At 43.7% G+C, this 144179-nt stretch overlaps 7 protein-coding genes across 8 annotated transcripts; all 7 read left to right on the forward strand.

Moving 5' to 3' along the window:
• Window positions 1-13150: 13150 nt before the first annotated feature.
• On the forward strand, window positions 13151-45734 carry LOC115592703 (gastrula zinc finger protein XlCGF57.1-like). 2 transcript variants are annotated; one of them, XM_030435757.1, is made up of 2 exons: window positions 13151-14320; window positions 44551-45734. In XM_030435757.1, the coding sequence occupies exons 1-2, from the start codon at window positions 13465-13467 to the stop codon at window positions 44562-44564; spliced, it is 870 nt and encodes a 289-aa protein (XP_030291617.1). In that variant the 5' UTR covers window positions 13151-13464; the 3' UTR covers window positions 44565-45734. The 2 variants fall into 2 exon arrangements, with proteins under 2 accessions (XP_030291617.1, XP_030291616.1); XM_030435756.1 differs by lacking the exon at window positions 44551-45734 and adding an exon at window positions 14405-15608.
• LOC115592710 (gastrula zinc finger protein XlCGF49.1-like) lies at window positions 35339-36493 on the forward strand. Its single transcript, XM_030435766.1, has one exon. It carries the CDS (start codon window positions 35354-35356, stop codon window positions 36173-36175), a length of 822 nt encoding a protein of 273 aa, XP_030291626.1. The 5' UTR covers window positions 35339-35353; the 3' UTR covers window positions 36176-36493.
• Window positions 43563-44546, forward strand: LOC115592933 (zinc finger protein 846-like; the record flags this gene model as incomplete). The annotated part of the gene is made up of 2 exons (XM_030436198.1): window positions 43563-43794; window positions 43963-44546. Coding segments are annotated over exons 1-2 (684 nt in total), but the record flags the coding sequence as incomplete, so codon positions are not given.
• A 7416-nt stretch (window positions 45735-53150) lies between the features above and the next one.
• On the forward strand, window positions 53151-56495 carry LOC115592687 (gastrula zinc finger protein XlCGF57.1-like). The gene is made up of 2 exons (XM_030435733.1): window positions 53151-53297; window positions 53846-56495. The coding sequence occupies exon 2, from the start codon at window positions 54034-54036 to the stop codon at window positions 55375-55377; it is 1344 nt and encodes a 447-aa protein (XP_030291593.1). The 5' UTR covers window positions 53151-53297; window positions 53846-54033; the 3' UTR covers window positions 55378-56495.
• An 18985-nt stretch (window positions 56496-75480) lies between these two features.
• LOC115592701 (zinc finger protein 37-like) lies at window positions 75481-102350 on the forward strand. Its single transcript, XM_030435754.1, has 2 exons — window positions 75481-76495; window positions 102060-102350. The coding sequence occupies exon 1, from the start codon at window positions 75611-75613 to the stop codon at window positions 76484-76486; it is 876 nt and encodes a 291-aa protein (XP_030291614.1). The 5' UTR covers window positions 75481-75610; the 3' UTR covers window positions 76487-76495; window positions 102060-102350.
• On the forward strand, window positions 99175-103243 carry LOC115593016 (gastrula zinc finger protein XlCGF57.1-like). The gene is made up of 3 exons (XM_030436331.1): window positions 99175-99195; window positions 99926-100069; window positions 100818-103243. Exons 1-3 carry the CDS (start codon window positions 99175-99177, stop codon window positions 102048-102050), a joined length of 1398 nt encoding a protein of 465 aa, XP_030292191.1. The 3' UTR covers window positions 102051-103243.
• Window positions 103244-132143: 28900 nt separating this feature from the next.
• On the forward strand, window positions 132144-141160 carry LOC115592720 (zinc finger protein 569-like). Its single transcript, XM_030435778.1, has 2 exons — window positions 132144-132877; window positions 140131-141160. Exons 1-2 carry the CDS (start codon window positions 132374-132376, stop codon window positions 140869-140871), a joined length of 1245 nt encoding a protein of 414 aa, XP_030291638.1. The 5' UTR covers window positions 132144-132373; the 3' UTR covers window positions 140872-141160.
• Window positions 141161-144179: the final 3019 nt, after the last annotated feature.

Raw genomic sequence — 144179 nt, forward strand, 5'->3', positions numbered from 1 at the left:
TTATGATCAGGCTATACTTGCAACGTCAATCTCATTCTGCAGAGCAACCAGAAGTAGAATTTGAGGAAGAGAGAGAGAGAGAGAGAGAGAGAGAGAGGGAGAGGTTCAGAGTCCAGCACAGGGGAAAATTCTTTTAACTATCAAATAGGGTTAGAATACACAACTAGAGATATAGTGGTCTGCATGAGAAGGGTGGCATGGAATGGCATCAACCCGGCCTGAATTATTGTCCCAGTCCGCCACTGGTGTGTCCTGTCGTACGACCAATTCTGCGCTCAGATCTGCACCCGTTTTCACGCAAGATTGATAAATGAGGGCCGTTGTGAATCAAATGTCTTCAGTCTGAAGCGGAAATGAAAGCCTCCGCACTTCCCCTGTCGGAGCTTTAGAGCGTGACACCCAGCGGAAGTAAACAGTAGCAGCTAGCAGCATTAGCTGGCTGTGTGTGATGAATGAAGTGAAGACGGTACTGAGTCACAGCGCAGCTCATTATTGAATGAGTAATTAAAGAATAATGAGTTCAGTTGAGAGTTTGAGAGAGTTTGTCAACGAGCGACTAACTGCTGCTGCTGAAGAAATATTCAGAGTTTTTAAAACAACTATCGTCCAGTACGAGGAAGAGATCGATCGGCAGCGCGTCATGCTGGATATCTGCTGGAAACCCCAAGTAAAGTTACACAGGATAGGTGACTGTAGCAAGTGTGAAGAATTAAGAGAAATATAAACATATATGTTCACAGGTCCACTAGGGGGCGATGAGTAAAGTTGTTACCTGTTGGGAATTCTATAGATGAGAAGAAGAGTATAAGTCCTCTGTACTGTGAGAAATGGTGTGATTGAGAGATACACTGGGTTCGTCAGGAACAAAATAAACTTCCCCCGTGTTCGGCAAGAAGTCTCCCGTGAGTTACTACATAAATTGCGACAAGGATAAAGCACAGCGGATGCCTCGTGTGGATGCAGACGAATGAGTAAGACTCACTGCTAAGTGGCTAAGAACCGGACTTTGTAATCAAGGAAGAAAAGTATGGTGGCGGCTATGGTAGGAAGCACCGCTCCCTTTGATGGCCAAACCCAGTCGTGGGAGGAATATTGTGAAGTGCTCCACCATTTTTTTGAAGCTAATGAGATCGACGATGCAGGTCGACGGAAAGCTATCTTGCTCAGTTCAGTGGGCAGTCAGGCTTACAGCCTCATGAGGAGCCAGGAGACAAGTCGTTCGATGAACTTGTCAAGTTATTAAAGGACCATTTTCAACCCCAAACCGTGTGTGAAAAACTGACACACACACACATTTAACTTCAGAACATATACTGCACTTTACTTCAGTCTCATGTGTAGATCAACACTTCCTTGTTTCCAATGCCCGCGCAGTACACGTAACATCGCAACCCATAATAATCACACGGTCTCTTAAAGGCACCTTAACCACTATTTAGCAACATACAGCAAACCCCATGTATCACAGTGTGACCATGCTATGAGAACATAACATTTCTCCTCCCCCCACGAAAGGGCAAACAGCATACCCCCCAAACTAACAACCAAAACATTTCTTAAGAAGCTGAACATCTAATGAAGGTGTCGAAAGTGTACCAGGCAAGAATCTGCGAAGAAAACTGCTAGAGTAAGCATGGTAACTTGTGACATAGTCCTGCAAGGCAACAGGCCGAACCCTGGCCCGCACCGGCCTCGGGTCCGGCACCACAGCCTCCTGGCGTGGTCGCTGCGGGGGGTGGGACAGGGGCGGGGGTTGTAACTGGGGCCGGGGGTGGGCCCGGATCAGTGGCCATGTTGTAGGGGAATGGTGACTGGGCTCGCTCCATGGCCGAGTACTCAGAGAGGGGCGCTGGGACTTTCTTCAGCCTACTAGCATGCCACCGTGATCTGTCGTTGAGCAGATATGTGGCAGGGCCAAGAAGGTGACTGATCTGTTTGGGTTGAGACCAGAATGAGGCCATCTTGTTGTGTCGCTGTGGCCGTCGAGCCCTGACCCAGTCAGAGACCTGAAGGGACGGTGGCCTCGCCCTGCCCTTCTTGTCAACCCTTTCCCTCGTCTCCCGCTGCCGTGCAGCAACAGTCTCTCGGATTTGAGTCGGGGAGGGTGTGGGGAAGTCACTATGTGGTGCTTGGAGCCTGTGCAGTGGCAGTCCTAATTCTTGTCCGAGCATCAGAAACGCTGGTGATACCAGTGTGGGGGAGTGATGGCTTGCTCTGTAGTGATGCAAAATCTGGTTGAGTGCCTCCGTGAATGCACAGCCTTGGGCCAGGTGTGCACGAATTCCATTCTTCAGTGTTGCATTGAAACGCTCTACTCCACCATTGGCCTGTGGGTGGTAAAAAGTGGTTTGGATGTGCTTGACACCCCTGCTGGCGAGAAAGTCAGAGAACTCCGCAGATGTCATTTGCGGGCCATTATCTGTTGTTATGGCCTGAGGCACACCCCAGCGGGCAAAGAGGCCATCCAGAATCCGGACCATGACGTGCGACGTCACCGTCCCCACTGGCACAACCTCCGGCCACTTACAGTGAAGGTCATAAACGACCACCAGGAAGCGCTGGTGGTAGGGAATACCACGGCCATGGATTTCCCCACAGATGTCCAGCTGTACATGTTCCCAAGGGCGTGAAGGCCAGGGGAGTGGTTGTAGAGGAGGGGTTGGTGGGGTCCGGTTTTCCCACTGATGACGGCCATAGACATACATGTGCCACCGCTCGCATGCCCACACACAGGCCAATGCTTCACGTTCACCCACGGAGTACCGCTGCTCATTGGGTGTCAGGGCCCGAGATGCGAAGGTGATTGGCCTCTCTGTGCTGTCATGAAGCTGCAACACGACAGCTCCAACTGCAGCAGTGGAGGCATCGCAGGTTGGACTGGAGAGGCTGAAATGGGCGAGGAGAGGAGATGAGGTTAATTGTGTTTTCAGCATGGTAAAGGACTCAGTGCACTGTGGTGACCAGTCCCACGGCTCCTCCTTCTTCAGGAGCTGCTGGAGGGGTGCTGTCGTTTGTGAGTAGTTGGGCAGGAAACGCAAATAATAAGCCGTCATTCCCAGAAACAATGCTACCTGTGTGGTGGAGGTTGGTTCAGGGATGTGTTGTATTGCGACAATGTTGGAGGAGAGAGGTGCAATGCCATCGGCTGAGAGGTGGAATCCAATGAAGTCCACAGTCGGTACTGAGAAGAGACATTTCTCCACGTTCAGTGTCAGTTGATGTTTGGTGAGCGCCACAAACACTCTGTGTAAGCAGGCATCATGGTCGGCTTGGTCTGGCCCATGCACCACAATGTCATCCAGGTAAACTGCTGTCCCCGGGACCCCAGCGAGAATTGTGGACATGACCTTTTGGAAGCAGCTGGGGGCAGAGCAAAGGCCAAACGGCATGCGTGTGTACCTGAAAACCCCAGCGTGTGTCACAAATGCTGTCAGGTCCCGGCTAGCCGGATGAAAGGGGAACTTGCAGGTAGCCCTGGCGTAAATCCAACTTTGAGAAGATCGTTGATCCATGGAAAAGAGATGTGAGCTCCTCAGCTGAAGGTAAAGGGTATTTGTCTGGAATGATTTAACCTTTATTAACCTGTCGCAGATCCACACAGACCCGGAAACCCCCTGACTTTTTCTGTGCGACCACCAGATTTGAGATCCAAGGTGCTGCATTTATCGGCTCGATGATGCCCTCTTCTAGCAGGGAGGTGAGCTCTGCAGTGACGCCCTCCCGGAAGGTGAGTTGCAGGCGCCTGAGGGGTTGAATAACTGGTGTCACTGCAGGGTCAACCATGGGCCGATGAGTGAATGCTGTTAAGCAACCCAGGCCGTCGAACAGCGAACATAGTTGGCAAGACCTGCATTATAGCTCTTCCACTATTGTCCATCAGGGAGAAGCCCAGTGCAATGAAGAGATCAAGGCCAAGAAGGTTGGTTCCCTGCTGTGCCACATGAAAAGGGAAGGAGGGAAGGTGCGTCGTACCAAAGCGGACAGGCAGGTCAATGGTGCCCACCATCTCAATGGCAGAATTTGCATATCCACGCAAGCTTGTGGATTGGGGTCTCAGTGGCATGCAGGAAAATAATTTCTTGTATGTGGCCAAATTGAAGAGTGATGCCGCAGCTGCGGTATCCAGAAAGAGTGGCACGCTTACCTCCCCCAGCTGCACTATGCAAGTTTTGAATGATACTCGTGTAGAAAGGATATTAATAATCACTGTGTTTCCGGAAGTGGACTCGGGAAGCCTGTGCTGCTGTGCCTCATTGGTTGGAGCTGAACGACAGACTTAAGCGAAATGGTTTAATTTAGAACAGTTTCTGCAAACCTGTCCATGGGCAGGGCACTGTGATGCTCTTGTAGCATGAGAATTGGATCCACAGTTGCTGCAATTGCGTCTGGGGCCCACAGTGGGGCGCTGTCTATTCATTTGTGTCACACCGCGGTGAGGTTCGTCCTGTCTTGGGTTTTCTGTCTTGAATGAATTTCATGTTTTATTTTGAAAAGTAACTCCCCTCTCGTTTCAGGTCACTTGCCCTTCCTTCTGTGTCACCGGTCTGACGTCTCCCCTAATCCCTGATTGTTCTCACCTGTGCTCCCTCCCCTGATGTGTATATAGTCTGTGTCTTCCCCTGTCTCGTTGCCAGAGTAATTTCGTCCTGCGTGTACCTCAAGCCCTTGCCACAGACATTGTTTCCAAGACCAAGAGTGTTTGTATTCTCGATTCCTTTGTTTTTTTTCCTCAGAAGAGTGATTCCTTATTTTGTAACTTTTTCCAGCTCAGAGTGAAGCTAGGTTTTGTTTGCCGTTGATTTTCCTCCTTTGGGAGTGTTTTCTGTTATTTTGTATTTTTGGTTGTTGTTTGATTTCCTCCTCTGGAGCGCCTTCTGTTCTTTGTTATTAGATATTTCAGTGCAGAGTAATCTTTTGTAGCCCCTGTATCCTCCCTTTTGGAGCGTTCTTTGTTGCTAATTTCATAGTTTAGTCCTCGTCAGAGTAGAACAGTTTTCGTCCTTTTATTTTTCCCTCCATTTGGAGCGCTTTCTGTTTTTTTTTTTTATGTTCTCCTCGCCTCATCCCCCTTCCCTTTTCCCCTTCTTGTTCCGCTTTATATAGAGTTTCATAGCCAGTTCGTTTGTCACTCATCTCTCAGGAGCAACTCAGGCTTCAGAATAAAATCTTGGTTTAACTGTTCTCGCCCTGCTTCTGAGTCCTCCTTCCAGCCTAGGCCTGACAATTTGTTGCACAGGCAGGCTGTCATCACTATCAGTGGGCGGGGAAAACTGTGATGTTTCTGCGCGCTGCAGCTGTTGTGCTAACGCTGCGTGGTGAGCAGGGCTGGTCAGCAGAATAGAGCATTGTAGAGCACATTCCACTTGTAATGCTATTTTGATTGCATCAGTCAGTGTCAAATCATCAGGTTCCATAAGCAGTTTTTCGCGTATCTTGTCACATGACGTGCCTTCTATCACTTGGTCTCTGATCATTTGGTCATGCAACGCTCCATACTCACAGGCTCGTGCCAGCTCACGTAGATCAGCTACAAAAGTCTGTATGGACTCGCCGGGTCGTTGGTGGCGCTTCCGGAGTCTGTACCGCCGTATCAGGACATGTTGTTTTCCGGAGAAATGGTCCGTCAGCAGTTTTACTGTAGCCTCGAAAGTTGTTGCTGAGCCAAGCACTTCAAGAACACGCTGGCCCTCGGTACCGAGGCAGTGGACGAGGATAGCGGTCTTTCGCTTGTCGGGAAGCTGGTCGTTGGAGAATCCGAGCGCATCAACATAGGCATTAAAACCTGTCAGCCACCGCATCCATGGTACTGCGGGTTCCACGGGCACCACAAAAAAAACACTTTGGGTGGGAGAAGGCTAAATCCAGCCATCCTAGTCACCAAATGTTATGTGTGAAAAACTGACACGCACACACGTTTAACTTCAGAACATATACTGCACTTTACTTCAGTCTCATGTGTAGATCAACACTTCCTTGTTTCCAATGCCCGCGCATTACACATAACATCGCATCCTATAATAATCACACGGTCTCTTAAAGGCACCTTAACCACTATTTAGCAACATACAGCAAACCCCATGTATCAGTGTGACCATGATATTAGAACATAACAAAACCCAGCAAGATTGTGCAGCGTTTCAAGTTTAATTCCAGAAACAGAAAGCATGGAGAAACAGTTATGGAATATGTTGCTGTTCTGAGGAAATTAGCACAAGACTGCAACTATGGAGACAAGTTATCAGAGATGATACGTGACAGAATGGTCTGTGGCATCGGAGATGACAATATACAGCGCCGACTGTTGTCAGAGCCGGATTTGACCTTCGACAAGGCACTGAAGTTGGCCCAGGCCATTGAGACTGCCGGCAAAGATGTAAAGGACTTACAATCTTTGGAGTTTGCACCCTCACACATGAAGGCACCTCAAGCAGTGCACAAAATGTCAACAAAGCAGACCCCCAGTAGACAGCAGCATCAACAGAAGGCTTGCTACAGGTGTGGAGGTGTTCAGCACGGGGCTTGGGACTGTAGATTTATTAAAGAGACCTGTCATAAGTGTGGTAAGGTTGGCCACATTCAGAAAGTGTGTAGGTCCAAATGCTCAGCTAGTGATTCAAAGACTAGAGGGGGTGGATTGCAAACAGGTAAGCAGGGGAGAACTGAGGGAGCAAATTATGTCAGCCAGAGGGAGGATGACAAAGATGGCATTGATACAGATGAAGTCATGTTCACACTGTACAAAATAGATGAACTTGATGTCCCAGCTGAGGAGCCATTTATAGTGACATTGACAGTTAATGAGACAGACACACAGTTTGAGATGGACTCAGGTTGTGGGGTAACAGTAATGAACCACTCGGTGTTCAAAACCTTAGGGGGAAAAGAGGCACCAAAGCCACACCAAGTGTCGGGTGAGACTCAGAACGTACACAGGGCATAAAGTTAAAGTCTTGGGAGCAGCTAGTTAAAGTGAAGCACAAAGGGTTAGTGCAAGATTTACCAGTAGTAGTTGTAGCAGGTTCAGTCCCCAGTCTAGTAGGCAGGTACAGGATTAGGAGGCTAGGCTTACAGTGGAGATCAGTACCCCAGATCCATCACGTCCAGGAAGAGACCTCAGAAGAGGTACATTGGAGACCAGATCCCCAAATCCACCAAGCAAAAAAAGAGACTTTAGAGGATGTACTGGGGGAGTATAGGGAGGTTTTCAAAGATGAACTGGGAAGATTTAGAGGCCCCCCAGTGAAAATATATGCGGACAAGGAAGCAGCCGCCAGGTTTTTTAAGGCCAGGCCCGTCCCATATGCCATGAGAGGAAGAGTTGAGGCTGAACTCAACCGTCTTCTCACCCAGGAGATTATTGAACCAGTAAAACATGCGGAGTGGGCTGCACCTGTGGTCCCTGTATTAAAAACAGATGACACGGTAAGACTGTGTGGTGATTATAAACTGACTGTAATTCAGATCTCAGATCAGATGAGGAATTGTTTGCTACGCTTTCAGGTGGACAGAAGTTCACAAAGTTAGATCTGAGTAATGCCTAGACTTGTAGTTCTCGAGACCGGTCTTGGTCTCGAGACCGGTCTCAAGACCACTTTTTTGTGGTCTTGGTCTTGTCACGGCCTCGACTGTCTTTGGTCTCGGTCTTGTCTCGGTCTCGGGTCTCTCGGTCTCGCAATGTCTCGGACTGGCTGAGCGGTCTCGAAGGGATGTGTAACCTATAATATCCAGGCAGACACAGTTGGTACCAATCACATGCATTTTGTGACACGGGCGGCGTTGGCGCTCGTCCCCCGTTTGGCCATTGAAAAGCTTTGACTTCAGCTAACGAAAGGCTGTAGCATTGGATTTGGATTTCAGTGTTTCCCGCTGAAAACCACCGCCACCACCATGCGTGGTGACGCTTATGTTCTACAACTCATGCAAAATGGCAAAAAAATAGTTGTTTTTTTTTGGTCTTGGTCTCGGCCTCGGTCTTGAGCTGAACAAGTCTTGGTCTTGACTTGGTCTGTCTTGGTCTTGGTCTTGTCTTGGTCTTGATACTCTCTGGTCTTGGTAGTGTCTTGGTCTCGGTTTAGGCGGTCTTGACTACAAGTCTAGAAATGCCTATCACCAGATTCCTTTGGAAGAGGAAGCAAAGAAATATGTGACCATAAACACGCATAAGGGGTTGTTCACATACAGAGTGCTACCGTTTGGCGTTTCATCAAGCCCAGCAATATTCCAACGGACCATGGAGGGACTGCTGCAGGGCATCCCTCATGTGACCATCTTCCTGGATGACATTCTCCTCACAGGGAAAGACGACTAAGAACACCTGCAGACTTTGGCCATGGTGCTGAAACGGCTACAGGAAGCTGGTCTCCAACTTCAAAGAGCCAAGTGTTTATTCATGAATGAGGAAGTGATGTTCCTGGGTCATAAAGTGGATGCAACAGGACTGCACCAAGTCCATGAGGAGGTGCAAGCAATCCAAGAGACACCCACACCTTCAAATGTGACAGAGTTGAAGGCATACCTTGGACTGTTAAACTATTACAACAAGTTCCTGGCCAGTGTGTCAACGGTTCTCGCCCCAGTGCACAAACTGCTACAAAAGGATACAAAGTGGCAGTGGGGAGAGGTACAACAAGTTGCTTTTGAAAAATCAAAAGAACTGATGCAGTCCGCTGAAGTACTTGTGCATTATGATCCAGAGAAGGACATTGTGCTGTCATGTGACGCATCACCATATGGAGTAGGTGCCGTGCTGTCACATCACATGCCAGACGGAACTGAGAGACCCATAGGATTCACCTCACAAACATGAAACGCAGCTGAAAAGAATTATTCACAACTGGATAAGCAAGGACTTGCAGTGATGTTTGGAATAAAACGTTTCCACAAGTACAGTTATGGATGGAAATTCACTATAGGGATTTCTATAGATGAGAAGAAGAAGAGTATAAGTCCTCTGTACTGTGAGAAATGGTGTGATTGAGAGATACATTGTGTTCGTCAGGAACAAAATAAACTTCCCCCGTGTTTGGCAAGAAGTCTCCCATGAGTTACTACAGTGAGTAAAAGTTTTTTATTTTAATAAAACTAATGTTCAGAGCCCTGGAGTGGCCACAGAGGGGGACATATGCATCGCAGCCACGTTTCACTACATGGAGCGAACATACAAGTGTTTCCCTCGTTTTGGTTCATTCCACTCCGGGACTCCGGAGGTTCTGAGTGTCCGCTGCATGACTGGGCTCCGTTCTATAGAGGACCGCGGCGAAACTCTGATCAGAAAATGATGATTTTACACACAAAACATTCCGAAGCGTTCATCCAGGTAAAAAGTATTTCAAATGTGACACATGTGGAAAGGCTTTTAAGTTTAAGTCCCAATTGAATGCACACCTTCAAACCCACACAGGTGAGAAGAACTTTACTTGTAAAACATGTGGTAAAGATTTCAGAATTTTTAGTCAATTAACAGTCCACATGAGAACCCACACAGGTGAGAAACCGTTTCCTTGCAAAACATGTGGAAAAACTTTCAGCCAACGTACAAACATGGCAGTCCACATGAGAATCCACACAGGTGAGAAACCTTTTATCTATGAAATTTGTAGGAAGACTTTCAAGCAACACAGTGCCTTAATAGCTCACATGAGAACTCACACAGGTGAGAAACCATAATTTTGCCTGGTGAAAGTTTATCTGATCAGTCTGCTTTGACGAGACATTTGATGATATGTACAGGCGAGTAGCCTTGTATTTCCAAATTATGTTGGAGGTGGTTCAATTCTAGTGTTTCATGCATAATTGCAGAAATGTAACATTAAATGAGCTACGTGAAGAATCCTCAGAGGATCAATATACACAGGAGAAATGATGAGCTGATGCTGAATGTCAAAATATGTTTGTGTCTATCTTCATGCTGATTTGCACATATGTGTTAACATTATTAAAAAGTGGAGTAAATCGCTCTCATGTGTCCCACTTATTATCGCTCCTCCTGTCCTGCTTTTATATAAACAGTTATATATTAAATACTTGTAGTTTTTACAGTAGCATCCATGTGTGTAACCAAAAAGTTACACACATGGAAAATGTTAATGTCCAATAAAAAAAAAAAACTTCATATCCTGCAATCAGTCAGACAACACCTGGAGCTGGTTTGATGAAATTAAGCCATAGATTGTCCAAGTTTCTGTCCAGAAGAACCTCACTAATTACTGCGGGTACAGTCTGTTTTTTGCCTTACATGCAGATTCAGTTGTGTATGATTCTCATCTGTGCTCATCTCCCCCACAGACAACTATATCATTACATTGTTTTTCAGTCGTGGCACCTTTGTGACAGATTTCCAGCCTCCACTTCAACCAGCATCTTTTGAAATACTTGAAAAATGCATTTCAGAGTTTTGGGGTATTTGAGGTCCAAGCAATAGCAGCAGGCTCTGCTGAGATCCCCAAGCTGGTTGAGTATGATTGAGCCTTCAATGAGGATCCCTACATCCCTGACTTGTCTATCTTCATTAGGCACAAGCTACAGAGCCATCGTCTCTGCTGCCAGAATTTTTTTCCACAGAGCTGAATCATCAAAATTCTGTAGACATTGTAGAGGAAACTGGTTATAGCAGGCAGGATGTCACCAAAATAATAAAAATTACCAAACTAACAACATAAATCATCTACACAAACATCATGTTGTAAGTTGTCTATTATTTTAACTAGCAGACACATGCAGCAACAACAATAATAACAATAATAATACTGACTTCACCACTAATTAAGATATCCATGCATATTCTCATTCATCCAGGTCATAACTGGACTTCGCGATATGTCTGTTGGTGCCATAATGTAGTGGGGGGCCATAAACTAGTTGAGGCATTATGATAGCAAACAACATACAGGTGAGACACAGGTGATGACCAGCAGGTGTATGAAAGGGGAAGGAAATAGTTTTGTGAAAATGGCAGTGGCAGTGTTTTTTTTAACCAATAGAAACTATTGAAAAGAAACATAATCTGTAAAGATAAATCCTCTCTGCAGATTACATCTGTTGAGTGGTACTATGTAAAGAAAAAAGATCTGAACTAAACGTCACAACAATATTGAATAATTTATTTAACATATTAGTTATATGTTAAATACTTTAGTAAGTTAGCTGTTAGTTCAAAGTAGCAGTTTAGAAAAGAGTACCACATTTCTTTGTGGAATTAAGCAGAGTAGGTCTACACCTTAATACAAGGAGCACACAAACTTAGTGTAAACACACTGTGTGAAAAGAGTATAAAGATGGTGCTAATTATAGTTACATGAATTTAAATAACATGTAAGAAATGGAAAAAAAATATTAAAAGTCTTTTGAGTCTGCTTAGCAACTGGAGAACATTTGTTGGCCCAATCATTGTCTTGAAGTTAACAACTGTAGTCAGATTTGTTTTAAACATGTTCTGAATTAAATGTTTTCAGTCTGAAACGGAACTAAAAGCCTCCGCACTTCCTCAGTCGGAGCTTTAGAGCGTGACACCCAGCGGAAGTAAACGGAAGCAGCTAGCAGCATTAGCTGGCTGTGTGTGATGAATGAAGTGAAGACGGTACTGAGTCACAGCGCAGCTCATTATTGAATGAGTAGTTAAAGAACAATAAGTTCAGTTGAGAGTTTGAGAGAGTTTGTCAACGAGCGACTAACTGCTGCTGCTGAAGAAATATTCAGAGTTTTTAAAACAACTATCGTCCAGTACGAGGAAGAGATCGATCGGCAGCGCGTCATGCTGGATATCTGCTGGAAACCCCAAGTAAAGTTACACAGGATAGGTGAGTAAAAGTTTCTTATTTTAATAACACTAATGTTCAGAGCCCTGGAGTGGCCACAGAGGGGGACATATGCATCGCAGCCACGTTTCACTACATGGAGCGAACATACGAGTGTTTCCCTCGTTTTGGTTCATTCCACTCCGGGACTCCGGAGGTTCTGAGTGTCCGCTGCACGGCTGGGCTCCGTTCTATAGAAGACCGCGGCGAAACTCCGCTCAGAAAATGATGATTTTACACACAAAACGTTCCGAAACATGTGAGGAGCTCTAAAACTCAACAGAAAGAGGTGTGTCTCATTCAACCTGTTAGGAAGACATTTCCGCATCGGTTTGGAGTCAGTGGGTCACATGAGATGGAAGCTATTGGAAAAATTACATTTCACTTAAAAACATGAATAAATAAATATTAGGAGCAGTAAAGTCCATACAACAAGGTGTGGCCCAATCACCCAATGTATTAATACAATTCAGCATCGGTTTGGAGTCAGTGGGTCACATGACCTGGAAGCTATTGAAACTTTCTGAGTATTTCTACTTGTTGTTATTCGGCCTTTGTTCTGTGCGCCTCGATGCCCTTGTAAATGAGGTTTGCCTCTCAATGATCTCTGGAGGATAAATAAAGGTTGAGTGTGTTACAATAATTCTGCGTTAATTTAGAACTGGAGGAAGGAGATCGGAGTCAGCTCAAGATTCAAACAAGGTTTTAATCTTGTACAAGAGGAGCATTCACAGAGCAACACGCAGGTCTGTTACAAAGTGAAGACTCAATATCTGAAGAGAAAAGCATGGTATATATCCCTCTTTGTGGGTGTGTTTTCACTCAATTAGTTCCTAATTTATGACCTGCACTTAAAGGAATACTCCACAGAGAAGGAAGTGATAAGGAAGAGTTAAGCTTCAGTGGTCACTCAATACCAGACATAGGTAATAAAATGGCCTAAAACAAGGTCACAGGTTACAGGTCATGTCAAACAGTTACATTGAACATTCCTATGTAGGACTTCAATTCAAATCTCTCTTCACAAAGTACAACATTTCCATCACAGAGTGGTTGATTAAATATTGTCTGTGTTTTGTTGTGTGTCCCTCCAGAGCTCCCACAGCAACATGTCTGTAAGGAGGAGGAGGTTCTGGCTGACCAGCAGCTCTGTAACCAGGAGAGGAACTCCAGTCTGGACCAAGAGGACCCAGAGCCTCCAGAGATTAAAGAGGAACAGGAGGAACTCTGCACCAGTCGGGAGGGAGAGCAGCTTGTACTGAAGGTGGAGACGGATACCGTCATGTTGACTCCAGCTTATGAGGAAAGTGACCACAGTGAAGCAGAACCAACAAGTGACCACCAGCTCCTCTCTAACAACTCTCATGTAGCTGAGAGCCCAGACCAGAAAGGAGGAAAACATGGAGACTCAGGATCAGCTGGAGATGGAGAGCAGAAGCAACAGAATAGACATCACGGAAGCAAAAGTGACAGTGATTATGCAAAAAACTCATCAGACATTCAACATAACACTCACCCAGGTGAAAAGTCCTTCAAATGTGATACATTTGGAAAGACTTTTAAGTTTACGTCCCAATTGAATGCACATCTGAGAATCCACACAAGCGAGAAACCGTATTCTTGCAAAACATGTGGTAAAGATTTCAGGACTCTTAGTCAGTTAACAATCCACATGAGAGTCCACACAGGTGAGAAGCCGTATTCTTGCAACACATGTGGGAAAACATTCTCTGATCCATCTAGTTTGAAAAGGCACATGAGAACCCACACAGGTGAGAAACCGTTTACTTGCGAAACATGTGGGAAGACTTTCAGGTATTGTGGTGACTTAAAAAAACATACGAGGACCCACACAGGTGAGAAGCCGTATTCTTGCGACACCTGTGGGAAAACATTCTCCGATTTATCTAGTTTGAAAAGTCACATGAGAACTCACACAGGTGAGAAGCCGTTTACTTGCAAAACATGTGGGAAGACTTTTTATCAAACAGGTCACTTAATACGTCACATGAGAACTCACACAGGTGAGAAACCATTTACTTGCGAAACATGTGGAAAGACTTTTAATCAAACAGGTAACTTAATATGTCACATGAGAAGTCACACAGGTGAGAAACCGTTTATTTGCAAAGCATGTGGGAAGAAATTTAGTAAAACCAGTACCTTAATAGTTCACATGAGAACTCACACAGGTGAGAAACCGTTTACTTGCAAAACATGTGGGAAGACTTTCAACCAAACCAGTGGCTTGACACATCACATGACAACTCACACAGGTGAGAAGCCGTATTCTTGCAACACCTGTGGGAAAACATTCTCCGATTCATCTGGTTTGAAAAGTCACATGAGAATCCACACAGGTGAAAAGGCGTATTCTTGCAAAATATGTTGGAAGACTTTCAGGTATTGTGGTAACTTAAAAAAACATACGAGAACTCACACAGGTGAGAAGCCGTATTCTTGCAACACCTGTGGGAAAACATTCTCTGATTTATCTGCTTTGAAAAGGCACATGAGAACTCACACAGGTGAGAAACTGTTTATTTGCAAAACATGTGGGAAGACTTTTACTCAAACCGGTAACTTAACAACTCACATGAGAACTCACACAGGTGAGAAACAATAGTTTTGCCTGGGGAACGTTTGTCTGATCAGTCTGCTTTGACGAGACATTTGATGACACGTACAGGCGAGTAGCCTTGTTTTTCCAAAGTATAGACTTAGACTTTGACTTCTCTTTATTGATCCTTTTGGGATGACTCCCGCAAGGAAATTGGATTTCCAGCAGCCTACAAGTAGAAAAACGGAGGTACAAAACTAAATAGTTAAACAATAAACAGTAAACAATAAACTCCCTGAACTAATATTTTCCTGGATAATACAGCTGCATTAAGAAAAAAGTACCTGCACCCAAGCTGTTTCTTTATATTTTTTTATTTTGTTGAAACAAAGTCTATACTTTCATACGGTTCTGTCTTAGTCTGCATAATGCTATTACAGTATTGTCCTCCACCTTCCTTGTGTTAGCAGGTGAGTGTGTGACGCTGCACTGTGACAGCAGACCCTCGTGTACAGCAGCTGAAGTGTGTTGCTTGGTGAAGTGCTTGGTGCCTCCATATCATCACTGCTTTTTTCATATTCCTTACGTTGTGATGTTAAATTACGTGGACATGTTGCTTGTCTATTTCACAGCGTTTTTTTTCTCCTCTATCGGCTGTTTTACATGCTCTGCTGTATGAGACACACGAAAATAGTGCGCCTACGGCACGTTGTAACTCGACAGTGGAGTCAATGTGATGTAATGCCGAGGGGATAAGGGCATACCGGGGATTCAAAAACCCTGATCCTCTGACACGAAGATGAGCTGGTTATCCAGAGCGATTAATTGAATTACCTCTCTGTAATATCTGTGGCCATGTCGGGACAAAGGAGTTCTTGAGTCTGTTGGTCCTACACTTGGGAAGGAGCAGCCTTCCACTGAACAGGCTCCTCTGGTTGCTGATGACGGTGTGCAGGGGGTGGCTGGCATTGTCAATAATGTCCAGCAGTTTGTCCAGTGTCCTCTTTTCTGCCACCGTCACCAGTGAGTGATATGTTGGAGATGGTTCAGTTCTAGTGTTTCATGCATAATTGCAGAACTTTAACTTTAAATGAGCTACTTGAAGAATCCTCAGAGGATCAATATACACAGGAGAAATGATGAGCTGATGCTGAATGTGAACAATTTCCCCTTAAGAAGATGTCAAAATATGTTTGTGTCTATCTACATGTTAATTTGTCCATATTTGTTGATATGATGATTAAAAAGTCGAGTTAATCGCTCTCATGTGTCCCACTTATTATCGCTCCTCCTGTCCTGCTTTTACATAAAAAGTTATATGTTAAATACTTGTAGATTTTACTGTAGCTTCCATGTACAGTTGAGGCTCACATTATTAGCCACCAGGAGTTATGGAACATTTTCCTAAAATTCTGAGCCTTCAATCAGCACAAAAGGGCTCCTAGGAACAAGGCACTTGTTCACATTATCGAGAGGGACTACTTCTACTCATCATGCCAAAGACAAAGGAAATCAGTCTTGAGCTCAGAAAGAAGATCGCAGAGGCTCATAATAAGGGGGAAGGCTATACTGCTATTTCCAGGCGTTTCACAGTGTCTACAACCGCTTTACGTTGCATTTTTGCCAAGTACAAGGAGACAAATTCCGCAAGCTGATTAATGATGCCTGGAGTTGATCCCACCTGGCAGAGTCCTGCACGGGTTCTGGTACCTGCCGGTAAAAACAAAAACATCATTAACGACACACAGGGTTCTCCCCAGATGGTGGAACAGCGGCGCTGCACAGCTGTACAACTAGCTCAGCGCCACTATACTCATTTTCAATGTTAGCTGCTTTATAGTGAGTGTTTGAGAGCTGTCGTGGTCTTTTTGTAAAAGAAGCGCACAACCACGTGTTGACGTTGACGGTGACGAGCGTCCGTCTGTCCGTCCCCCGGCTCACGGAGTTGACGACCGTACTGCAACCAGCGAGGAGCCCCGGTTGCCGGTGAAAAGCGTCCATCCATCCGTCTCCTAGCTCACGGAGTTGACGACCGCACTACAACCCTTCTTCACCTTCATCTTCCTCAACTCATTTCTCACCAGGAGAGATGAGAGGGACACAGTGGAGCAGGGGGGCTGAGTGTCGGATGTGGTGGGAGTCTGTGACATGAAAGCTCACGATCTAGTGTTCATCAGTGTGACGGCCTGGGGGACGAAACTGTTCTTGTGTATGGCTGTTTTGGCGTACAGAGTTCTGTAGCACCTGCCGGAGGGGAGAAGTTCAAACAGATTGTGTCCAGGGTCTGATGGGTCCGCAGAGATGTTTCCTGCCCGTTTCCTGACTCTGGATGTGTATAGGTCCTGGATGGTGGGCAGTTTAGCACCAGTGATTTTTTCTGCAGTCCTGATTGTCCGTATCAGTCTGTTCCTGGTTCTGTTGGGTGACTGATCCAAACCAGACGATGATGGAGGTGTAGTGAACAGACTGGACTATTGCCGTGTAGAATTGGATCAGCAGCTCCTTGGGCAGAAATGTCATCCTCTGGTGGGCTTTTTTAATGATGAAGTCTACTTTGGGGGCCCACTTTAGGTCCTGGGAAGTTCCCAGGAACCTGAAGGTTTCCACAACAGACAGGGAGTTATTGAAAATGGTGATGGGGGGCAGTGTACGGGGCTACTCCTAAACTCCACTGTCATCTCCACATTTTTGAGAGTGCTCAGCACCAAATTGTTCTGACCACACCAGAGGGCCAGCGGTTCCACCTCCCGTCTGTAAGCATGAGGCTGACAACTGTTGTGTCAGCCTCAGCTGCTGCCTCCTGTCTGTCAGGAAGTTTGTGATCCACTGACAGATGGAGGCTGGGACAGTGAGCTGGGTGAGTTTGGAGTGGAGGATGTCTGGGATGATGGTGTTGAACGTTGAGTTGAAGTCCACAAACAGGATTCTAGCATGTGTCCCTGGGGAGTCGAGGTGTTGCAGGATGTAGTGCAGTCCCATGTTGATTGCATCATCCACTGACCTGTTCTGACTCCGATATCCAAACTGGCCTGTGATGTCCTCTGGGTAGCTCAACACTCTCTCTCTCAAAGAACTTGATGCCCACAGACGTCAGCGCCACGGGCCTGTAGTCATTGAGTCGTGAGATTAGTGGTTTCTTGGGGACTGGGATTATTGTGGAGCTATTGAAGCAGGAGGGGACTTCACACAGCTCCAGTGATCTGTTGAAGATATGGGTGAAGAGGGGGGCCAGCTGGTCAGCACAGACCTTCAGACAGGAGGGTGAGACGCCGTCTCGACCAGGAGGTTTCCTTGTCTTCTGTTTCCTGAAGAGCTGACACACATCCTCTTCACAGATACTGAGTGATGGTGGGAGGTCAGTAGGGAGGGATGAGGGTGGTGCAGGGGGTGATGAGGGTTGTTTGATGCTGGAGTGGGTGTTGGGTGTGAATGTTGGCTTCTCAAACCTGCAGTAGAAGACATTCAGGTCGTCAGCCAAGTCACACCTCTCAACAATGAGGCAGCCTTGTTAGCTGAGAAGCCAAGTGCCACCCTGTTCCCTGGTGCATGAGTCCTTTTGTAAGTCCATTCGTTCATACCGGCCTACTTCCTAGTTGTATACTTGTGGGGACTGAGGGCCCCTCCATTCAGTGAGAGAAGAACAGGACGGGTCTGCCTAACACCACTGGTGAAATATCACTCGAGTGTGTGTGTTGCGTGACTGTGATGATGTCATCAGAAGTGGACCGGCAGGTCTCTCTATACTTAGATGGGAATGTATACATTGAGTTAACTCCGAACCTCTTAACTGAGGGTACCTTCAGTTGTGATGCACACTACAGGGCTGTTAATGGCTGTTTAATGTCTACTGGACATGGGACATTTACGTTCCCACACTTACTTAAAGGGAAGCATCTGGTTCTGTCCCTTCCCGTCCTGTCATTGTTATTAGTCCTATATAATCTTTTTAATTACATTACATCATATTTTTGTATTAATCTATTGTTTCAAGCGCATTGTTTGCATTGAAAGACATTGTTGTGAATCAACCGTTAAAGTTGTGAAAATTGTTTCCTTTCTTTTTACTTTTCAAGTGCAATTGACCTTCACAGCCACCGTAGTGTCGTATGGGCGTGTTTTTGTAGGGGGCGTGGTTTGTAGCGGCTCTGTCTGATTTTCAGATCACGCACGAGGTAACAGAAGTAAACAGTAGCAGCTAGCAGCATTAGCTGGCTGTGTGTAATGAATGAAGTGAAGACGGTACTGAGTCACAGCGCAGCTCATTATTGAATGAGTAATTAAAGAACAATGAGTTCAGTTGAGAGTTTGAGAGAGTTTGTCAACGAGCGACTAACTGCTGCTGCTGAAGAAATATTCAGAGTTTTTAAAACAACTATCGTCCAGTACGAGGAAGAGATCGATCGGCAGCGCGTCATGCTGGATATCTGCTGGAAACCCCAAGTAAAGTTACACAGGATAGGTGAGTAAAAGTTTCTTATTTTAATAACACTAATGTTCAGAGCCCTGGAGTGGCCACAGAGGGGGACATATGCATCGCAGCCACGTTTCACTACATGGAGCGAACATACGAGTGTTTCCCTCGTTTTGGTTCATTCCACTCCGGGACTCCGGAGGTTCTGAGTGTCCGCTGCACGACTGGGCTCCGTTCTATAGAAGACGGCGGCGAAACTCCGCTCAGAAAATGACGATTTAACACACAAAACGTTCCGAAACATGTGAGGAGCACTAAAACTCAACAGAAAGAGGTGTGTCTCATTCAACCTGTTAGGAAGACATTTCGGCACTGATTTGGAGTCAGTGGGTCAGATGAGATGGAAGCTATTGGGAAAATTACATTTCACTTAAAAACATTAATGACAAATACGAGGAGCAGTAAAGTCCATATAACAAGGTGTGTCCTAATCACCCAGTGTATTAATACAGTTCAGCATTGGTTTGGAGTCAGTGGGTCACATGACCTGGAAGCTATTGAAACTTTCTGAGTATTTCTACTTGTTGTTATTCGGCCTTTGTTCTGTGGGCCTCGATGCCCTTGTAAATGAGGGTTGCCTCTCAATGATCTCTGGAGGATAAATAAAGGTTGATTGGTTGATTAAATATTGTCTGTCTTTTGTTGTGTGTCCCTCCAGAGCTCCCACAGCAACATGTCTGTAAGGAGGAGGAGGTTCTGGCTGACCAGCAGCTCTGTAACCAGGAGAGGAACTCCAGTCTGGACCAAGAGGACCCAGAGCCTCCAGAGATTAAAGAGGAACAGGAGGAACTCTGCACCAGTCGGGAGGGAGAGCAGCTTGTACTGAAGGTGGAGACGGATACCGTCATGTTGACTCCAGCTTATGAGGAAAGTGACCACAGTGAAGCAGAACCAACAAGTGACCACCAGCTCCTCTCCAACAACTCTCATGTAGCTGAGAGCCCAGACCAGAAAGGAGGAGAACATGGAGACTCAGGATCAGCTGGAGATGGAGAGCCGAAGAAAAAGAAAAGACGTCACACAGCTCAAACTCACCCAGGTAAAAAGTCTTTCAAATGTGACACATGTGGGAAGGCTTTTAATTTTAATTCCCAATTGAATGCACACCTTCAAACCCACACAGGCGAGAGGCCATATTCTTTTGAAACATATGGGAAAATATTTTCCAAGTCGTCTTGTTTGAAAGTCCATGTGAGAATCCACACAGGTGAGAAGCTGTTCCTTTAAAAGACCTGCGGGAAAACATACTCTGATGGGTCTGAGCATTTCAGAACATGTTTAAAACATTTATCAAAGAGGGTTTCACAAGCCAAATTTAAATAAACCATGGAGTAAAGAAAACAAGAGACAGTTTTCTGAATCACCCAGTGTATTAGTACAATTCAGCATCGGTTTGGAGTCAGTGGGTCACATGACCTGGAAGCTATTGAAACTTTCTGAGTATTTCTACTTGTTGTTATTCAGCCTTTGTTCTGTGGGCCTCAATGCCCTTGTAAATGAGGGTTGCCTCTCAATGATCTCTGGTGGATAAATAAAGGTTGATTGGTTGATTAAATATTGTCTGTCTTTTGTTGTATGTCCCTCCAGAGCTCCCACAGCAACATGTCTGTAAGGAGGAGGAGGTTCTGGCTGACCAGCAGCTCTGTAACCAGGAGAGGAACTCCAGTCTGGACCAAGAGGACCCAGAGCCTCCAGAGATTAAAGAGGAACAGGAGGAACTCTGCACCAGTCGGGAGGGAGAGCAGCTTGTACTGAAGGTGGAGACGGATACCGTCATGTTGACTCCAGCTTATGAGGAAAGTGACCACAGTGAAGCAGAACCAACAAGTGACCACCAGCTCCTCTCTAACAACTCTCATGTAGCTGAGAGCCCAGACCAGAAAGGAGGAGAACATGGAGACTCAGGATCAGCTGGAGATGGAGAGCTGAAGAAAAAGAAAAGACGTCAAACAGCTCAAACTCACCCAGGTAAAAAGTCTTTCAGCTGTGACACATGTGGAAAGACTTTTACGTGTATGTCCCACTTGAATTCACACCTGAGAATCCACACGGGCGAGAAACCGTATTCTTGCAAAACATGTGGAAAAGGTTTCAGGGCTCTTAGTCAGTTGACAATCCACATGAGAGTCCACACAGGTGAGAGACCCTTTTCTTGCAACACGTGTGGGAAAGCTTTCAGCAGACGTACACGCTTGGTAGGCCACCTGAGAATCCACACAGGTGAGAAGCCATATTCTTGCAAGACATGTGGAAAGACTTACAGGCTAAACAGGTCTTTAACATTCCACATGAAAACTCACACAGGTGAGAAACCGTTTACTTGCAAAACATGTGGAAAAGCTTTCAGACAACATGCACACATAGCAGAACACATGAGAATCCACACAGGTGAGAAACCGTATCCTTGCCAACCATGTGGGAAGTCTTTCAAGTCTTCTGGTGAGTTAAGGATACATACGAGAATCCACACAGGTGAGAAACCGTATTCTTGCCAAACATGTGGGAAGACTTTCATGGTAAAAGGTAACTTAACAGTTCACATGAAAGTCCACACAGGTCAGAAACCATATTCTTGCCAAACATGTGGGAGAGCTTTCAGGCATCATTGTAACGTAAAACGTCACATGAGAACTCACACAAGTGAGAAACCATAGTGTTGCCTGGGGAAAGTTTGTCCGATCAGTCTGCTTTGACGAGACATTTGATGACACGTACAGGCGAGTAGCCTGGTATTTCCAAAGTTTGTTGGAGGTGGTTCAGTTCTAGTGTTTCATGCATAATTGCAAAACTTTAACTTTAAATGACCCACTTGAAGAATCCTCAGAGGATCAATATAAACAGGAGAAATGATGAGCTGATGCTGAATGTGAACAATTTCCCCTTGAGAAGATGTCAAAATATGTTTATGTGTCTATCTTCATGCTGATGTGCCCATTTTTGTTAAAGTGATGATTAAAAAGTCGAGTTAATCGCTCTCATGTGTCCCGCTTATTATCGCTCCTCGTGTCCTGCTCTTATATAAACACTTATATGTTTAATAGTTGTAGTGTTTACAGTAGCTTCCATGTACAGTTTAGGCCAAAATGATTAGACCCCCAAAAGTTATGGAACATTTTCTTAAATTCTTCCTATTGATTGCAGCATTGATAAAACTTGATATAATCAAATATTCACCAGCGCTATTTAGTAGCTTTTGGTATAGTTTGGAATATAAAATATAGTTTTGGGATTGCTTTATATAGATAGATAGAATTACTTTAATTATCCAAGACTGGGAAATTATTTTGTTACCGCAGTAGTGGGTCCGCAATTAAAGCACTTTGTACATAACATAAATAGAATCCAATATATACATAGTGTTTATATACAGTGCACAGTGTGCTATAAACAATAAACAATGATAATATATATACAACAAAACAAAATATCTAAAATATGCTATAACAATAATAATATATACAAAAAACAGTAGAGAGACCAGAATTCTGTCAGGCAGAGGTGAGAGAGTTATTGTAATAAGTGATGGATTGTGGCAGGAAAGATTTCCTGTATCTGTTGCTACGACAGCGAAGCTGAAGCAGCCTTCTGGAGAATGTGCTCCGCTGTCTGACCAGTGTGAGGTGGAGAGGGTGGAGAGGATTATCCATGATGGATAACAGTTGTTTCAGTGTCTTCCTCTCCACCACAGCCTCCAGAGTGTCCTGTTTGCAGCCAATCACAGAGCCAGCCTTCCTGATCAGTTTGTTGAGTCTGTTGGAAGTAAAGTCTGCCCATCCCCTTCTTGTAAACAGCTTCAGTGTTAGATCTCCAGTCCAGTCTGTGGTTGATGGTAACACCCAGGTACTTGTAATCCTCCACCGCCTCCACATCCTTTCCCAGAATGCACAGAGGTTGGAAAGCCGTCTTCCTCTTCTTCCTGAAATCTATCACCATCTCTCTGGTCTTGCTGATGTTCAGCCGCAGGTTATTCTGTCCAGTCCACTCCACAAAGTTGTCTACCAGTGCCCTGTACTCCTCCTCCGGTCCCTCACTTATACACCCAACAACTTTTGCAGGTGACACGACCCGGTGTTGTACTGAAAGTCAGTGGTGTATAAGGTGAACAGGAAAGGAGACAGTGCAGTCCCCTGTGGAGCTCCTGTATCACTAACCACCGCATCAGACAGAACATGCCCTTAAATATTCCTGGTTCGGAGGCCTCGCCCACCGAGGTCGAACATGGAGAGAAGAAACACTGGCAAGAAGAGAAACTTTTCCGAGATGGAGATCGGCATCCTGGAAGCGCCGGCACATCAAAGGCACTCCGTTCACTAATGCAATGTTGTGCAAAATCAAACAGGGCAAAATGATATTGCACACTTTCTCTGGGGTGTACAGCAGCATTCTCCCTGCTGGTCCAAGACAGAGACACCTGCCCCTCAGCAACCCGAAGCAGCTCCACTGTGACCTGTGTGCGTGTGCGCGCACTATTGAATTTGCGTTCTTGCACTGAAGCAGGGTTTGCCAGCGGGGTTATTAGGTATTCCCTTAATTAGAATCAGATTTTATTTTACCAAAATGGTATCAGTAAAAGCGTGGGGAACGGTTTTCTGCCTTATGTTCGTTTTATAAATAAGGGCCAATATGTAGTGTCTGTGTGTGTCTTAAACAGCCCTGAGCTTTAAGTGACAGGAAGGGACAGGACCAGATGATTCCCTTTAAGTAGGTGTGGAAATGCGACAACGTAAAGATCCCATATCCAGGAGACATTAAACAGCCATAAACAGCCCTGTAGTGTGCGTCAGAACTGAGGTTCAGAGTTCACTCAATGTATACATTTAAGTATACATCTAAGTATAGAAAGACCTGCCGGTCCACTTTAGATGACATCATCACAGTCATGCAACGCATACACTCGAGTGATATTTCACCAGGGGCGTCAGGCAGACCCATCCTGTTCTTCTCTCACTCAGTAGAGGGGCCCTCAGTCCCCACAAGTAAACAACTAAAGGAAGTAGGTTGGTATGAGCGAATGGACTCTAAAATGGACCCGCGCACCAGAGAACGGGGGTGGTATTCTGTAGGTCTCCATGATCGAAGGTGATAGGATTTCTGATAGAGCAGGGGGCAAAGCATTGGGCAGAACTTTGTCATAAATTTGAAAACCCAAGGTATCGGCCGCCTGGTTCGGATGCGAGCTTGCGATCTGTTTCAGTAAAGATTGCTCTATCATTTCACCCAGCCTTGCCTCCACAGAATTCTTTAATCAACATACTACACACCAACACCTTTGATGAAGACAGCTCAGAAACTACCAATACTCCTGGATAAAATAAAGATAGGATGTATGAGTTTCCCAGTCAGGCCTTATGTTCCTCCTCCACTTCGGTGTCACAAATGCCAGAGGTATGGGCATATAACCATGGCTTGTAAAGGAACGCAAAGGTGTGCTAAATGTGGAGGTATCACAGATTTGAGGATTGTGGAGATAATGTGCAGGCCTGTAATTGTGTTGGCCAGCATAAAAACAGTTAAAACAGTTAGCAACCTAAGTTAAAATTGATTTGATTTGATTTGATTTGTTATGCTGAAGCAGTAAAGACAGTGCAAGGACAGAAGGGAATGGGAGAAACAGACAAACTCAATCGAAGTTCAAGATCAGCAGGAGGTCAAAGAGAGCAAGCTAACAGGACGACAGAACTGGATGTGGATAAGTTAATTTCGTTTGTTGCATCTTTGATCAACCGTGCAGGTCAAGTCAAACACAAAACAGAGAAAATTAAGATAATTGTTAAAGGAGCTGACAAATTCTTGGATATGAAAGATTTATCCTGGGAACAAATCAACAGAAGACTTGAGGAAGACGGGAAACCATGCAGCGATTCCTGGGGACAAGATTTAATGACTATTATATTTTAATGATTATTATATTATATACAGAATGCAGGGAGTTTAAAAGCAAATGGTCAGGAGTTTAAATAATTTATTAAAGGTCTCAGAAATAAGCCAGAAATTTTATGCATTCATGAACCTTGACTAAAAACAGCAGTAGATTTTGTAATTAAAGGTTTTGATAGTATACACAGAGATAGGGTGGAGGAGGCTGTATAATATTTGTGAAACAGGAAATGCAATATAGAGTATGAATGAAAGGAAAACAGTGGAAAATTATAGTGATTGAAGTTTGGACAAAAGATGGTTTTATCAAAAAAGTTAACTTTTACAGTTTTTATTGGAATTATTGGAGGAACTGGCGTTAAATTTGGATGGGAAGACTAAGATTGGTTCATAAGCCCCTAATGACAGAAAAAACAGCAAGGAAGTTCACATTGCCCAGATTGGCCTCACCGGGGCCCCACCCTGGAGCCAGTCCTGGGGTTGGGGGCTCCACGCACAGTCTCGGCTCTGGAACCCAGCTCCTTGAGAGAGGCTGGACTCTCTTCTACTCTAGAGTTGCCCGCGGCGAGCTGGTGTGAGCTTGCTTATAGCCCCTCAGCTCAGCCGCCATGTGTTGGAGTTTTCCCCAGTGAACGAGAGGGTCGCTTCCCTGCGCCTTTGGGTCAGGGATAGGACTCTCACCGTTGTCTCGGCTTATGGGCCAAACAGCGGTGCAGAGTACCCGACCTTCTTGGAGTCCCTGGGAGGGGTACTGGAGAGTGCTCCAACCGGGGACTCCGTCGTTCTACTGGGGGACTTCAACGCCCACGTGGGCAGCGACAGTGTTATCTGGAGGGGTGTGATTGGGAGGAATGGCCTCCCCAATCTGAACCCGAGTGGTGTTTTGTTACTGGACTTCTGTGCTAGTCACAGTTTGTCCAAACACCATGTTCAAGCATAAGGGTGTCCATATGTGCAGGTGGCACCAGGACACCCTAGGCCGGAGGTCAATGATAGACTTTGTGGTCGTGTCATCTGACCTCCGGCCGTATGTCTTGGACACTCGGGTGAAGAGAGGGGCTGAGCTGTCAACTGATCACCACCTGGTGGTGAGTTGATCCACTGGCGGGGGAGGAAGCTGGACAGACCTGGCAGACCCAAACATATTGTGAGGGTCTCCTGGGAACGTCTGGCGGAACCCTCTGCCAGGGAGATCTTTAACTCCCACCTCCGGGAGAGCTTTGACCAGATCCCGAGGGAGGCTGGGGACATTGAGTCCGAATGGACGATGGGTGCCTGTCTCCGGTGCCTGTCGTGGCGGCAATCCCCGAACCCGGTGGTGGACACCGGAAGTAAGGGTTCCTGTCAAGCTGAAGAAGGAGTCCTACCGAGCCTGGCTGGCCCGGGGGACTCCTGAGGCAGCTGACTGGTACCGGCAGGCCAAGCGTGCGGCAGCACAGGCACTCGCGGAAGCAAAAACTCGGGTCTGGGAAGAGTTCGGAGAGGCCATGGAGGAGGACTACCGGTCGGCCTCGAAGAAATTCTGGCAAACCATCCGGCGCCTCAGGAGGGGGAAGCAGACCTCCACCAACACTGTTTACAGTTGAGGTGGGGAGCTGTTGACCTCAACTGGGGACATCGTCGGGCGGTCGAAGGAATACTTCGAGGATCTCCTCAATCCCACTGTCACGCCTTCCATAGAGGAAGCAGAGGCTGGGGACTCAGAGGCTGACCCATCCATCACCCAAGCCGAAGTCACTGAGGTAGTCCGGAAGCTCCTCAGTGGCAAAGCACCGGGGGTGGATGAGATCCGCCCTGAGTACTTCAAGTCTCTGGATGTTGTGGGGCTGTCTTGGCTGATACGTCTCTGCAGCATCGCGTGGCAGTCGGGGACAGTGCCTCTGGACTGGCAGACCGGGGTGGTGGTCCCCCTATTTAAAAATGGGGAACTGGAGGGTGTGTTCCAACTATCGGGGGATCACACTCCTCAGCCTCCCTGGGAAAGTCTATTCCAGGGTTCAAATTCGGCCGATAGTCGAACCTCGGATCCAGGAGGAACAATGCGGTTTCCGTCCTGGCCGTGGAACACTGGACCAGCTCTATACCCTCCGCAGGGTGCTCGAGGGTTCATGGGAGTTTGCCCAACCAGTCCACATGTGTTTTGTGGACTTGGAGAAAGCATTCGACCGTGTCCCTCGCGGCATTCTGTGGGAGGTGTCCGGGAGTACGGCGTCAGAGGCCCTCTGCTAAGGGCTGTACGGTCCCTGTGCGACCGGAGCAGGAGCTTGGTTCGCATTGTCAGCAGTAAGTCAGACCTGTTCCCAGTGCATGTTGGACTCCGGCAGGGCTGCCCTTTGTCACCGGTTCTGTTCATTATTTTTATGGACAGAATTTCTAGGCGCAGCCACGGGCCGGAAGGGATCTGGTTCGGGAGCCACTGGATCTCATCTCTGCTTTTTTGCGGATGATGTGGTCTTGTTGGCTCCCTCGAGCTGGGACCTCCAGCATGTCCTGGGGCGGTTTGCAGCCGAGTGTGAAGCGGCTGGGATGAGAATCAGCACCTCCAAATCCGAGGCCATTGTTCTCGACCGGAAAAAGGTGGCTTGCTCCCTACAGGTTGGGGGAGAGTTTCTGCCTCAAGTGGAGGAGTTTAAGTATCTTGGGGTCTTGTTCACGAGTGAGGGAAGGATGGAACGTGAGATTGACAGGCAGGACAGGCGGATCGGTGTGGCAGCCGCAGTAATGCGGTCGCTGTATCGGTCCGTCGTGGTGAAGAGAGAGCTGAGCCGAAAGGCGAAGCTCTCGATTTACCAGTCAATCTACGTTCCTACCCTCACCTATGGCCATGAACTTTGGGTCATGACCGAAAGAATAAGATCCCGGATACAAGCGGCCGAAATGAGTTTCCTCCGCAGGGTGGAAGGGCGCTCCCTTAGAGATAGGGTGAAGAGCTCTGTCACCTGGGAGGAGCTCGGAGTAGAGCCGCTGCTCCTCCACATCGAGAGGAGCCAGCTGAGGTGGCTCGGGCATCTGTTTTCTCCCTCGGGAGATGTTCCTGGCTTGTCCTGCCGGGAGGAGACCCCGAGGAAGACCCAGGACACGTTGGTGTGACTATGTCACTCAGCTGGCCTGGGACCACCTTGGGATCCTCCCGGAAGAGCTGGGGACAGTGTCCGGGGAGAGGGAAGTCTGGGTGTCCCTGCTCAAGCAGCTGCCCCCGGATAAGCGGAAGAAAATGGATGGATGGATGGAGATTATTTGTTGTGGAGATTTTAATGCTCGTAGTACATTATGGGATAGCTATAATGACGGGAATGGACAGGAGATTGAAGAGCTAATGGAAATTAAAAACCTCGAATACCTCAATAATGGAAATGGTAGAGAATCTGCCATGGATCTTACCTTAGTGTCACAAACAGTGGCGGGTATTTGTACTTGGGAAATTGTAAAAGAAACAATGGTAGGAAGTGACTATCATCCTGTAGTAAGAGAAGTTGTAGTGAGATTGCAAGAGTATGAAACTGGAGGAGAAGATTAAAGAACATTTAAGCAGATTAATGATAAGGAAAGGGAAAAAGTTGATGTTAGTCAAGATGTTGATGAATTAAATTATTCTGTTTGTGAAGCATACTGAGTCCTCGCATACTGTGGCCGGTTAGTTAGAGGTAATCCAGGATCCAGGATGTGAGGTGTTGATTCACCCCTGCGAGCTCCAGCTTGTCCCCCAGTAGTGCAGGCTGTAAAGTGTTGAAACTACTGGAGAAATAAAAGAACATGATCCTCACAGTGCTTCCAGGCTTCTCCAGGTGAGACAGTGATCTGTCCAGGAGGAAGATGATGGCGTTGTCCACTCTGATTTCAGGTTGTTATGCAAACTAGACTGGGTCCATAAAAGCACCCACCAGAGGGCGGAGATGGACCAGGACCAGCCGCTCCAGGGTATTCATCAGGTGTTAGTGAGAGCAACTGGTCTGTAGCTGTTAAAGTCTTTTGGTTGAGGGATCTTTGGTACAGGTACCACGCAGGAGGATTTCCACAGCAGTGGCACTTTTCCCAGCTTCAGGCTCATGTTGAAGATATATTCCACAATCCTACACAGCTGGTCAGCACAGGACTTCAGGTGTCTGGAGCTTATCCCATCTGGACCCGTAGCCTTCTTCACCTTCATCTTACTCAACTCATTTCTCACCTGCGGAGACGAGAGGGACAGAGTGGAGCAGGGGGGCTGAGCGTCGGATGAGGGGGGTGGGTGAATGTCAGGGGGGGCAGTGGGGGGAATCTGTGACATGAAAGTTGTGGAAAGGGAGGTAGAGGTGAGAATGGGGCAGTAAACAGGGGCCATCTCTGCAGTTCTGTCTGGCCGCCGCAGTTGAAAACTGTCCAGATTAACATCTTGGTGAGCACCATGATGCTGCACTCTCGGTAGTCCCTCAGATGACAGGTCAGTGCCGTTAGCTCATCCATCTTTTTGGGGAGAGATCTCACATTCCCCAAGATGACAGACGGGAGGACGGGTCTGTAGCGTTTTCTCCTGCTACGAGAACAGTAATGTGCTGGATGTGATTTTCCTCAGCCTCACCTGCTGCCTCCTGTCTATCAGGAAGTTTGTATTCCACTGACAGGTGGAGGCTGGGATGGTGAGCTGGGTGAGTTTGGAGTGGAGGATGTCTGAGATGTTGGTTTTGAACACTGAGTTGAAGTCAACAAACAGAATCCTAGCATGTGTCCCTGGGGAGTCGAGGTGTTGCAGGATGTAGTGCAGTCCCATGTTGATTGAATCATCCACTGACCTGTTCTGACTCCGATATGCAAACTGCAGGGGGTCCAACAGGGGGCCTGTGATGTCCTTTGGGTAGCTCAACACCTGTCTCTCAAAGAACTTGATGCCCACAGACGTCAGGGCCACGGGCCTGTAGTCATTGAGTCCTAAGATTGGTGGTTTCCTGGGGACCGGGATTATTGTGGAGCTTTTGAAGCAGGAGGGGACTTCACACAGCTCCAGTGATCTGTGGGGGCCAGCTGGTCAGCACAGATGTTCAGATAGAAGGGTGAGACGCCGTCTGGATCTGGAGGTTTCCTGGTCTTCCGTTTCCTGAAGAGCTGACACACATCCTCTTCACGTTTTTCGACAGAGCACCAAGCCGCCAATTTGCCCGTCCTTTTGGTGGCTCGGTCCGCGGTTTTAGACAGAGGGCGGCAAATTGGGGGTCTGTTGTGGTCCGCCGATTTCCGCCTCGGAGGGTACACTTATTTCCGCCTCAACTGCTATCTAAAAACAAGGCGGAAATGTGCCGGCCTCTGTGTGAGGTGGCCAGAGGTGTCAATGACCTGCACTGTTGTGCGACCCACAGCCGGGGAGTTTTAAAACCAAGAAACAGCTGATCACAGCAGTCAGTCCTTTACTTCATCCGCAGACATTAAGATGAACAACTGGACAGCCGTTGAGATCCAGGAGATGCAAGCGTCTCCTCGGTCTCTGTAGCTGTTTGGTTGTGTTAGCTTGATGTTGTGTCGGAAAGCAAAGGACGGTCGCTACTTTCAAATTAAAAGCCCCCCCGCTAAGAACCCACTTCTAAACTCCAGTGGGGTGCAATGTAAAGCTCTTATTTTGAAGACAAATTATATGTCACCGTTCACAGCCCAACTTCGAGCTTTTCGTCACGTCACATGCTTACGCCTACCTCAGAGGCGGCTTTTGTAAAAGGAGGATTATTACGCCTCCGTTTTAGAAAGACGTTGCCGCCCTTACCTTGGAGCAGATGTGCCGCCTTTTCTATCTAAAAAGGGCTACTGAGTGATGGTGGGGGGTCAGTAGGGAGTGGGGATGGTGGTGCAGGGGGGGAATGAGGGTTGTTTGATGCTGGAGTGGGTGATGGGTCTGAATGTTGGCAAGCTGTTTTTCAGCTTCTAATTGTAACATTGTAACCTTTATCGTAGTGTAGCAGTGGTCCTGAGTGTTTTTGCCCATGGTGGAACATTTAACATGCTTCCTATATCTTGGCAGCTCACAGCTGAGATTTGCTCTGTTAAAGTCCCCAAGAACAATGAGCGGAGAGTCTGGATGTTTCCTCTCCATGTCCGTTATCTGGTCAGCCAGGTGTTGTAAAGCCTCAGTAACACAGGCCTGAGGTGGGATTTAAACACCAACCAGACTTTTATGAAAATTGTCTCCAGATGGGGGCTGCATGATTTGTTTAACACTATGACATCTGCACACCAACCTTTGTTTATATAAAAGCAGATTCCACCTCCCCCCCTCTTCCCAAGAGTTCCGTTACGTGGTCCGCTCAGAGAATTTGAAAGTCTGGCAGATGTAATCCTGTGTCCGGGATGTGTTCGCTGAGCCAGGTTTCCGTAAAACACAGGGCGATAGGTCTGCAAAAGACTGAGTTTCTGCTGTTAAGAAGCAGCAGTTCATCCATCTTATTGTTCAGGGAGCGGACTTTTACCAAGTGTATTGACGGGAGCACTGTTCGAAATCCCCGTCTGAGCTTAACGAGCGCGCCGGCACATTTGCCCTACCTGGGTCTCAGGATGATGATTGAACTTAAAGCAGCAAAATGCAGGCAATACGAGCTGGTGATTAAAGTCATCACAGCAGCAAATGCAGGCAAGATGAGATGACAATGCCGGTTCAGGTGAGACACATTTATTAATTTCCCGCATAGGAGGTGTAAACATTTAACACTTAATGTCATTTTAACTGTACATTTGCCAACCGCAGTTGCCAGCAGCACCTGCGGGCAGACAAGATGGCGGTGCTAGTTCAGGTTAGGTCGTTTACATTTTTAGAAGATGTTGACGTTTAATTTAACGTTTAAGACATCTTTAGCTAGGCAGAACAAGAATTAATGACTGTTTTTCAACAGACACCGGACTCTATTATAAAAAGACATATTTCATCAAACTCAATACACTGAAAATGTCCGTAAGCAAACCCATTTTTTGTTGTCTTTTACATGTTATGAAAATCAGATTAATGACTGAGCAAGAGGGAACACGGCATGTAGACGCAGAATATTTTCATTTAACTCAACACATCAAACTAAATATTTTTAGCAAAAACATATTCAAATAATAGTTTCAGTGATAGTGTGGTTTACAGTTAGGAAATACGTTTCTTGAAGTGCAGGCCTGATTGCTTTGGAAAGAACAATAAGGCTGTTTCTAGTTGCAGCTGCCTCTTTCTAGTAGACCAATTCAAAGTTGTTTGCCTGATTTGTTATTTAGACACACAAAAACATAAGAAAATAGGATCCTGTGTTTGAACTTGGCAAAAAGCATAAACTGACCATAATCTGATTTTGTAAAATTTTAAAAGTTATGCTGTAGACATGTATGCATGCAGATTTGAAATGAAATAGGTTTTTATTCCTGCTATTGTGTTTCAATAACTTTTGTATGAATTTAATGGCCAGTGGAGCCATGTATTCAGGTGTTTGCAATGAGACAAGTAGGACAGGGCCTTTGTTTTAAAATAAGCTTTGGGTTGAGTCTAGGAAAAGACACCTATCTCGTGAGCCATTCAGTTTTGAGCTCTTACGTGTGGTTTCTGGGCTTTCCTCCTCCAATGAGTCGGCGTGTAGTTTGATGATGAAAGAATTCTGCGGGGGCAGGGCTGGGTGGAATGATAGAGCAATCTTTATTGAAACAAAATCTTGAGCCCTGCGTCCGGATCAGAAGCGGCCACGTTCTGATATTATCAAATCTCTGGAAAAAGCAATGCGAAAATGCTTCTCCATCTGCCCGATCAGAACTCCTATCAGCCTTTGATCTAAGGAGATCTACTAAGTCCCACCCTCTCGTTCTTCCTGTGAGGGCCTTTTTAGAGTCCTGTCTCAAGTACATCCACTTCTTTTGACTGGTCCCCTTGCCAAATTATCCAATAGACTAAAAGAGGAGTTTGACCTGTGTTAGGCATCTCCCACCATTTGGCATGCAGGTCAAACTTAGCTAAGCACTTTATCGTCTGTTACCTTTGGCCCCTCACAGTTGTAAGCATACCCCTGGACGTTCACTCACACAATGAAAATCAATTAGTCATGATTGAATCCAAACTAAGTAGATCAGTCATGATTGAATCCAAACTAAGTAGATCAGTCATGATTGAATCTAACCTAAGCAGGTCAGAATGTGTTGTCCTCCAGATACCTCATACATCAGGTTGGAAACCTGCAGTATTGAATCAATAACAAACAATATAGTTTTGCTTTAATCCTTTATTTCTTGTCAAAAATATATAAAGTAAGGAAGTATGAGTTTTAATTGTATTTTAATTCTCCTATAGACCAACATCACAACATTTCGGGAGGGGCACATGCCCATTGTGTCAGACGATAGGGCCATACCATGCCCTAACTCCCCATTTACATGGCCACCAGAAGTCTGTTGTTAAATATAGAGGTAAGTCCAACCACGGGTATTGATAAGATTTTGTTGATACCAATGCCATAATCGATTTCCCTTTTTGATCTGATTCTTTGTCAATCATGTTTTCGATTTATGTGCAGTCTTCTGTGCGGGGAAACTTAACTGTTCTATTGTCACTGTTAAACTTTTGACTTGCTAAAATCTATCATATTTTGTATTATTATTGATGTCAGTCTTTAACTTATGGGTAATATTCTGTTAACTGCAACATGACAGAGTACTTTATTGTCTAAATGAAAGATGTCCTTTTGTTCACCTCATGACACAGGCAACAGTCCACGTCCTTTCAGCTCTCCATGCATTTTCCATTGACAGAGCCACAGAAATATATAAATGTGGACTGCAGTATGACTTGAGGTATGCTACATACATAAGGAAAGTGCTAATACCTATATGTATTGTTTTTACATTGTTTATGACAGCCATATTGTGAATTTCCTTTTACTAATTGCTATGTTCTTCCATTTTGTCTCATCAGTGAAAAATGGCTGTTGGCTCATTACATGACAAAAAACGTGAGCAAGGAGGCAAAACAGCAACTACAAACTATGCTGAAAAACTCAGAAGAGCTCTGGACTCTGAGGAGTTTTTGAAGAGGCTGTAGTGTCTATGTCGGATGAATAAAAAAAATGTCTCAAGTCTCGTGTCATAAATATGTAAGATGAGAATGTTTTATTTTATTGCCAATAAAAGTTGCTGCTGGCTGTTTCATTTGTCTTAAATGTTGTGTTTTAAGGTACATACTTTAAAGACCTGTGTATGGTCATATTCATAAATACATAAATACATTTTATTTGTGTCAAAGGGCGAGCAATCTTTTCTGTTAACCCAGAAGAAATCATCACCTTAGAGTGATATTTATGGCATCTGATGTAGGAGACCAAGCTCTGTGACAGTGTGGCTCTTGAAAAACGGCCAGTGGAAACAACCTATTTTAATCGAAATAACTAGTAATTATTATAATTGTAAATATTTTATTTTATTAAGTTTAAAATAACCTTGTGCACATATATTTTTTGTCAGTCCTATATAATCTTTTTAAACACAGTACTTTGTATTTTTGTATTAATGTACTGATTCAAGCGCATTGTTTGCATTGAATCAACTGTTAAAGTTTTTAAAATTGTTTCCTTCCTGTTTGCTTTCTAAGTGCTCTGGACCTCCACAGCCACCGTAGTGTCGTATGGGCGTGTTTTGTAGGGGGCGTGGTTTGTAGCGGCTCTGTCTGATCTTCAGATCACACGAGGTAACAGAAGTAAACAGTAGCAGCTAGCAGCATTCGCTGGCTGTGTGTAATGAATGAAGTGAAGACGGTACTGAGTCACAGCGCAGCTCATTATTGAATGAGTAATTAAAGAACAATGAGTTCAGTTGAGAGTTTGAGAGAGTTTGTCAACGAGCGACTAACTGCTGCTGCTGAAGAAATATTCAGAGTTTTTAAAACAACTATCGTCCAGTACGAGGAAGAGATCGATCGGCAGCGCGTCATGCTGGATATCTGCTGGAAACCCCAAGTAAAGTTACACAGGATAGGTGAGTAAAAGTGTCTTATTTTAATAGCACTAATGTTCAGAGCCCTGGAGTGGCCACAGAGGGGGACATATGCATCGCAGCCACGTTTCACTACATGGAGCGAACATACGAGTGTTTCCCTCGTTTTGGTTCATTCCACTCCGGGACTCCGGAGGTTCTGAGTGTCCGCTGCACGGCTGGGCTCCGTTCTATAGGAGACCGCGGCGAAACTCCGCTCAGAAAATGATGATTTTAGCCACAAAATGTTCCGAAACATGTGAGGAGCACTAAAACTCAACAGAAAGAGGTGTGTCTCATTCAACCTGTTAGGAAGACATTTCGGCATCGGTTTGGAGTCAGTGGGTCACATGACCTGGAAGTTATTGAAACTTTCTGAGTATTTCTACTTGTTGTTATTCGGCCTTTGTTCTGTGGGCCTCGATGCCCTTGTAAATGAGGGTTGCCTCTCAATGATCTCTGGAGGATAAATAAAGGTTGATTGGTTGATTAAATATTGTCTGTCTTTTGTTGTGTGTCCCTCCAGAGCTCCCACAGCAACATGTCTGTAAGGAGGAGGAGGTTCTGGCTGACCAGCAGCTCTGTAACCAGGAGAGGAACTCCAGTCTGGACCAAGAGGACCCAGAGCCTCCAGAGATTAAAGAGGAACAGGAGGAACTCTGCACCAGTCGGGAGGGAGAGCAGCTTGTACTGAAGGTGGAGACGGATACCGTCATGTTGACTCCAGCTTATGAGGAAAGTGACCACAGTGAAGCAGAACCAACAAGTGACCACCAGCTCCTCTCTAACAACGCTCATGTAGCTGAGAGCCCAGACCAGAAAGGAGGAAAACATGGAGACTCAGGATCAGCTGGAGATGGAGAGCCGAAGGAAAAGAAAAGACGTCATAAAACAAAAAAAACCTCTTCAGATATTCAGCATAACACTCACCCAGGTGAAAAGTCTTTCAAATGTGACACATGTGGAAAGACTTTTAAGTTAACGTCCCAATTGAATTCACACATAAGAATCCACACAGGTGAGAAGGAGTTCACTTGTAAAACATGTGGGAAGACATTACTTAATTCATCTGGTATGACTAGGCACATGAGAATCCACACAGGTGAGAAACCGTTCACTTGTAAAACTTGTGGGAAAGTTTTCAGCCAACGTGGACACATGGCAGTCCACATGAGAATCCACACAGGTGAGAAGCCGTATTCTTGCAACACTTGTGGGAAGACTTTCAGGTCTTGTGGTAACTTAAAAAAACACACAAGAATCCACACGGGTGAGAAACCTTTTACTTGTGAAATTTGTGGTAAGGCTTTTGGGAGCAGTGCTGTATTAACTCGTCACATGACAATCCACACAGGTGAGAAACCATATTCTTGCCCAACATGTGGGAAAACATTGCGTGACTCATCTAGTTTGAAAAGGCACATGAGAATCCACACAGGTGAGAAACCATATTCTTGCCAAACATGTGGGAAGACTTTCACGCTAAACCATACCTTAACAGTTCACATGAGAACTCACACAGGTGAGAAACCATAGTTTTGCCTGGGGAAAGTTTGTCTGATCAGTCTGCTCTGACAAAACATTTGATGACACGTTCAGGCGAGTAGCCTTGTATTTCCAAAACATGTTGGAGGTGGTTCAGTTCTAGTGTTTCATGCATAATTGCAGAACTTTAACTTTAAATGAGCTACTTGAAGAATCCTCAGAGGATCAATATACACAGGAGAAATGATGAGCTGATGCTGAATGTGAACAATTTCCCCTTGAGAAGATGTCAAAATATGTTTGTGTCTATCTACATGCTGATTTGCTCATATTTGTTAACATGATGATTAAAAAGTCGAGTTAATTGCTCTCATGTGTCCCGCTTATTATCGCTCCTCCTGTCCTGCTTTTATATAAAGTTATATGTTAAATACTCGTAGATTTTACTGTAGCTTTCATGTACAGTTCAGGCCAAAATTATCGGCCACCAGGAATTATGGAACTGTAGGAGTCTATACGGGCCTCACATGGACGGCACCATAGATATAAATGTAGGGGACTATCACTGCTTGATAATAAAGGTCATTAATCACTGGTGATTAATTTTACACTCGTAGATGGGGCACCACCTCCGTGGTTTGATTTACTGGAATAGGCCGGAGGGAACTATTCCAAACATCTGACTTTACAAGTTTGACTTGGACATTCAGAGTATCAATTTCAAATCAATTTATTCAATCTCAACATTCTGAAGCAGTGAATTCTTTGCACGTATCCATCGGTTCTCCACATTAAAATTAAGTTCCAGACAAAGACAAACGATTATATATGTTTATTGACTAAATAATTAGGGGTAACATAAATGAAATGACAATTTTAGATGAACAACAGATAACAGACAACAAAAATGAGGTAAAGACTGTAATTAGAAATAAATAAATTATGTGACCGTCTGCAGATGGTAAAGTTAAAGGGTCAGGTTTTTATATTTTAAATATGACGGGAGTAATTTTTTAAAAATACTCTGAGGAGTGGGTCAGATGAGATGGAAGCTATTGGGGAAAAAATACATTTCACATTAAAATCATGAATAAACAAATATGAGGAGCAGTTTGATGAGACTGGTAGTAAGGAGCTGATTGAAGCTTCACTGTCTAATTTTTCATTTTCCCACTGTTCCAGATCCAACAAGAAAGGTGGTGGTGTTGCTGCAATTTTTTCAGATATGTTATCATGTAAAACCATCTCATTTGGTTTCTATTCTACATTTGAATATTTAGCTCTAATAATCAAATCTGTATATCCATGTCTAGTTCTCACAGTTTACCGCCCTCCAAGACTCAAAAAAGGCTTTTTATCTGAATTTGGTGAGCTTTTACCTAAAATTACTGTTGAATATGACTCAATCCTTATTTCTGGGGATTTTAATATTCATATTGATAATGCTACTGATTGTTTTGCCAACCAGTTCACCGACACATTATCAGCTTTTGGACTTACGCAGCACATTACAGAGCCGACACATAATCAAGGTCATACTCTTGACCTGGTTATCTCTAAAGGCATTGATATGGAGAGAATTTTGTTCCTTTATTATTCAATCAAATAGAATAGATTTGAAACCAAAAAAGAGATTTGAGAGCAAAAAAGAGTAAGTGGCAATCAAATAATTTTTATTTTGAGATCGAAACAGAACAAGTTGCAATTGGAAAAAAAAATATGAGAGAACATATTTCTTCAACTTCAATCAAAACTAATGTTTGTAAGTAAAAACATACAACTATTATGCTTATAAATCAGTCCTCTTTGCTTGCAAATTCTAAAGTTTTGCTTGCAAATTCTAAAGTTTTGCTTGCGAATTCAACTGCACTTGATGGGCGGGGCCTACGCTGGTGGATGAGAGAAGAGTTTCTATTGGTTGACTTGACCTGGCTCCAGCACCAGCTACGTCTGTAGCTGTAAGCTGTAGTGAGAACGGGAGCCGGGTAGCGGCAGCCCGCTACACTGTGGAAACTGACACAGTGTTCAGCGGTAGTTTAGTGGCCTAATCCACGGTCAGGGTTCTCCCCAGATGGTGGAACACTGGCGCTGCTAGCTAGCTGCTTTATAGTGAGTGTTTGTGGGCTGCCGCGGTCTTCTCCATCAGTGTGTTGTGTAGGAACCGTGACGTTTTGGCACCGCGAGTACCATGCAACACTGAATGTTTAAATCACAGCCCTATGTTGTATACGCCCCCCTGTACTTCACTCACTCATTAGGCTACTCTGCTCAGGCCGTGACTAGCAGAGACAACCATGTTGCTGCTAATCAGTGTGCTTGCAGCAGCAGGGCATTATAATACATTACTTGTTGTTGTTGTGAATGTACGGCAGGCTGTAGCCAACGATATATAGCGCAATTCATTACTTAAGAGAAACCTTTCAAGAGCGACAAGCTTGCCTCCAAGCAGCACAGCACAAGGGAATGCGGAAGACGTAGCTGGTGCTGGAGCCAGGTCAAGTCAACCAATAGAAACTCTTCTCTCATCCACCAGCGTAGGCCCCGCCCATCAAGTGCAGTTGAATTCGCAAGCAAAACTTTAGAATTTGCAAGCAAAGAGGACTGATTTGCAAGCAAAATTTTTTATCTTGAAAGCAAAGAGGACTGATTTATAAGCAAAATAGTCGTATGTTTTTACTTACAAACATTAGTTTTGATTGAAGTTGAAGAAATATGTTCTCTCATATTTTTTTTTCAATTGCAACTTGTTCTGTTTCGATCTCAAAAAAAAAATTATTTGATTGCCACTAACTCTTTTTTGCTCTCAAATCTCTTATTTGGTTTCAAATCTATTCTATCTGATTGAATAATAAAGGAACAAAATTCTCTCCATACATTGACTTAACCCCAAAGTTCATACTAGATGTTGGCTTTTCAGATCACTTTTGTATCTTTTTTAATGTTGCTCTGTTGACCGAATACATACCTGGTTTAAAGCTAGTCAAAAGACGGGCCATTTGTGCAGAGACATCTGACAGGTTCATTGCTAGATGTACAAACTCTGTTAGGGGTAATAGTTCACAGTCTGGTTTTAATTTGTCCTCTCTATCCTTATGTGACAATTTGGTCTATAATTTAAAAAATTCAGTGACACGGATTATGGATGATGTTGCACCAGGGTATAAAATTAGATTTTTGACCTACATGCCAATGGCAGGTAGGCTTTGAAATTTTACCGGCCAAAATATGTTTTGACCGGCCACTGAAGTGTTCACAATTTACGACCTTAACTAACAGATTTCTTGTAGGAAACACTGAACTGCACAGAGATAATTGTTAACTGTTAATTGCCCACTGATTGTTTTTTAGTAGGGAACAATCTAAATTACTACTTCTTCCTCTTCCTCTACTACTCATAGTTGTGATTGGCAAAGTACAAAAAAGCAGGAAAATATACGCCTCCAGTTTGTCTCTCTTTACATTTATTTTGTCCTGTTTCTGCTGCAGCTAAGAAAGAAATAGTTCGCCCCAGGCGTTCAAATTCTTTGAACACAGTGTTTCCCCTAGATTTTTTTGTAGCAGCGGTGCTCTGAGTTGGTAACTGAGCAACACTAGGGGTGTCTGGAAGAAAATCTGTAAAATAACCCTTTAAATGGTGACTGCTGGTGAGATTTTTGAAAAAAAAAATTTTTTTTTTCAGAAATTCAGGTTCAGAATCTAAGACACGAGACAAAATAGTGTAGAAGCTGACATTGCTGCTTTAAAATTTGTTAACCTCTTGAGCATTAGAGAACTTTTTTACCATTATTTTCTTTATTATTATATATCTTATGGAAACAGAATCTGTTTCAGAGGCCAGTGGGTCACATGACATGGAAGCAATTGAGAAAAAAATCATAATTTCTGCATATTAATATTCATATAAAATAGAGGAAGCACTAAAATACGATAAAACGATCTGTGTTTCATTTCTCCAGTTTACTAATACAATCTGCTGCTGGTTTGGAGTCACTGGGTCACATGACATGGAAGATATTGAAAAAACTGCAATTATTTTGTATTAATATATTTCTGCTAAGTAATTTAATGATGGTCCCTAAATCAGTCTCAGTGATTCAGCTCTGGGAGGTGGGCTGACCGTCCTCCTGCTGCTGACACTGGGAGAACCTCAGTAAAGTCTCAGCTGGACCCGACTGAATATCCACCGAATATCCAACCTGAAACTAACTTCACCCCAGTTTGATGAGTCGCCTGTTGCAGCCTTTGAATAGGATGACGAGGATTTCAGTCACTCAACTTAAACGCTGACTTGTAGAAATTATACAAATAGCAGTAATAATCGATTTCAGGATAATTTAGGGTGTAGTGCTTTCACTGTGTGCAACTTAAATTCGCCATTCGCCCGTGATATTACACCGACAAAAATCATGTTTTTGGGTTTGTTTTTTTTTGCGACGGCGGCGCTGAAAATCCCGCAGTAGAATACATATAGGAGAAACACTGACACATCAGATAACCTTCTGCAATGATTGCAGGCTCTTTGGTGGAGCTTTGCTTTCACTGAAGTTCCATCGTGACAAATGAATGGACTCGCGGAGTGACATGAAGACATGAATCAGGGGCACAAAAACGTTGACAGCGGTGGCCGGTCATTGTGTTTACCTATACCCGACCCGTGCCTTGCGCAACTTGATACATTTTCAAATGTTGAATGACGGTGGACAGCGAGGGACAAATTTGAAACGCAATCAGTAGATCTGCTGTAGCTGTAAACTGTGTCTGTTTTACTGTTTGGCATTTATGTGGAAAGTTATATAGCAAAGTCTGCAAATTTCCCTCTTACGTTGCTGACATGCTCACCAAATACACACCAGGGCCATACAATATGTTTAAAACTAATTACAAGTAAATGTGTACATTTTATGTAAGACCAACACTTTTAAAATACAATAAGTCTCTGAATTCTTTTTAATAACGTTGTTCGGCTGTTGCTAACCAATGATGAATAAAGTACTTCTTACCATTAATGCGACTTCTGGTGCTGCATGGTTTTGCTGATGGCTTTGTAGTCTGGTTGATACATGGTGAGGTTAAGCTTCATGCAGGCGTTGAGACTTCCATCCCTTAAACGTGATCGTAGGTTGGTCTTAATGTTCTTTAGATGTAAGAAAGACTGCTCACATGCATACGTAGAGCCAAACATTGTCAGTACAGCAATACTCACACGCTGCAGTGTGTGGTATGTGACGGGAAGCGCGTTCCAAGTTTTGACAATCAGCTGGTCCGCGGGTTGAAGTTTTTTCATTTCTCCCCACTTGTGTTTGCCCGCCAACTCTGCTTGCCGTCGTGCAAGTCTTTCCAAATCTTCATTCAGTGACTTGAACTTATTCACCCACATGTCTGAGGCCTTCAGGTCAGCAGCTTGTAGCTCAAAATCTCTGACGGAGACACCGGGGATGTAACTCAGGTCGGCACTGTCCACTGCACACTCGTGTGGATGGGTGATGAACTTAAAATGACGAGTGCGCTCACGAAATTCTCCAAAGCGCGCTTTGAATGACTGCAGGAGATTAGATGTGAAGCCCAATAGCTGCTGAAGATCAAGATGTTGAGCAGGGTCACTTGCTGTGCATGCATCTTTAAACTCTCCCAGTTTTTCAAAGTGTAGTAAACGACCTGTTTCAGTGTCGGCGATGAAGAGTTCTAGCTTATTTTCAAATGCAAACACTGCTTGTTGAAGGGATAAGACTGTATTTCCAACGCCTTGCATTTTCACATTGAGCTGGTTCAGATGTTCCGTCATGTCCACAAGATAATAGAACTTCAGGAGCCACTCAGTGTTAGCTAACTCAGGATCCTCAACGTTTTTCATTTCAAGAAAAGTCCGGATTTTGCTCAGACAAGCCGCGAAACGGCTGAGCACCTTCCCTCTTGACAACCAACGCACATTGCTGTGCAGAAGCAGACCAGGATAATTATTCCTAACTTCATCCAGCAGTGTTTTAAACTGGCGATCATTTAAAGCTCGGGCAACAATAAAGTTGACCACCCGAATGACCAGCGACATCACCTCACCAAGCTGCTCGCCACACATCTGAGCACAAAGCGCCTCCTGATGTAGGATGCAGTGAAAACTTAGGATGGGTCTCTTTTCATGTTCACAAAGAAGCACTATGAATCCTCTGTTCTTCCCCACCATGCACTGAGCACCATCAGTACACACCGAAATAAGTTTATCCATCGGTAGATTGTTTTCTTTAGCGAGCTCAGTGAAAGACTTGAATAAATCCTCCCCTCTTGTTGTCCCTTTCATAGACTTTCCTCACATAGTGTGTCACTGACAGCATACCTTGCAATCACGCTGAACTGGGATAAATGGCTTACGTCTGTTGACTCATCCAAAGCGAGAGAAAAGAATGGTGCTGCATTTATGTCCTTCACTTGTTCTTTCGTATTCTTTTCCGCTTTTTCCTGCGGGAAGTTTCCTGCTTCTTATGCCCCTGAGGGGTTGCGGGGCTTACTGGGGCCAAATCCAGTTCTACTCATGGGGGAAGGCCAGGGTACACCCTGAATGAGTCGCCAGCTCATTGCAGGACCCTTACTGATGGCAGTGGCTGCCCCACAGGGTGCCTCAATTTGATTTGCCATCATGATGGTACAATCGTGAACAGTTCTTGCCGACAGAGGCATGTCTTTTATTCGTTTTATTCGTTGCTGTATGAAATGTGCTATTTAAATAAATTTGACTTGACTTGACTAAAGTCCATATAACAAGGTGTGTCCTAATCACCCAGTGTATTAATACAATTCGGCATCGGTTTGGAGTCAGTGGGTCACATGACCTGGAAGCTATTGAAACTTTCTGAGTATTTCTACTTGTTGTTATTCGGCCTTTGTTCTGTGGGCCTCGGTGCCCTTGTAAATGAGGGTTGCCTCTCAATGATCTCTGGAGGATAAATAAAGGTTGATTGGTTGATTAAATATTGTCTGTCTTTTGTTGTGTGTCCCTCCAGAGCTCCCACAGCAACATGTCTGTAAGGAGGAGGAGGTTCTGGCTGACCAGCAGCTCTGTAACCAGGAGAGGAACTCCAGTCTGGACCAAGAGGACCCAGAGCCTCCAGAGATTAAAGAGGAACAGGAGGAACTCTGCACCAGTCGGGAGGGAGAGCAGCTTGTACTGAAGGTGGAGACGGATACCGTCATGTTGACTCCAGCTTATAAGAAAAGTGACCACAGTGAAGCAGAACCAACAAGTGACCACCAGCTCCTCTCTAACAACTCTCATGTAGCTGAGAGCCCAGACCAGAAAGGAGGAGAACATGGAGACTCAGGATCAGCTGGAGATGGAAAGCCGAAGCAACAGAATAGACATCACAGAAGCAAAAGTCACAGTGATTATGCAAAAAATTCATCAGACATTCAACATAACACTCACCCAGGTAAAAAGTCCTTTAAATGTCACACATGTGGAAAGTCTTTTAAGTGTACGTCCCAATTGAATGCACACCTGAGAATCCACACAGGCGAGAAACCGTATTCTTCCAAAACATGTGGTAAAGATTTCAGGACTCTTAGTCAGTTAACAATCCACATGAGAGTCCACACAGGTGAGAAGCCGTATTCTTGCAAAATATGTGGGAAAGCTTTCGCGGGTGACAGTAACTTAGCAGCTCACATGAGAAACCACACAGGTGAGAAGCCGTATTCTTGCAAAACATGTGGTAAAGATTTCTGGACTCTTAGTCAGTTAACAATCCACATGAGAGTCCACACAGGTGAGAAGCCGTATTCTTGCAAAATATGTGGGAAAGCTTTCGCGGGTGACAGTAACTTAGCAGCTCACATGAGAAACCACACAGGTGAGAAGCCGTATTCTTGCAACACCTGTGGGAAAACATTCTCTTATTCATCTGGTTTGAAAGTTCACATGAGAACTCACACAGGTGAGAAACCTTTTACTTGCAAAACATGTGGGAAGGCTTTTACTAAAACCAGTCACTTAATACGTCACATGAGAACTCACACAGGTGAGAAACCGTTTACTTGCAAAACATGTGGGAAGACTTTTTATAATACCAGTCACTTAATACGTCACATGAGAACTCACACAGGTGAGAAACCGTTTATTTGCAAAACATGTGGGAAGACTTTTAACCAAACCAGTAACTTAACAGTTCACATGAGAGTCCACACAGGTGAGAAGCCGTATTCTTGCAACACCTGTGGGAAAACATTCTCTGATTCATCTGGTTTGAAAGTCCACATGAGAACTCACACAGGTGAGAAACCGTTTACTTGCAAAACATGTGGGAAGGCTTTTGCTAAAACCAGTCACTTAACAACTCACATGAGAACTCACACAGGTGAGAAACCGTTTACTTGTGAAACATGTGGGAAGACTTTTTATCAAACCAGTAACTTAATAGTTCACATGAGAACTCACACAGGTGAGAAACCATAGTTTTGCCTGGGGAAAGTTTGTCTGATCAGTCTGCTTTGACGAGACATTTGATGACACGTACAGGCAAGTAGCCTTGTATTTCCAAAGTATAGACTTAGACTTCTCTTTATTGATCCTTTTGGGATGACTCCCACAAGGAAATTGGATTTCCAGCAGCCTACAAGTAGAAAAACGGGGGTACAAAACTAAGTATAGGAAGTAAAACAACAAACAGTAAACAATAAACTCCCGGAACTAATTTTTTCCTGGATAATACAGCTGCATTAAGAAAAAGGTACCTGCATCCAAGCTGTTCCTTTATATTTTTTTTATTTTGTTGAAACAAAGTATATACTTTCATATGGCTATGTCTTATTCTGCATATGCTATTACAGTATTGTCCTCCACCTACCTCGTGTTAGCAGGTGAGTGTGTGATGCTGCACTGTGACAGCAGACCCTCGTGTACAGCAGCTGAAGTGTGTGAGATGCAGCACACGCTTGGTGCCTCTTTACGTTGTCAAGGTAAATGACGTGGACATGTTGCATGTCTATTTCACAGCGTTCAGTATCTCCTCTATCAGCTGTTTTACATGCTCTGCTGTACGAGAACCACGAAACTAGTGCGCATATGGCACATTGTAACTCGAAAGTGGAGTCAATGTGATGTAATGCCGAGGTGATAAGGGCATACCGGGGATTCAAAAACCCTGATCCTCTACCACGGAGATGAGCTGATTATCCAGAGCGATTAATTGAATGACTTCTCTGTGATATTTGTAGTCATGTCGGGACAAAGGAGTTCTTGAGTCTGTTGGTCCTACACTTGGGAAGGAGCAGCCTTCCACTGAACAGGCTCCTCTGGTTGCTGATGATGGTGTGCAGGGGGTGGCTGGCATTGTCAATAATGTCCAGCAGTTTGTCCAGTGTCCTCCTTTCTGCCACCGTCACCAGTGAGTGATATGTTGGAGGTGGTTCAGTTCTAGTGTTTCATGCATAATTGCAGAACTTTAACTTTAAATGAGCTACTTGAAGAATCCTCAGAGGATCAATATACACAGGAGAAATGATGAGCTGATGCTGAATGTGAACAATTTCCCCTTGGGAAGATGTCAAAATATGTTTGTGTCTATCTACATGCTGATTTGTCCATATTTGTTAACTTGATGATTAAAAAGTCGAGTTAATCGCTCTCATGTGTCCCACTCATTATTGCTCCTCCTGTCTTGCTTTTATATAAACAGTTTTATGTTAAATCCTTGTAGATTTTACAGTAGCTTCCATGTACAGTTGAGGTCAACATTATTAGCCTCCAGGAATTATGGAATCCATCCATCCATCCATTTTCATCCGCTTATCCGGGGCCGGGTCGCGGGGGCAGCTGCCTGAGCAGGGACACCCAGACTTCCCTCTCCCCGGATACTGCCTCCAGCTCTTCCGGGAGGACCCCAAGGCGTTCCCAGGCCAGCTGGGCGACATAGTCACACCAGCGTGTCCTGGGTCTTCCTCGGGGTCTCCTCCCGGAGGGACATGCCAGGAACACCTCCCGAGGGAGGCGTCCCGGGGGCATCCGAAACAGATGCCCGAGCCACCTCAGCTGGCTCCTCTCGATGTGGAGGAGCAGCGGCTCTACTCTGAGCTCCTCCCGGGTGACAGAGCTCTTCACCCTATCTCTAAGGGAGCGCCCTGCCACCCTGCGGAGGAAACTCATTTCGGCCGCTTGTATCCGGGATCTTATTCTTTCGGTCATGACCCAAAGTTCATGGCCATAGGTGAGGGTCGGAACGTAGATTGACTGGTAAATCGAGAGCTTCGCCTTTCGGCTCAGCTCTCTCTTCACCACGACGGACCGATACAAAGACCGCATTACTGCGGCCGCTGCACCGATCCGTCTGTCAATCTCACGCTCCATCCTTCCCTCACTCGTGAACAAGACCCCAAGATACTTAAACTCCTCCACTTGAGGCAGGAACTCTCCTCCCACCTGGAGGGAGCAGGCCACCTTTTTCCGGTCGAGAACCATGGCCTCGGATTTGGAGGTGCTGATTCGGAATATTTTCCTAAAATTCTGAGCCTTCAATCAGCACAAAAGGGCTCCTAGGAACAAGGCACTTGTTCACATTATTGAGAGGGACTACTTCTACTCACCATGCCAAAGACAAAGGAAATCAGTCTTGAGCTCAGAAAGAAGATCGTGGAGGCTTATAATAAGGGGGAAGGCTATACTGCTATTTCAAAGTGTTTCACAGTGTCTAGAACCGCTTTACGTTGCATATTTGCCAAGTACAAGGAAACAAATTCTGTAAGCAGACTAATGATGCCTGGAGCTGATCCCACCTGGCAGAGTCCTGCACGGGTTCGGGTACCTGCGGGTAAAAACAAAAACATCATTAACGACACACAGGGTTCTCCCCAGATGGTGGAACAGCGGCGCTGCGCAGCTATACTGCTAGCTCAGCGCTGCTATACTCATTTTCGATGTTAGCTCCATTATAGCGAGTGTTTGAGAGCTGCCGTGTTCTTTTTGTAAAAGAAGCGCCCACCCGCCCATTGATGTTGATGGTGACGAGCATCCGTTTGTCCCTCCCCCAGCTCACGGAGTTGACGACCGTACTACAACCCCCCACAGCGTCAGACTAATTTTGCTTTGGGTGTGGGATGGGCGTCGGTATCAATTTATAGCGGGTCGGCATGGGTGCAGAATGTAATTTGTGCTAGTGACCTGAAACGGGTCGGATGCGGTTTAAATACAACGGGTACGGGCGGGCGCGGGTTTGCAAAATAAGACCCGTGCAGGACTCTGCCACCTGGACCCCTAGCCTTCTTCACCTTCATCTTCCTCAACTCATTTCTCACCAGGAGAGACGAGAGGGACACAGTGGAGCAGGGGGGCTGAGTGTCGGATGTGGGGGAAGTCTGTGACTTTGGGTGTGGGAAGTTCCTGGGAAGTTCCCAGGAACCTGAAGGTTTCCACAACAGACAGGGAGTTATTGAAAATGGTGATGGGGGGCAGTGTACGGGGCTACTCCTGAACTCCACTGTCATCTCCACATTTTTGAGCGTGTTCAGCTCCAAATTGTTCTGACCACACCAGAGGGCCAGCGGTTCCACCTCCCGTCTGTAAGCATGAGGCTGACAACTGTTGTGTCAGCCTCAGCTGCTGCCTCCTGTCTGTCAGGAAGTTTGTGATCCACTGACAGATGGAGGCTGGGACAGTGAGCTGGGTGAGTTTGGAGTGGAGGATGTCTGGGATAATGGTGTTGAACGTTGAGTTGAAGTCCACAAACAGGATTCTAGCATGTGTCCCTGGGGAGTCGAGGTGTTGCAGGATGTAGTGCAGTCCCATGTTGATTGCATCATCCACTGACCTGTTCTGACTCCGATATCCAAACTGGCCTGTGATGTCCTTTGGGTAGCTCAACACTCTCTCTCTCAAAGAACTTGATGCCCACAGACGTCAGCGCCACGGGCCTGTAGTCATTGAGTCCTGAGATTAGTGGTTTCTTGGGGACTGGGATTATTGTGGAGCTTTTGAAGCAGGAGGGGACTTCACACAGCTCCAGTGATCTGTCAAAGATATGGGTGAAGAGGGGGGCCAGCTGGTCAGCACAGACCTTCAGACAGGAGGGTGAGACGCCGTCTGGACCAGGAGGTTTCCTGGTCTTCTGTTTCCTGAAGAGCTGACACACATCCTCTTCACAGATACTGAGTGAGGGGTGGAGGGTCAGTAGGGAGGGATGAGGGTGGTGCAGGGGGTGATGAGGGTTGTTTGATGCTGGAGTGGGTGTTGGGTGTGAATGTTGGCTTCTCAAACCTGCAGTAGAAGACATTCAGGTCGTCAGCCAAGTCACACCTCTCAACAATGAGGCAGCCTTGTTAGCTGAGAAGCCAAGTACCACCCTGTTCCCTGGTGCATGAGTCCTTTTGTAAGTCCATTCGTTCATACCCGCCTACTTCCTAGTTGTTTACTTGTGGGGACTGAGGGCCCCTCCATTCAGTGAGAGAAGAACAGGACGGGTCTGCCTAACACCACTGGTGAAATATCACTCGAGTGTGTGTGTTGCGTGACTGTGATGATGTCATCTGAAGTGGACCGGCAGGTCTCTCTATACTTAGATGGGAATGTATACATTGAGTTAACTCCGAACCTCTTAACTGAGGGTACCTTCAGTTGTGATGCACACTACAGGGCTGTTTATGGCTGTTTAATGTCTACTGGACATGGGACATTTACGTTCCCACACTTACTTAAAGGGAAGCATCTGGTTCTGTCCCTTCCCGTCCTGTCATTGTTATTAGTCCTATATAATCTTTTTAATTACATTACATCATATTTTTGTATTAATCTATTGTTTCAAGCGCATTGTTTGCATTGAAAGACATTGTTGTGAATCAACCGTTAAAGTTGTTAAAATTGTTTCCTTTCTGTTTACTTTTCAAGTGCTCTGGACCTTCACAGCCACCGTAGTGTCGTATGGGCGTGTTTTTGTAGGGGGCGTGGTTTGTAGCGGCTCGGTGTGATCTTCAGATCACGCACGAGGTAACAGAAGTAAACAGTAGCAGCTAGCAGCATTAGCTGGCTGTGTGTAATGAATGAAGTGAAGACGGTACTGAGTCACAGCGCAGCTCATTATTGAATGAGTAATTAAAGAACAATGAGTTCAGTTGAGAGTTTGAGAGAGTTTGTCAACGAGCGACTAACTGCTGCTGCTGAAGAAATATTCAGAGTTTTTAAAACAACTATCGTCCAGTACGAGGAAGAGATCGATCGGCAGCGCGTCATGCTGGATATCTGCTGGAAACCCCAAGTAAAGTTACACAGGATAGGTGAGTAAAAGTTTCTTATTTTAATAACACTAATGTTCAGAGCCCTGGAGTGGCCACAGAGGGGGACATATGCATCGCAGCCACGTTTCACTACATGGAGCGAACATACGAGTGTTTCCCTCGTTTTGGTTCATTCCACTCCGGGACTCCGGAGGTTCTGAGTGTCCGCTGCACGGCTGGGCTCCGTTCTATAGAAGACCGCGGCGAAACTCCGCTCAGAAAATTATGATTTTAGCCACAAAACGTTCCGAAACATGTGAGGAGCACTAAAACTCAACAGAAAGAGGTGTGTCTCATTCAACCTGTTAGGAAGACATTTCGGCACTGATTTGGAGTCAGTGGGTCAGATGAGATGGAAGCTATTGGGAAAATTACATTTCACTTAAAAACATGAATGACAAATATTAGGAGCAGTAAAGTCCATATAACAAGGTGTGTCCTAATCACCCAGTGTATACAGTTCAGCATCGGTTTGGAGTCAGTGGGTCACATGACCTGAAATCTGTGTAACTAAAGGTAAAAATATAGTTGTAAGCTGTGTCTACAGAGCACCAGACTCAAAAATAGAGGACTTCAATGAATGTGTGGGAGAAATATTCTCCGAAACAAGTCAAAAGAGAGTTTTTATCTGTGGTGATATAAATATTGACTTGCTCAATCCGAAACGTTAATGACATAGTAAGTGGACTCCTGATAAATGATATAAGTGACCACTTACCAATCTTTGCTATCTATGACTATAAATACACTGTGAGACAGACACCTAACAAAAACACATACATAAGGGTCAGAACTGAAGAAGGAATGAATATACTGAAAAATGAACTACTGAGGCAAAACTGGAATAATGTTTATAATGAAACAGATGTGAATGATGCATATGATTCCTTTTTGCAAAAATTTAAAACACTGTATGACAGACACTGTCCTGTGAAAAAGAAACACCCTAATCAGAATAAGGAGCAGAAACCATGGCTCACAAAAACATTGATAAACGCCTGCAGGAAGAAAAAACACTCTGTATAGACAGTTCCTAAAATCAAGGACGGCCCAGTCTGAAGTGAGATATAAAAGGTATAAAAACAAGCTAAACAGCATCCTAAAGGAATGCAAGAAAGAATATTACAGCAATCTACGAGCAGAAAATATGAAGTATACTAAAAAATTATGGGATATTCTAAACAATGTGACTAATAAAAAAAGCACAAAGCCTAACTATCCTCCCTACTTCAAGTATAACAACATGCAGGAAGAAAATCCGGAAGTCAAAACAAATAGATTCAATCAATTCTTTGTAAACATCGGGCCAGAGCTAGCCAAGGACATTCCTGACTCACCCCTACACTGGGACCACTTTGATAAGGATGGAGACAGAACTCCCAGCTCAATGTTTCTCACACCAGTGAAGGACACAGAGATTAGACCTCTGGTCAACGAATGCGTAACAAAAACTTCCACTGATGTTGATGACTTCGACATGAGGCTAATTAAGAAAGTATTAGACGGAATTATTTCACCACTAACATACATTTTTAATCTGTCATTTCAAACTGGGATATTTCCCACTAAAATGAAAGTTGTCAAAGTTGTGCCACTGTTTAAGAATGGTGACACACACGAGTTTACTAATTCGGACCAATCTCAATACTGCCACAACTGTCGAAAATCCTAGAGAAGCTATTCAACAATAGGCTAGATAACTTCATCAACAAACACAAATTGCTATATGACAGCCAATATGGATTCAGAAAGAACCACTCGACTGCCTTTGCTCTAACTGAGTCTGTGGAAATCATTACTGACGCTATTGACCAAAAACAACATTCAATAGGAATTTTCATAGACCTGAAAAAAGCATTTGACACCATTAATCATGATATTTTAATAGCTAAACTGGAGAGATATGGCATTAGAGGTGTAGCACTGCAGTGGGTCAAGAGCTATCTACACAAGAGATCCCAATATGTCAAAATGGGTGATAACACATCGACTAGCTTGGACATAGTCTGTGGGGTCCCACAGGGGTCAGTTCTGGGTCCAAAGCTGTTTATACTATATATACATGATATATGCAAAGTGTCAAATATTCTGAAATTAATATTATTCGCAGATGATACAAATATTTTCTGTTCTGGGACTGACTTGAACCAACTTGTGGAAACAGTAAATCACGAAATGGCCAAACTTCATGTGTGGTTTAATATAAATAAATTATCACTAAATCTTGAGAAAACTAAATACATGCTATATGGGAAAAAAGGCTGCAACAACAGTACTAACATTCAAGTAAACGGAGTGAATATTGAAAGGGTACATGAGAACAAAGTACTGGGAGTAATCATCGACGACATGTTAAGTTGGAAGCCACACATAAGACAGCTAAAAAGGAAGTTGGCCAGGAGTGTGTCCATACTCTGGAAAGCACAAAAATATTAAATCAAAAAGCACTTCACCTGTTGTACTGTGCACTCGTCTCTCCACACCTGCAATACTGTGCAGAGGTGTGGGGACACACATATAAAGGCTCCACACAGCCTTTGTTAATACTCCAAAAAAGAGCTTTGAGAATCTTACATTATGCCAACTATAGGGCACACACAAATCAGTTATTTATTGAATCAAGAATACTTAAACTATATGACTTAATAAACTATCGCACACTACAAATGATGCACAAGGCTGCTAACAAAAGCCTCCCCCATAATTTGCAAATACTCTTCCTAGACAGAGAGGAGAGACACAATCTCAGAGGGAACATGATTTTCAGGCAAAGTAAAGTACGAACTACGTTAAAATCCTTTTCTTTATCGGTCAAAGGTGTTAAACAATGGAATGTGCTAGAAGATGATGTCAAAAAATCAGCAACACTAAGTGGCTTCAAGAAAAAGTATGTACATTCAATCGTTGATCAGTACAGATCAATACAGGAGGGTTGATAAAGGTCAGAGGCACGAATCAACAGACACTGTGCAGACACTGTGTTGAGACGGCATGTGAGCATAACGAATACCATTCTGTACCCAAACAATAAGTTGAACCAGAGAAAATTGTATGGTCCAAGGCCAATGCCAGTTGTACATAGCAGGATGTTGTTATAATGTGTATCAACAATGTGAGATAACTTAGGTTATCAAAGGTCATAACAAAAGAAGTTGTTAGGTAAAAAAAAAAAAAAAAAAAAAAAATGTAAAATGCAAAAGACAAGAAAAGATCAGGTTGAAGATTTTATCCTGTGGGTAATGGGGGCGGGACTTGATAAGCTTTGGCTTCTCCCGCTTTTCCCTTTCGGCCATGTGTATTGTATTATTTGAACAATGATGAAATGTGATGCTTATGAATTGACATGCCCGAAATAAACAACATCAATCAATAAATAAATAAAGCTATCGAAACTTTCTGAGCATTTCTACTTGTTGTTATTCGGCCTTTGTTCTGTGGGCCTCGATGCCCTTGTAAATGAGGGTTGCCTCTCAATGATCTCTGGAGGATAAATAAAGGTTGATTGGTTGATTAAATATTGTCTGTCTTTTGTTGTGTGTCCCTCCAGAGCTCCCACAGCAACATGTCTGTAAGGAGGAGGAGGTTCTGGCTGACCAGCAGCTCTGTAACCAGGAGAGGAACTCCAGTCTGGACCAAGAGGACCCAGAGCCTCCAGAGATTAAAGAGGAACAGGAGGAACTCTGCACCAGTCGGGAGGGAGAGCAGCTTGTACTGAAGGTGGAGACGGATACCGTCATGTTGACTCCAGCTTATGAGGAAAGTGACCACAGTGAAGCAGAACCAACAAGTGACCACCAGCTCCTCTCTAACAACTCTCATGTAGCTGAGAGCCCAGACCAGAAAGGAGGAGAACATGGAGACTCAGGATCAGCTGGAGATGGAGAGCAGAAGAAAAAGAAAAGACGTCTTACAGCTCAAACTCACCCAGGTAATAAGTCTTTCAAATGTGACACATGTGGGAAGGCTTTTAAGTTTAATCCCCAATTGAATGCACACCTTCAAACCCACACAGGTGAGAGGCCATATTCTTTTGAAACATATGGGAAAGCATTTTCCAAGTTGTCTTGTTTAAAGGTCCATGTGAGAATCCACAGAGGTGAGAAGCTGTTCCTTTAAAAGACCTGCGGGAAAACATACTCTGATGGGTCTGAGCATTTCAGAACATGTTTAAAACATTTATTACAGAGGGTTTCACAAGCCAAATTTAAATAAACCATGGAGTAAAGAAAACAAGAAACAGTTTTCTTAATCACCCAGTGTATTAATACAATTCAGCATCGGTTTGGAGTCAGTGGGTCACATGACCTGGAAGCTATTGAAACTTTCTGAGTATTTCTACTTGTTGTTATTCGGCCTTTGTTCTGTGGGCCTTGATGCCCTTGTAAATGAGGGTTGCATCTCAATGATCTCTGGAGGATAAATAAAGGTTGATTGGTTGATTAAATATTGTCTGTCTTTTGTTGTGTGTCCCTCCAGAGCTCCCACAGCAACATGTCTGTAAGGAGGAGGAGGTTCTGGCTGACCAGCAGCTCTGTAACCAGGAGAGGAACTCCAGTCTGGACCAAGAGGACCCAGAGCCTCCAGAGATTAAAGAGGAACAGGAGGAACTCTGCACCAGTCGGGAGGGAGAGCAGCTTGTACTGAAGGTGGAGACGGATACCGTCATGTTGACTCCAGCTTATGAGGAAAGTGACCACAGTGAAGCAGAACCAACAAGTGACCACCAGCTCCTCTCTAACAACTCTCATGTAGCTGAGAGCCCAGACCAGAAAGGAGGAGAACATGGAGACTCAGGATCAGCCGGAGATGGAGAGCCGAAGCAACAGAACAGACAACACAGAAGCAAAAGTCACAGTGATTATGCAAAAAACTCATCAGACATTCAGCATAACACTCACACAGGTGAAAAGTCCTTCAAATGTGACACATGTGGAAAGATTTTTAAGTTTAAGTCCTACTTGAATTCACACCTGAGAATCCACACGGGCGAGAAACCATATTCTTGCAAAACATGTGGTAAAGATTTCAGGACTCTTAGTCAGTTAACAATCCACATAAGAGTCCACACAGGTGAGAAGCCGTATTCTTGCAACACCTGTGGGAAGACTTTCAGGTTTTGTGGTGGGTTAAAAATACATACAAGAATCCACACAGGTGAGAGACCATATTCTTGCAAAACATGTGAGAAGACTTTCAGGTCTTGTGGTGACTTAGAAAAACATACGAGAGTCCACACAGGTGAGAAGCCGTATTCTTGCCAAACATGTGGGAAGACTTTTAATAAAAAAAGTGACTTAATAGTTCACATGAGTACTCACACGGATGAGAAACCGTTTACTTGCAAAACATGTGGGAAGTCTTTCAGCCAAACTGAGGCCTTAACAATTCACATGAGAATTCACACAGTTGAGAGACCGTTTACTTGCAAAACATGTGGGAAGGCTTTTACTAAAACCAGCTACGTAACAGCTCACATGAGAACTCACACAGGTGAGAAACCGTTTACTTGCAAAACATGTGGGAAGGCTTTTACTAAATCCAGTACCTTAATAGTTCACATGAGAACTCACACAGGTGAGAAACCGTTTACTTGCAAAACATGTGGGAAGACTTTTAATATAAAAAGTAACTTAATAGTTCACATGAGAACTCACACAGGTGAGAAACCATTTACTTGCAAAACATGTGGGAAGACTTTTACTAAAAACGGTCATTTAATAGTTCACATGAGAACTCACACAGGTGAGAGACCGTTTACTTGCAAAACATGTGGGAAGACTTTTAATATAAAAAGTAACTTAATAGTTCACATGAGAACTCACACAGGTGAGAAACCATTTACTTGCAAAACATGTGGGAAGGCTTTTACTAAAAGCAGTCACTTAACATCTCACATGAGAACTCACACAGGTGAGAAACCATTTACTTGCAAAACATGTGGGAAGGCTTTTACTAAAAGCAGTAACTTAACAGCTCACATGAGAACTCACACTGGTGAGAAACCATAGTTTTGCCTGGGGAAAGTTTGTCTGATCAGTCTGCTTTGACGAGACATTTTTGATGACACGTACAGGCGAGTAGCCTTGTATTTCCAAAGTATAGACTTAGACTTAGACTTCTCTTTATTGATCCTTTAGGGATGACTCCCGCAAGGAAATTGGATTTCCAGCAGCCTACAAGTAGAAAAATAGAGGTACAAAACTAAATATAGGAAACAATGAACTCCCTGAACTAATATTTTCCTGGATAATACAGCTGCATTAAGAAAAAAGTACCTGCATCCAAGCTGTTCCTTTATATTGTTTTTATTTTGTTGAAACAAAGTATATACTTTCATACGGCTCTGTCTTAGTCTGCATAATGCTATTACAGTATTGATGCTGCACTGTGACAGCAGACCCTCGTGTACAGCAGCTGAAGTTTGTGAGACGCAGCACACGCTTGGTGCCTCCATATCATCACTGCTTTTTTCATATTCCTTACGTTGTCATGTTAAATGACGTGGACGTGTTGCTTGTCTATTTCACAGCGTGCAGCATCTCCTGTATCAGCTGTGTTACATGCTCTGCTGTATGAGACCCACGAAACTAGTGCACATACTGCACGTTGTAACTCGAAAGTTAAGTCAATGTGATGTAATGCCGAGGTGATAAGGGCATACCGGGGATTCAAAAACCCAGATCCTCTACCACGGAGATGAGCTGGTTATCCAGAGCGATTAATTGAATGACTTCTCTGTGATATTTGTGGCCATGTCGGGACAAAGGAGTTCTTGAGTCTGTTGGTCCTACACTTGGGAAGGAGCAGCCTTCCACTGAACAGGCTCCTCTGGTTGCTGATGACGGTGTGCAGGGGGTGGCTGGCATTGTCAATAATGTCCAGCAGTTTGTCCAGTGTCCTCCTTTCTGCCACCGTCACCAGTGAGTGATATGTTGGAGGTGGTTCAGTTCTAGTGTTTCATGCATAATTGCAGAACTTTAACTTTAAATGAGCTACTTGAAGAATCCTCAGAGGATCAATATACACAGGAGAAATGATGAGCTGATGCTGAATGTGGACAATTTCCCCTTGATAATATCTCAAAATATGTTTATGTGTCTATCTACATGCTGATTTGCTCATATTTGTTAACATGATAATCAAAAAGTCGAGTTAATTGCTCTCATGTGTCCCACTTATTATCGCTCCTCCTGTCCTGCTTTTATATAAAGTTATATGTTAAATACTCGTAGATTTTACTGTAGCTTCCATGTACAGTTCAGGCCAAAATTATCGGCCACCAGGAATTATGGAACTGTAGGAGACTATACAGGCCTCACATGGACGGCACCAGAGATATAAATGTAGGGGACTATCACTGCTTGATAATAAAGGTCATTAATCACTGGTGATTAATTTTACACTCGTAGATGGGGCACCACCTTCGTTGTTTGATTTACTGGAATAGGCCGGACGGAACTATTCCAAACATCTGACTGTACAAGTTTGACTTGGACATTCAGAGTATCAATTTCAAATCAGTTCACTCAATCTCAATATTCTGAAGCAGTGAATTCTTTGCACGTATCCATCGGTTCTCCACATTAAAATTAAGTTCCAGACAAAGAAAAACGATTATATATGTTTATTGACTAAATAATTAGGGGTAACATAAATGAACTGACAATTTTAGATGAACAACAGATAACAGACAACAAAAATAAGGTAAAGACTGTAATTAGAAAGAAATAAATTATGTGACCGTCGGCAGATGGTAAAGTTAAAGGGTCAGGTTTTTATATATTAAATGTTACGGGAGAAATTTTTTAAAATACTAACGAGACCCTAATCTCAACTTTCTTAAAGTCATAGAATAGAAGTCAGAACTTCAGACAGAAGTCAGAAATTTGACAGAAGTCAGAACTTTACACACCACTCATTCTCACGTGTTTGGATCCAGCTGCATGAAGACGTTCAGCCTGTTTTGTCTGGGTCTCAGGAGGTCCTGAAGCTTGGTCTCTTTGAGAGTTCTGGGTTGGACTACGGCACAGCGCGTCAGTCCAATAGCCAGAGGGAAGGCTGGTACTCTGTTGAGGAACTCTTGGCCTGAAGGCCCAGCGGGTTTTCCGCCTTGGGAGCGCTGGGGGCAGAGTCGATCTCGGCTGGGAGCACACAAAGTCTCTTTTGTTGGAGACTCCTTGCACTTCTTCTGAGGCAGACGATGAACTGCAACGTTCTTCATCAGATGATCACAGTCTTGAAAAAGACGACTTGTTTCAAGTGGTGGTTCTTAAGTTCTGATTCTGACACTAATTCTACTTCTTCTGGATCAGGCGGTGATACTTTAACAGTATATTAAAATCAAAAAGAAAAGAATTTGTTCTATTAAAAACTTGGATAAAAGTAAAGCACTTAAAGTAGTTATTCAATTAGCTTTCTTAGAGCTTGTTGCAAAAATAAAAGTAAAGATTACTTTAAAAATAAAAATAAGAATAAAAGGCAAAGAAGTGAAGAGAAGAGAAGAGAGAAGGAGAAGAAGACAGAGAAGTGTAGTGACAGAAGAGCAGTGACCGAAGTCGTGACCGAAGTGAAGTGCAGAGCATCTTCTCTGTTTTTATAAAATGCAGCAGACAGACTGAAAACTGGGGTGGGGCTGGCTGACAATCATTCCTTCTGTGTTCGGAGTTTAGCCCCACAACACTTTAATTTAACTAAACTATTGTTTTAATGTTTCAAAATCGTGTTTTAACTTCCCAAAAACTTCACCATCTTAGAAGTCGAATTTTTGTCTTTGTTGAAAGATGTAACGAAATGAGTTTCCTCCGCAGGGTGGCAGGGCGCTCCCTTAGAGATAGGGTGAAGAGCTCTGTCACCCGGGAGGAGCTCAGAGTAGAGCCGCTGCTCCTCCACATCGAGAGGAGCCAGCTGAGGTGGCTCGGGCATCTGTTTCGGATGCCCCCGGGACGCCTCCCTCGGGAGGTGTTCCTGGCATGTCCCTCCGGGAGGAGACCCCGAGGAAGACCCAGGACACGCTGGTGTGACTATGTCACTCAGCTGGCCTGGGAACGCCTTGGGGTCCTCCCGGAAGAGCTGGAGGCAGTATCCGGGGAGAGGGAAGTCTGGGTGTCCCTGCTCAGGCAGCTGCCCCCGCGACCCGGCCCCGGATAAGCGGAAGAAAATGGATGGATGGATGGATGAAAGATGTAACATGGTTATGATCCAAGAATGAAATAATTAAAACATGATTAAGGCATAAAACAATAAAATATACAATATCAACAATAAAATATACAATACACAGCAGGACCAAGGACTTATACATATTCCTTGTAGTTCTATCTTAACAAAACATATCAGACATTTACCTGGTAAATAACACAAGTATTACACACAGAAGAGGATCATGATATGCAAGTCTGTGCCCATCGCAAAGGTGGGGTGGGGCTGGTTTCTCACAGACCTCAAACTCATTAAGTAATAAACTTAATTTGGGCTTGAAACTAACATGGGAAAGATCTATTGTATGCCCTTCTTAGGCTATTTGGGAATCTGCTAAAGTTAAGAAGATTAAATTGTTGTTTAATAGTTATTCAGAACATATTGAAATGTGGATGAGTATAGGGAATGCAGCAAAGATTGAAATGTCACAGTCAGGGTAATAAAAACAGCTTGGCCAGTGAGGGGGGGGCTGGGTCATCTCTACCCCAACCAACATCTGCCCACACTTCTTGTCATCTGATGTGGAGAAAGAAAGGACTCTATTGTGCTTATTCATTGTAACTTAATAAAATTAGTTCTCTCGTGATCTGCTGTTAGCAAGAAAGCAACACATCCCACTCTGTAGAGGGAAGAGGGCTCGTGCTGGACCTCGTTTGGTCTGAGGAAGGAGTTAATCTTCTTTGGAGGGGGGGAAGAAGCGAATATTCAGTCAAACAGATTTGTTTGTTAAGTGAATCTTCTCTTGTGGTTGAGAGGTGAGAAGTCAGAGGGCGGGGAACAGAAGCAGAGCCTTGTGATGGAGACATAAGGGCTGGTGTTCCTCCAATTGTTATTGTAACTATTTTATTTCATTAAGTTTAAAATAACCTTGTGCACGTAACTTATATTAAAGAATATGAAAAGATGCATGCACCAGATTTATCAGTCCTATATAATCTTTTTAATTACATTACATTAATTTATTGTTTCAAGCGCATTGTTTGCATTGAATCAACCGTTAAAGTTGTTAAAGTTTTTTCCTTCCTGTTTGCTTTCTAAGTGCTCTGGACCTTCACACCCACCGTAGTGTCGTATGGGCGTGTTTTGTAGGGGGCGTGGTTTGTAGCGGCTCTGTCTGATCTTCAGATCACCCGAGGTAACAGAAGTAAACAGTAGCAGCTAGCAGCATTAGCTGACTGTGTGTAATGAATGAAGTGAAGACGGTACTGAGTCACAGCGCAGCTCATTATTGAATGAGTAATTAAAGAACAATGAGTTCAGTTGAGAGTTTGAGAGACTTTGTCAACGAGCGACTAACTGCTGCTGCTGAAGAAATATTCAGAGTTTTTAAAACAACTATCGTCCAGTACGAGGAAGAGATCGATCGGCAGCGCGTCATGCTGGATATCTGCTGGAAACCCCAAGTAAAGTTACACAGGATAGGTGAGTAAAAGTTTCTTATTTTAATAACACTAATGTTCAGAGCCCTGGAGTGGCCACAGAGGGGGACATATGCATCGCAGTCACGTTTCACTACATGGAGCGAACATACGAGTGTTTCCCTCGTTTTGGTTCATTCCACTCCGGGACTCCGGAGGTTCTGAGTGTCCGCTGCACGGCTGGGCTCCGTTCTATAGAAGACCGCGGCGAAACTCCGCTCAGAAAATGATGATTTTACACACAAAACGTTCCGAAACATGTGAGGAGCACTAAAACTCAACAGAAAGAGGTGTGTCTCATTCAACTTGTTAGGAAGACATTTCGGCACTGATTTGGAGTCAGTGGGTCAGATGAGATGGAAGCTATTGGGAAAATTACATTTCACATTAAAAACATGAATAAACAAATATGAGGAGCAGTTTGATGAGACTGGTAGTAAGGAGCTGATTGAAGCTTCACCGTCTAATTTTTCATTTTCCCACTGTTCCAGATCTAACAAGAAAGGTGGTGGTTTTGCTGCTATTTTTTATACGTTATCATGTAAAAACATCACAACACATAAATCTGAGTTTGGTAATGTGCGTGCATTTGTCAAATTATTCGCCACGTGTGTTTGTTGACATTAGAACAGCTGTAGTGAGAACAGGAGCCAGGTAGCGGCAGCCCGCTACACAGGGGCGGGTCCAGGGAATTTTCTGGTGGGGGGCACAGGGGGGAGCAACAATTAATCTGGGGGGGCCGCCCAAACGTAACAAAAATGAAAGTCGCCCATTTCAATATGGGCGATCACTTCAATTTATATTGAGTGGTTACACACTGTTTGTTTTCATCTTGCTTTTCTTGGCCACATTAAATCTGCTTGGTGTACTCTTAGCAAGTGGTTAACACAAAGAGCACTAGCATGTTTGCTGTACAGAGTTAGCAAGAAATGAGTGCTTCTAGCTCTGTACAGTGAACATAGCAGTGTTCTGTATAGTAATCAGTTTAAGCATCACTTAAATTCTTACAATGTAACAACAATACCCTTTAATGATAAAATAAATGAAACAAAATAAAAATGTAAAATATACTTAAAAAATAGAATTAAAAAACTCAGTGTTCAGTGTAGGTATCAGTTTTAATAAGACAAAGCACAATCATCACAGTGACATTTAGAACAGTAACAGCAGAACAGCTTTGTACAGTAAACATGTGAGTTCACTTCAGTAATCAGATTTAAGCAGAGTAGGTACCACCTACCACTAAAATAAGAACATTAACCATATTCTATACTCTAAATCAGCACTTAGTGCTCAGCTTTGTACATTAAACATCTCAGTGCTCCATGTAGTAGTTACTCTTAAAAATGAGTCTGTGGAAATTAATACTCATGATCAACACTGACATTTAAAAATATACGTTTGTTCTTGTTCTAACAGCCAATGTCTGAAAAACATTTGCATGCCTGTAGATTCTGGATTTTTTAAATCAGGAAGAAGAATTAAGTTCATTTTTAAAGATGTGTAGGATACTATGGTATGTGGTCCTGACATGGGCAGCACCATAAAAAGATCATGTAGGAGACACTGCTCACACACTACTTTGATATATATATATATATATATGATTGTTAATCACTGTCAATTAATATTACACTCGTTAAAGGGGCACCACCTCCGTGTTTAGTTATTGGAATAATCCGGAGGACATTATTCCAAACACCTAACTGTACAAGTTGGCTTGGACAGTTAGAGTCCATTCAAAATCAATTTATTTAATATCAGTCAATATTCAGTCTCAATATTCTGAAGTAGTGAATTCTTTGCACGTATCCATCGGTTCTCCATATTAAAATTAAGTTCCAGACAAAGACAAACGATTATATGTTTATTGACTAAATAATTTGGGTAAAATAAAAGACATGACAGTTTTAGACGAACAACAGATAACAGAAAATGTAAAGACTGTAATTAGGAAATTAATAGAATCTTGTAACCGTCGGTAGATGGTAAAGTTAAAGGGTCGGGTTATATAAAAATGAAATATTACTGGAGTAATTCTTAATACTATGAGACCCTAATCTTTATTCTCTTAAGTTCATAAGGTAGAAGTTAGAACTTTAGACAGAAGTCAGAACTTTGACAGAAGTCAGAACTTTAGACACCACTCATTCTCACGTGTGGGGATCCAGCTGCATGAAGACCTTCAGCCGGTTTTGTCTGGGCGTCAGGAGGCACTGAAGCTTGGTCTCTTTGAGAGTTCTGGGTTGGACCACGGCACGGCGCGTCGGTCCAGTAGCCAGAGGGAAGGCCGGTACTCTGTTGAGGGACTCTTGGTCCGAAGGCCCAGCGGGTTTTTCCGCCTTGGGAGCGCTGGGGGCAGAGTTGATCTCAGCTGGGAGCACACAAAGTCTCTTTTCGTTGGAGACTCTTTGCAAGGCTTCTGAGGCAGACGATGAACTGCAACGTTCTTCATCAGATGATCACAGTCTTGAAAAAGACTTTTGTTGGTGGTTTCAAATAGTGGTACTCAAGTTCTGATTCTGAAACGAATTCAACTTCTTCTGAATCAGGCGGTGATACTTTAACAGTATAAAATCAAAAAGAAAAGAATTTGTTCTATTAAAACTTGAATAAAAGTAAATACTTTAAGTAGGGATTAAATTCGCTTGTCTTAGCTTGTTGCAAAAATAAAAGTAAAGATTACTTTAAAAATAAAAATAAAATAAAAATGAAAAACAAAGAAGAGAAGAGAAGAGAAGAAGGAGAGGCAGGGGGAGAAGAGGACAGGGAGAGAGAGCGTGTCCGGAGAAAAAAAGAGAGAAGTAGTGCATGAGAAGGGGAGAGTGTCTGTTTTTATGACCTGTAGCAGGGGCTGGCTGACAGTGTCACACCTCCTGTGATCTGAGTTGAGGCTCCCAAAAGTTAATCTAACTATACTATTGTATTTAACATTTTGAAATCGTGTTTTAACCTTCCCAAAACTTCACCATCTTAAAAGTCTAATTTTTGCCTTTGTGAAAAGATGCAACATGATAATGATCATTTGTCATTCACAAGAATTATAACCTGATTAAGACATGAAGCACTTAAGTATACAACATATGACAATAAAGTATACAATACACAGTAGAACCAAGGACTTATACATATTCCTTGTAGTTCTATCTTTAACAAAACATATCAGACATTTAACTGGTAAATAATACAAGTATTACACAAGGAATGATGATCTTCAAATCTCTCCTCCATCGACAAAGGGGAGGGAATTTCTGTTGACCTCAAACTTATTGAGTAATAAACTTCATTTGGGCTTCACAATAACATAAGAAAGATCTGTTGAATGACAGATTTTTCTATTTCGGGATCCGTTAAATTTTTTTTTTTTTTATATTTTATTTTTATTGAAGAAATAAAAGTCAACAGGACATGCTTCTTGCACTGTACATTTTTGTTTTTAAAACAAAAGAAAACATTGGAGACAAAGACAAAAAAACAAGACAAAAAAACAAACAAACAAAAAAAACTAACAGATTACAACACAAAACAAATCCAAAAAAACAAAGAGTCTGTGTAGTGGAGAGCCAGGTGGAGTTACAGTGCTAATGACTCTTTTACGTGAAGTCCGCTCTATATGGGTTAATAAAGTCAATCCATCCTTTCCAGCATTTATTAAATGCGTCTGTCTTGAGTCTCAAAAAAAATGTTAATTTTTCCATTACAAAAATATCATGCATCACATTAAACCAGTCAGTTAAAGTGGGTGAACCTTGGCTTAGCCATTTTTTGGTGATGGCTTTTTTACTGGCGACCAACATGACTCTGAACAAGTAAGCCTTGGAGAAGCCGAGAATCTGTTGTGGCATCATGCCTAAGTACAAGACCTGGAAGCAGGAGTCAATCTTAACTTTCAGAACTTTTTCCATACTATCTCTGACTGTCTCCCAGTAGTGGGCAATCCCAATGCAGTCCCAAAACACATGATAATGATTTGCTTTCTGAGCCCCACAACCTCTCCAGCATGCTGCCTGCCTCAGCCTGGACTGCTGAACTGGTGTTATAAAATATCTGATCATATTTTTCCAATTAAACTCTCTCCAAGACAGTGAGTTAGTTGATTTCCATTGCTTTTGATGCAAGTTTTCCCATTCCTCTGTTGTTAATACGAAGTTTCCCTCACTTTCCCATTTTTTCTTGATGTAGGATGTGTTTACCCCCCTTAGTTCGGGATCCGTTAAATTTAAGAAATTGAGATGTAGTTTATTTGTTATTTAGGACTTTTGGGTGAGAACAGAAGACTGAAAGGGGGGAATGGTATGTCAGACCCAGGAACAACAACGGTCGTAAATAACAGTTGGACATGTGAGGAGAAGAACACACAGATTAGGTTTCCCATTAAGCCTTCCCCCACTGGAGAATGTTCCAGAGGAAGAGACACGTAGATTAGAAAAACATCTTAAATCACCACATCTATGTTAGAAACCAGTCCTTCTTCCTTTTGGTGTGACCAAAGAAAACTCCATCGGGCTTGACCTTGTTTGACCTGAGGAACAGGGGTTCATCTTCTTTGGAGGAAGAGGAACAGACCAGATGTGCTTTAGTCGTTGTAAATTACAAAGAAGATCTCTGGTGATCTGTTTATAGCAAGATAAACAACATTCTCTCACTTTGTGGAGAGGAGAGGATTTGCCAGGCCAGGAAATGGGGACTTTCAGTCCCATATGCTGGAAAAAGGAGTTGATTTGGGTTAAAGGTAATCATGGTTGAAATGAGACCACCTTAAGATGCAGAGACAAAGCTTGTGTTCCTACAGATGTTTCACATTTTATTTAACTTTTAAAACGTTGAGTTGGTTCATTAAGCAATGACAACTCCAAAGTTACATTTAGATTGTCAAGCTTGATCCTTTAAATATATTAAGGGACAACTACATTTCAGCAGGCACGTAATACAAAAGAGTAATTCACATGTTACTGGTGATAGGTTAATAGTATTTTTAATAAATATTCCACCTCTACGATGGGGACCTTTCGGTGTGGCAAAAGTAGGATGAACTGGGAGGTTCCTGTTGGTGCTGGAGCTGCTAACTGACTCAGCATCATCATCACCGGGGCAGTCCTCTCCTTTTGTGCATCTAAAAGTATTGATTGACACAGTCAACACTTCCATAATTCTATTTTTAACAGAACATACATGATTGTTTTTTAATAATAAATAGCATGAATTGCAAATATTTAAAAACACAATTTTTAGTGCATAGTGCCAGTTTAGTACTGTGATTAAAAGGAGGTATTAAAATTGCTTCATTCACTGAATAACTGTAAAATCATGCAGAACACCACATTACACGTTTTAAAGCATTTCCCTAATACCTGCATTTTCACCTGGAGGTCCATGAGTGCTGGTCTGGCCCTGGAGATGTACGCCTGTGTCAGCTGCCTGGCTGCGTTCAGCTTGACTACTCTCACACTCCTGCTGGTCATCTGCACTCTGCCTGCTAATTTTCCTCTTTGTGAAGTAACTGGAGATATCTCCCTGCCTCCGTTTCATACTGTGTAGTCTACATTCAAAACGTGTCCACAAACACAATGAAAAGCAAAATGTTATTTGTACTGTACCAACATCACAGTGGCAACATTGATAAGATACTCTGTTGTTGACTGTTAATTCATGTCACAAAACGCCAGACATACAACGGATGCTAATTGCTAACGTTATTGAAACAGTGGAGAGACACACAAGAACTGTTTCCAATGCTAACTGAACCATATTACCAAATTAGACCCAAATGGAACAAAAGTTAGCAAAACATTGTTGTGAACGTGTTAAAGAACATGTAGAGTTCTGTTCTTACCTTCACTTGGTGAAACTGCAGTATCACTTTGAGAAAAAGTCCGTCACTGGTGAAGTTACATGAGTTCATTAGCAGCCGTGGAGCCACTTCCTTTGTCTTTTTTCCAAAATAAAAGCCTTCATAAGTTCTTAACACAGTCTACTCACACAAGGTTTCAGCTTTGCTTCCGTTTTAACATGCAGTGTCGGTAAAGAGCTTTAGTGCAATGACTGACATTACCCCGAGTCAATGACCATTGGGGGGGCACACAGGTGGCCAATCAGATTACATGGCCATGGAAGCCCCGCCTCTGCCACTACACAGTGGAAACTGGCACCGCGTTCAGCGGTAGTTTAGTGGCCTAATCCACGGTCAGGGTTCTCTGCTCAGGCCGTGACTAGCAGAGACAACCATGTTGCTGCTAATCAGTGTGCTTGCAGCAGCAGGGCATTATTATACATTACCTGTTGTTGTTGTTGTTGTTGTGAATGTACGGCAGGCAGTAGCCAACGATATATAGCGCAATTCATTACTCATGGGAAACGTTTCAAGAGCGACAAGCTTGCCTCCAAGCAGCACAGCACAAGGGAATGCGGAGGACGTAGCTGGTGCTGGAGCCAGGGTCATGTCAACCAATAGAAACTCTTCTCTCATCCACCAGCGTAGGCCCCGCCCATCAAGTACAGTTGAATTTGCAAGCAAAAGTTTAGAATTTGCAAGCAAAGAGGACTGATTTGCAAGCAAAACTTTTTTATCTTGAAAGCAAAGAGGACTGATTTATAAGCAATATATTGTCTGTCTTTTGTTGTGTGTCCCTCCAGAGCTCCCACAGCAACATGTCTGTAAGGAGGAGGAGGTTCTGGCTGACCAGCAGCTCTGTAACCAGGAGAGGAACTCCAGTCTGGACCAAGAGGACCCAGAGCCTCCAGAGATTAAAGAGGAACAGGAGGAACTCTGCACCAGTCGGGAGGGAGAGCAGCTTGTACTGAAGGTGGAGACGGATACCGTCATGTTGACTCCAGCTTATGAGGAAAGTGACCACAGTGAAGCAGAACCAACAAGTGACCACCAGCTCCTCTCTAACAACTCTCATGTAGCTGAGAGCCCAGACCAGAAAGGAGGAGAACATGGAGACTCAGGATCAGCTGGAGATGGAGAGCAGAAGCAACAGAACAGACATCACAGAAGCAAAACTTACAGTGATTATGCAAAAAACTCATCAGACATTCAACATAACACTCACCCAGGTGAAAAGTCCTTTAAATGTGACACATGTGGAAAGACTTTTAAGTCTAAGTCCCAATTGAATTCACACCTGAGAATCCACACAGGCGAGAAGCCGTATTCTTGCAACACATGTGGGAAGACTTTCAGGTTTTGTGGTGACTTACAAAAACATACGAGAATCCACACAGGTGAGAAGCCGTATTCTTGCAACACCTGTGGGAAAACATTCTCCGATTCATCTGGTTTAAAAAGTCACATGAGAACTCACACAGGTGAGAAACCATATTCCTGCAAAACATGTGGGAAGGCTTTCAGGTCTTGGGGTGACTTAGAAAAACATACGAGAATCCACACAGGTGAGAAGCCGTATTCTTGCAAAATATGTGGGAAAGCTTTCACACATGACAGTGCCTTAACAGCTCACATGAGAATCCACACAGGTGAGAAGCCGTATTCTTGCAACACCTGTGGGAAAACATTCTCTGATTCATCTGGTTTGAAAGTCCACATGAGAACTCACACAGGTGAGAAGCCGTATTCTTGTCAAACATGTGGGAAGACTTTTAATATAAAAAGTAACTTAACAGTTCACATGAGAACTCACACAGATGAGAAGCCGTTTACTTGCCAAATATGTGGGAAGACTTTTAACCAAACCAGTGGCTTGACACGTCACGTGAGAACTCACACAGATGAGAAACCGTTTACTTGCAAAACATGTGGGAAGACTTTTAATCAAACCAGTAACTTAACAGTTCACATGAGAACTCACACAGGTGAGAAACCGTTTACTTGCAAAACATGTGGGAAGACTTTTAACCAAACCAGTAACTTAATACGTCACATGAGAACTCACACAGATGAGAAACCGCTTACTTGCCAAATATGTGGGAGGAGTTTTTATCAAACCAGTAACTTAACAGCTCACATGAGAACTCACACAGGTGAGAAACCATAGTTTTGCCTGGGGAAAGTTTGTCTGATCAGTCTGCTTCGACGAGACATTTGATGACACGTACAGGCGAGTAGCCTTGTATTTCCAAAGTATAGACTTAGACTTAGACTTCTCTTTATTGATCCTTTTGGGATGATTCCCGCAACGAAATTGGATTTCCAGCAGCCTACAAGTAGAAAAACGGAGGTACAAAACTAAATATAGGAAGTAAAACAACAAACAGTAAACAATAAACTCCCTGAACTAATATTTTCCTGGATAATACAGCTGCATTAAGAAAAAAAGTACCTGCACCCAAGCTGTTCCTTTATATTTTTTTTATTTTGTTGAAACAAAGTCTATACTTTCATACGGTTCTGTCTTATTCTGCATATGCTATTACAGTATTGTCCTCCACCTTCCTTGTGTTAGCAGGTGAGTGTGACGCTGCACTGTGACAGCAGACCCTCGTGTACAGCAGCTGAAGTGTGTGAGACGCAGCACACGCTTGGTGCCTCCATATCATCACTGCTTTTTTCATATTCCTTACGTTGTGATGTTAAATGACGTGGACGTGTTGCTTGTCTATTTCACAGCGTTCAGCATCTCCTGTATCGGCTGTTTAACATGCTCTGCTGTACGAGACCCACGAAACTAGTGCGCCTACGGCACATTGTAACTCGAAAGTGGAGTCAATGTGGTGTAATGTCGAGGTGATAAGGGCATACCGGGGATTCAAAAACCCTGATCCTCTACCACGGAGATGAGCTGGTTATCCAGAGCAATTAATTGAATTACCTCTCTGTAATATCTGTGGCCATGTCGGGACAAAGGAGTTCTTGAGTCTGTTGGTCCTGCACTTGGGAAGGAGCAGCCTTCCACTGAACAGGCTCCTCTGGTTGATGATGACGGTGTGCAGGGGATTGCTGGCATTGTCAATAATGCCCAGCAGTTTGTCCAGTGTCCTCCTTTCTGCCACCGTCACCAGTGAGTGATATGTTGGAGGTGGTTCAGTTCTAGTGTTTCATGCATAATTGCAGAACTTTAACTTTAAATGAGCTACTTGAAGAATCCTCAGAGGATCAATATACACAGGAGAATTGATGAGCTGATGCTGAATGTGAACAATTTCCCCTTGAGAAGATGTCAAAATATGTTTGTGTCTATCTTCATGCTGATTTGTCCATATTTGTTAACATGATGATTAAAAAGTCGAGTTAATCGCTCTCATGTGTCCCACTTATTATCGCTCCTCCTGTCCTGCTTTTATATAAACAGTTACTGTATATGTTAAAAACTTGTAGATTTTACTGTAGCTTCCATGTACAGTTGAGGTCAACATTATTAGCCACCAGGAATTATGGAACATTTTCATAAAATTCTTCCCATTGATTGCAGAATTGATAAAACTTGATATAATCAAATATTCACTAGTGCTATTTAGTCGCTTTTGGTATATTTTGGAATATGAAATACAGTTTTAGGAATGCTTTATATCAAATATAGTCAAAAATGTTAGACCTCGTGATTTTTTTGCTTTCAAAACACACCTGTGCAGTCAGCTGGCTTCCTGACAACACCTGAGCCTTCAATCAGCACAAAGGGGCTCCTAGGAACAAGGCACTTGTTCACATTATTGAGAGGGACTACTTTTACTCACCATGCCAAAGACAAAGGAAATCAGTCTTGAGCTCAGAAAGAAGATCATGGAGGCTCATAATAAGGGGGAAGGCTATACTGCTATTTCCAAGTGTTTCACAGTGTCTAGAACCACTTTACATTGCATCATTGCCAAGTACAAGGAGACAAATTCTGTAAGCAGATTAATGATAAGGAAATGGAAAAAGTTGATGTTAGTCAAGATGTTGATGAATTAAACATCTTGGTGCTAATCCTAACCCCAGTTTCAGGCTCAGGTTGAACATATATTCCTCAGGTCCTGCACAGCTGGTCTGTGCAGAACCTGAGGAGCCTGGAGCTGATCCCATCTGGACCTGTAGCCTTCTTCACCTTCATCTTCCTCTGTCGCTTCCTGTCCTGACATTTCTATCAGTCCTTTATAATCTTTTTAATTACATTACTTTATATTCTTGTATTCATTTATTGTTTCAAGCGCATTGTTTGCATTGAATCAACCGTTAAAGTTGTTAAAGTTGTTTCCTTCCTGTTTGCCGTCTAAGTGCTCTGGACCTCCACAGCCACCGTAGTGTCGTATGGGCGTGTTTTGTAGGGGGCGTGGTTTGTAGCGGCTCTGTCTGATCTTCAGATCACCCGAGGTAACAGAAGTAAACAGTAGCAGCTAGCAGCATTAGCTGGCTGTGTGTAATGAATGAAGTGAAGACGGTACTGAGTCACAGCGCAGCTCATTATTGAATGAGTAATTAAAGAACAATGAGTTCAGTTGAGAGTTTGAGAGAGTTTGTCAACGAGCGACTAACTGCTGCTGCTGAAGAAATATTCAGAGTTTTTAAAACAACTATCGTCCAGTACGAGGAAGAGATCGATCGGCAGCGCGTCATGCTGGATATCTGCTGGAAACCCCAAGTAAAGTTACACAGGATAGGTGAGTAAAAGTTTCTTATTTTAATAACACTAATGTTCAGAGCCCTGGAGTGGCCACAGAGGGGGACATATGCATCGCAGCCACGTTTCACTACATGGAGCGAACATACGAGTGTTTCCCTCGTTTTGGTTCATTCCACTCCGGGACTCCGGAGGTTCTGAGTGTCCGCTGCACGGCTGGGCTCCGTTCTATAGAAGACCGCGGCGAAACTCCGCTCAGAAAATGATGATTTTACACACAAAACGTTCCGAAACATGTGAGGAGCTCTAAAACTCAACAGAAAGAGGTGTGTCTCATTCAACCTGTTAGGAAGACATTTCGGCATCGGTTTGGAGTCAGTGGGTCACATGAGATGGAAACTATTGAAACTTTCTGAGTATTTCTACTTGTTGTTATTCGGCCTTTGTTCTGTGGGCTTCGATGCCCTTGTAAATGAGGGTTGCCTCTCAATGATCTCTGGAGGGTAAATAAAGGTTGATTGGTTGATTAAATATTGTCTGTCTTTTGTTGTGTGTCCCTCCAGAGCTCCCACAGCAACATGTCTGTAAGGAGGAGGAGGTTCTGGCTGACCAGCAGCTCTGTAACCAGGAGAGGAACTCCAGTCTGGACCAAGAGGACCCAGAGCCTCCAGAGATTAAAGAGGAACAGGAGGAACTCTGCACCAGTCGGGAGGGAGAGCAGCTTGTACTGAAGGTGGAGACGGATACCGTCATGTTGACTCCAGCTTATGAGGAAAGTGACCACAGTGAAGCAGAACCAACAAGTGACCACCAGCTCCTCTCTAACAACTCTCATGTAGCTGAGAGCCCAGACCAGAAAGGAGGAAAACATGGAGACTCAGGATCAGCTGGAGATGGAGAGCCGAAGAAAAAGAAAAGATGTCACACAGCTCAAACTCATCCAGGTAAAAAGTCTTTCAAATGTGACACATGTGGAAAGGCTTTTAAGTTTAACCTTTTAAGCCCCAAGCCAACATTCTTGGGTTAGGGTTGTGGTAATTCATGAAGTTGTATATTTAAGTAGTGTTTGGTCATATAATTTTTTTTTTTACACATTGTAGCCCAGCTTCTGCTGTCTAATTTGATATAAAAATATTTTCTTTCATAATTAGTGCAGTAGTGGCTCTGTGGTTGTTCTGCATGTCTTAAGGGTTAGGATTAAAACCCAATTGAATGCACACCTCAAAACCCACACAGGTGAGAGTATTCTTGCAAAACATGTGGGAAAGATTTCAGGTGTCATAGTTAATCTTTCGTATGAAAACCCACACAGGTGAGAGGCCATATTCTTGTGAAACGTATGGGAAAACATTCTCTGAGTCATCTCGTGAGAATCCACACCGGTGAGAAGCCTTTCCTTTGCAAGACCTGCGGGAAAACAGGCATGTGTGCGTGTGAGTGTGTGTCCTGCAGATTCTTAGAAATCAACATTTCTTTGTGTGATTGTATATTTTCTTGTAATTTAATTTTCAATATCTCATACAGAAATCGGCATGTGTAAATGACATACGTGCACTTGCCTACCTCAAACCACAGGTGGATGCACCATTTAATTGCTAACTATACACAACATAGACAATCACCAAACATATGAACTAAACAGCACATTTTTCCTGCCTCTCTGCCATGTAGAAGGCACAACCATATGAGACGCATTCCCTGATGAGGTAAATGTCTTCCTCAGACACAATTTGACAGGGTCATCCTATATTCGGGTCAATACAGTATGTGTGATTTTATCAGAATACATTTTAAAATTGAGAGGCTAACCTGGTCGAGAAGTTGAACAATGGCTCGATATTAGGGCTGGGCGATCAATCGAATTTTGATCGCGATTTCGATTTTGGATTCTCACGATCATGAAAACACTGTAATCGAAGAAAAACGATTAACGTGCCGCCGCACGTCGTGTATGCAAATTACTGCGCTGTAAAAGCACAGTGAACGCACCTGTGTCGCCTGCAGCTGCAGCAGTGAGTGTGTGGATCAATTGTGGAACGAGAGATTGAGAACATGGCAGAAAAGCAGCCTGAGACTTTAGTTGAAAAGAAAGGTAGGTGACTTCGGTCATTTGGAGACATTTTGGCTTCAAATCGTTGGACGTGGAGCAGAAGGAGATTGTTTGCAAAGTCTGTCACACCGTCGTGTCTGCACCCCAGGGCAACACGACACATTTATTTAACCATAAAGTGGTCTATGACAAAGTACTGAAGGAGCAAAAGACCCAAAAAAGTGCAAGAGCATCAACTTCAGCCACCGCCACCGCAACACAGTCCTCCATTGAGGACACTCTTTACAATGCCGCTCCATATCCCACCGGCTCCCGGCGACAGCGAGAGATAACGGAGGCTGTGACATTCATGCTAGCTGAGGACATGTGCCCTATCAGTACAGTTAGCAACCCAGGCTTCAAGACACTGGTCAAGATTTTGGACAAGCGGTACGTGTTGCCATCACGCAAACATACAAATATTATTATCATTTACTTTTTTACTTGTTACTAATCTATCTGGTTGTTTTTCTAAAAGTTATTTTTAAAGTTGAGTTTTGGTGGCTCAATAAATCCTTTGTTTGAAATCAGTGAATAATCGTGTTTATTAATCGTGATTTCAATATCAATCAAAATAATCGTGATTATTATTTTTAGCATAATCGCCCAGCCCTACTCGATATCCTCGCAGGAAATGATCAACTGCTCTGGAGAGGTGACCCAGCCATCTGGTGCCTCCAAACCTTGTTGGCATGAGAGGGGTCATTCCTGAATCTTTGTAACTCTTGACCAGGTTAGCACGATTAAGAGGACTCGCATGATAGAACGTGTACAGCCCTGACAGCAGTTCCACAACTCGTTGGATAGGCTGATGCTCTTGATTGCATCTTTGAAACTGAGCTCAAGTCTGTGTGCCATATTGGACTCCAACAATATAGGGTGTCTTTTCCTTGAGGCATGAGACAACACCACTCCTGGCTCCTACCATCACTGCTGCACAGTCTGTGGAGATGGTAACCACCTTGTCCTCCCAGTCACAGTGCACGGACTCCATTATCCCCTTGATAGCAGTGGTGATGTTCTCTGCATCAGCCTTCTGTACTGCGGTTATGCCTACGAACGCTGTCTCCACTGTGCCTGCCACACATGTTCTGTCGTACACCATCTCCCCCTCTTTAACAGAGCTGTCAGTTAATCCATCTGTCATTATACCAATGGCTGGCTGCTTTGAGCCCATCCCATAACTTCAGTCTTTCCATTTGTGCAATGTAATGAAGAAACACCCTTGCCTCTACAGGATTCCTGTATGACCCACCCACTTGAATACCCTTTTGTTCATCCAATCTGAGAAATAAAGATAACAAGGGCATGATGATCAGTTGCAATCACATCGACTGAAATTGAAAAAAAAAACATACATGGCATCATAACAACATCCTCTGCCCTTAGACCAGGTGTGTCAAAGTACTGTGACTCATCCCATGTGCCGTATTAGACCTTCTGGCAGGTCCGCGGGCCGTACGTTTGACACCCCTAATTTAGACACTCACATCATCTGAGAACTCCAAAGAAAAGCTGTAACACAGGAAAAATGGGCAGACGTTAACACGAATCATCTGAAGAGGACATGAGTAAATTTGAGTACCTACTGACACATCCACACGATGTCTGACAGTGGCCTCGGTCATCGCCGTGAGTGCCTGCACCGTTGCCGTAGTTGCGATGGATCCAGCTGCTGTCATGGAAATCTGTGTTGCACTTTTGTGAGTTTTTGATCTCAAGTGATCCAAATCAGATTCTAGTTTCATTGTGCCGATGACAAACGAGCAAGAACGGTTGACCGGGTACCGTTGACAGACGTTGCACTTTATGGCTTTACTGCCGTTGTACACCAACCACTCTCTCCTCACCCCCATATCATTGAACCGCCACTTTTTGTTAAATTTTCTTTTTGGCTGTATTCCTCCACAGCTCTCCTCCTGCCGTCTCTCTTCGGGTGGTTTTACACCCCCAATGTGTGGCCACATCTTTGACCTAATCTCTTCGGTTTTAACGTCTTCTTCTTTCTCTACGTCTTCCCCGTCAAGACAACCTGATACATTTTCAAATGTTGAATGGCGGTGGACAGCAATCAGTCGATCTGCTGTAGCTGTAAACTGTCTTTTTACTGTTTGGCATTTATGTTGAAAGTTACATAGCAAAGTCGGCCCATTTCAGCAGCCTACCAATGGCGTGTGACCTATATATTTTAGTCACCAAAACATACTTTTATGTGCATTTGGCGAGTGGTGGGTGCAAATTTTAAACCCTGCCTGGAAGCTATTGAAACTTTCTGAGTATTTCTGCTTGTTGTTATTCGGCCTTTGTTCTGTGGGCCTCGGTGCCCTTGTAAATGAGGGTTGCCTCTCAATGATCTCTGGAGGATAAATAAAGTTTGACTGGTTGATTAAATATTGTCTGTCTTTTGTTGCGTGTCCCTCCAGAGCTCCCACAGCAACATGTCTGTAAGGAGGAGGAGGTTCTGGCTGACCAGCAGCTCTGTAACCAGGAGAGGAACTCCAGTCTGGACCAAGAGGACCCAGAGCCTCCAGAGATTAAAGAGGAACAGGAGGAACTCTGCACCAGTCGGGAGGGAGAGCAGCTTGTACTGAAGGTGGAGACGGATACCGTCATGTTGACTCCAGCTTATGAGGAAAGTGACCACAGTGAAGCAGAACCAACAAGTGACCACCAGCTCCTCTCTAACAACTCTCATGTAGCTGAGAGCCCAGACCAGAAAGGAGGAGAACATGGAGACTCAGGATCAGCTGGAGATGGAGAGCCGAAGCAACAGAATAGACATCACGGAAGCAAAAGTCACAGTGATTATGCAAAAAACTCCTTCAAATGTGACACATGTGGAAAGACGTTTAAGTTTAAGTCCCACTTGAATTCACACCTGAGAATCCACACGGGCGAGAAACCGTATTCTTGCAAAACATGTGGTAAAGATTTCAGGACTATTACTCAGTTAACAATCCACATAAGAGTCCACACAGGTGAGAAGCCGTATTCTTGCAACACCTGTAGGAAGACTTTCAGGTCTTGTGGTGGGTTAAAAATGCATACAATAATTCACACAGGTGAGAAGCCATATTCTTGCAAAACATGTGGGAAGACTTTCAGGTCTTGGGGTGACTTTAAGAAACATACGAGAATCCACACAGGTGAGAAGCCGTATTCTTGCAACACCTGTGGGAAAACATTCTCCGATTCATCTGGTTTGAAAAGTCACATGAGAACTCACACAGGTGAGAAACCATATTCTTGCAAAACATGTGGGAAGACTTTCAGGTCTTGTGGTGCCTTAGAAAAACATACGAGAATCCACACAGGTGAGAGGCCGTATTCTTGCAAAATATGTGGGAAAGCTTTCACGCGTGACAGTGCCTTAACAGCTCACATGAGAATCCACACAGGTGAGAAGCGGTATTCTTGCAACACCTGTGGGAAAACATTCTCTGTTTCATCTAGTTTGAAAGTCCACATGAGAACTCACACAGGTGAGAAGCCGTATTCTTGCCAAACATGTGGGAAGACTTTTAATATAAAAAGTAACTTAACAGTTCACATGAGAACTCACACAGATGAGAAGCCGTTTACTTGCCAAATATGTGGGAGGAGTTTTTATGAAACCATTGGCTTGACACGTCACATGAGAACTCACACAGATGAGAAACCGTTTACTTGCAAAACATGTGGGAAGGCTTTTAGTAAAACCAGTCACTTAACAACTCACATGAGAACTCACACAGGTGAGAAACCGTTTACTTGCGAAACATGTGGGAAGACTTTTAACCACACCAGTAGCTTAATGCGTCACATGAGAACTCACACAGGTGAGAAACCGTTTACTTGCAAAACATGTGGGAAGACTTTTACTCAAACCAGTAACTTAACAACTCACATGAGAACTCACACAGGTGAGAAACAATAGTTTTGCCTGGTGAAAGTTTGTCTGATCAGTCTGCTTTGACAAGACATTTGATGACACGTACAGGCGAGTAGCCTTGTATTTCCAAAGTATAGACTTAGACTTAGACTTCTCTTTATTGATCCTTTTGGGATGACTCCCGCAAGGAAATTGGATTTCCAGCAGCCTACAAGTAGAAAAACGGAGGTACAAAACTAAATATAGGAAGTAAAACAATAAACAGTAAACAATAAACTCCTTGAACTAACATTTTCCTGGATAATACAGCTGCATTAAGAAAAAAAGTGCCTGCATCCAAGCTGTTCCTTTATATTGTTTTTATTTTGTTGAAACAAAGTATATACTTTCATACGGCTCTGTCTTATTCTGCATATGCTATTACAGTATTGTCCTCCACCTTCCTTGTGTTAGCAGGTGAGTGTGACGCTGCACTGTGACAGCAGACCCTCGTGTACAGCAGCTGAAGTGTGTGAGAGGCAGCACACGCTTGGTGCCTCCATATCATCACTGCTTTTTTCATATTAGTTACGTTGTCATGTTAAATGACGTGGACGTGTTGCTTGTCTATTTCACAGCGTTCAGCATCTCCTGTATCGGCTGTTTTACATGCTCTGCTGTATGAGACCCATGAAACTAGTGCGCATACTGCACGTTGTAACTCGAAAGTGGAGTCAATGTGATGTAATGTCGAGGTGATAAGGGCATACTGGGGATTCAAAAACCCTGATCCTCTACCACGGAGATGAGCTGGTTATCCAGAGCGATTATTGAATTACCTCTCTGTAATGTCAAAAATGTTAGACCTCATGTGATTTTTTTTTTTTTGCTTTCAAAACACACCTGTACAGTCAGCTGGCTTCCTAACAACACCTGAGCCTTCAATCAGCACAAAAGGGCTCCTAGGAACAAGGCACTTGTTCACATTATTGAGAGGGACTACTTTTACTCACCATGCCAAAGACAAAGGAAATCATTCTTGAGCTCAGAATGAAGATCGTGGAGGCTCATAATAAGAGGGAAGGCTATCCTGCTATTTCCAAGTGTTTCACAGTGTCTAGAACCACTTTACATTGCATCATTGTGTAGGAACAACAGCCCTTATGTCTCCATCACGAGGCTCTGCTTCCTTTCCCCGTCCTCTCACCTCTCACCTCTCAACCAGAAGACAAGATTAATTTAACAAACAAAGCCTATCTGTTTGACCGAATATTCGTTTCTCTTCCCCCCTCCAAAGAAGATGAACTCCTTCTTCCTCAGGCCAAACGAGGTCCAGCACGAGGCCTCTTCTCTCTATAGAATAGGACGATGTGTTGCCCTCTTGCTATAAACAGATCACCGGAGACCCTCTCTTACTAATTTAACGACTAAGCACAATAGAGTCCTCTCTCTCTTCACATCAGATGACAGGAACTGGGGGTAGATGTTGGTTGGGGTAGAGATGACCCAGCCCCCCCTCACAGGCCAAGCAGTTTTTATTACCCTGTCTGTGACATTTCAATCTTTGCTGCATTCCCTATACTCATCCACATTTCATTATGTTCTGAATAACTACTAACTACAATTTCATCTTCTTAATTTTATCAGATACCCAAATAGCCTAAGAAGGCCATACAATAGATCCTTCCCATGTTATTGTCAAGCCCAAATGAAGTTTATTACTTAATGCATTTGGGGTTTGAGAGAAAACAGCCTCCACCTTTGCGAGGGCACAGACTTACATATCATGATCCTCTTTGTGTGTAATACTTGTGTTATTTACCAGTTAAATGTCTGATATGTTTTGTTAAGATAGAACAAGGAATATGTATAAGTCCTTGGTCCTACTGTGAATTGTATGCTTTATTGTTTATGTTGTACTTTATTGTTTTATGCCTTAATCATGTTTTTAATTCTTTCATTCTTGGCTCATAACCATGTTACATCTTTTAACAAAGACAAAAATTCGACTTTTAAAATGGTAAAGTTTTTGGGAAGTTAAAACACGATTTTGAAACATTAAAACAAAAGTGTAGTTAAATTAAAGTGTTGTCGGTCAAAACTCATAACACAGAAGGAGTATTGTCAGCCAGCCCTACCCCCTGTTCTCAGTCTGTCTGCTGTAGCTCATAAAAACAGAGAAGATGCTCTGCACGCCACCTTCGGCCCTGACTTCGGTCATGATGTCGGTCACTGCTATTCTTTCACTACACTTCTCTGTCTTCTCCTGCTTCTCTCTTCTCTTCTCTTCACTTCTTTGTTTTTCATTTTTATTTTTATTTTTAAAGTAATCCTTACTTATATTTTTGCAACAAGCTCTAAGAAAAGCGAATTGAATAACTACTTTAAGTGCTCTACTTTTATCCAAGTCTTTAATAGAACAAATTCTTTTCTTTTTGATTTTTAATTTGATTTTAATATAACGTTAAAGTATCACCGCCTGATCCAGAAGAAGCTGAATTATTGAAAGGATCAGAACTTGAGAACCACCTTGAAACATCAAGAAAAAGTCTTTTTCAAGACTGTGATCATCTGATGAAGAACGTTGCAGTCCATCGTCTGCCTCAGAAGCCGTGCAAGGAGTCTCCAACAAAAGAGACTTTGTGTGCTCCCAGCTGAGATCGACTCTGCCCCCAGCGCTTCCAAGGCAGGAAACCCCGCTGGGCCTCCGGACCAAGAGTTCCTCAACAGAGTACCGGCCTTCCCTCTGGCTATTGGACCGACGCGCCGTGCCGTGGTCCAACCCAGAACTCTCAAAGAGACCAAGCTTCAGTGCCTCCTGACTCCCAGACCAAACAGGCTGAACGTCTTCATGCAGCTGGATCCACACACGTGAGAATGAGTGGTGTCTAAAGTTCTGACTTCTATCTTATGAACTTAAGAAAGTTGAGGTTAGGGTCTCGTTAGTATTAAAAATTACTCCCGTAATATTTAATATATATAAACCCGACCCTTTAACTTTACCATCTGCCGACGGTCACATAATTTATTTCTTGCTTATTACAGTCTTTACCTTTTCTGTTATCTGTTGTTCGTCTAAAATTGTCAGTTCATTTATGTTACCCCAAATTATTTAGTCAATAAACATATATAATCATTTGTCTTTGTCTGGAACTTAATTTTAAAGTGGAGAACCGATGGATACGTGCAAAGAATTCAATGCTTCAGAATATTGAGATTGAGTAAATTGATTTGAAATTGATAGTCTAGCTGTCCAAGTCAAACTTGTACAGTTAGATGTTTGGAATAGTTCCCTCCGGCCTATTCCAGTAAATCAAACAACGGAGGTGGTGCCCCATCTACGAGTGTAAAATTAATCACCAGTGATTAATGACCTTTATTATCAAGCAGTGATAGTCCCCTACATTTATATCTATGGTGCCGTCCATGTGAGGGCCGTATAGTCTCCTACAATTGCCAAGTACGAGGAGACAAATTCTGTAAGCAGATTAATGATAAGGAAATGGAAAAAGTTGATGTTAGTCAAGATGTTGATGAATTAAACATCTTGGTGCTAATCCTAACCCCAGCTTCAGGCTCAGGTTGAAGATATATTCCACAATCCTGCACAGCTGGTCTGCACAGGACCTGAGGAGCCTGGAGCTGATCCCACCTGGACCTGTAGCCTTCTTCACCTTCCTCTGTCGCTTCCTGTCCTGACATTTTTATCAGTCCTATATAATCTTTTTAATTACATTACTTTATATTCTTGTATTCATTTATTGTTTCAAGCGCATTGTTTGCATTGAATCAACCGTTAAAGTTGTTTCCTTCCTGTTTGCCTTCTAAGTGCTCTGGACCTCCACAGCCACCGTAGTGTCGTATGGGCGTGTTTTGTAGGGAGCGTGATTTGTAGCGGCTCTGTCTGATCTTCAGATCACTCACGAGGTAACAGAAGTAAACAAATAATCAAAGGAGCCAACATTGGAAGCAGGAGGAAAAAGGGAGACATCTATATAAATTACAAAGTGTAGTAGGAGATATAGGATGTTATGGAGATGATAGAACAGAACAAGTAATCATGAGCAGAATGAGAATAGGGCACAGTAAATTGAACAGCACACTTAGTCTGATAGGCAAACATACAACGGGTTTGTGTAACTGTGGGGAGAGGGAGACAGTAGAACATGTGGTGATGGCATGTCCTGATTATGAACGGGAGAGGGAGATGATGGCTACAGGGTTGCGGAAGGTGGGAGTAAGGGAAATTAACTTTAATAATATTATAGAATGTGGAAAATCTAGAGAAGGGAGGAGAATCATCTTCAGTTTTCTTATATCAACTGGATTAATTACAAGGATATAGAAGAAGAGAAAACGAGAAAAGTCCAGCAGATGGCGGTATATGCAACATTAAGGATGCCGACTGCCATTAAACACCAAAGAAGAAGAAGAACAGAAGTAAACAGTAGCAGCTAGCAGCATTAGCTGGCTGTGTGTGATGAATGAAGTGAAGACGGTACTGAGTCACAGCGCAGCTCATTATTGAATGAGTAATTAAAGAACAATGAGTTCAGTTGAGAGTTTGAGAGAGTTTGTCAACGAGCGACTAACTGCCGCTGCTGAAGAAATATTCAGAGTTTTTAAAACAACTATCGTCCAGTACGAGGAAGAGATCGATCGGCAGCGCGTCATGCTGGATATCTGCTGGAAACCCCAAGTAAAGTTACACAGGATAGGTGAGTAAAAGTTTCTTATTTTAATAACACTAATGTTCAGAGCCCTGGAGTGGCCACAGAGGGGGACATATGCATCGCAGCCACGTTTCACTACATGGAGCGAACATACGAGTGTTTCCCTCGTTTTGGTTCATTCCACTCCGGGACTCCGGAGGTTCTGAGTGTCCGCTGCACGGCTGGGCTCCGTTCTATAGAAGACCGCGGCGAAACTCCGCTCAGAAAATGATGATTTTACACACAAAACGTTCCGAAACATGTGAGGAGCACTAAAACTCAACAGAAAGAGGTATGTCTCATTCAACCTGTTAGGAAGACATTTCGGCACTGATTTGGAGTCAGTGGGTCAGATGAGATGGAAGCTATTGGGAAAAATTACATTTCACTTAAAAACATTAATGACAAATATTAGGAGCAGAAAAGTCCATATAACAAAGTGTGGCCTAATCACCCAGTGTATTAATACAATTCAGCATCGGTTTGGAGTCAGTGGGTCAGATGACCTGGAAGCTATTAAAACTTTCTGAGTATTTCTGCTTGTTGTTATTCGGCCTTTGTTCTGTGGGCCTCGATGCCCTTGTAAATGAGGGTTGCCTCTCAATGATCTCTGGAGGATAAATAAAGGTTGATTGGTTGATTAAATATTGTCTGTCTTTTGTTGTGTGTCCCTCCAGAGCTCCCACAGCAACATGTCTGTAAAGAGGAGGAGGTTCTGGCTGACCAGCAGCTCTGTAACCAGGAGAGGAACTCCAGTCTGGACCAAGAGGACCCAGAGCCTCCAGAGATTAAAGAGGATCAGGAGGAACTCTGCACCAGTCGGGAGGGAGAGCAGCTTGTACTGAAGGTGGAGACGGATACCGTCATGTTGACTCCAGCTTATGAGGAAAGTGACCACAGTGAAGCAGAACCAACAAGTGACCACCAGCTCCTCTCTAACAACTCTCATGTAGCTGAGAGCCCAGACCAGAAAGGAGGAAAACATGGAGACTCAGGATCAGCTGGAGATGGAGAGCTGAAGGAAAAGAAAAGACGTCACAGAAGGAAAAGTCACAGTGATTATGCAAAAAACTCATCAGACATTCAACATAACACTCACCCAGGTAAAAAGTCCTTCAAATGTGGTACATTTGGAAAGACTTTTAAGGTTACGCCCCAATTGAATTCACACCTGAGAATCCACACGGGCGAGAAACCGTATTCTTGCAAAACATGTGGTAAAGATTTCAGGACTCTTAGTCAGTTAACAATCCACATGAGAGTCCACACAGGTGAGAAGCCGTATTCTTGCAACACCTGTAGGAAGACTTTCAGGTCTTGTGGTGGGTTAAAAATGCATACAATAATTCACACAGGTGAGAAGCCGTATTCTTGCGACACCTGTGGGAAAACATTCTCTGGTTTATCTGCTTTGAAAAGGCACATGAGAACTCACACAGGTGAGAAACCGTTTAATTGCAAAACATGTGGGAAGACTTTTAACCAAACCAGTCACTTAATATGTCACATGAGAACTCACACAGGTGAGAAACCGTTTACTTGCAAAACATGTGGGAAGACTTTTAACCAAACCAGTGGCTTGACACATCACATGAGAATCCACACAGGTGAGAAGCCGTATTCTTGCAACACCTGTGGGAAAACATTCTCCGATTCATCTGGTTTGAAAAGTCATATGAGAACCCACACAGGTGAGAAGTCGTATTCTTGCAAAATATGTTGGAAGACTTTCATGTCTTGTGGTGACTTAAAAAAACATACGAGAACCCACACAGGTGAGAAGCCGTATTCTTGCAACACCTGTGGGAAAAAGTTCTCTGATCTATCTGCTTTGAAAAGGCACATGAGAACACACACAGGTGAGAAGCCGTTTACTTGCAAAACATGTGGGAAAACTTTTTATCAAACAGGTCACTTAATACGTCACATGAGAACTCACACAGGTGAGAAACCGTTTACTTGCAAAACATGTGGGAAGACTTTTACTCAAACCAGTAACTTAACAACTCACATGAGAACTCACACAGGTGAGAAACAATAGTTTTGCCTGGGGAAAGTTTGTCTGATCAGTCTGCTTTGACGAGACATTTGATGACACGTACAGGCGAGTAGCCTTGTATTTCCGAAGTATAGACTGAGACTTAGACTTTTCTTTATTGATCCTTTTGGGATGACTTCCGCAAGGAAATTGGATTTCCAGCAGCCTACAAGTAGAAACTTTGCAGAACTTTAACTTTAAATGAGCTACTTGAAGAATCCTCAGAGGATCAATATACACAGGAGAAATGATGAGCTGATGCTGAATGTGAACAATTTCCCCTTGAGAAGATGTCAAAATATGTTTGTGTCTATCTTTATGCTGATTTGTCCATATTTGTTAACATGATTATTAAAAAGTCGAGTTAATCGCTCTCATGTGTCCCACTTATTATCGCTCCTCCTGTCCTGCTTTTATATAAACAGCTATGTGTTAAATACTTGTAGATTTTACAGTAGCTTCCATGTACAGTTGAGGTCAACATTATTAGCCTCCAGGAATTATGGAACATTTTCCTAAAATTGTGAGCCTTCAATCAGCACAAAAGGGCTCCTAGAAGGCACTTGTTCACATTATTGAGAGGGACTACTTCTGTCCAGGGTCTGATGGGTCTGCAGAGATGTTTCCTGCCCGTTTCCTGACTCTGGATGTGTATAGGTCCTGGATGGTGGGCAGTTTAGCACCAGTGATTTGTTCTGCAGTCTGTTCCTGTCCTGTTGGGTGACTGATCCAAACCAGACGATGATGGAGGTGCAGAGAACAGACTGGACTATTGCCATGTGGAACTGGATCAGCAGCTCCTGGGGCAGAAAGTTCATCCTCTGCTGGGCTTTTTTAATTATGAAGTCTACATTTTGGGCCCTCTTTAGGTCCTGGGAAGTTCCCAGGAACCTGAAGGTTTCCACAACAGACAGGGAGTTATTGAAAATGGTGATGGGGGGCAGTGTACGGGGCTACTCCTGAACTCCACTGTCATCTCCACATTTTTGAGCGTGTTCAGCTCCAAATTGTTCTGATCACACCAGAGGGCCAGCTGTTCCACCTCTCGTCTGTAAGCATGAGGCTGACAACTGTTGTGTCAGCCTCAGCTGCTGCCTCCTGTCTGTCAGGAAGTTTGTGATCCACTGATAGATGGAGGCTGGGACAGTGAGCTGGGTGAGTTTGGAGTGGAGGATGTCTGGGATGATGGTGTTGAACGCTGAGAAGTCCACAATCAGGATCCTAGCATGTGTCCCTGGGGAGTCGAGGTGTTGTAGGATGTAGTGCAGTCCCATGTTGATTGCATCATCCACTGACCTGTTCTGACTCCGATATGCAAACTGCAGGGGGTCCAACAGGGGGCCTGTGATGTCCTTTGAGTAGCTCAACACCTGTCTCTCAAACAACTTGATGCCCACAGACGTCAGCGCCACGGGCCTGTAGTCATTGAGTCCTGAAATTGGTGGTTTCTTGGGGACCGGGATTATTGTGGAGCTTTTGAAGCAGGAGGGGACTTCACACAGCTCCAGTTATCTGTTGAAGGTCTGGGTGAAGAGGGGGGCCAGCTGGTCAGCACAAACCTTCAGACAGGAGGGTGAGACGCCGTCTGGACCAGGAGGTTTCCTTGTCTACTGTTTTCTGAAGAGCTGACACACATCCTCTTCACAGATACTGAGTGATGGTGGGGGGTCAGTAGGGAGGGATGAGGGTGGTGCAGGGGGTGATAAGGGTTGTTTGATGCTGGAGAGGGTGTTGGTTGTGAATGTTGGCTTCTCAAACCTGCAGTAGAAGACATCAACCAGCTCACACCTCTCAATAATGAGGCAGCCTTGTTAGCTGAGAAGCCAAGTACCACCCTGTTCCCTGGTGCATGAGTCCTTTTTTAAGTCCATTCGTTCATACCGGCCTACTTCCTAGTTGTTTACTTGTGGGGACTGAGGGCCCCTCCATTCAGTGAGAGAAGAACAGGACGGGTCTGCCTAACACCACTGGTGAAATATCACTCGAGTGTGTGTGTTGCGTGACTTTAATGATGTCATCTGAAGTGGACCGGCAGGTCTCTCTATACTTAGATGGGAATGTATACATTGAGTTAACTCCGAACCTCTTAACTGAGGGTACCGTCAGTTGTGATGCACACTACAGGGCTGTTTATGGCTGTTTAATGTCTACTGGACATGGGACATTTACGTTCCCACACTTACTTAAAGGGAAGCATCTGGTTCTGTCTCTTCCCATCCTGTCATTGTTATTAGTCCTATATAATCTTTTTAATTACATTACTTTATATTTTTGTATTAATTTATTGTTTCAAGCGCGTTGTTTGCATTGAAAGACATTTATTGTTGTGAATCAACCGTTAAAGTTGTTAAAATTGTTTTTTTTTCTGTTTACTTTTCAAGTGCTATGGGCCTTCACAGCCACCATAGTGTTCTGTTCTGTTCATAGCGGCTCTGTCTACTCTTCAGATCACCCGAGGTAACAGAAGTAAACAGTAGCTGCTAGCAGCATTAGCTGGCTGTGTGTAATGAATGAAGTGAAGACAGTACTGAGTCACAACGCTGCTCATTATTGAATGAGTAATTAAAGAATAATGAGTTCAGTTGAGAGTTTGAGAGAGTTTGTCAACGAAAGACTAACTGCTGCAGCTGAAGAAATATTCAGAGTTTTTAAAACAACTATCGTCCAGTACGAGGAAGAGATCGATCGGCAGCGCGTCATGCTGGATATCTGCTGGAAACCCCAAGTACAGTTACACAGGATAGGTGAGTGTAGCAAGTGTGAAGAATTAAAAGAAATATAAACATATATGTTCACAGGTCCACTAGGGGGCGATGAGTAAAGTTGTTACCTGTTGGGAATTCTATAGATGAGAAGAAGAGTATAAGTCCTCTGTACTGTGAGAAATGGTGTGATTGAGAGATACACTGTGTTCGTCAGGAACAAAATAAACTTCCCCCGTGTTCGGCAAGAAGTCTCCCGTGAGTTACTACATAAATTGCGACAAGGATAAAGCACAGCGGATGCCTCGTGTGGATGCAGACGAATGAGTAAGACTCACTGCTAAGTGGCTAAGAACCAGACTTTGTAACCAAGGAAGAAAAGCATGGTGGCAGCTAGGGTAGGAAGCACCGCTCCCTTGATGGCCAAACCCAGTCGTGGGAGGAATATTGTGAAGTGCTCCACCATTTTTTTGAAGCTAATGAGATCGACGATGCAGGTCGACGGAAAGCTATCTTGCTCAGTTCAGTGGGCAGTCAGGCTTACAGCCTCAGGAGGAACTTAGTCAGCCCCGCTAAGCCAGGAGACAAGTCGTTCGATGAACTTGTCAAGTTATTAAAGGACCATTTTCAACCCCAAACCGTGTGTGGGCAGGGGGTGGGCCCAGATCAGTGGCCATGTTGTAGGGGAATGGTGACTGGGCTCGCTCCATGGCCGAGTACTCAGAGAGGGGCGCTGGGACTTTCTTCAGCCTACTAGCATGCCACCGTGATCTGTCGTTGAGCAGAAATGTGGCAGGGCCAAGAAGGTGACTGATCTGTTTGGGTTGGGACCAGAATGAGGCCATCTTGTTGTGTCGCTGTGGCCGTCGAGCCCTGACCCAGTCAGAGAACTGAAGGGACGGTGGCCTCGCCCTGCCCTTCTTGTCAACCCTTTCCCTCGTCTCCCGCTGCCGTGCAGCAACAGTCTCTCGGATTTGGGTCAGGGAGGGTGTGGGGAAGTCACTATGTGGTGCTTGGAGCCTGTGCAGTGGCAGTCCTAATTCTCGTCCGAGCATCAGAAACGCTGGTGATACCAATGTGGGGGAGTGATGGCTTGCTCTGTAGTGCAGCAAGGTCTGGTTGAGTGCCTCCTTGAATGCACAGCCTTGGGCCAGGTGTGCACGAATTCCATTCTTCAGTGTTGCATTGAAACGCTCTACTCCACCATTGGCCTGTGGGTGGTAAAAAGTGGTTTGGATGTGCTTGACACCCCTGCTGGCGAGAAAGTCAGAGAACTCCGCAGATGTTATTTGCGGGCCATTATCTGTTGTTATGGCCCGAGGCACACCCCAGCGGGCAAAGAGGCCATCCAGAATCGGGACCGTGACGTGTGACGTCACCGTCCCCACTGGCACATCCTCCGGCCACTTAGAGTGAAGGTCATAAACGACCACCAGGAAGCGCTGGTGGTAGGGAACACTACGGCCATGGATTTCCCCACAGATGTCCAGATGTACATGTTCCCAGGGGCGTGAAGGCCAGGGGAGTGGTTGTAGAGGAGGGGTTGGTGGGGGTCCGGTTTTCCCACTGAGGAGGCTGGACCAGATGCTCAATATCGTGGTCGATGGCTGGCCACCACACCAACTCACGGCACCGTTGCTTGAGTTTCACGATTCCCAGGTGTCCTTCATGTGCCATTGACAGGACCCCTGCACGCAGAGTGTTTGTGATGACGGTGCAGAGCCCCCTCGAGACACGTGTCTGCCCAGCAGGAGAGCTCATCTTTCACCCGAGCAAACGGTTTCAACTCAGGGATGCGGGACGGCCAGCCGTTTCTGATGTAAGTGCACAGTTTGGTTAGTATTGGGTCTCTTCCTGATTCAGTGTTCAGTTCCTCCAGTGTGACTACTGGCTGTAATGGTATATAGAGCGTTTAGATGAGAGCTGGTTCTTCATCGTGTGATGGTACAGAAGGGTTTGGGGCTGCGATGGAGCGAGAGAGGAGATCTGCCACCACATTTTCCCTGCCCGGCATGAAGATGAGGTCATAGTGGTACTGCCAGAGGCGTTCCGCCCAACGATGGAGTCGGAGAGGCTTGTGTCCCGAACCTGACGTGGAGAGCACTGTTGTGAGGGCCTGGTGGTCCATCCTGAGGGTGAAATGACGGCCATAGACATACATGTGCCACCGCTCGCATGCCCACACACAGGCCAATGCTTCATGTTCACCCACGGAGTACCGCTGCTCATTGGGTGTCAGGGCCCGAGATGCGAAGGCGATTGGCCTCTCCGTGCTGTCATGAAGCTGCGACAGGACGGCTCCAACTGCAGCAGTGGAGGCATCGCAGGTTGGGCTGGAGAGGCTGAAATGGGCGAGGACAGGAGATGAGGTTAATTGTGTTTTCAGCATGGTAAAGGACTCAGTGCACTGTGGTGACCAGTCCCACGGCTCCTCCTTCTTCGGCAGGTCTCTCTATACTTAGATGGGAATGTATACATTGAGTTAACTCCGAACCTCTTAACTGAGGGTACCGTCAGTTGTGATGCACACTACAGGGCTGTTTATGGCTGTTTAATGTCTACTGGACATGGGACATTTACGTTCCCACACTTACTTAAAGGGAAGCATCTGGTTCTGTCTCTTCCCATCCTGTCATTGTTATTAGTCCTATATAATCTTTTTAATTACATTACTTTATATTTTTGTATTAATTTATTGTTTCAAGCGCGTTGTTTGCATTGAAAGACATTTATTGTTGTGAATCAACCGTTAAAGTTGTTAAAATTGTTTTTTTTTCTGTTTACTTTTCAAGTGCTATGGGCCTTCACAGCCACCATAGTGTTCTGTTCTGTTCATAGCGGCTCTGTCTACTCTTCAGATCACCCGAGGTAACAGAAGTAAACAGTAGCTGCTAGCAGCATTAGCTGGCTGTGTGTAATGAATGAAGTGAAGACAGTACTGAGTCACAACGCTGCTCATTATTGAATGAGTAATTAAAGAATAATGAGTTCAGTTGAGAGTTTGAGAGAGTTTGTCAACGAAAGACTAACTGCTGCAGCTGAAGAAATATTCAGAGTTTTTAAAACAACTATCGTCCAGTACGAGGAAGAGATCGATCGGCAGCGCGTCATGCTGGATATCTGCTGGAAACCCCAAGTACAGTTACACAGGATAGGTGAGTGTAGCAAGTGTGAAGAATTAAAAGAAATATAAACATATATGTTCACAGGTCCACTAGGGGGCGATGAGTAAAGTTGTTACCTGTTGGGAATTCTATAGATGAGAAGAAGAGTATAAGTCCTCTGTACTGTGAGAAATGGTGTGATTGAGAGATACACTGTGTTCGTCAGGAACAAAATAAACTTCCCCCGTGTTCGGCAAGAAGTCTCCCGTGAGTTACTACATAAATTGCGACAAGGATAAAGCACAGCGGATGCCTCGTGTGGATGCAGACGAATGAGTAAGACTCACTGCTAAGTGGCTAAGAACCAGACTTTGTAACCAAGGAAGAAAAGCATGGTGGCAGCTAGGGTAGGAAGCACCGCTCCCTTGATGGCCAAACCCAGTCGTGGGAGGAATATTGTGAAGTGCTCCACCATTTTTTTGAAGCTAATGAGATCGACGATGCAGGTCGACGGAAAGCTATCTTGCTCAGTTCAGTGGGCAGTCAGGCTTACAGCCTCAGGAGGAACTTAGTCAGCCCCGCTAAGCCAGGAGACAAGTCGTTCGATGAACTTGTCAAGTTATTAAAGGACCATTTTCAACCCCAAACCGTATGTGGGCAGGGGGTGGGCCCAGATCAGTGGCCATGTTGTAGGGGAATGGTGACTGGGCTCGCTCCATGGCCGAGTACTCAGAGAGGGGCGCTGGGACTTTCTTCAGCCTACTAGCATGCCACCGTGATCTGTCGTTGAGCAGAAATGTGGCAGGGCCAAGAAGGTGACTGATCTGTTTGGGTTGGGACCAGAATGAGGCCATCTTGTTGTGTCGCTGTGGCCGTCGAGCCCTGACCCAGTCAGAGAACTGAAGGGACGGTGGCCTCGCCCTGCCCTTCTTGTCAACCCTTTCCCTCGTCTCCCGCTGCCGTGCAGCAACAGTCTCTCGGATTTGGGTCAGGGAGGGTGTGGGGAAGTCACTATGTGGTGCTTGGAGCCTGTGCAGTGGCAGTCCTAATTCTCGTCCGAGCATCAGAAACGCTGGTGATACCAATGTGGGGGAGTGATGGCTTGCTCTGTAGTGCAGCAAGGTCTGGTTGAGTGCCTCCTTGAATGCACAGCCTTGGGCCAGGTGTGCACGAATTCCATTCTTCAGTGTTGCATTGAAACGCTCTACTCCACCATTGGCCTGTGGGTGGTAAAAAGTGGTTTGGATGTGCTTGACACCCCTGCTGGCGAGAAAGTCAGAGAACTCCGCAGATGTTATTTGCGGGCCATTATCTGTTGTTATGGCCCGAGGCACACCCCAGCGGGCAAAGAGGCCATCCAGAATCGGGACCGTGACGTGTGACGTCACCGTCCCCACTGGCACATCCTCCGGCCACTTAGAGTGAAGGTCATAAACGACCACCAGGAAGCGCTGGTGGTAGGGAACACTACGGCCATGGATTTCCCCACAGATGTCCAGATGTACATGTTCCCAGGGGCGTGAAGGCCAGGGGAGTGGTTGTAGAGGAGGGGTTGGTGGGGGTCCGGTTTTCCCACTGAGGAGGCTGGACCAGATGCTCAATATCGTGGTCGATGGCTGGCCACCACACCAACTCACGGCACCGTTGCTTGAGTTTCACGATTCCCAGGTGTCCTTCATGTGCCATTGACAGGACCCCTGCACGCAGAGTGTTTGTGATGACGGTGCAGAGCCCCCTCGAGACACGTGTCTGCCCAGCAGGAGAGCTCATCTTTCACCCGAGCAAACGGTTTCAACTCAGGGATGCGGGACGGCCAGCCGTTTCTGATGTAAGTGCACAGTTTGGTTAGTATTGGGTCTCTTCCTGATTCAGTGTTCAGTTCCTCCAGTGTGACTACTGGCTGTAATGGTATATAGAGCGTTTAGATGAGAGCTGGTTCTTCATCGTGTGATGGTACAGAAGGGTTTGGGGCTGCGATGGAGCGAGAGAGGAGATCTGCCACCACATTTTCCCTGCCCGGCATGAAGATGAGGTCATAGTGGTACTGCCAGAGGCGTTCCGCCCAACGATGGAGTCGGAGAGGCTTGTGTCCCGAACCTGACGTGGAGAGCACTGTTGTGAGGGCCTGGTGGTCCATCCTGAGGGTGAAATGACGGCCATAGACATACATGTGCCACCGCTCGCATGCCCACACACAGGCCAATGCTTCATGTTCACCCACGGAGTACCGCTGCTCATTGGGTGTCAGGGCCCGAGATGCGAAGGCGATTGGCCTCTCCGTGCTGTCATGAAGCTGCGACAGGACGGCTCCAACTGCAGCAGTGGAGGCATCGCAGGTTGGGCTGGAGAGGCTGAAATGGGCGAGGACAGGAGATGAGGTTAATTGTGTTTTCAGCATGGTAAAGGACTCAGTGCACTGTGGTGACCAGTCCCACGGCTCCTCCTTCTTCAGGAGCTGCCGGAGGGGTGCTGTCGTTTGTGAGTAGTTGGGCAGGAAACGCAAATAATAAGCCGTCATTCCCAGAAACAATGCAACCTGTGTGGTGGAGGTTGGTTCAGGGATGTGTTGTCTTGCGTCAGTGTTGGAGGAGAGAGGTGCAATGCCATCGGCTGAGAGGTGGAATCCAATAAAGTCCACAGCCGGTACTGAGAAAAGACATTTCTCCACGTTCAGTGTCAGTTGATATTTGGTGAGCGCCACAAACACTCTGTGTAAGCAGGCATCATGGGTGGCTTGGTCTGGCCCATGTACCACAATGTCATCCAGGTAAACTGCTGTCCCCGGGACCCCAGCGAGAATTGTGGACATGACCTTTTGGAAGCAGCTGGGGGCAGAGCAAAGGCCAAACGGCATGCGTGTGTACCTGAAAACCCCAGCGTGTGTCACAAATGCTGTCAGGTCCCGGCTAGCCGGATGAAGGGGAACTTGCAGGTAGCACTGGCGTAAATCCAACTTTGAGAAGACTGTTGATCCATGGAAAAGAGAGGTGAGCTCCTCAGCTGAAGGTAAAGGGTATTTGTCTGGAATGATAGCTTTACTGACCTGTCGCAGATCCACACAGACCCGGAAACCCCCTGACTTTTTCTGTGCGACCACCAGATTTGAGATCCAATGTGCTGCATTTATTGGCTCGATGATGCCCTCTTCTAGCAGGGAGGTGAGCTCTGCAGTGACGCCCTCCCGGAAGGTGAGTTGCAGGCGCCTGAGGGGTTGAATAACTGGTGTCACTGCAGGGTCAACCAGGGGCCAATGAGTGAATGCTGTTAAGCAACCCAGGCCGTCGAACAGCGAACATAATTGGCGAGACCTGCATTATAGCTCTTCCACTATTGTCCATCAGGGAGAAGCCCAGTGCAATGAAGAGATCAAGGCCAAGAAGGTTGGTCCCCCGCTGTGCCACATGAAAAGGGAAGGAGGGAAGGTGCGTTGTACCATAGCGGACAGGCAGGTCAATGGTGCCCACCATCTCAATGGCAGAATTTGCATATCCCCGCAAGCTTGTGGATGGGGGTCCCAGTGGCATGCAGGAAAAGAATTTCTTGTATGTGGCCAAATTGAAGAGTGATGCCGCAGCTGCGGTATCCAGAAAGAGTGGCACGCTTACCTCCCCCAGCTGCACTATTCAAGTTTTGAATGATACTCGTGTAGAACGGATATTACTAATCTCTGTGTTTCCGGAAGTGGACTCGGGAAGCCTGTGCTGCTGTGCCTCATTGGTTGGAGCTGAACGACAGACGTAAGCTAAATGGTTAAATTTAGAACAGTTGCTGCAAACCTGTCCACGGGCAGGGCACTGTGATGCTCTTGTAGTATGAGAATTGGATCCACAGTTGCTGCAATTGCGTCTGGGGCCCACAGTGGGGCGCCGTCTATTCATTTGTGTCACACCGCGGTGAGGTTCGTCCTGTCTTGGGTTTTCTGTCTTGTGAATTTCATGTTTTCTTTTGAAAAGTAACTCTCCTCTCGTTTCAGGTCACTTGCACTTCCTTCTGTGTCACCGGTCTGACGTCTCCCCTAATCCCTGATTGTTCTCACCTGTGCTCCCTCCCCTGATGTGTATATAGTCTGTGTCTTCCCCTGTCTCGTTGCCAGAGTAATTTCGTCCTGCGTGTACCTCAAGCCCTTGCCACAGACATTGTTTCCAAGACCAAGAGTGTTTGTATTCTCGATTCCTTTGTTTTTTTTCCTCAGAAGAGTGATTCCTTATTTTGTAACTTTTTCCAGCTCAGAGTGAAGCTAGGTTTTGTTTGCCGTTGATTTTCCTCCTTTGGGAGTGTTTTCTGTTATTTTGCATTTTTGGTTGTTGTTTGATTTCCTCCTCTGGAGCGCCTTCTGTTCTTTGTTATTAGATATTTCAGTGCAGAGTAATCTTTTGTAGCCCCTGTATCCTCCCTTTTGGAGCGTTCTTTGTTGCTAATATCATAGTTTAGTCCTCGTCAGAGTAGATCAGTTTTCGTCCTTTTATTTTTCCCTCCATTTGGAGCGCTTTCTGTTTTTTGTTTTTTTGTGTTCTCCTCGCCTCATCCCCCTTCCCTTTTCCCCTTCTTGTCCCGCTTTATATAGAGTTTCATAGCCATTTTGTTTGTCACTCATCTCTCAGGAGAAACTCAGGTTTCAGAATAAAATCTTGGTTTAACTGTTCTCGCCCTGCTTCTGAGTCCTCCTTCCAGCCTAGGCCTGACAATTTGTTGCACAGGCAGGCTGTCATCGCTATCAGTGGGCGAGAAAACTGTGATGTTTCTGCGCGCTGCAGCTGTTGTGCTAACGCTGCGTGGTGAGCAGGGCTGGTCAGCAGAATAGAGCATTGTAGAGCACATTCCACTTGTAATGCTATTTTGATTGCATCAGTCAGTGTCAAATCATCAGGTTCCATAAGCAGTTTTTCGCGAATCTTGTCACATGACATGCCTTCTATCAGTTGGTCTCTGATCATTTGGTCATGCATGCTCCATACTCACAGGCTCGTGCCAGCTCACGTAGATCAGCTACAAAAGTCTGTATGGACTCGCCGGGTCGTTGGTGGCGCTTCCTGAGTCTGTACCGCCGTATCAGGACATGTTGTTTTCCGGAGAAATGGTCCGTCAGCAGTTTTACTGTAGCCTCGAAAGTTGTTGCTGAGCCAAGCACTCCAAGAACACGCTGGCCCTCGGTACCGAGGCAGTGGACGAGGATAGTGGTCTTTCGCTTGTCGGGAAGCTGGTCGTTGGAGAATCCGAGCGCATCAACATAGGCATTAAAACCTGTCAGCCACCGCATCCATGGTACTGCGGGTTCCACGGGCACCACAAGAAACACTTTGGGTGGGAGAAGGCTAAATCCAGCCATCCTAGTCACCAAATGTTATGTGTGAAAAACTGACACGCACACACGTTTACCTTCAGAACATATACTGCACTTTACTTCAGTCTCATGTGTAGATCAACACTTCCTCGTTTCCAATGCCCGCGCATTACACATAACATTGCATCCCATAATAATCACACATTCTCTTAAAGGCACCTTAACCACTATTTAGCAACATACAGCAAACCCCATGTATCAGTGTGACCATGTTATTAGAACATAACAAAACCCAGCAAGATTGTGCAGCGTTTCAAGTTTAATTCCAGAAACAGAAAGCATGGAGAAACAGTTATGGAATATATTGCTGTTCTGAGGAAATTAGCACAAGACTGCAACTATGGAGACAAGTTATCAGAGATGATACGTGACAGAATGGTCTGTGGCATCGGAGATGACAATATACAGCGCCGACTGTTGTCAGAGCCGGATTTGACCTTCGACAAGGCACTGAAGTTGGCCCAGGCCATTGAGACTGCCGGCAAAGATGTAAAGGACTTACAATCTTTGGAGTTTGCACCCTCACACATGAAGGCACCTCAAGCAGTGCACAAAATGTCAACAAAGCAGACCCCCAGTAGGCAGCAGCATCAACAGAAGGCTTGCTACAGGTGTGGAGGTGTTCAGCACGGGGCTGGGGACTGTAGGTTTATTAAAGAGACCTGTCATAAGTGTGGTAAGGTTGGCCACATTCAGAAAGTGTGTAGGTCCAAATGCTCAGCTAGTGATTCAAAGACTAGAGGGGGTGGATTGCAAACAGGTAAGCAGGGGAGAACTGAGGGAGCAAATTGTGTCAGCCAGAGGGAGGATGACAAAGATGGCATTGATACAGATGAAGTCATGTTCACACTGTACAAAATAGATGAACTTGATGTCCCAGCTGAGGAGCCATTTATAGTGACATTGACGGTTAATGAGACAGACACACAGTTTGAGATGGACTCAGGTTGTGGGGTAACAGTAATGAACCACTCGGTGTTCAAAACCTTAGGGGGAAAAGAGGCACCAAAACCACACCAATGTCGGGTGAGACTCAGAACGTACACAGGGCATAAAGTTAAAGTCTTGGGAGCAGCTAGTTAAAGTGAAGCACAAAGGGTTAGTGCAAGATTTACCAGTAGTAGTTGTAGCAGGTTCAGTCCCCAGTCTGGTAGGCAGGTACAGGATTAGGAGGCTAGGCTTACAGTGGAGATCAGTACCCCAGATCCATCACGTCCAGGAAGAGACCTCAGAAGAGGTACATTGGAGACCAGATCCCCAAATCCACCAAGCAAAAAAAGAGACTTTAGAGGATGTACTGGGGGAGTATAGGGAGGTTTTCAAAGATGAACTGGGAAGATTTAGAGGCCCCCCAGTGAAAATATATGTGGACAAGGAAGCAGCCGCCAGGTTTTTTAAGGCCAGGCCCGTCCCATATGCCATGAGAGGAAGAGTTGAGGCTGAACTCAACCGTCTTCTCACCCAGGAGATTATTGAACCAGTAAAACATGCGGAGTGGGCCGCACCTGTGGTCCCTGTATTAAAAACAGATGACACGGTAAGACTGTGTGGCGATTATAAACTGACTGTAAATCAGATCTCAAAACTTGAACAGTACCCAAATTCCCAGAATTGAGGAATTGTTTGCTACGCTTTCAGGTGGACAGAAGTTCACAAAGTTAGATCTGAGTAATGCCTAGACTTGTAGTTCTCGAGACCGCTTTTTTGTGGTCTTGGTCTTGTCACAGCCTCGACTGTCTTTGGTCTCGGTCTTGTCTCGGTCTTGGATCTCTCGGTCTCGCAATGTCTCGGACTGGCCGAGCGGTCTCGAAGGGATGTGTAACCTATAATATCCAGGCAGACACAGTTGGTACCAATCACATGCATTTTGTGACACGGGCGGCGTTGGCGCTCGTCCCCCGTTTGGCCATTGAATAGCTTTGACTTCAGCTAACGAAAGGCTGTAGCATTGGATTTGGATTTCAGTGTTTCCCGCTGAAAACCACTGCCACCACCATGCGTGGTGACGCTTATGTTCTACAACTCATACAAAATGGCTAAAAAATAGTTGGGTTTTTTTTGGTCTCGGTCTCGGCCTCGGTCTTGAGCTGAACAAGTCTTGGTCTTGACTTGGTCTGTCTTGGTCTTGCGCTTGTCTTGGTCTTGATACTCTCTGGTCTTGGTAGTGTCTTGGTCTCGGTTTAGGCGGTCTTGACTACAAGTCTAGAAATGCCTATCACCAGATTCCTTTGGAAGAGGAAGCAAAGAAATATGTGACCATAAACACGCATAAGGGGTTGTTCACATACAGAGTGCTACCGTTTGGCATTTCATCAAGCCCAGCAATATTCCAACGGACCATGGAGGGACTGCTGCAGGGCATTCCTCATGTGACCATCTTCCTGGATGACATTCTCCTCACAGGGAAAGACGACTAAGAGCACCTGCAGACTTTGGCCATGGTGCTGAAACAGCTACAGGAAGCTGGTCTCCAACTTCAAAGAGCCAAGTGTTTATTCATGAATGAGGAAGTGATGTTCCTGGGTCATAAAGTGGATGCAACAGGACTGCACCAAGTCCATGAGAAGGTGCAAGCAATCCAAGAGACACCCACACCTTCAAATGTGACAGAGTTGAAGGCATACCTTGGACTGTTAAACTATTACAACAAGTTCCTGGCCAGTGTGTCAACGGTTCTCGCCCCAGTGCACAAACTGCTACAAAAGGACACAAAGTGGCAGTGGGGAGAGGTACAACAAGTTGCTTTTGAAAAATCAAAAGAACTGATGCAGTCCGCTGAAGTACTTGTGCATTATGATCCAGAGAAGGACATTGTGCTGTCATGTGACGCATCACCATATGGAGTAGGTGCCGTGCTGTCACATCACATGCCAGATGGAACTGAGAGACCCATAGGATTCACCTCACAAACATTAAACGCAGCTGAAAAGAATTATTCACAACTGGATAAGCAAGGACTTGCAGTGATGTTTGGAATAAAACGTTTCCACAAGTACAGTTATGGACGGAAATTCACTATAGGGAATTCTATAGATGAGAAGAAGAAGAGTATAAGTCCTCTGTACTGTGAGAAATGGTGTGATTGAGAGATACATTGTGTTCGTCAGGAACAAAATAAACTTCCCCCGTGTTCGGCAAGAAGTCTCCCATGAGTTACTACAGTGAGTAAAAGTTTTTTATTTTAATAAAACTAATGTTCAGAGCCCTGGAGTGGCCACAGAGGGGGACATATGCATCGCAGCCACGTTTCACTACATGGAGCGAACATACGAGTCTTTCCCTCGTTTTGGTTCATTCCACTCCGGGACTCCGGAGGTTCTGAGTGTCCGCTGCATGACTGGGCTCCGTTCTATAGAAGACCGCGGCGAAACTCTGATCAGAAAATGATGATTTTACACACAAAACATTCCGAAACGTTCATCCAGGTAAAAAGTATTTCAAATGTGACACATGTGGAAAGGCTTTTAAGTTTAAGTCCCAATTGAATGCACACCTTCAAACCCACACAGGTGAGAAGAACTTTACTTGTAAAACATGTGGTAAAGATTTCAGAATTTTTAGTCAATTAACAGTCCACATGAGAACCCACACAGGTGAGAAACCTTTTATCTATGAAATTTGTAGGAAGACTTTCAAGCAACACAGTGCCTTAATAGCTCACATGAGAACTCACACAGGTGAGAAACCATAATTTTGCCTGGTGAAAGTTTATCTGATCAGTCTGCTTTGACGAGACATTTGATGACATGTACAGGCGAGTAGCCTTGTATTTCCAAATTATGTTGGAAGTGGTTCAATTCTAGTGTTTCATGCATAATTGCAGAAATTTAACATTAAATGAGCTACTTGAAGAATCCTCAGAGGATCAATATACACAGGAGAAATGATGAGCTGATGCTGAATGTCAAAATATTATAACATTATTAAAAAGTGGAGTTAATCGCTCTCATGTGTCCCACTTGTTATCGCTCCTCCTGTCCTGCTTTTATATAAACAGTTATATGTTAAATACTTGTAGTTTTTACAGTAGCATCCATGTGTGTAACCAAAAAGTTACACACATGGAAAATGTTAATGTCCAATAAAAAAAAAAACTTCATATCCTGCAATCAGTCAGACAACACCTGTAGCTGGTTTGATGAAATTAAGCCATAGATTGTCCAAGTTTCTGTCCAGAAGAACCTCACTAATTACTGCGGGTACAGTCTGTTTTTTGCCTTACATGCAGATTCAGTTGTGTATGAGTCTCATCTGTGCTCATCTCCCCCACAGACAACTATATCATTACATTGTTTTTCAGTCGTGGCACCTTTGTTGACAGATTTCCAGCCTCCACTTCAACCAGCATCTTTTGAAATACTTGAAAAATGCATTTCAGAGTTTTGGGGTATTTGAGGTCCAAGCAAGTAGCAGCAGGCTCTGCTGAGATCCCCAAGTTGGTTGAGTATGATTGAGCCTTCAATGAGGATCCCTACATCCCTGACTTGTCTATCTTCATTAGGCACAAGCTACAGAGCCATCGTCTCTGCTGCCAGAATTTTTTTCCACAGAGCTGAATCATCAAAATTCTGTAGACATTGTAGAGGAAACTGGTTATAGCAGGCAGGATGTCACCAAAATAATAAAAATTACCAAACTAACAACATAAATCATCTACACAAACATCATGTTGTAAGTTGTCTATTATTTTAACTAGCAGACACATGCAGCAACAACAATAATAACAATAATAATACTGACTTCACCACTAATTAAGATATCCATGCATATTCTCATTCATCCAGGTCATGACTGGACTTCGCGATATGTCTGTTGGTGCCATAATGTAGTGGGGGGCCATAAACTAGTTGAGGCATTATGATAGCAAACAACATACAGGTGAGACACAGGTGATGACCAGCAGGTGTATGAAAGGGGAAGGAAATAGTTTTGTGAAAATGGCAGTGGCAGTGTTTTTTTTAACCAATAGAAACTATTGAAAAGAAACATAATCTGTAAAGATAAATCCTCTCTGCAGATTACATCTGTTGAGTGGTACTATGTAAAGAAAAAAGATCTGAACTAAACGTCACAACAATATTGAATAATTTATTTAACATATTAGTTATATGTTAAATACTTTAGTAAGTTAGCTGTTAGTTCAAAGTAGCAGTTTAGAAAAGAGTACCACATTTCTTTGTGGAATTAAGCAGAGTAGGTCTACACCTTAATACAAGGAGCACACAAACTTAGTGTAAACACACTGTGTGAAAAGAGTATAAAGATGGTGCTAATTATAGTTACATGAATTTAAATAACATGTAAGAAATGGAAAAAAATATTAAAAGTCTTTTGAGTCTGCTTAGCAACTGGAGAACATTTGTTGGCCCAATCATTGTCTTGAAGTTAACAACTGTAGTCAGATTTATTTTAAACATGTTCTGAATTAAATGTTTTCAGTCTGAAACGGAACTAAAAGCCTCCGCACTTCCTCAGTCGGAACTTTAGAGCGTGACACCCAGCGGAGGTAAACGGAAGCAGCTAGCAGCATTAGCTGGCTGTGTGTAATGAATGAAGTGAAGACGGTACTGAGTCACAGCGCAGCTCATTATTGAATGAGTAATTAAAGAACAATAAGTTCAGTTGGAACTTACTAACTGCTGCTGCTGAAGAAATATTCAGAGTTTTTAAAACAACTATCGTCCAGTACGAGGAAGAGATCGATCGGCAGCGCGTCATGCTGGATATCTGCTGGAAACCCCAAGTAAAGTTACACAGGATAGGTGAGTAAAAGTTTCTTATTTTAATAACACTAATGTTCAGAGCCCTGGAGTGGCCACAGAGGGGGACATATGCATCGCAGCCACGTTTCACTACATGGAGCGAACATACGAGTCTTTCCCTCGTTTTGGTTCATTCCACTCCGGGACTCCGGAGGTTCTGAGTGTCCGCTGCACGGCTGGGCTCCGTTCTATAGAAGACCGCGGCGAAACTCCGCTCAGAAAATGATGATTTTACACACAAAACGTTCCGAAACATGTGAGGAGCACTAAAACTCAACAGAAAGAGGTGTGTCTCATTCAACCTGTTAGGAAGACATTTCGGCACTGATTTGGAGTCAGTGGGTCAGATGAGATGGAAGCTATTGAAACTTTCTGAGCATTTCTACTTGTTGTTATTCGGCCTTTGTTCTGTGGGCCTTGATGACCTTGTAAATGAGGGTTGCCTCTCAATGATCTCTGGAGGATAAATAAAGGTTGATTGGTTGATTAAATATTGTCTGTCTTTTGTTGTGTGTCCCTCCAGAGCTCCCACAGCAACATGTCTGTAAGGAGGAGGAGGTTCTGGCTGACCAGCAGCTCTGTAACCAGGAGAGGAACTCCAGTCTGGACCAAGAGGACCCAGAGCCTCCAGAGATTAAAGAGGAACAGGAGGAACTCTGCACCAGTCGGGAGGGAGAGCAGCTTGTACTGAAGGTGGAGACGGATACCGTCATGTTGACTCCAGCTTATGAGGAAAGTGACCACAGTGAAGCAGAACCAACAAGTGACCACCAGCTCCTCTCTAACAACTCTCATGTAGCTGAGAGCCCAGACCAGAAAGGAGGAGAACATGGAGACTCAGGATCAGCTGGAGATGGAGAGCAGAAGCAACAGAATAGACATCACAGAAGCAAAAGTCACAGTGATTATGCAAAAAACTCATCAGACATTCAACATAACACTCACCCAGGTGAAAAGTCCTTCAAATGTGATACATTTGGAAAGACTTTCAAGTTTACGTCCCAATTGAATGCACATCTGAGAATCCACACAAGCGAGAAACCGTTTTCTTGCAAAACATGTGGTAAAGATTTCAGGACTCTTAGTCAGTTAACAATCCACATGAGAGTCCACACAGGTGAGAAGCCGTATTCTTGCAACACATGTGGGAAAACATTCTCTGATCCATCTAGTTTGAAAAGGCACATGAGAACCCACACAGGTGAGAAACCGTTTACTTGCGAAACATGTGGGAAGACTTTCAGGTATTGTGGTGACTTAAAAAAACATATGAGGACCCACACAGGTGAGAAGCCGTATTCTTGCGACACCTGTGGGAAAACATTCTCCGATTTATCTGGTTTGAAAAGTCACATGAGAACTCACACAGGTGAGAAGCCGTTTACTTGCAAAACATGTGGGAAGACTTTTTATCAAACAGGTCACTTAATACGTCACATGAGAACTCACACAGGTGAGAAACCATTTACTTGCGAAACATGTGGGAAGACTTTTTATCAAACAGGTCACTTAATATGTCACATGAGAACTCACACAGGTGAGAAACCGTTTATTTGCAAAGCATGTGGAAAGAAATTTAGTAAAACCAGTTCCTTAATAGTTCACATGAGAACTCACACAGGTGAGAAACCGTTTACTTGCAAAACATGTGGGAAGACTTTTAACCAAACCAGTGGCTTGACACATCACATGAGAACTCACACAGGTGAGAAGCCGTATTCTTGCAACACCTGTGGGAAAACATTCTCCGATTCATCTGGTTTGAAAAGTCACATGAGAATCCACACAGGTGAAAAGGCGTATTCTTGCAAAATATGTTGGAAGACTTTCAGGTATTGTGGTGACTTAAAAAAACATACGAGAACCCACACAGGTGAGAAGCCGTATTCTTGCAACACCTGTGGGAAAACATTCTCTGATCTATCTGCTTTGAAAAGGCACATGAGAACTCACACAGTTGAGAAACCATAGTTTTGCCTGGGGAAAGTTTGTCTGATCAGTCTGCTTTGACGAGACATTTGATGACACGTACAGGCGAGTAGCCTTGTTTTTCCAAAGTATAGACTTAGACTTCTCTTTATTGATCCTTTTGGGATGACTCCCACAAGGAAATTGGATTTCCAGCAGCCTACAAGTAGAAAAACGGGGGTACAAAACTAAGTATAGGAAGTTAAACAATAAACAGTAAACAATAAACTCCCTGAACTAATATTTTCCTGGATAATACAGCTGCATTAAGAAAAAAAGTACCTGCATCCAAGCTGTTCCTTTTATATTGTTTTTATTTTGTTGAAACAAAGTCTATACTTTCATACGGTTCTGTCTTATTCTGCATATGCTATTACAGTATTGTCCTCCACCTTCCTTGTGTTAGCAGGTGAGTGTGTGACGCTGCACTGTGACAGCAGACCCTCGTGTACAGCAGCTGAAGTGTGTGAGACGCAGCACACGCTTGGTGCGTCCATATCATCACTGCTTTTTTCATATTCCTTACGTTGTCATGTTAAATGACCTGAATGTGTTGCTTGTCTATTTCACAGTGTTCAGCATCTCCTGTATCGGCTGTTTTACATGCTCTGCTGTACGAGACCCACGAAACTAGTGCGCATACGGCACGTTGTAACTGGAAAGTGGAGTCAATGTGATGTAATGCCGAGGTGATAAGGGCATACCGGGGATTCAAAAACCCTGATCCTCTACCACGGAGATGAGCTGGTTATCCAGAGCGATTAATTGAATTACCTCTCTGTAATATTTGTGGCCATGTCGGGACAAAGGAGTTCTTGAGTCTGTTGGTCCTGCACTTGGGAAGGAGCAGCCTTCCACTGAACAGGCTCCTCTGGTTGCTGATGACGGTGTGCAGGGGGTGGCTGGCATTGTCAATAATGTCCAGCAGTTTGTCCAGTGTCGTCCTTTCTGCCACCGTCACCTGTGAGTGATATGTTGGAGGTGGTTCAGTTGTAGTGTTTCATGCATAATTGCAGAACTTTAAATGAGCTACTTGAAGAATCCTCAGAGGATCAATATACACAGGAGAAATGATGAGCTGATGCTGAATGTGAACAATTTCCCCTTGAGAAGATGTCAAAATATGTATGTGTCTATCTACATGCTAATTTGTCCATATTTGTTGATATGATGATTAAAAAGTCGAGTTAATCCCTCTCATGTGTCCCACTTATTATCGCTCCTCCTGTCCTGCTTTTATATAAAAAGTTATATGTTAAATACTTGTAGATTTTACTGTAGCTTCCATGTACAGCTGAGGCCCACATTATGAGCCACCAGGAGTTATGGAACATTTTCCCGAAATTCTGAGCCTTCAATCAGCACAAAAGGGCTCCTAGGAACAAGGCACTTGTTCACATTATTGAGAGGGACTACTTTTACACACCATGCCAAAGACAAAGGAAATCAGTCTTGAGCTCAGAAAGAAGATGGTGGAGGCTCATAATAAGGGGGAAGGCTATACTGCTATTTCCAAGTGTTTCACAGTGTCTAGAACCACTTTACATTTGAGGAAGAAAATACACATTTGGAGTGACGGGGCCCTTTGACCTCCAGACCTTAAATGGTGATTCCTGTCTGTCTCCTATCCCTTAATCAAAAGACATCCAGGGCCAATTTGATCACTATGTTAAATGCGGTCAAACTAATGTGATCAGCTGTGATGAGCTAATCACACTCCCAACAGTGCCCCCCCCCCCCCACTTCCTTTCTTCTGTATTCCCATTGATTGAACCTGCCATTTTGTCTCCTTTGTTCTTACTGTATAAAATGCTGTAGTTTCATTTGCTCTGGGTCGACTCACCGGCTCGGACCCGCTCTGTTCCTGTCGGTTCACCAGTTTACCGGTATTCTTTGAATAAACACATCACCACAGCAAACTGCTCAACAGGACTTGAATGACTTTCTTCAACACATTGCATCATTGTGTAGGAGCACCAGCCCTTATGTCTCCACCACGAGGCTCTGCTTCTGTTCCCCGTCCTCTGACCTCTGACCTCTCAACCACAAGAGAAGATTCACTTAACAAACAAAGCCTATCTGTTTGACTGAATATTCGCTTCTCTTCCCCCCTCCAAAGAAGATGAACTCCTCCTTTCTCAGGCCAGACGAGGTCCAGCACGAGGCCTCCTCTCTCTATAGAGTACGACGATGTGTTGCCCTCTTGCTATAAACAGATCACCGGAGACCTTCTCTTACTAATTTTTTTTTTTTCCATTCACATTTTTTATTGATTTCACAAATCCATGTTCAACATTTCACATATACAAATTTCCAACAGTATAAAACTAGACATATAATCTCACAGAAAATTACAGTAGATTAAATATGGAGAGGAAAATCAAGACAAAACAAAACATCTCTTTTTTTTCCTCCTGTCCTTATTTTCACACCTCTCTCACCTTGTCCCTTTTCTCCTATTGGAGGGTAAACATAATAAACATATGAACAAAAAACAAGTATGTAGCCTAAACCAAGGGGATCAGAAATCTACCTTAAACATCGTCCTTACTGCACAAAGTCTGCTCTCAATGGAGACACGAAATTAACCCAGTTTTCCCAGTACTTTTTAAAAGTCTCTGTTTTTAGTCTAGTTGAGAACGTCAACTTCTCCATTCTATAAATAATGAGCATTACCTCAACCCAGTCCTCCATTTTCGGTACTTCAATTTTTAACCATTTTCTGGTGATGGCTTTTTTAGCTGCCACCAGCATTATTCGAAATAAGTATTTTCCTCCGGACCTTGTAATCTCCTGGTTCTCTTTTCCCAAGTATAATACGTCAAATGTAAGTGGAATTTGCACTTTCAGAATGTTTTCCATACTCTTCTGTAATTCCTGTCAATAAGGCAGAATACAGGGACATCCCCAAAAGATATGGAAATGATTGGCTTTATTCTCCCCACAAGTCTCCAACATCGTGTATCTCGAGATTTCTGTTGTGCTGGTGTAATAAAGTACCTTACAATGTTCTTCCAGCCATACTCTCTCCATGAGAGGGAGCATGTTGTTTTCCACTGTCCTTCATTTACCCTCACCCATTCCTCCTCTGATAACATCCTCCCTGTCTCTTTTCCCCACTTCTCTTTTATATATGTTGTATTATTGCCCTTTAATCTTTCGATTTCTTTATATAATTTTGAGATTAATTTCTTCCCCTGGTCTGAATCATAAGCCAAGACGAATAATTTAATAATTCCAGACTCTAGCTCATCCAAATTAAACTTTTTTATATTTTTCTCCATATAATGCCGCATCTGTAAATATCTGTAAAAATCTTGATTGTTTAATCCGTATTGATTTTTTAAATCCTGAAAGCTTTTGATGGCCTTCGTTTTAAAAAGCTCCCAAAATATTTTTGGTCCCACCTCCCATCTACTGAATCTACTATCTATCGTGTTTGGTGTGAAATCTGAATCATGTGCGATCCATCGCAGTACCTTACTATGCTCAATCAGGCTGTTCTTTGAAATAATCTCAAACCATATATTTAAGGATAACCCCAGCCAAGGATTTAACTCCTCTTGAAGATGTTCCCTCAATTTTTTATCGTTTAATATTACTTGTATTGGAACTCGTTCACTTGATGTGAGACATTCAATGTCCTTCCATCTTGCACTGTAGGCCGGATTGCTTAAATACCACAAAGTTTTTAACTGTGCAGCCTGATAGTAGCTCTTAAGACATGGTAGGGCTAGTCCCCCTTTATCTCTAGGCAGTTGAAGAGTCTTAAATCTTATTCGGGGTCTTGTCCCCCACCAAATATATCTTGAAATTAATTTTTCCCACTCTGAAAAATCTTTGTCTGTTACTTCTACTGGTAGGGTCTGGAATATATATAATAACCTTGGAAGTACGTTCATTTTAACCGCTTCCACTCTTGAGACCAAACTTGTGAAGGGGATTAAATTCCACCTTTCCATATCAGATTTGATTCTTGATATTAATGTGTCATAATTTAGAGATTTCAACTGAGACAGGTCTTGTGACAGGTTCACTCCCAAGTACTTCATGACTTCTGAGTCCCAATTAAACTTGAAACTCTCTCTTATTTTCCTATCTGGGACATAGTTGAACGCGAGAATCTGAGTTTTCCTCACGTTCAGTTTATAGCCAGAAAATAGACCAAATTGCTCAAGTGTTGACATTTGTACTGGAAGAGATCTGGTGGGATGTGTCAAATATATTAATATATCATCCGCGAATAATGCTATTTTCTGTTCATCTCCCTTAATGTTAATACCTTTTATATTTTCATTTTGTTTTATCCATTGACTCAGGGGTTCCAAATAGAGAGCAAATAGGAGTTGGCTAATTGAACAGCCTTGGCGACACCCACGCTTCAATATGAAAGAGTTTGAAAGATTCCCGTTAATTTTAATCCTGGCTGTAGGTTTATTATACAGAGATTGTATAGTCTTGACAAATGTCTCATGAAAACCAAATTGCTCGAGCACCATATATAGGAAATCCCACCTGACAGAGTCGAATGCTTTTTCTGCGTCCAATCCTAATATTATTGATTCTATTCGTTTTTTAATAATGCTTTGTATAATATGTAGTGTACGTCGGATATTGTCTTGTGTCTGTCTCTGCTTTATAAAGCCTGTCTGGTCCTGATGAATTATGTCTGGTAAAATGACTTCTAAACGTCTAGCTAAGATGGCAGTGAATAATCTATAGTCCTGGTTAAGGACACTTACTGGTCTATAGTTAGAGCACTCCATTTTGTCCTTCCCTTCCTTCGGGATAACCGAAATGTAAGCTTCCCTCCAAGAGTGTGGGATTTCTCCCTCTTTTAGCACCCAATTAAATGCATTCTTTATCAAAGGGATCAATGGTTCTCTGAGCACTTTATAAAACTCTGAGGTGTATCCATCTGTGCCCGGGGACTTGTTTGTCTTCAGCTTTGAAATAGCTGCATTTATTTCTTCTGCTGTGATTTCCTTTGTCAGAGCTGAGTTCTGGGCCTCTGTCACCTTATGAAAATTTAAGGAATCCAGCCATCTGAGGTTTATTATTTATTTTTGGTTGAGAATATAGATTCTTATAATATGATTCAAAACATTTATGTATCTCTTCTGTCTTATACTTTGGTAAATTTGTAGCCGAGTCCCTAATTTTGTAGATATTATTATTTGCCATTTGCTTTTTCAGTCTGTAAGCCAACAGTTTTGTAGATTTTCCTCCTGCTTCGTAGTATCTCTGCTTCATGTACATAAGTTTTTTTTCAATCTCTTGTGCTAGGATGTCATTTATCTCTGTTTTAATCCTTTTGATATCTTGGTTTATTCTCTCGTCCACATTTTTTTTATGTTCTTTTTCCAGTTTTTTAAGCTCTGACTCTAATTTATTGAGTTTTTCCTGCTTTTGCCTTTTCAAATACGTTGATTTAGCGATTAGTTTTCCTCTAATCACAGCTTTACACGCGTCCCACAGCACCGAGGGAGACACCTCACCATTATCGTTATCCCGTATATACATCTGAATTTCCTTGGTATACTCTTCCTTCATTTGTCCTTTTAATACATCTATATTTAGCCTCGAAAGTGTTGATTTTGTTTCTTTTGACATAGCCAGAGTCATATATACTGGACTATGGTCTGATATGTCTCTCATTCCAATTTCGCACTTTTCAATCCTATAACTGTCCTTGTTGAACATGAAAAAATAATCTATCCTGGAGTATATTTGATGTGGTGCTGAAAAGAATGTATAGTCCTTCCCCCTAGGATTTAACTCTCTCCAAACGTCAATTACTCCCAATTCTGTCATTAAATTTACAAACTTCTTATTAATCCCTGATTTCTGTATACCACTGGCTGAGCAGTCAAGCTTTGGGTTTAGTCTGATATTTAAGTCCCCTCCCCAAATTATAATACCCTCCCCCTCTGATACCACTTTACTAAACAATTGCCTGTAAAATACCCAGTCTGAGCCTGTGGGGGCATACACATTAAGAATGGTGACCAATTCACCCTCTAATCTCCCCTTAATCAGTACATATCTTCCTTGTTTATCTGATATTTCTGAAAGTTTTTCAAAAGTAATTTTTCCTGATACCATAATGGCCACTCCTCTTCTATGACCTGTGTTATAAGATGAAGAAAATACTTGGTTAAAACCATTTCTTTTTAATTTTTTCCATGTTCTGTCTCTGACAGGTGCGTCTCTTGCAATAGAGCCACTCCGACCCCTTCCCTTCTCATTTTACTTACAATCTTGGACCTTTTAATTGGATTAAGTATCCCATTCACATTATATGAAGCTATTTTAAGTAATTTCTTCTGGGTTGACATATTCACTAATTACCTTCTTTCACTCCATACATGCCCCTTATGCTACAACAATGGCAAACTGCCTTGAACAAAACAAAACTGAAAACACAAACATTCACCAAAAAACTGGTGATGCCAGAAACCACTTCCATGTGTGGGGTCTGTCTTTTGACCCTGAATGAGTCCTGATGGAAAGTCTGCTCTGAGGGACAACCTCTTCCTTCAGAGAGAAGGGGGCCCTCTGTGCTGCAGTCAGTTTTGTCCATATTGTGACCAGCAAGTTCCAAATAAAGGGAAAAAAATAAAAATATGTAAATAATTAAAAGCAACTCAAAAGTAGCCCCGACTTTTCCTTTAAAAAAATAAAAAATAATAATAATAATAACAAGAAGAAGAATAATAATATGCAAGGAGGGGGAGATATAGTCTGTCCAAATAAGGCAAGGCAAGGCAAGGCAAGTTTATTTGTATAGCACAATTCAGACACAAGGCAACTCAAAGTGCTTTACAGGCACACACAAATTACATTAAAAGACAAACATTTCATTTAAAAGACATTAAAAATTGCATTATAAAAAAAAAAAAAAAAAAAAAAAAACTCAGAGTAATAATGCAGTTCAAAGACTTCAGTTAAAAGCAGTGGCAAAAAGAAATGTTTTAAGTCTTGATTTAAAAGAGGTGAGTGTTGGAGCAGACCTGCAATTTTCAGGGAGTTTGTTCCAAATATGTGGCGCATAGTAACTGAAAGCTGCTTCTCCATGTTTACTTCTGACTCTGGGGACTGAAAGCAGACCGGTACCTGACGATCTCAGAGGTCTGGATGGTTCATAACGCGGCAGCAGATCAGAAATGTATTTTGGCCCGAAACCATTCAATGCTTTATAAACCAACAACAGGACTTTGAAATCTATTCTTTGATAGACAGGAAGCCAGTGTAAAGATCTAAGAACTGGAGTGATGTGATCTACTTTTTTGGTTCTTGTTAGGACTCGAGCAGCAGCGTTCTGAATCAGCTGCAGCTGTCTGATGGAGTTTTTAGGGAGTCCTGTAAGGACACCATTACAGTAGTCGAGTCTGCTGAAGATAAATGCGTGAACAAGTTTCTCCAAATCCTGCCGAGACATAAGCCCTCTTATCCTGGATATATTCTTAAGGTGATAGTAGGCTGACTTTGTAACTGTCTTAATATGGCTGCTGAAATTCATGTCTGAGTCCACAGTCACACCAAGGTTTCTGACTTGGTCTGTAGTTTTCAACATTACAGACTGAAGCTGAGCAGAGACTTTAAGTCGTTCTTCCTTGGATCCAAAAACAATTATTTCAGTCTTATCTTTGTTTAACTGAAGAAAACTCTGACACATCCAATCATTGATTTGTTCAATGCATCTACTCAGGGTATGTATGGGATTATAGTCCCCTGGTTATGTAAATTTGTGTGTCATCTGCATAACTATGGTAGCAAATTTCATTGTTTTCCATTATTTGAGCTAGAGGGAGCATGTAAATGTTGAATAGTAGAGGCCCCAGAATGGAGCCCTGGGGTACTCCGCTTGTCATTTTCATCCGTTCAGATGTGTAGTCACCAATAGACACAAAGTAATCTCTCTCATTTAGATAAGATTTAAACCACTTTAGTGTTGTACCAGAGAGTCCAACCCAGTTTTCCAGTCGGTCCAGTAGTATATTATGGTCGACTGTGTCAAACGCAGCACTGAGATCCAGTAATACTAAGACTGAGATTTTTCCGCTGTCTGTGTTTGAATGAATGTCGTTGAAGACCTTAACGAGGGCCGTCTCAGTGCTGTGATGTGGTCGAAATCCTGATTGGAAAGCATCAAAACAGCCATTTATAATTAAGTAATTGTTCAGCTGTTGAAAGACAGCTTTTTCAATTATTTTACTTAAAATTGGGAGGTTTGAAATGGGCCTATGGTTATTCATTACTAATGTGTCTAGAGTTCTCTTCTTCAGGAGTGGTTTAATGACTGCTGTCTTAATGGCTTGGGGGAAGACACCTGAGAGAAGAGATGTGTTAACAATCTGTAGCAGGTCTGGAATCATGCAGTCTGAAACTTTTTTGAAGAACCCTGCTGGTAAAATATCCAGGCTGCAGGAGGAAGACTTCAAATGCTGTATAATGTCTTGAAGGTTTTTGTCATTAATTGGATCAAATTGTGTCAGGGTATTAGAGTTGGGTTTAGGTGGACAAAACGACAACACACCTCCAGTACCTGGTAGAGTGGCACTGACCGCTTGTCTAATGTTCTGAATTTTGGCAGTGAAGAATGATGCAAATTCATTACAGGCCCTGGTAGACAGATGTTCAGCTGCTACTGGCACAGGAGGGTTGGTTAACCTGTCGACAGTAGCAAACAAGGCACGAGCATTATTTTTGTTCTTGGTGATAATGTCTGAGAAGAAGGACTGCCTTGACTTTTTTAATTCTAAATTAAAAATGTAAAGTCTCTCTTTATAAATGTCAAAATGAACCTGGAGATTTGTTTTTCGCCACCTGCGCTCAGCTTTTCGACATTCCCTTTTTTCCATCTTGACAAGCGTGGCGTTTCTCCAAGGAGATTTTTTCTTACCAGAGACCACCTTCACTTTAGTGGGTGCAATGGCATTCATGACATTTGTAATTTTGGAATTGAAATGAAGTACAAGGTCATTGACAGAGAACCTAGAGAGGGGTGGTGTGGAAGAGAAAGCATCAATGAATATGTCACCAGTGTTTTCAGTGATGTATCGCTTTGAGACAACCTGAGTTTGAACATTTGTGTGCACTGATATATCACTCTCAAAGAAAACACAGTAATGGTCGGAGAGAGCGACATCAGATACCAGAACCTTAGAAATGTTCAGACCCTTTGAGATAACTAAGTCCAGGATGTGGCCCCTGTTGTGTGTGGGTTGTGTCACATGCTGAGTGAGTCCAAAGTTATCAAGGACACAGCACAGTTCTTTAGTCCATCTGTCCTCAGGCTTGTCGACATGGATGTTAAAGTCACCAACAATTAACACACAATCAAAGTCAGTGCAGATAAGAGATAGTAACTCAACAAGGTCATCAAAGAAATATGTGCAGTATTTAGGTGGCCTGTAGATGTTTAGAAATATAGCTCGAGAAGATGAGTTTACCTGAAGAGCAACATATTCAAAAGAAGTAAAACTTCCATAAAACATCTGCTTGCATTTGAGTAACTCATTAAACAAAATACTAACACCTCCTCCTTTTTTATGCATTCTAGTTTCACTTATGAAAGAGAAATTTGGAGGACTTGATTCAATGTGAACAGCTGCACTGTTATCCTGGTCTAACCAAGTTTCAGTTAAAAACATAAAAGTAAGATTGTGTTTGATGATAAAGTCATGTATTAAAAAAGATTTTCCTGCTAGAGATCTGATGTTTAATAGAGCTACAGTTACAGTATCAAAACCAACTGTGCAGTTTTTTGCGACAGTTAGTGGCTGACGAGGAATGGGAGCTAAATTGAATGGATTGGCAGATTTAGTCCCGCATTTCCTGTTTCTCAACAAATTCACAATTTTTCTATTACCTGTAAGCACAGGAATTGAGGAGGCAGCCTGAACTCCAGGGGGCCCTGGCTTTTCTCGGGGGAAAACAGTAGTGATATCAACTTCATAGCCCGGACCCGGCACATATCAGTAAGCGTTAATTGTACTGTCAGCATGGACAGGATGTACTTCGCTGTTTTCAGACTGTAGAGGCCAAAGATTATTCATAGGGGGCGGAGGGGCACAATGATGTTTTGGCGATGGTGGTTTCAAGCGTGGCAGATTTGGGCGGGGTGTGAGTCTGAGTCCAACATTGACCAGCTTTTTCATCTCATCCGTGAAATCGAGGAGGGGGGAAGAGGGGGAGAGGCTGAGGCTGAGGCTGGCTGGAGAGGGCGGAGAGTTGGTTGGGGTTGGTGGAGAGTGGATGTTCCCTCTTGTTGCGACTGGGGGGGACTCCTCCTTGCGGAGCGAAGATGGCAGCAAGGACGACTCCTCCTGGCACAGCTGACTTGTCTGTTCGAAGCTTATCTCAGGCACAAGTATTTCTCCTTCCAAGGGCTGTCTTATCAGTTGTTTTAGTTTGTTTTGCCTGGTGTCCTTGAAGGGAGGAACTGGTGTGTGGTGCACAGAGTAGAATATGTTGGAGGTTAACAACCTTACTCCTGACTTGTTAAGGCAGAATCCATCTGCCTTAAAGAGGTGTCTGCGTTCCCAGAAAATGTTAAAATTGTCAATAAAGTTCACCGATTGAGCGGCACATGTAGCTTTGAGCCATCTGTTCAACATCAACAACCTGCTGAATCTCTCATCACCTCTACGGACAGTTGGTAGAGGGCCACTGACAAACACCACAGTATCGAGAGATCTGACTTTGTTCAACAGATCAGTGAAGTCTTGTTTCAATACCTCAGATTGTTGTTTCACAACATCACAGGCCCCTGTGTGTAAGATGAGAGATTTCACTGTTGGATGTTCAGCGACAATGTCCAGAATTTTTTCTGAGACGTCAGAGACCATATCGTTGGTAAAACAGAGTACTTTGGTGTTCTTCTTGCTGCAAAAGCTGTTTACCTCCTTCACAGCAACATCACCCACAATCAGTGTTTGTGGTCCAGTCATTAGCTCTTTCTGTGGTCTTTTACTTTTGAATTTGGTCTCATAACTCTCCTTGTTCATTGACGGAGAGCTTGCACGGTCTTGATAAAGTGGAGCAAATCTGTTCTCCAGTTGTATTTTTGTTATTTGCGTAGGTACGCTCTTACTTTTTGTTTTCACCATTGTCCACGGTTGTTTCCGCTTTGGTACGGGCGTTGAGGAGGCACTCTTTTCAGAGGAAAGTGCAGGCCAACCAGTTGCATCACAGATCTCAGGACGCTGGGCTCTGCCTGTTACTCGTTCTCCCAAAAATGATTTAACTTTAGGCTTTGCTCCAAGAGTATTCCAGCAGGGATGATTGTTCCTGGGCTTTTTATCCAGTCCCCTGAACTCCTGTTTTGTCGAGTCATTGTCGGGGCTAATTAGCCGTGTGTTAGCAGGCTCTTGTCTGCTGTTTTGATTCCATGGGAGAGTAGTTTCGTTCCCAGATAGTCCATTCACTTCCACATTTACTTCTATCCGGTGGATCTTGGTTTCCAGCTCAGCAATTTTCTGTAGGATGCTCTGAAGGTTCAGGTTAACAAGAGGCATTTTGGTGCTAGTTAGCTTTAGCTGCTAATAGGCTTTAGCTGCTAATAGGCTTGTGCTACTTCGAAGGCCTCGTTCTGAAAGTGCGGAGTTCGGAAGAAAAAATTTTAAAAAAGTGAAATAAGGCAGCAGCAGTCAGTTAATTGTTGTCCCAGTGGTTTGTAAATATCCAGGAGTTGCTGCCTGTAATCTTTCAGTGAAGAAAAATAATAACAGTGGAAAAAATAGCAAGCAGAAGCGAGAGCAAGCAGAAAAGCGTCTGCACCCAAGCAGATCCCAAGCATAACCCAAGCTAAGTAAGCCAAAACAACTCAAAGAAGAGGGGGGCCGTTTCTGACCTTAATACTTCTAAGTATACAGTCCAAGTGTGTAAAAGGCTGCTCAGTCCTCTTTTTGAAATCACATCTTGTCTTAATTCCTCTAAAAGGTTTTCAGTTTCTGTTTAAATCCTGGATCTATCTTCCTGGGTGTTTGGCTCTTCTCTGCTCGACTGACCTGCCAGGTGAGGCGCCTGATCCTCTCCAGGCCGCTCTCCGTGGGTTTCACCACCGTCACTTGAAGCCCTCTCCTCACCATGTCCGTAGTCGCCTCTTCAGCCATGTTGTAAACGCGGATCTCTCCCTCGTAGAACTTCTCTTACTAATTTAACAACTAAACACAATAAAGTCCTCTCTCTCTTCACATCAGATGACAGGAAGTGGGGGTAGATGTTGGTTGGGGTAGAGATGACCCAGCCCCCCCTCACAGGCCAAGCCGTTTTTATGACCCTGTCCGTGACATTTAAATCTTTGCTGCATTCCCTATACTCATCCACATTTCAATATGTTCTGAATAACTATTAACTACAATTTCATCTTCTTAATTTTATCAGATACCCAAATAGCCTAAAAAGGCCATACAATAGATCCTTCCCATGTTATTGTCAAGCCCAAATGAAGTTTATTACTTAATGAATTTGGGGTTTGAGAGAAACCAGCCTCCACCTTTGCGAGGGCACAGACTTGCATATCATGATCCTCTTTGTGTGTAATGCTTGTGTTATTTACCAGTTAAATGTCTGATATGTTTTGTTAAGATAGAACTACAAGGAATATGTATAAGTCCTTGGTCCTACTGTGTATTGTATGCTTTATTGTTTATGTTGTATACTTTGTATACTATTGTTTAATGCCTTAATCATGTTTTTAATTCTTTCATTCTTGGATCATAACCATGTTACATCTTTTAACGAAGACAAAAATTCGACTTTTAAGATGGTAAAGTTTTTGGGAAGTTAAAACACGATTTTGAACCATTAAAACAATAGTTTAGTTAAATTAAAGTGTTGTGGGTCAAAACTCCGAACACAGAAGGAGTATTGTCAGCCAGCCCCACCCCTGTTCAGTCTGCCTGCTCTAGCTCATAAAAACAGAGAAGATGCTCTGCACACCACCTTCGGCCCTGACTTTGGTCATGACGTCGGTCACTGCTATTCTTTCACTACACTTCTCTGTCTTCTCCTGCTTCTCTCTTCTCTTCTCTTCACTTCTTTGTTTTTTATTTTTATTTTTATTTTTAAAGTAATCTTTACTTTTATTTTTGCAACAAGCTCTAAGAAAAGCGAATTGAATAACTACTTTAAGAGCTCTACTTTTATCCAAGTCTTTAATATTGTAGGAACACAAGCCTTTGTCTCTGCATCTTAAAGTGGTCTCATTTCGGCCATGATTACCTTCAACCCAAATCGACTCCTTTTCCCAGCATATGGGACTGAAAGCCCCCATATCCTGGCCTGGCAAATCCTCTCCTCTCCACAAAGTGAGAGAATGTTGTTTATCTTGCTATAAACAGATCACCAGAGATCTTCTTTGTAATTTACAACAACTAAGCACATCTGGTCTGTTCGGCTTCCTCCAAAGTATTACCGCCTGGTTCAGAAGAAGTTGAATTACTTTCAGAATCAGAACCTGAGTACCACTATTTAAAACCACCAAGAAAAGTCTTTTTCAAGACTGTGATCATCTGATGAAGAACGTTGCAAGCTGTGCAAAGATTCTCCAACAAAAAGAGACTTTGTGTGCTCCCAGCTGAGACCGACTCTGCCCCCAGCGCTCCCAAGGCGGAAACCCCGCTGGGCCTTCGGACCAAGAGTTCCTCAACAGAGTACCGGCCTTCCCTCTGGCTACTGGACCGACGCACCGTGCCGTAGTCCAACCCAGAACTCTCAAGGACACCAAACTTTAGTGTCTCCTGACCCCAAGACAAAACCGGCTGAACGTCTTCATGCAGCTGGATCCACACACGTGAGAATGAGTGGTGTCTAAAGTTCTGACTTCTGTATAAGTTCTAACTTCTATCTTATGAACTTAAGAGAATTAAGATTAGGGTCTCATAGTATTAAAAATTACTCTTGTAATATTTAATATATATATATAACCCAACCCTTTAACTTTACCATCTGCCGACGGTCACACGACTTTATTACTTTCCTAATTACAGTCTTTACATTTTCTGTTATCTGTTGTTCGTCTAAAATTGTCATGTCTTTTATTTTACCCAAATTATTTAGTCAATAAACATATATAATCGTTAGTCTTTGTTTGGAACTTGATTTTAATATGGAGAACCGATGGATACGTGCAAAGAATTCACTACTTCAGAATATTGAGACTGAATATTGATTGATATTGAATAAATTGATTTTGAATGGACTCTAACTGTCCAAGCCAACTTGTACAGTTAAGTGTTTGGAATAATGTCCTCCGGATTATTCCAATAACTAAACACGGAGGTGGCGCCCCTTTAACAAGTGTAATATTAATTGCTAGTGATTAATAATCATATATATATCAAAGTAGTGTGTGAGCAGTGTCTCCTACATCATATATTTATGGTGCTGCCCATGTCAGGACCGCATACTTTCCTACAATGGAACAAATTCTTTTGTTTTTGATTTTTAATTTGATCTTAATATAACGTTAAAGTATCACCGCCTGATCCAGAAGAAGTTGAATTAGTTAAAGCATCAGAACTTGAGAACCACCTTGAAACATCAAGAAAAAGTATTTTTCAAGACTGTGATCATCTGATGAAGAACGTTGCAGTCCATCGTCTGCCTCAGAAGCCGTGCAAGGAGTCTCCAACAAAAGAGACTTTGTGTGCTCCCAGCCGAGATCGACTCTGCCCCCAGCGCTCCCAAGGCGGAAACCCCACTGGGCCTACGGACCAAGAGTTCCTCAACAGAGTACCGGCCTTCCCTCTGGCTATTGGCGTCGTGCCGTAGTCCAACCCAGAACTCTCAAAGTGACCAAGCTTCAGTGCCTCCTGACGCCCAGAGAAAACAGGCTGAACGTCTTCATACAGCTGGATCCACATACGTGAGAATGAGTGGTGTCTAAAGTTCTGACCTCTGTCTAATGTTCTGACTTCTGTCTAAAGTTCTGACTTCTATCTTATGAACTTAAGAAAGTTGAGGTTAGGGTCCCGTTAGTATTAAAATATTAATATTTAATATATAAAAACCCGACCCTTTAACTTTACCATCTGCCGACGGTCACATAATTTATTTCTTGCTTATTACATTCTTTACCTTTTCTGTTATCTGTTGTTCGTCTAAAATTGTCAGTTCATTTATGTTACCCCAAATTATTTAGTCAATAAACATATATAATCATTTGTCTTTGTCTGGAACTTAATTTTAAAGTGGAGAGCCGATGGATACGTGCAAAGAATTCACTGCTTCAGAATATTGAGATTGAGTAAATTGATTTGAAATTGATACTCTAGCTGTCCAAGTCAAACTTGTACAGTTAGATGTTTGGAATACTTCCCTCCGGCCTATTCCAGTAAATCAAACAACAGAGGTGGTGCCTCATCTACGAGTGTAAAATTAATCACCAGTGATTAATGACCTTTATCATCAAGCAGTGATAGTCCCCTACATTTATATCTATGGTGCTGTCCATGTGAGGCCCCTATAGTCTCCTACAATTGCCAAGTACGAGGAGACAAATTCTGTAAGCAGATTAACGACAAGGAAATGGAAAAAGTTGATGTTAGTCAAGATGTTGATGAATTAAACAGCTTGGTGCTAATCCTAACCCCAGCTTCAGGCTCAGGTTGAAGATATATTCCACAATCCTGCACAGCTGGTCTGCACAGGACCTGAGGAGCCTGGAGCTGATCCCACCGCACGAGCGGCCTGATGTCCCCCGCGAGCTGAGGTGGAGGAAACGCGGGTGCAGTTCCGGAGCGCTTTTCTGTAGCAGGAGGACACGCTACAGACCCGTCCTCCTGTCTATTATCATGGGGAATGTAAGATCTCTCCCCAATAAGATGGACGAGCTAACGGCGCTGACCCGGCATCAGAGGGACTACCGCGAGTGCAGCATCATGGTGCTCACTGAGACGTGGCTAACGGAGCTGACCCCGATCACGGGCGCTAACATGGACGGCTTTCAACTGCGGTGGGCAGACACGATGGCAGAGAGCGGCAAGAGGAAAGGAGGAGGGCAGGCAGTGTTTGTTAATGACAGATGGTGTAACCCTAGGGACATCACTGTTAAAGAACAGGGCCCGTATTCCTAAAGATTCTGAGAATCCTCTCAGAGAGCTCCTTACTTAACCTACAAATTCCTAGCAGGGAGTCATAGCTTAGGAGTGATTCCAGAACATTCTCAGAGAACTCTGAGCAAGGAATGGACAGAAACTCCTATCTTAGTGAGGAGGTGTGGTTGACCCCGTTGCTAGGTATGAGTCATAATTTCAAAAGCTGTGATTGGTTGATCCTAAAAGCGAGATAAAAAATATACTTTTGGTGATAATGGGCAAAGGATGGACCCTCAAATCGATAAACTTAATCATAGAATCTAATCCTATGAAGACTGTGTAATTGTAAATAATATTTCACATAAAAGAAAATATCTGTAATCTGAATAGTAAGCTTTACTTTAAAATTATTCTACAAAATGTGTGAAAAGGTAGGCCCACTTGCATAGTATTCACATAGTGATAGTTATATTTATTTGCTCATATTAATTGCCAAGCTGGCAATTTTTGCACTTTCAACTTTCAACATTTCAACTCAATTTGGTATTAACGAGGGTTGTTAAGGACTGTTTGAAGGATGAGGTAGGTGGCTGGATCAGGATTTAGGAGTTCGACTATCTACTGTGGGGTGTCGATGAGGACACGGTAGGCAGGTATACGTTTAATAACGTTTATTTAGGTTCCCGAGGCATAGAGTATGTACAGGTTGGTATGGTTGCTGTAAACAGAATACAAGGAATGGAGTATCAGAAATATGTACTAATAAACTAATAAACTGATGCATAATATGTTGTATGCTATACAGAAAGAAATGAACCGAAATAAATTACAATCTAGGCTGAAATAGATATCTCACAGAAATATTATCAGAACGTTACAGGAAAATACAGGAATACTACAGGCATATTACTGAAACATTGCCAAAGTAACAAATATATACAAATGATCCATCAATGATAGAGAAATTCAACTTACATTCTTCATGAACGCATACAGGTTGTTACTCTGTCAGGTGGAGAGTCAAACTGACTCCTATGGAGGACATGGAGGATTAAGCCCCTCTATAGGTGACCAAACTATGCCTGAGTGAAAGTGAAACATAACCAATTAAAGGGACAGTACCACTGGTGGCCTCCAGGGGGCACTGAGATACACTGCAGTGATCTAGTCACACTTTTGAACAGCCGCCCCCAAATTTAGGATAAATTTGTCCATGAGAAAGGATGACTAATCAGGGGCGGTACTTGTAGCTTCCTGGAGAGGAGGAAGCTCAACAAGACGTGTGACAGGCCGAGTGTAAGTTCGGTCTCTCGTCCTCACGTCTGCCACTCGAATTCATCCATTGCTGCCAGGGTAGACCCGATCAACCTTACCAACTGGCCACAGAGCCCTGGGCAGTTGAGGGTCTACAATCATCACGGTGCTGTCAACCGCCAGGTTTGGAGTGTCCCTCTGCCATCTCTGCCTGGATTGTAGGGATGGCAAGTAGTCCTTCGTGAACCGGGCCCAGAATTGGTCAGCGAGGACCTGACTGTGTCGCCATTGACGCAGGGCCAAGAAGCTCAGTATCTGCATACGCCACTTGAGGTAAGGAAGGATCTGGCCCCATTAGAAGAATGTTCGAGTGGTGGGGTCTGGGTCAGAGATGTCAGCAGAGGTGTACCCAAGTGGCTGCGAACTGAGAATACCCTCAATTTCCACCAGTACGGTCCTTAGCACCTCCTCAGTTACTGACTGGGCACCTAGAGTCACATGCAGACCATTCTTGAGAGTCCGGATCTCCCTTTCCGAAACACCGCCGAAATGGGGCGCATTTGGCGGATTAAACTGGAAGTGGATCTGCTGCTTTGCAAGTTCGAACTTGTAGGTCAGGGGCCAGGTTGGAAAAGGCTTCGCGTAACTCCCTCTCACCTCCCTTAAAATTTGTGCCTTGGTCAGAGATGATCTCGAACGGCTTTCCTCTTCTGGCAATGAATCGCCGTAGTGACATAAGGAAGGCATCTGTATCCATGTGGCCAAGGAGATCCAGATACATTGCGCTGGTGGTGAGGCATTTGAAAATAATGCCCCACCTCTTTTCTGTTCTGCGGCCAAGTTTCACCGCATAAGGGCCGAAACAATCTACCCCTGATGAATAGAATGCTGGCTTGTTAAGGCGGAGTCGAGCAGGTGGCAAGTCTGCCATTTTAGGGGTCTTGACCTTGGCCCGCCATAGCTGGCATTCAAAGCATCCATGTTGGTACTGTCGAATTGCTTGTCTTCCTCTCAACACCCAATACTTCCTTCGCATTTCGGAGAAGACCCTTTCGGAGCCTGGCTGACACAACTTCTCACCAACATTCTGGATGAGGAGCTTCGTGACTGGATGTTTGGGGTCCAGGACAATGGGATGTAATGAATCTGTATCAAGCTGATGAGCCTGTCGTCAGCGTCCTCCTACTCTGATCAGCTGAGAAGTGCTGTCCAGTTCAGGAGCAAGACAAATAAGCCTACTGTTAGAGGGCACAGGCTTGCCTGCCTTTAAGCAGGTAATCTCTTCCTTGAAGCTGTGCACCTGCGCTTGCTGCAGAATGACCCTCTCAGCTTCTCGAAAATCCTCCGCAGTAGGAGAACTAGAAGGATCTGCCGCCCCGTGAATGTCTTGCGCTGTGGCTTCTAAAAAGGTTTGGAAGGAAGTGAACTGGCTGGCTTCTGGATACGCTGGAGTCGTAGTGGTCTGGGTCAGACCACTGAAGACTGATTTGCGGAGTTCCTCCTTGTGAACTACTTCTTCACCCGTGGGTTTCCGGGGCCACTGCGCTGGAGGCTGTTGCAGGAATGGTGGTCCATCATGCCACCTGTTTGGGGGGCTCAAATCTAGGAAGGATTTGCCTCTGGTTAGGTCGTCTGCTGGGTTCGATGTAACCCCAGGTGCACTGCGAGGTGAGCTCATGTATTTCTGCTATCCTGGTTCCTACAAATACCTTATACCTGCAGGAGTCAGAGTTGATCCAGAGCAAGACGGTGGTTGAGTCTGACCAGAGAAAGGTGCTCTCTATAGGCAAGGTGAGTTCTCCACGCAGCAGGTGAGCCAACTGAGCTCCACTAAGGGCTGCACTGAACTCTAGCCTGGGCATAGATAGTTGGCGTTTTGGAGCCACTTTGGAACGTGCCATCAGGAATGAGACTGAAACTTGGCCACTCGCGTCTTGGCAGCGGAGGTAAGCGACAGAACCATAGGCACGTTCTGAGGCGTCACAGAAAACATGGAGTTGTCGACTGCTTTCCTCCAATCCATGATGTCAAAGCAGGATGATCTTCGATAGATCCTGCAATTCTGCTTCCCAGCGGTTCCATTCATGCAACAAGGTGTCAGGGAGAAGGGGGTCATCCCATCCACGGTCTTTGTCCCATAAGCGCTGAACCAGTATTTTGGCACGGGTGGTATAGGGGGTAATATAACCTAGTGGGTCATATTGGCCTGCTAGCACCCGATAAATGTGCGCATGGTGGGTTGGTCATAACTGACAGGACGATGGCGGTAGGTCAGGGTGTCTGATTCACAGTGCCAGCAGAGACCAAGCGTCAGCTCTTGAGGATCGGTCTTATTCTGAGAGAGCCACAGTTCACTACTGTCGGACCTCGCTTCCTTTGGGAGGTGGCTGATCACTGTGGGTATGTTGCTGGCCCATTGCCGAAGATCAGAACCTCCTGTAGCAAGTATTGCCCTCAGCTTGTCGAGGAGGTGGCGTGCTGCATCGGTATTCGGGAAGCTCTGAGCTCTGTAAACAATTATCGACATCTTTGTCTGGTCGACTATTATCAATGACGTGTTTCTGTACTGCGTAGGTAGCACAACATGGGCTGCAAGTTGTCCAGAAAGGGACTACCTGCCACTCATATGTGCTTGGAGGCTCTTCCTTCATGAGGTCTCGCCAGAGGAAACGCAGGAGGGGTCTGTCCTCTGGCAACAGGCAGACCTGGTGAAACATCCCCTTGATGTCACCACTGATGCCAACGGGATGCTCCCGGAACCGTAACAAGACCCCAAGGAGGGGGAGCTTAAGGTAGGTCTGGGGAGCAATAGCGCATTCAAACACTGGCCCTTCCACTAGAATGAACAGTCGAATACCACACGATTCTTACCATTGTGCTGTACCATGTGATGTGGTATGTACCACGTCTCTTTGACATTTTCTTCAGATCCTGGTGGTAATTTACGGACATAACCGGAGGTTTCTAGCCTGTGAATCTCGGCGATGTAAGCCGCAGCCTGCTCAGGGTTCTTGGCTAGTTTGGCTTCGGTGCTGCGGAGCCTTGCCATTACCGCTTCTCTAGAGGCCTTAAGGGGGGGACTATTTTCAAACACGAAGCAGAGGGGTAGCATAACGGGCTACTCCATCCACTGTCACCCTGCAGGTCTTGGTGTCAAGGAGGGAAATGGCCTTATGATCCTGCTTGGACCTGGTGATGGTCTTCTCATGGCGATGTGGAAGTGTGTCAAGCTGCCACAACCTCTCTACGTTGCACAACAACACAGTGGAGGGAGGACTACAACTTAGGTGGTAGCAGTGCGTTGTGGCTTGGTTGTCTCCTATATCCTTAGCTGGGCCTTGCAAAGTCCATCCCAGTCTTGTCTTAATCGCTGCAGGACTGCCCGGAGGCCCTCTGCGAATGGCCTCAACAGGAGTGATAAGATGAGTATTGTCAGCCCCAACAAGAAGAAGAGGCTGAGTGCTCTCAAGGTGTTGGAGAGGGAGATCTCGGAGGTGTCTATATCTCATCTGAAGAGCAGTGATTGGGAGAGAATGATGAGACAAAGTCAATCCATCTGCCGTGAAAGCATTGTTTATCCTATACTTCTGGCGTGGTTTCTCAGCAGAAGAGATCTGGAAGGACACAGAGGATCCAGGTAGGATGGAAACATCTTGTCGGACGATTCTTAGTTTGAGCTCTTCATGCTTTCCCTGGAGTTTGAGCTCGTTAGTAGCTGCTGGGAGGAGGATGGTCCTCTCCGATCCATCATCCAAGACTGCATATGTCTCAAGCAACTGATCTCCATTGTGCAGGATGACCTTACTGACCTTTAGGAGAACACGACCACCAGTGGTTGCTCTGTCTAAATAGTACAGTCTAGTAGCGGTTTCATCTTGTGGAGAGGTCATAGCCGAAGACTGCGCTAGTTCTGAGGTAGGTGCTGTGTTGGATGCTGGTGAGGTGGTCCCCTTTTGGCGCTGGTTGACCTTATGTAGGGCTCTGAGGTGCTTACCGTTGCAGAGTGAGAAGGTCTGCTTCAGGTCACATTGTGCTGCTTGATGAGATCTGCAGCACCTCATGCAACAGTTATTGGTCTTAATCCAGTGCACCACTTGCTCCTTTGTGAGTTTCTGAAACTCACTGCACTGAGTTAAGAAGTGATCTGTCTTCTGACAGTAAGGGCAGTAACATTTACAAGGCGGCTTGGGATCTAAGTTAGAGTCGGCACTCAACTCGGACTTGGTCTGGGTAGGTTTCTCCTCCCTACCATGTAACACAGTAGCAGGATTACCTGTGGACTTGGTAGTTCTAGGTCTATCTCTCTGGCTGGGCACTGGGCGCTCTTGTATTGGTTCACATCGGACCTCCTGTTGCAGCCAGGTGGAGAAATCAAGAAGGTTATAAGACAAGGCTCGTGGCTTTAACATCATAATGTACCTCTTAAATTGGCGGTAGTGTTCAGCAGGGAGTTTCTCGAGCAAGCGTTCAACATGTGACCCACGAGCGAGCTCAGCTGCACCTTCCTGGCCGAGCGTTTGCAGCAGTCCAACTCGGGAATGCACCCGGAGAGCGAAGTTATCGAAGGCAACACCATCTCCCTGGCGAATGTTGGGTAGCTCCATGATAGCCTTGATCTCCTTCTGGGCTAGCTGCCGGGGCTGTCCATATCTCTCATCGAGCGCTTGTGTAACCCCTCTGTTCGATTCTAATCAGTCGGCACACCACACAGGCTATCAGGTTCACGGGATTTATTCTGATTGCTGATGACAGAAAAACAGCTGGTTTTACTGAAGGTGACGGACACAACAAGTACAGCTCCTGCCCCACAGACACAGCGGACAGACATAGAAGGGGACGAGCGGATGCTTTGCTGTTGCTAGGTAACCACCAGCTGTCAAAATAAATAACATCCGGTAAAAAAAACCTCACATTAAAATAAAATAAAAGCCAGCAGCACAATAACTTGCTGACCAAACAAACAAAGAAAAAAGATTTAAAGAATAAACAAATTAATTTTGACGGATTTCATATCATATTTACAACTCTGTTACATTCTCCTCTCCTGAATTCGGCAAAATTACAAAACACACACAATGCATGTGGGAAACATATAGAATAACATTTCCAATATGTCAAATGAGTCCCATCATATCTCTTAAGCTACACTTTGAAAGAATAACACACATACAACTAAAATGTGCCCTGTCAAACCATAAGGCTGTTCAGTGAAGAACTCAGGAGGGTAGTGCAGCGCTTATCACAAACCCATCACAGATGACATAAAAAGTGCCTGAATACACTTCTCATATTCAATTCAAACTTGAACTAAACTACAATATTATGACTCAGAGATATGGGACAAAGAAAACTGAAAAAACATTTAACCATTCACTGGGGAGGAAGTCTAACAGGTTACATTGTGTTCACACTAAACAAAGAATGTGCCCATGTTCTCAGCTTATTGGTCTGTGTGTGCAGTGTCTGGGTGTTCATAGTTTGGATAAACCGACTGACAGGTCTAACAACACGGCCAACTCTAGTCCTGGCAGTTGTAACAGTTTCAGGACATAGGTCCTGCACATCTGTTTGAGAAGTGAGGACACCTCTAACTGAAGATGAATCATTGGCATTCACATCTTCACAGATATTGTCAGTAACACAGGTGTCTGCAGGTGGTACTAGAGCTTTAGGCAGATGATGTGTGTCCACCAGAGGAATCTGAGAGACCCAGTGCTGAGTGCGGGCAGTATGGTCCACTGTACAGTCAGGTGTGAATTGCTCACTGGAGAAATTCACATCTTCATTCTCATCTGAATCACAGGGGGGAGTGAGAGAGGCACAGTCAGGTTGTGAGTGTTGCTCGATGGAGAGATCCACAGCTTCATTTTCATCAGAAGCACAGGACGAGATCTGAGAGGCACTTTCAGTAGCTTCAGGCAGGACTGGCAGGAAGTTTACACATAGCAACAAATTACGGTGGACAACTTTTGTCTGGCCTGAGATGGGATGGCGGAGCTCAAAGGTGTGGGTCTTAGGATTGCTGCTGACCACGGTATAGACCACATCTCCCCATCGGTCTGCCAGTTTTCTTCGACCTCTCTCTCCCTTGTTTGCTACAAGAACTCTGTCGCCAGTTTCAATCTCCACTCCTTTGACTCTCCTGTTGTATATTTTAGCCTGCCGCCTTTGCTCATCACTGGCATGTTTCTCTGCTGTTATTATGGCCTCCTGAAGATCTTTTCTCAGCTCTTCAATGTACTGTGGGAATGACACTTCACTGTTGTCTCTCAGAGCAGATTTGAACAGGACGTCAACAGGTAGGCGGGGGACTCGGCCAAACATAAGATAGAAAGGTGGAAATCCAGTGGTCTCATGGATGGTGCTATTGTACATGAATGTCAAGGTGTGTAGCATTTGAGGCCAAACATGTTTTGTTCGTGGTGGGAGTGTTCTGATCATATTCCCCAACGTACGGTTGAAGCGCTCAGCTGATCCGTTCCCCATAGGATGATAGGCTGTAGTGTGGGATTTTTTTACACCAGAGACCTGAAGAAGGGCTGCTATCAATTCACTCTCAAAGTTGGCACCTTGGTCTGAGTGTATTCTTTCAGGGAACCCATAATAGCAGAAGAAGTTATCCCACAGTTTCCGTGCTACTTGTTTGGCTGTCTGGTCAGGGCAGTAGAAAGCATGTGCCAGCTTGGTGAAATGGTCAGTCACGACCAACACATCAATAGGGCGGTTCTTGGAATCTTCTGCTGTCCAAAAGTCTATGCACACTAATTCCAAGGGTGCTGTTGTCTTTATGCTCTCAAGTGGTGCCCGGCCATCTGGCTCTGGTGTTTTGCCTACTACGCACCTGGCACAGTGCTTAACGTGATCTCTTGCATCCCTCTCCATAGAACTCCAGTAGAACCGTTGTTTCACTAGAGAGAAGGTTCTGTCTTGACCTTGGTGACCTGCTTCGTCATGACAACCACGTAAAAGCATCCTCTCTTAGTGACAAAGGGACAATGTACTGATGTCTCTTTTTTCTGGTGATTGGATCTTTAGACACACGGTACAGGATACCATCCTCTATCACCAATTTTTCCCACTGCCTCATTAGTCTCAGAGCACCCACAGTTTCTTTGGCCCTTTCTCTTCTTGATGGTCTACGATGCCGCTCAACGTAGAATATCACTCTTGCTAGGTCAGCATCTTCCTGCTGTCTTTCTTTGAGATTTTGCTTGGAGATAGATGGCAATACGTCTTGGCCAGCGGACATCACACTCTGGATGTGGTCAACCAGCACTGTAGATCTGATTCTCACAGCTGTATCCCAGTCATTATGGCAGTCTAGGAGAGCTGACACCTCTTCTGCAGACAGGGAGCTGACCGATGGAGCTGATTTCTCCAGCGTTGCCACTTTGCCTTTCCTTGAAGTTTTCTGGACAGCTTGATGAACATTTGACCACCTGAAGACCTCTTGAACATCTCCTCCAGACAGGCTCTCGGATTCCTTTAACAGACATCCGTATGGCTCACTGATTAGACGTTCACTTATTCTCTTCCCTGCAAACGGCTCTCGACTAAGGGCATCTGCAACAACATTCTTTGGCCCGGGGACATATTTGATGTCAAACTCATAGGCAGCTAGCTTTGCCACCCAGCGTTGCTCACATGAATCTAATTTTGGTTTGGTGAGGATATGGGCAAGGGGGTTGTTGTCTGTCCAAGCGGTGAAAACATGACCTTTTAGCCAATGGCTGAATTTCTCACAGACAGCCCATTTCAGTGCCAGGAACTCTAACCAGTGAGCAGGGTAATTACTCTGAGCCTTGTTCAAGGTTTTACTAGCAAAGGCTATGGGACGAGCTCGTTCATCACCTGGACTAACTTGGGATATTACAGCACCTAAGCCATCAGATGAAGCATCGGTGGAGAGGACGAATGGCTTGGAGAAGTCGGGGTGAGCCAGTATGACATTATTAACCCTTGTGCCTTCCTCTGGCATTTTTGTACATTTTTCTCAACTTTTTTTTTTGATTTAGCGATCATTTTGGCTGTGTTACAGCTTGTGGCATGGATTTTTGTCGGAACTCTTCTTTTTAGTCAAATTTTTGAAATCCAGTGTCTTTTACTCTTACATGTCTTTTATTTTCCTGTAATGCATTTTGCACCCTCTAACCACCTTCGTGGCAAAAATGTACACGCACAAAATCTGCCATAAAATACTCATACATCAATATTTTTTTCTGCTTTTTTTTTGCTTGAATCCCTTAACCAACTTGTTTCCTGATCAAAATGATCAAATATTCAATAATTTCCAGGATTTTAACCCTTTAAATGCCAGTTTTATTATTTGAATTACTAATTATTTATTTAAAAAAAACCACAAAAAATTTATTATTTTCCATATAATAAGTAGTAGGCTGATGGGGCTTTGGTGGTGATTAGAGTCTTTGATATATCAAAGATTACCAACAAAATTGATTTGATTGCATTAGTATATTTTATGTAGTAACAAATACTCCCTCTAACCACCTTCGTGGCAAAAAATGCCCCATTGACTCCCATTAAAACCACATTTTTTAATCTCACTACCATTACAGTATAAAACCATGAATTCTGTAATGTCAGCATGCCATTTTGAAGAAAACTAGTGATATTTGACATTTTTGATGTATTTCACCAGATTCGACCATTTTCCCATTGTAGCCCGATGCATGAAATTCTTGTATTTTTGCCAGTTATATTATGGAGCCGGGTGACTACCAGGGCCCTGTGTGTCTGTCTGTCTGTGTGTGTGTGTGTGTGTGTGTGTGTGTGTGTGTGTGTGAGAGAGAGAAAGTGAGAGAGAGTGAGAGTGAGTGTGTGTGTGTGTGTGTGTGTGTGTGTGTGTGTGTGTGTGAGAATCTGTAAGCATGCACTGATCACTTCAGCGGTGAAAAAAGGTCATCTTTTGAGGAATCTGTTTCATGTGTCTTTGAAAAGGTGATTGAGTGAAAACATGCTTTGCTGTTCTCAAAAACAACGGTTAGTGTGTTTATGCACCTGGCTGCTTTCACAGCCAAAGATAAACATGCAACTTGTCTGGGGTCATTTCATTAGTGAGCAGAGAGGGTGCAAAAATGAAAAGGCATTTCAGAAGAGAAGAGGCATTAGAAATGGTCATGCAGCCTTTATCTGACAGCGAGCTGCAGGGTTCATCAGGGGAAACCACGATCTTCGAGGGGGAGTCTGACACAGAAGGCTCACTGGAGTCTTCCACGTCTGTGAGTGCCTCTGACCCATCCTCTGAGAGTGAAGCAGGGCACTGAGGATCCTGTCCATCCTAAAAGTCAGTGGACGGGCAAGTGTGGTCTCCATCTCATGCTGAGACTCTGTGCTACATGCAGGCATGATGCCAGGGCCCATGGGAGATGCAATATCAAGAATCCATAATGTAGCATCATCTTTTGACCTTTTCTTCACTCCTGACCTGATCCAGCTCATTTTGCAAATGACAAACTTATACAGGAGGCATTCAGTGTCAGGATGGAGTGACGTGGATGCCCAAGAGATTCGGGCATACATGAGACTTCTTATCCTGACTGCGCCATTGACCAGCTCCACTAGAAGGAGAGGTGTGTGCTGGTTGTGCAGAGGCCTGAAAAAGAGGTCTTCCACCACCAAGTGTGCATTTGTAGGGAACACTAGGTCACATGCTGCAGGACCACACACACACACACACACACACACACACACACACCTTGAAACCTCCTTTCTGTCCAGAAGAAGAAACAATAACTTTGATATTTCAACAGCAGCTGTAAACTTTTATTTCATTTAACCCTCAGATTACACACACACACACACACACACACACACACACACACACACACACTGGGCCCTGGTAGTCACCCGGCTCCATAATATAACTGGCAAAAATACAAGAATTTCATGCATCTGCCTACAATGGGAAAATGGTTCAATCTGGTGAAATACATCAAAAATGTCAAATATAACTACTTTTCTTCAAAATGGCATGCTGACATTACAGAATGCATGGTTTTATACTGTAATGGTAGTGAGATTAACAAATGTGGTTTTAATGGGAGTCAATGGGGCATTTTTGGCCACAAAGGTGGTTAGAGGGAGTATTTGTTACTACATAAAATATACTAATGCAATCAAATCAATTTTGTTGGTAATCTTTGATATATCAAAGACTCTAATCACCACCAAAGCCCCATCAGCCTACTACTTATTATATGGAAAATAATACATTTTTTGTGGGTTTTTTATAGATAATTATAATATAACTGGCATTTAAAGGGTTAAAATCCTGAAAATTTATGAATATTTGATTATTTTGACCAGGGAACAAGTTGATTAAGAGATTCAAGCAAAAAAAGCAGAAAAAAATATTGATGTATGAGGATTTTATGGCAGATTTTGTGCGTGTACATTTTTGCCACGAAGGTGGTTAGAGGGAGTATTTGTTACTACATAAAAAATACTGATGCAATCAAATCAATTTTGTTGGTAATCTTTGACATATCCAAGACTCTAATCACCACCAAAGCCCCATAAGCCTACTACTTATTATATAGAAAATAATACATTTTTTGTGTTTTAAAAAAATATATAATTGATAATTCAAATAATCAAACTGGCATTTAAAGGGTTAAAATCCTGAAAATTATTAAATATTTGATCATTTTGATCAGAGAACAAGTTGGTTAAGGGATTCAAGCAAAAAAAAAGAGTATTTTATGGCAGATTTGTGCGTGTACATTTTTGCCACGAAGGTGGTTAGCGGAAGTTTTTTTAAGGAGGGCACAAGGGTTAAAATCTTTTAAAAAAAACGTCTTGCTTATTTTTGCATTTTTGCACTATCCATGTAAATATGTACATTTGTCGATTCTATTCTACTTTCTCTTTGTTTTTAAATATTTTTGTCTATTTTTCTATTTCTCTGTCTTGTAATATTCTGCTGTTGCAACATACAAATTTCCCGGTCTACGGGACATTAAAGGAATTCTGATTCTGATTCTGATATTAGTTATATGTTAAATACTTTAGGAAGTTAGCTGTTAGTTCAAAGTAGCCGTTTAGAAAAGAGTCCCACATTTCTTTGTGGAATTAAGCAGAGTAGATCTACACCTTAATACAAGGAGCACACAAAATTAGTGTAAACACACTGTGTGAAAAGAGGATAAAGATGGTGTTAATTATAGTTACATGAATTTAAATAACATGTGAAGAATGGAAAAGAAATATTAAAAGTCTTTTGAGTCTGCTTAGCAACTGGAGAACATTTGTCGGCCAAATCATTGTCTTCAAGTTTAAAACTGTAGTCAGATATGTTTTAAACAAGTTCTGAATTAAATGTTTTCAGTCTGGAGCGGAACTAAAAGCCTCCGCACTTCCCCTGTCGGAGCTTTAGAGCGTGGCACCCAGCGGAAGTAAACAGCAGCTAGCAGCATTAGCTGGCTGTGTGTAATGAATGAAGTGAAGACGGTACTGAGTCACAGCGCAGCTCATTATTGAATGAGTAATTAAAGAACAATGAGTTCAGTTGAGAGTTTGAGAGAGTTTGTCAACGAGCGACTAACTGCTGCTGCTGAAGAAATATTCAGAGTTTTTAAAACAACTATCGTCCAGTACGAGGAAGAGATCGATCGGCAGCGCGTCATGCTGGATATCTGCTGGAAACCCCAAGTAAAGTTACACAGGATAGGTGAGTAAAAGTTTCTTATTTTAATAACACTAATGTTCAGAGCCCTGGAGTGGCCACAGAGGGGGACATATGCATCGCAGCCACGTTTCACTACATGGAGCGAACATACGAGTGTTTCCCTCGTTTTGGTTCATTCCACTCCGGGACTCCGGAGGTTCTGAGTGTCCGCTGCACGGCTGGGCTCCGTTCTATAGAAGACCGCGGCGAAACTCCGCTCAGAAAATGATGATTTTACACACAAAACGTTCCGAAACATGTGAGGAGCACTAAAACTCAACAGAAAGAGGTGTGTCTCATTCAACCTGTTAGGAAGACATTTCGGCACTGATTTTGAGTCAGTGGGTCACATGAGATGGAAGCTATTGGAAACATTACATTTCACATCAAAAACATTAATGACAGATATGAGGAGCAGTAAAGTCCATATAAATAACAAGGTGTGTCCTAATCACCCAGTGTATTAATACAATTCAGCATCGGTTTGGAGTCAGTGGGTCACATGACCTGGAAGCTACTGAAACTTTCTGAGCATTTCTACTTGTTGTTATTCGGCCTTTGTTCTGTGGGCCTCGGTGCCCTTGTAAATGAGGGTTGCCTCTCAATGATCTCTGGAGGATAAATAAAGGTTGATTGGTTGATTAAATATTGTCTGTCTTTTGTTGTGTGTCCCTCCAGAGCTCCCACAGCAACATGTCTGTAAGGAGGAGGAGGTTCTGGCTGACCAGCAGCTCTGTAACCAGGAGAGGAACTCCAGTCTGGACCAAGAGGACCCAGAGCCTCCAGAGATTAAAGAGGAACAGGAGGAACTCTGCACCAGTCGGGAGGGAGAGCAGCTTGTACTGAAGGTGGAGACGGATACCGTCATGTTGACTCCAGCTTATGAGGAAAGTGACCACAGTGAAGCAGAACCAACAAGTGACCACCAGCTCCTCTCTAACAACTCTCATGTAGCTGAGAGCCCAGACCAGAAAGGAGGAGAACATGGAGACTCAGGATCAGCTGGAGATGGAGAGCAGAAGAAAAAGAAAAGAAGTCACAGAAGCAAAAGTCACAGTGATGATGAAAAAAACTCATCAGACATTCAACATAACACTCACCCAGGTGAAAAGTCTTTCAGCTGTGACACATGTGGAAAGACTTTTAAGTTTAAGTCCCAATTGAATTCACACCTGAGAATCCACACAGGCGAGAAACCGTATTCTTGCAAAACATGTGGGAAGACTTTCAGGTCTTGGGGTGACTTACAAAAACATACGAGAGTCCACACAGGTGAGGAGCCGTATTCTTGCAACACCTGTGGGAAAACATTCTCTGATTCATTTGGTTTGAAAGTCCACATGAGAACTCACACAGGCGAGAAGCCGTATTCTTGCCAAACATGTGGGAGGAGTTTTTATCAAACCCGTAACTTAATACGTCACATGAGAACTCACACAGATGAGAAACCGTTTACTTGCAAAACATGTGGGAAGTCTTTTAACCACGCCAGTAGCTTAACAGCTCACATGAGAACTCACACAGGTGAGAAACCGTTTACTTGCAAAACATGTGGGAAGACTTTTAACCACACCAGTAACTTAATACGTCACATGAGAACTCACACAGATGAGAAACCGTTTACTTGCAAAACATGTGGGAAGGCTTTTAATATAAAAGGTAGCTTAACAGTTCACATGAGAACTCACACAGATGAGAAGCCGTTTACTTGCCAAATATGTGGGAAGACTTTTAACCAAACCAGTAGCTTAATACGTCACATGAGAACTCACACAGATGAGAAACCGTTTACTTGCAAAACATGTGGGAAGACTTTTAACCAAACCAGTAGCTTAATACGTCACATGAGAACTCACACAGGTGAGAAACCATAATTTTGCCTGGGGAAAGTTTGTCTGATCAGTCTGCTTTGACGAGACATTTGATGACATGTCCTTTTTTAAGTCCATTCGTTCATACCCGCCTACTTCCTCTAGTTGTTTACTTGTGGGGACTGAGGGCCCCTCCATTCAGTGAGAGAAGAACAGGACGGGTCTGCCTAACACCACCGGTGAAATATCACTCAAGTGTGTGTGTTCCGTGACTTTGATGATGTCATCTGAAGTGGACCGGCAGGTCCCTCTACACTTAGATGGGAATGTATACATTGAGTTAACTCCGAACCTCTTAACTGAGGCTACCGTCAGTTGTGATGCACACTACAGGGCTGTTTATGGCTGTTTAATGTCTACTAGACATGGGACATTTACGTTCCCACACTTACTTAAAGGGAAGCATCTGGTTCTGTCCCTTCCCATCCTGTCATTTTTAGCAGTCCTATATAATATTTTTAATTACATTACTGAATATTTTTGTATTAATTTATTGTTTCAAGCGCATTGTTTGCATTGAAAGACATTTATTGTTGTGAATCAAGCATTAAAGTTGTGAAAATTGTTCTCTTTCTGTTTACTTGTGCTCTGGACCTCCACAGCCACCGTAGTGTCGTATGGGTGTGTTTTGTAGGGGGCGTGGTTTGTAGCGACTCTGTCTGATCTTCAGATCACTCACGAGGTAACAGAAGTAAACAGTAGCAGCTAGCAGCATTAGCTGGCTGTGTGTAGTGAATGAAGTGAAGACGGTACTGAGTCACAGCGCAGCTCATTATTGAATGAGTAATTACAGTTTTTCTCAATTGCTAAAACACTAAACCCTGTTGTCTGAACCAATTTCTCTGTTGCCTGAACCCACTGATTGAATCAATCACTCTTTTGGCAAAACCATGAGCACTTTTCACCTGTTTAGACACAACTTCCCAACACATTTTCATTATGATGCACCTGTCCTGCATAATGGTGAGCACAGGTGGTAAAAGTCAAACACAATTAAAGCACGGGTGTCACCACTTGAACACAACAACTCAAAATTGATCACACTTGTGGCTAATGATGTGAGGGAATATATAAAGCCAGTTCAGAGAGCACTGGTTTGTGAGGCACTACAATGGATAGAAATCTGAGAGGAAGAGTTTGTGTGAGAGGAGGTCGAGGTGGTCAAGGTGGTCGAGGTGGTCGAGGTGGTCGAGGTATTCGAGGTGGTCTCCTCCAAGCCATGGAATAAGCCTGTGGTGACATAGGTGTGGAGGCATGCCAAGCCTGGATACAGCATGCCAGGGTTTTTTTTCCCCCGTTGCCTGGCCAGGCAAAATGTGGCATGTGATGTGGATGAGGTCCTGTGGCCTGACCCAGTACGGAGACATGATGCTGTGGCTGAGTAATGCACTTATGTGTATATTTTTGTACTTTATTTTTTACATGGGCTTACTGTACACAAGTGGCAAATGCATACGATTTCTGTTTGTTTTGTACAAGTGCTATGTGTACTGTAAATGCACAAGATTTCTGTTTTTTGTCTTTTTGTACAAGTGCTGAATGCACAGGTTTTTTGTTTTGCAACATGCATTCAGCTGCATGTCCTGAGCATTGTGTTTTCTATTTTCTATGTAGTGTTTAGTGACTGCTCAGTAGTGTTTTTAATTTTGATTGACTTGGGGCACGATTTGACAACAAAGTTCAGTTTTGGGCACAGATTGAACTGTTTTGAGGTGAAAGTTTGGTTTTGTAAGAAGAGTCTGAGGTTTTGTGAATGTAGCTTGAAAATTGGGGTTTGTGTTCACAGTTTAGAGAAAAGGAGAGAAGCTTTCAAGAAATGTGTCTAAGCAATCGAGAAAAACTGTAAAGAACAATGAGTTCAGTTGAGAGTTTGAGAGAGTTTGTCAACGAGCGACTAACTGCTGCTGCTGAAGAAATATTCAGAGTTTTTAAAACAACTATCGTCCAGTACGAGGAAGAGATCGATCGGCAGCGCGTCATGCTGGATATCTGCTGGAAACCCCAAGTAAAGTTACACAGGATAGGTGAGTAAAAGTTTCTTATTTTAATAACACTAATGTTCAGAGCCCTGGAGTGGCCACAGAGGGGGACATATGCATCGCAGCCACGTTTCACTACATGGAGCGAACATACGAGTGTTTCCCTCGTTTTGGTTCATTCCACTCCGGGACTCCGGAGGTTCTGAGTGTCCGCTGCACGGCTGGGCTCCGTTCTATAGAAGACCGCGGCGAAACTCCGCTCAGAAAATGATGATTTTACACACAAAACGTTCCGAAACATGTGAGGAGCACTAAAACTCAACAGAAAGAGGTGTGTCTCATTCAACCTGTTAGGAAGACATTTCGGCACTGATTTGGAGTCAGTGGGTCACATGAGATGGAAGTTATTGGAAACATTACATTTCACATCAGAAACATTAATAAATATGAGGAGCAGTTTGATGAGACTGGTAGTAAGGAGCTGATTGAAGCTTCACCATCTTATTTTTCATGTTCTCACTGTTCCAGATCCAACAAGAAAGGTGGTGGTGTTGCTGCTATTTTTTCAGATATGTTATCATGTAAAAACATCTCATTTGGTTTCTATTCTACATTTGAATATTTAGCTCTAATAATCAAATCTGTATATCCATGTCTAGTTCTCACAGTTTACCGCCCTCCAAGATTCAAAAAAGGCTTTTTATCTGAATTTGGTGAGCTTTTATCTAAAATTACTGTTGACTCAATCCTCATTTCTGGGGATTTTAATATTCATATTGATAATGCTACTAATTGTTTTGCCAACCAGTTCACTGACACATTATCAGCTTTTGGACTTACGCAGCACATTACAGAGCCGACACATAATCAAGGTCATACTCTTGACCTGGTTATCTCTAAAGGCATTGACTTAACCCCAAAGTGCATACTAGATGTTGACCTTTCAGACCACTTATGTATTTTTTTAATGTTGCTCTGTTGACCAAATACATACCTGGTTTAAAGCTAATCAAAAGACGGGTCATTTGTGCAGAGACATCTGACAGGTTCATTGCTAGATATACAAACTCTGTTAGGGGTAGTAGTTCACAGTCTGGTTTTAAATTGTCCTCTCTATCCTTATGTGACAATTTGGTCAATAATTTTAAAAATTCAGTGACACGGAGTATGGACGATGCTGCACGTATGAAAACTAAACTAATTTCTGGTAAAATAAAAGCACCTTGGGAGAATATAGAAAGAGTGAGGGCACTAAAAAGAACCTGCTGCAAATCTGAACGCAAATGGCATAAGACCAAATTGCACGTTGATTATGGTATCTATAAGGACCTGCTTAGTAAATATAATAAAGAAATTAAAATAGCTAGATAACATCATTTCTCTCAAACTATTACTGAAAACTTAAATAATTCCAAAGTGCTTTTCAGCACTATCGACAAACTGGTTAATCCGCTGAGATCAATTCCTGCTGAGTTCCACTCTTCAGTGGAATGTAATGAATTTGCCACATACTTTAACTATAAAATTTCCAATATTAGAAATAAAATTGTGGCTTCCCCTACTGATGGGTGTGACCACTTTCTTTCCACCCAACACGGCATTACCAGCACTCTTTCCAGCTTCACGCTGATTCAGTCCAGTGAGCTTCAAGATGTGGTGCAGCAGCTCAGTTTTGCAACATGCTCTCTTGATCTAATGCCTACAAAATTGCTCAAAAATGTTTTTAGCTGTTTGACAGAGGATGTCCTTTTGTTGTTGGTAACACCTCCCTACATTCTGGAGTCTTCCCCTCATGTCTCAAACATGCTATTGTTACACCACTGTTAAAAAAGAGTAATCTTGATCCACTTGTATTCAAAAATTACAGACCAATATCAATTTCCATTTCCAATTCTTTAAAAAGGTGTTCACCGACAATTATATAGGTATCTGTCAAACCACAATTTGATTGATGTTTACCAGTCCGCTTTTAGAGTTAACCACAGTACCGAAACTGCCCTGATCAGAGTTGTTAATGATCTTAAAATTAGTACCAACAATCATGAAGTTTCTATTCTAGTTCTTCTTGACCTCAGTGCAGCATTGATACTGTTGATCATGAAATTCTTCTTCAGCGCCATGAACACTGTCTGGGCCTTAAAGGCACATTTCTTCACTGGTTTTCTTCATATCTTACTAGAAGATCTTTCTCTGTGTCCATTGGTAATTATCAAAATGATGAGGTTGGCATTTCATATGGAGTTCCTCAGGGGTCAATTCTCGGTCCTTTGTTGTTCAACTTGTACATGCTTCCACTTGGGTCCATCATACAGCAACATAATATTTCATATCAATCATATGCCGACGACACACAGTTATACATTTCTGTTTCTATTAATAATCTAAACCCAATAAATGATCTCATCCAGTGCATCACAGACATCAGATGCTGGATGGTCAAAACATTTTTAAAACTTGAGGACAAAACAGAGATTCTTTTGGTAGGTCCTAAGGCTCTGAGGCAAAATATTCAATCCTTGTTAACTCCCCTGTCTGAAAAACCATGTGAGCATGTCAGTAACTTGGGTGTGATGCTGATCTTACCTTCCACAGGCATATCTCTAATATTTCTAAGACTGCTTTTTATCATCTTAGAAACATATCAAAAGTTAGATGTTTCCCGTCTCAGTCAGACTCTGAAAAGCTGGTTCATGCCTTTATTTCCAGTAGACTGGGCTACTGCAATGCTCTTTTTGCTGGACTGAAAAAGCAGACTTCACATAAACTCCAGCGTATTCAAAATGTTGCAGCCACAGTACTAAGAAAAACCAAAAGGTTTGAGCACATCACTCCTATTTTATCATCTCTGACTTGAACTTATTCACCCACATGTCTGAGGCCTTCAGGTCAGCAGCTTGTAGCTCAAAATCTCTGACAGAGACACCGGGGATGTAACTCAGGTCGGAGCTGTCCACTGCACACTCGTGTGGATGGGTGATGAACTTAAAAAGACGAGTGCGCTCACGAAATTCTCCAAAGCGCACTTTGAATGAATGCAGGAGATTAGATGTGAAGCCCGCTAGCTGCTGAAGATCAAGATCACTTGCTGTGCTTGCATCTTTAAACTCTCCCAGTTTGTCAAAGTGTAGTAAATGACCTGTTTCAGTATCGGCGATGAAGAGTTCTAGCTTGTTTTCAAATGCAAACACTGCTTTCACATTGAGCTGGTTCAGATGTTCAGTCATGTCCACAAGATAATAGAACTTCAGGAGCCACTTAGTGTTAGCTAACTCAGGATGCTCGACGTTTTTCATTTCAAGAAAAGTCCGGATTTCACTCAGACAAGCTGCGAAACGGCTGAGCACCTTCCCTCTTGACAACCAACCTGCGGGAAGTAACCACTTCTTATCCCCCTGAGGGGTTGCGGGGCTTACTGGGGCCGAATTCAGTTCTACTCATGGGCACCCTGAATGAGTCACCAGCTCATTGCAGGACCCTTACTGATGGCAGTGGCTGCCCCACAGGGTGCCAAGTGCACATCAGGAGCAATTCTGGGGATCAGTATCTTGCTCAAGGATACTTCAACACGTAGCTCAGTCCCACCCCAGGGGAGCCGGGGATTTGAACCAGCGATCTTCCGATCACTGGTCCAGCAGCTCTACCCATTGAGCTTCAGCCGCCCCATCCTTCACTTGTGTTGCCTCAATTTGATTTGCCATCATGATGGTACAATCGTGAACAGTTCTTGCCGACAGAGGCATATCTTTTATTCGTTTGATTATCTTGTCTTTATCCGAAAAAGTCGTCAAAAAGTTCATTGGCAACATGTTGGCAACTCTGTCTTGGCATACTCCCCATCTGTGAATGGCTTTCCGTTTCTCACAATTGCTAAAGCACCAGCAAAGCTAGCCGAATTCCAGTCACCTTGTTGGGTCCAAACGCGGAGTTGCTGCTGACCAGCTTGCACCCTGCACAGTAGCTCTTGACATGCTTTCTTCCTGCTGTCACCCCGCAGGATATTTCGATGCAAATGTAGTATGGCGTGTGTTGAAGTGCCGCTTTATATTTGACCGTTTCATCAATGCAATTTTATCATTGCATATTAGACACACTGCAGAACTTGCTCTCAACTCCATATCAGCTCATGGCGCTTTCAGCCACTATGGTCCTACTCTCTGGAATTCTCTTCCACATGAATTACGGTCTGCTACAACAGTGTCTTCTTTTAAGAGTAAACTAAAAACATATCTTTTTTCGCAAGATTTTAGTTAAGCTTAAAGAGAAGAATGAATTTTTATTATCATTATTATTATCATCTCCCTTTTTTAAATGATGATAATACATTCTTGTGTGATTGTATGATGTCCTACATGTTTTGTTTTTTATGCAAGTAACATTTTTATTTTATTTTTTTTAATCCTATATGCTATTTTATGTTCTACAATGTGCCTTTCTTTTAATTTCTTGAAGCACATTGAGTTTACGCTTGCTGTATGAAATGTGCTATTTAAATACATTTGACTTGACTAAAGTCCATATAACAAGGTGTGTCCTAATCACCCAGTGTATTAATACAATTCAGCACCGTTTTGGAGTCAGTGGGTCACATGACTTTGGAACTTTCTGAGTATTTCTACTTGTTGTTCTTCGGCCTTTGTTCTGTGGGCCTCGGTGCCCTTGTAAATGAGGGTTGCCTCTCAATGATCTCTGGAGGATAAATAAAGGTTGATTGGTTGATTAAATATTGTCTGTCTTTTGTTGTGTGTCCCTCCAGAGCTCCCACAGCAACATGTCTGTAAGGAGGAGGAGGTTCTGGCTGACCAGCAGCTCTGTAACCAGGAGAGGAACTCCAGTCTGGACCAAGAGGACCCAGAGCCTCCAGAGATTAAAGAGGAACAGGAGGAACTCTGCACCAGTCGGGAGGGAGAGCAGCTTGTACTGAAGGTGGAGACGGATACCGTCATGTTGACTTCAGCTTATGAGGAAAGTGACCACAGTGAAGCAGAACCAACAAGTGACCACCAGCTCCTCTCTAACAACTCTCATGTAGCTGAGAGCCCAGACCAGAAAGGAGGAAAACATGGAGACTCAGGATCAGCTGGAGATGGAGTGCAGAAGCAACAGAATAGACATCACGGAAGCAAAAGTCACAGTGATTATGCAAAAAACTCATCAGACATTCAACATCACACTCACCCAGGTGAAAAGTCTTTCAACTGGGATACATGTGGAAAGCCTTTTAAGTTTACGTCCCAATTGAATTCACACCTGAGAATCCACACTGGCGAGAAACCGTATTCTTGCAAAACATGTGGTACAGATTTCAGGACTCTTAGTCAGTTAACAATCCACATGAGAGTCCACACAGGTGAGAAGCCGTATTCATGCAACACCTGTGGGAAGACTTTCAGGTCTTGTGGTGGGTTAAAAATACATACAAGAATCCACACAGGTGAGAAGCCGTATTCTTGCAAAATATGTGGGAAAGCTTTCCTGCTAAACAGTCACTTAAGAGCTCACATGAGAATCCACACAGGTGAGAAGCGGCATTCTTGCAACACCTGTGGGAAAACATTCTCTGATTCATCTGGTTTGAAAGTCCACATGAGAACTCACACAGGTGAGAAGCCGTATTCTTGCCAAACATGTGGGAAGACTTTTGGTATAAAAAGTAACTTAACAGTTCACATGAGAACTCACACAGATGAGAAGCCGTTTACTTGCCAAATATGTTGGAGGAGTTTTTATCAAACCAGTGGCTTGACACGTCACATGAGAGCTCACACAGATGAGAAACCGTTTACTTGCAACACATGTGGGAAGGCTTTTAGTAAAACCAGTCACTTAACAGTTCACATGAGAACTCACACAGGTGAGAAACCATTTACTTGCAAAACATGTGGGAAGACTTTTACTCAAACCAGTAACTTAACATATCACATGAGAACTCACACAGGTGAGAAACCATCGTTTTGCCTGGGGAAAGTTTGTCTGATCAGTCTGCTTTGAAGAGACATTTGATGACACGTACAGGCAAGTAGCCTTGTATTTCCAAAGTATAGACTTAGACTTCTCTTTATTGATCCTTTTGGGATGACTCCCACAAGGAAATTGGATTTCCAGCAGCCCACAAGTAGAAAAACGGACGTACAAAACTAAATATAGGAAGTTAAACAATAAATAGTAAATAATAAACTCCCTGAACTGATATTTTCCTGGATAAAACAGCTGCATTAAGAAAAAAGTACCTGCATCCAAGCTGTTCCTTTATATTGTTTTTATTTTGTTAAAACAAAGTATATACTTTCATACGGTTCTGTCTTATTCTGCATATGCTATTACAGTATTGTCCTCCACCTTCCTTGTGTTAGCAGGTGAGTGTGACGCTGCACTGTGACAGCAGACCCTCGTGTACAGCAGCTGAAGTGTGTGAGACGCAGCACACGCTTGGTGCGTCCATATCATCACTGCTTTTTTCATATTCTTTACGTTGTCATGTTAAATGACGTGGACGTGTTGCTTGTCTATTTCACAGCGTTCAGTATCTCCTGTATCGGCTGTTTTACATGCTCTGCTGTATGAGACCCACGAAACTAGTGCGCATACGGCACATTGTAACTCGAAAGTGGAGTCAATGTGATGTAATGCCGAGGTGATAAGGGCATACCGGGAATTCAAAAACCCTGATCCTCTACCACGGAGATGAGCTGGTTATCCAGAGCGATTAATTGAATGACTTCTCTGTGATATTTGTGGTCATGTCGGGACAAAGGAGTTCTTGAGTCTGTTGGTCCTACACTTGGGAAGGAGCAGCCTTCCACTGAACAGGCTCCTCTGGTTGCTGATGACGGTGTGCAGGGGGTGGCTGGCATTGTCAACAATGCCCAGCAGTTTGTCCAGTGTCCTCCTTTCTGCCACCGTCACCAGTGAGTGATATGTTGGAGGTGGTTCAGTTCTAGTGTTTCATGCATAATTGCAGAACTTTAAATGAGCTACTTGAAGAATCCTCAGAGGATCAATATACACAGGAGAAATGATGAGCTGATGCTGAATGTGAACAATTTCCCCTTGAGAAGATGTCAAATATGTTTGTGTCTATCTTCATGCTGATTTGTCCATATTTGTTAACGTGATGATTAAAAAGTGGAGTTAATCGCTCTCATGTGTCCCACTTATTATCGCTCCTCCTGTCCTGCTTTTATGTAAACAGTTTTATGTTAAATACTTGTAGATTTTACAGTAGCTTCCATGTACAGTTGAGGCCAAAATTATTAGCCACCAGGAATTATGGAACATTTTCCTAAAATTCTTTCGAATGTTTACAGCATTGACAAAACTTGATATAATCAAATATTCACTAGTGCTATTTAGTCGCTTTTTTTTAAAAAACAGAGAAGATGCTCTGCACACCACCTTCGGCCCTGACTTCGGTCATGACGTCGGTCACTGCTATTCTTTCACTACACTTCTCTGTCTTCTCCTGCTTCTCTCTTCCCTTCTCTTCTTTGTTTTTCATTTTTATTTTCATTTTTAAAGTAATCTTTACTTTTATTTTTGCCACAAGCTCTAACAAAAGCGAATTGAATAACTACTTTAAGAGCTCTACTTTTATCCAAGTCTTTAATAGAGTAGGAACACAAGCCGTTGTCTCTGCATCTTAAAGTGGTCTCATTTCGGCCATGATTACCTTTAACCCAAATCGACTCCTTTTCCCAGCATATGGGACTGAAAGCCCCCATATCCTGGCCTAGCAAATCCTCTCCTCTCCACAAAGTGAGAGAATGTTGTTTATCTTGCTTTAAACAGATCACCAGAGATCTTCTTTGTAATTTACAACGACTAAAGCACATCTGGTCTGTTCCCCTTCCCCTGTTCCTCAGGTCAACCAAGGTCAAGCCGATAGAGTTTTCTTTGGTCACACCAAAAGGAAGAAGGACTGGTTTCTAACATAGATGTGGTGATTTAAGATGTTTTACCAGTCTACGTTTCTCTTCCTCTGGAACATTCTCCAGTGGGGGAAGGCTTAATGGGAAACCTATTCTGTGTGTTCTTCTCCTCACATGTCCAACTGTTATTTACGACCGTTGTTGTTCCTGGGTCTGACATTCCAATTCCTGTCTTCTATTCTCACCCAAATTCAAATACGTCCTAAATAACTGATAAACTACAATTCCAACTTCTTAATTTTAGCAGATTCCAAAAACGGCGTAAGAGGGTCATTCAACAGATCTTTCTTATGTTATTGTGAAGCCCAGATGAAGTTTATTACTCAATTAGTTTGAGGCCAACAGAAACCCCCTCCCCTTTGTCGACGGAGGAGAGATTTGAAGATCATCATTCCTTGTGTAATACTTGTATTATTTACCAGTTAAATGTCTGATATGTTTTGTTAAAGATAGAACTACAAGGAATATGTATAAGTCCTTGGTTCTACTGTGTATTGTATACTTTATTGTCATATGTTGTATACCTTGGTGCTTCATGTCTTAATCAGGTTATAATCTTGTGAATGACAAATGATCATTATCATGTTGCATCTTTTCACGAAGACAAAAATTCAACTTTTAAGATGGTGAAGTTTTGGGAAGGTTAAAACACGATTTCGAAATGTTAAATACAAATAGTATAGTTAGATTAACTTTTGGGAGCCTCAACTCAGATCACAGGAGGTGTGACACTGTCAGCCGGCCATCTGCTGCAGGCCATAAAAACAGACACTCTCCCCTGCTTCTTCTCCTTCTTTTCTCTTCACTTCTTTGTTTTTCATTTTTATTTTTATTTTTAAAGTAATCTTTACTTTTATTTTTGCAACAAGCTCTAAGACAAGCGAATTGAATCCCTACTTTAAGTATTCACTTTTATTCAAGTTTTTAATAGAAAAAATTATTTTCTTTTTGATTTTATACTGTTAAAGTATCACCGTCTGATTCAGAAGAAGTTGAATTAATTTCAGAATCAGAACTTGAGTACCACTTTTTGAAACCACCAAGAAAAGTCTTTTTCAAGACTATGATCATCTGACGAAGAACGTTGCAGTCCATCGTCTGCCTCAGAAGCCGTGCAAGGAGTCTCCAACAAAAGAGACTTTGTGTGTTCCCAGCCGAGATCAACTCTGCCCCAGCGCTCCCAAGGCGGAAACCCCGCTGGGCCTTCGGACCAGGAGTCCCTCAACAGAGTACCGGCCTTCCCTCTGGCTATTGGACCGACGCGCCGTGTCGTGGTCCAACCCAGAACTCTCAAAGAGACCAAGCTTCAGGACCTCCTGACGCCCAGACAAAACAGGCTGAACGTCTTCATGCAGCTGGATCCACACACGT

This window comes from Sparus aurata, chromosome 12 (genome assembly GCF_900880675.1).
Source record: "Sparus aurata chromosome 12, fSpaAur1.1, whole genome shotgun sequence".
Classification (NCBI taxonomy): Eukaryota; Metazoa; Chordata; class Actinopteri; order Spariformes; family Sparidae; genus Sparus; species Sparus aurata.

Bases quoted from the DNA above. Each gene is read 5' to 3' on its own strand.
- LOC115592701 (XM_030435754.1), top strand. From the start codon at position 75,611: ATGCATACAATAATTCACACAGGTGAGAAGCCATATTCTTGCAAAACA.
- LOC115592720 (XM_030435778.1), top strand. From the start codon at position 132,374: ATGAGAACTCACACAGGCGAGAAGCCGTATTCTTGCCAAACATGTGGG. The intron at 132,878-140,130 runs ATGAGAACTCAC...TTGAATTCACAC, and splicing joins CCAGTAGCTTAATACGTCAC to CTGAGAATCCACACTGGCGA.
- LOC115593016 (XM_030436331.1), top strand. From the start codon at position 99,175: ATGATAGCAAACAACATACAG. The intron at 99,196-99,925 runs GTGAGACACAGG...GAGTAATTAAAG, and splicing joins TGATAGCAAACAACATACAG to AACAATAAGTTCAGTTGGAA. The intron at 100,070-100,817 runs CACAGGATAGGT...TATGAGGAAAGT, and splicing joins GGAAACCCCAAGTAAAGTTA to GACCACAGTGAAGCAGAACC.
- LOC115592710 (XM_030435766.1), top strand. From the start codon at position 35,354: ATGTTGACTCCAGCTTATGAGGAAAGTGACCACAGTGAAGCAGAACCA.
- LOC115592687 (XM_030435733.1), top strand. From the start codon at position 54,034: ATGTTGACTCCAGCTTATGAGGAAAGTGACCACAGTGAAGCAGAACCA.
- LOC115592703 (XM_030435757.1), top strand. From the start codon at position 13,465: ATGAGAGTCCACACAGGTGAGAAGCCGTATTCTTGCAACACATGTGGG.